This window comes from Molossus molossus, unplaced genomic scaffold, assembly GCF_014108415.1.
Source record: "Molossus molossus isolate mMolMol1 unplaced genomic scaffold, mMolMol1.p scaffold_m16_p_10, whole genome shotgun sequence".
Lineage (NCBI taxonomy): Eukaryota > Metazoa > Chordata > Mammalia > Chiroptera > Molossidae > Molossus > Molossus molossus.
In genome coordinates, this window is record NW_023425345.1 from 25,119,483 (window position 1) to 25,241,775 (window position 122,293).

The following is a 122,293-nucleotide window of genomic DNA, read 5'->3' on the forward strand; positions in this document are numbered from 1 at the left end:
CAATTCCCTTAACAAAGAGAGGAGAAATTTTAAAATCATGAGGCACTAATCTGATTCTGGCCTACAGGTGGTTGTTCAATAAATACTTGGTAAATTGATTCAAGGTTTTATTTATTCGACCTACTTAAAGCTTATGTAAACCCCTTGGAGACTTGTGTCAAGCTGTTAAATTGGAAAATATGTTAAAAGTACTATTTTCAACAGACCAGCTTTCCTTTCAATGAGCTTTATGGGCTTAGAATAAACCAGGGGGGAGAGGGAGAGGTTCCAGGATAGGGGATGGGAAGGAAGAGGTGAGGAGTAAAGAGGAGAAAAGCGGTTTTCTATCATTTCCTTCATTTCTTCCTTGCTCTACTTATTAACCATCTACTGCCCTCTAGCGTTCACTGTATAAAGTTCTCACCTGAATTCCATTTTATTACCAGGAAGGGACCAAACCTCTTGTTTTCCAGATAAGCAACTTGAAATCCAGAGGCAAGATGTCAAACTGACCTAGATGACCTCCTGGCCTCTTAGTTACCTACAGTGACTTGTCTGGCAAACTATGTATATTAAAAGCACTTCTCAGGTACTTCAATAACTAATCAATGAAAGTTACAACACACTAATCATTGAATAATAATGTGTTATCTATTATGTCCAATGGTATTCAAATAAAGCAAAAAAAAAAAAAAAAAGTGTTGGTCCAGTTTAGATCAGGATTTATAAATAATATGGTTACATATTAAACTTAGTAAATTTTTTTTTTATCCTTACCAGAGGACTTTTTTCCATGTTTTGTTCAGATAGAGTGGGAGGGAGAGAGAGGAAGAAAGAGAGAGAAACATCAATGTGAAAGGGACTGTTGAGTGGCTGCCTCCTGCATTACCCCAACCGGGGCAGGGACAAACTGCAATCGAAGTATGTGCCCTTAGCAGGAACCGAACCTGGGTCTCTCTGGACCGAAGGCTGACACTCTAATCACTGAGCCAAACTGGCCAGGGCAAAAGTCACTTCTTTAACACAACAAAATACACTTTATTTTGTGTGTGTGTGGTACGTGCCCCTAGCGGGAACCGAACCTGGGACTCTCTGGTCCGCAGGCCAATGCTCCAACCACTGAGCCAAACTGGCCAGGGCTAAACTTAGTAAATTTTAGAAAATGCCTATTTTGTTATCATCATCATCATCATCATCATCATCATCATTTTAAAGTTAACTAGAATAGGTCCAAAGTAGATTTGGCTATTTTTTAGACCTGACATGTCAATGTCTCTACATAGGTTAATATTCTGCTAAAATTCTCCCAAAGGAACCTCTTTACTCATTGATGGGAAAAGGGAGAGGGGGTGTCATTTTAACTTAGAACACATATTTTCATCATTTAGTCATTTTGCTGGTGGGAATCAATAGAAAGTTATCCAGATGGGCATGTGACTTACAAGAACATTACTGAGCAACAAAACATTTATTCAAATATTTAATTGGAAGGAAATACATCTGGAATAAGTTTCATTGGAATACATATAAAAAGGAAAGTAAATCTATTAGAATTAATATCATAAGTAGTTGACTTTATCTGGAACTAGAAGTATTAACAAATTGGAGCCTAGAAGTCTTATCCAATTTTTTTAAGCCAGTCATTTTCCAAATTTATGCGGCAATTTTACTTAATTTCTTTAAGTAGAGCTTTGTTTTCAGCTAATCTTTTAGAGATAGATCACACAGGTTACCTAATCTGTTTTCTTTCTCCCCTTCAAAACAAAAAGTGGTAGGGGGCATTTGCCTGCCTTCAAAATACTTCAAAAATCCTAAAATCAGCGAGTTAGCAGAAACTCACTACATTTGGTCTACTAGGAACTACATGAATTAAGACACATCTAGTTTTGTCCTTAGATGTCAACATAGATCCCATTGATCAAATAATCCAGTCTGGAGTAACGTTTCCTGCGGAGGGATTCCAAGAGCATTCTGCCCAAGAGCACAAGGCCTATGGTGAGGAACAGAACACCGAAGAGCAGGGTCCCAACGAGGAGCCACTTTTCAAATGGAAGGCCGTATTGACTTTCTGGAACACTGTGCTGGGAGGAGCCGCCTGAACTGCTCTTCCCATTTTCCTGGGAAGCAGTTTTATTCGTAGTGTAAGAAGCCACATTTGGCAAAAGACTTGTAGCAGGGTTTTGGGCCTTCTCTGTGGTCAAAGTCTGGTTGGAAATTTCTCTAAAGGGCACCGTTTCTGGTAGGCCTTTCGAGTGTGCGGTTGCCTGAAGCGTGGCAGTTGGAACTGCTGTCGTAGTCATGTTAGCTCGAGGTGCAACCACAGCACGGGGCAAATGTGAAGAAATGGCTGTGGGAGGCCGAGAGGTGACCATCGTTGCAGGCGGGGCTGTGCTGGCCACTCGTGGTTGCGAAGCCACAGCCGGCGTCGCGGGGGCACTGGTGGGGAAGGGAACCCGGGGCTCCGGAGTGGCAGAGCCGGAATGTAGAGAAGCAGCAGCCGTTGCCGTGGGGACTGTCGTCACGTTTTCAGGCAGCAGATGACCTACTTCTTGTTCCGAGGAAAACTGTGAACTCTGAGAACGGTCTTTCTCTTTATAAACAGGGAGCCGTGTACTCGCTGGATCGATCTTGAATAGTTTCTCCAAGTGATCCGAGGCTCCGAACTTCCGAGAAAATGTCTCTCTCCATAAGACATCAGTGGGCTTCGAATAACCTGTCCGACGAGTGGGTGTGGCGGTGACCGCCTGGCCTGGCAAATCAGGATTGCCCCATGATGTAAAATCTGAACATGCAAAGAAGATAAAAGGGAGACTTAAATGTATAAGGTAGGTTAAAAAAGACAATGTAGCAGCTTTTCCCGTAAGTCCCCACACTGCTGATACTTGACATTTCATTGAAACTTGTGCAAAATGGAAAAATACAAATTGCTAAATCAGAACCCGATGACAGGCCTCTCTACCAGATGCTGTGGTTTATTTCTAGAGTGTCGGGACAGAGGAGAAGCGGAATGTGTGGAGGAGGATCAGCAAATAAAGGAAGAGGTAAGAGGAGGGACTCAAAGAGGACCTCAGCAAGGGCAGCAAGAGATGTAGGAAGATGGAGACGCTGTAGGGGCCAAGGCCGTGGAAGAAGGCTGGGCGGGGTGCTGTGGCAGAGCCGGGGAGAAGAACTTCCCGTGGGAGGTCAGAGCTCCTGCAGGCCGTGCCAGCTGGGATGTGATGACAGCTGGGGAGCAAGCAGTCCTTGGAGAGATTAACAGTGGGGGCAGGGCCAGGCAAGAAGGGTATGTAGAGGCCATGGGACAATGATGAGAGGAGGCGGAGTCCTGGTGATTTGTTATGACAAGGGGCTGGGGGAGGAGGCCGGGAGGTTCTGGTCTCCTCAGAAGGCATGGAGGCCAACGCAGCTGATGACATTTTTCAATTAAAAAATAAATAAATAAGTTTCAGCATCACAGTCAGGGGAGAGAGGCCACCTGGGAGATTTAATTTGAACTCTCAAAGATTAAAATTTTAGAGCCAATATCTTAGGTTCTGAGGACAATGGGACCAATATTTGAAATCATGATGGCCATGTTGCTGACATCAAGAGCAGAAAATCACACAGTCCTGATTCCTACTGAAGAGGAACCAGCCTCAGATCCTCCTCATGTGTGAGAAGGTTTAGAATCGTGCTTAGTCACACACACCACTGACCACAGCTCAAACTGCAAAGGTTTGTTCACACAGGACAGGGAATGATCATTTGACCTACTCTGCTACTTAACTAATCATTTCACTTTGGTGATAACTACAGAAAACACAAGGAAGGAAGCAAAGGAATTTCCTGGCATTTACTTATTAACTCTCCCTTGTTCTCTTTCCTCTTTCCTTCTTCAAGTCTCCTCCATGCCAGTTTCTAAACGAGACCTCTCTCTCCTCTGTCCTAACAAAGATCCAGATTTGTAATATCTTTGACCACTCTCTAAGCTTCATACCTCAAAGAGGTCCTATGGAACTGTCATGTATTAATCTACCTGGGACAGGGGTCCACAAGTTATGGTCTATGGCCCAAATCTGGCCCGTCACTCGTGGTTGTGTGGCTTGTGTGGTAAGAATGGTTTCTAGCCCTGGCCGGTTTGGCTCAGCAGTTAGAGCACTGGCCTGTGGTCCAGAGAGACCCGGGTTCGGTTCCCGCTAAGGACGCGTACCTCGGTTGCAGTTTTTCCCCAGCCCTGGTTGGTCGTGCGGGTGGCAGCCACTCGATGTGTCCCTTTCAAGTTCATGTTTCTCTCTCTCTCTCTCTTCCTCCCACTCTATCTGAACAAAAAAAAAAAGAAACAAAAAAAATGTCCTTGGGTGAGGATAAAAAAAAGAATGGTTTCTACATTTTTAAGTGGTTAAAAAAAAAAAGTTTGTGACACATGAAAATGACATGAAATTCAAATGAAATTCAAATGTTAGTGTCCATAAAGTTTTATCAGCACACAGCCACATTCATTTGTTTACACATAGTCTATCACTGCTTTCATACTACAAGGACAGAGGTGATTAAATACCACAGATTGCATAAGACTCACAAAACCTAAAATACCAGCCTAAAAAGTGTAAGACACTTATTATTTGGCCCTTGACCTAAAAAGTTTGTGGACACCTGCCCTGGCCAATTTGGCTCAGCGGTTAGAGTGTCAGCCAGTGGACCAAAGAGTTGTAGGTTCAATTCCGGCCAAGGGCATGTACCTCTGTTGCAGTTCGTCCCCAGCCCTGGTTGGGTTGTGCGGGAGGCAGCCAGTCGATGTGTCTCTCTCACATTGATGTTTCTCTCTCCCCACTCCCACCCCCCCCACTCTATCTGAAGATATTTGAGAAAATATCCTCAGGTGAGGATTAAAAAAAAAAAAGTTTGTGGACACCTGCTCAAGGATATAGTACTTTCCTCTAAAACAGAATTTAGGTGCCTGGAATTCCTCTTTCCTCCAACAATGCTGAGAAAAAGAATTTCTGCTGCAGGTGATATAATCGCAGGCATCACATCACCACGAGATAAACAGCATCTCTATATTAGGGAGGATCAGATATTTTTAAAAAAGAGCAGCATTCAACATATTTCATTTTAAAGTTAAAAAGAAAGACTAAGGAAGTGCTCTGTGATATATGTGAACTCAGGACTTAAATAAGGCCATTGACAAAAATGACCAAAACAGCTGTTTCTTTCTCAAGAATGCAAGCTCATAAATAAAGCAAAGAAAGTGCTGGTCCCATTTCCTGATAAAATTCATCTATTGGCAAAGATCCGAGAACCATACAGGGATCCTGCACACCTGCTCCGCTGACCTCACCCACTTAAGTTTGCCATTGGGGCATGGTGCTTTCTCTCAGTCATGGGAAAATGAGTCACAGAGGGAGCTAGGAAACAGCCCTGTGCCCTCAACCCCTCTTTTGAGTTTCATTTTTAAGTAACTTCACTAAGTAAAATACTTAGGGACTATTACTTGAAAACCAGCCGAGCAGGCCTACTCCCAATTCATTCTACTTTAGAATTCCCTTATTCCAGTCCTTGGTAAAAATGATATCCTACAAGCTGAAAAAAAAATGTAATGATGCCAAGCTGCAATGGTTTTACAGGAGGAATAGCATATACTGCCACCTTTCAAACTTTCAGTCTGTAAATATTAGTCAATAATTTATAGGAAATAGAGTTCATCCAGAAACATACCACCAAACAGGCATTTAATTTCACTCTGAACAGGAGGTGGATAATTTACTTTTATGGGTAATCTCAATCCATCAACATGAGCAGATTCATAAATAGAATTAGACATACAAGTTGTAAACATCCTGTAGATATAAACAGTCCGCTTTTTGGAGCCACTTTGCACCTAGCTGTTAATCAATCTGCTTTGGGCTGATGACACCCCCTGGTGGCTGCCAGAAGAACTGTTTGATCCTAAGTCTACTTCATTACCTTTACACTAGCCTTTAAAAGGTTTATGCACAGCCCAAGTTCCCTTTTCTTTCATTTCCAATGGAGAGAATCTTTACCACACACTCCCTTTTATACATACATTATAAAAGCAACAACATTTCCAAAGTATTATGAAAATGAAAACAAATTCAACTATAATTTCTATCATCATGTCCCAGCCACTATTAACATGTCTGCATACCTTTAAGTTAAAATTTTTTCTCATGTAATTGAAAAACAACTGAATGTTTTTCACCAGAAATTTAGGTGAATTTGCTTAGTTCTATACCTTAAACTTATTTTTCAGTGTCTGCACCCTCCTTTACACCCAAACATGATCAGGCAGTTGGACGTTTATGCTGTTTCTAGGTTTTTCATTTCTTAGACTAATTCTACAGTAAACAGTTTCACATCGATAGTTTTTCTTGTTTAGGTATTGTTTCTTTAGTGTAGATTTTATGGGAGTAGAATTACTAGATTAAAATTATCTGTATTTTTTACTTCCGATCAAGATGGCGGTGTAGGTAAATGCAGTATCACGCCTTCCCACAACCAAATCAAAGTTACAACTAAACTACAGAACAACCATCATTCAAAACCACCTGAAGTCAAGCTGAACAGAAGTCCTACAACTACGGAATTAAAGAAGCAGCCACATCGAGACTGGTAGGAGGGGTAGAGGCAGATGGGCTAGTCCCACACCTACGTGTGGCAGATAAAAATAAGGAGGATACCTGGGCTAGGAAGGCCTTCCCTAAGGACTGGGGGTCCCCGTCCCACACCAGGCGGCCCGCTCAGGGTTTCAGTGCCAGGAAGAGAATCCCCTTAACTTCTGGCTGGAAAAACCAGTGGGAACTGAGGTTCAGGGAGGCTGAGGCGGCTGGAGCCCCCAGGCAGCTCCTCTTAAAGGGCTCGTGCTTGGACTTATCGGACTCATTCCCTGTAAGCTTGGAGGGGAGGCAGCTCCAGGGGCACCAGAGACATACAGGGAAGAACCGAGCTGTTTGGCATTGGAGCGAGGGCTGGAGAGGGGGCTTTCTCCGGGACAAACATGCTGTCAGAGGCCTTTGTTCCTTTGGTGAGCCCTTCCCTGGGGCGGCAGACAGCCACCATATCTGGGACTGCAGCAACCTGGCTCATACTGTTTGCCCTGCCCTTGTGATTGCCTGAGGCCCCGCCCCACCCAACTTTCAGCTGTTGCCAGTTGCTTAACCATAGGATTGGCCTGTCTTGGATCCTGCTTCAGGTTTTCCTAAATTCTTTCAAACAAGCAGCATCTGGTCTCAGATAGCCCCATACCTCTCATTAAGTAATTCAAAGAAACAAACACAGGGAGGCAGCCAAAATGAGGAGACAAAGAAACAGGTCCCAAATTAAAGAACAGAACAAAACTCCAGGAAAAGAACTAAGTGAAATGGAGATAAGCAACCTAACAGATGCTGAGTTCAATATACTGCTTATAAGGATGCTCAATGAACTGAGTGAGGGCCTCAAGACCATTAAAAAAGACCAGTCAGAAATGAAGGAGGCACAGTCAGAGATGAAGGAGGCACTAACTGAAATAAAGAATAATTTACACAGATTCAATAGTAGAGTAGGTAAAGCCAAGAAGCAAACCATTGATTTGGAACACAAGGAAGCAAAAAAACACAAAAAACAAAAACCACCCAATCAGAACAGCAAAAAGAAAACAGAATCCAAAAAAATGAGGATAGTATAAGGAGCCTCCGGGACAATTTCAAGTGTGCCAACATTCGCATCCTGGGGGTTTCCGAAGGAGGAGAGAGAGAACAAGAAGTCGAATACCTATTTGAAACAATAATGGCAGAAAACTTCCCTAACTTGGTGAAGGAAACAGACATACAAGTCCAGGAAGCACAGAGAGTCCCAAACAAGATGAACCCCAAGAGGTCCACACCAAGACACATCATCATCAAAATGCAAAAGGTTCAAGGCAAAGAGAGAATCTTAAAAGCATCAAGAGAAAAGCAGTTAGTCACTTACAAGGGAGTTCCCATAAGACTGTCAGCTGATTCCTCAAAAGAAACTTTGCAGGACAAAAGAGAGTGGCAGGAAATATTTAGAGTAATGGAAAGCAAGAACCTACAACCAAGATTACTCTATCCTGCAAAGCTGTCATTTAGAATCGATGGCCATATAAAGTTTCCCAGTCAAGAAAAAGTTAACGGTTTGGTGGTGATGAACTCCTTTATTATATGAAATGATGAAGGGTCTTTCTGAAGAAAAAGATAAAATATATGAACAAACAAAATGGCAATGAACACATATCTATTGACAATGGAATCTACAAACAAAATGAACAGGCAGAACAGAAACAATCTCATAGATTCAGAGAACACATTGTTGGTTGCCAGATGGGAGGGGGTTTGTGGGAATGGGTGAAAAAGGTGAAGGGAATAAGATAATAGAGGTGGAATGTGAAGAGGAAAAATCCTTTTTTGTTATCTTTACTCATGCCCACCATGTATAGTGACTCTGCATTTGAAACTGTTATAAATGTCTTTTTGAGGGTTATGTAACATGTCCCAAACTGCAGATTTCCAAAATTTTTTTTTTTTTTTAATCCTCACCCGAGGATATTTTTCCATTTTTTGTACAGATAGAGTGGGAGGGAGAGAGAGAGAGAGAAACATTGACGTGAAGGGACACATCGAGTGGCTGCCACCCGCACGACCAACCAGGGCCGGGGACAAACTGCAACCGAAGTACGTGCCCTTAGCGGGAACCGAACCCGGGTCTCTCCGGACCGCAGGCCGACGCTCTAACCGCTGAGCCAAACCAGCCAGGGCCAGATTTCCAAAATTTGGTTGAGATAATAGAGGTGGAATGTGATGGTCCAGCTTCCACACGATGGGAGCTGCTGAAGGAGAACAGCAAACATTCCAATCCATGTCTTAAGCCCCGACCTCTTTAGAAACTCAGACGGGCATATCCAGTTCCTGCTGGATTCCACCCCTGGGTGTCTAACAGGTTCTGCAATGTTCCAGGTGATCAAGGAGGAACATCTAGAAGCCATATCCATGCCACCCTGCACATCCTGTGTTTTTAGCCAAGACTAGATGCATACAGGCAAGAGAAGTGAAGGAGCCACACAGGTCAGGGGCAGCCACCCTGGCCACTGAAGCCCCAAAAGGGGAGGAGGAGGACAAGACACTGCCCACACAAGGTACAGTCTTGAGTGTTTTGAGAAATCTAATCTGTTCGGGTCGTGTGGGTGACGACCACTCGATGTGTCTTTTAGCAAATTTGCCATAGTCTTTCAGCAAATTGTTTAATTGTGGTAAAATATACATACAATTTACCACTTTAACCATTTTTAAGTGGCACTGAGTATATTCACACTGTTGTGTCACCATCATCCAACTCCAGAATATTTTTTCATCTTGCAAAACTGAAACTTTGTATCTTATGAGCCAGTCTGTTTATACTTGGGCTCATATCACTATTTAGGAAAAATTTACACAAATAATCTGTTTAAGGAAATGTTTGATACATCTGGATTTCCTGGTTCATGAACAAAACTCAGACAGCCCCATGCAGGGGACAAAGCAGTCAGTGTCCAGGTGCCCTGAGCGGTATCATTCCCCAAAATACTTCACATGCAGCGTAATACTGTCAAGAGAGAGCCCTTGGTTGTACTTTTCCCCCCAACCCTAAAGCTACTTCTCAAATCTTCCTCAGTTCAGTAGATGGTGCCACCATCCTTCTAGATATTCAAGACAAAAACTAGGACTCAGCTTCGATGCTTCTCCTTTCCTTGTCCCCCACATCCACGCCAGCAGCAAGTTCTGTCCCTTCGACCTCTGAAAAGACCCTGTGTTTCCTTCTCTCCATCTCCTCTACTGCCTCTCTGGTCCACCATGCCACAGCCTTTCATGTAGATCTCACCCCCACTTCCTACCAAGTCTTCCCACTTCCCCTTTTACTGCTGGGTCATTGTCCATTCCCAACACAGCAGTCACAGTGAGCTTTAAGAAATCACCTTTAGCTGGCTGGTTTGGCTCAGCAGTTAGAGTGTCGGCCCGCGGACCAGGGAGTCCCAGGTTCGGTTCCTGCTAAGGTCATGTACCTCGGTTGCAGTTTGTCCCCGACCCAGTTCAGGTCGTGTGGGTGGTGACCACTCGATGTGTCTCTCTCACATCGATGTTTCTCTCTCTCTCCCCCTCCTCTCCCTCCCACTCTGTCTGAAGATAAGTGCAAAAATGTCCTCCAGTGAGTATAAGAGAGAGAGAGAGAGAGAGAGAGAGAGAGAGAGAGAGAAGGAGAAGGAAGGAAGGAAGGAAGGAAGGAGGAAGGAAGGAAGGAAGGAAGGAAGGAAGGAAGGAAGAGAAGGAAGGAAGGAAGGAAGGAAGAAAGAAAGAAAAAAAGAAAGAAAGAAAGAAAGAAAGAAAATAAATCACCTTTAAAACACCATGGTCCACGCCTCTTTAAAAACTTCCGACAGCTTCCCATTACGCATTTAAAATAAAAATGTCTGCCCTGGCTGGTTTGGCTCAGCGGTTAGAGCGTCGACCTGCGGTCCAGAGAGACCTGGGTTCGGTTCCTGCTAAGGGTACGTACCTCGGTTGCAGTTTGTCCCCGGCCCTGGTTGGGTTGTGCGGGTGGCAGCCACTCGATGTGTGCCTTTCACATCGATGTTTCTCTCTCTCTCTCTCTTCCTTTCTCTTCCTTCCACTCTATCTGAACAAAAAATGGGGGAAAAAATGTCCTTGGGTGAGAATAAAAAATTAATTAATTTAAAAAAATGTCCTACCCTACTCTGGCTTACAAAGCTTTTCGTGATCTCTCTACCTTTGCTACTTCTGGCATATCACTCTTTATGTATATGGTTCACTGTGAGTCAGCCAGCTGGGATGTTGACACACACTATTTTCTCTGCCTGGAAGGTCGTCCCATGATCTTCTCACATCCAGGTTCTTACTGTCCCAATCTTAGTGTAGGGGTTACTTCTTCACAGGTGCTTCCTCTGATCACCTAATCCAGAGGATCCACTCAGGGATTATCTATTACATGATCTTAGCTCAATTATTTGCATAGCGCTTGTGATATATTTTCTTGGTTATTTATTTATTATGGTTATTGTCTCTGTCTCTCTTGAAACATGTTTCAGAAGTGAGTGCCTTGTTTTCTATGTCTAGTGTTGTATCCTTGTATTCCTAGGGTATAAAAAGTGCTTGGCACATAGAAGACACTAAATAATACTTATTATTTATTAAATAAAGAAAATAATAATAATAATCAAGGATCTAAGAACAAAAACTTTCAAGGAAATTTGATACTGAAAGCATTTTATCCTGAAAAATTAACAAGTCAAATTCTCACCAAGATCTACCCAGATATTATTAATATAATACTATATCTAGTTTGTTTTTTGTATTCTGAACAAATAGGTAAGTTCCATGTGCAAGGAGACTGCATTTCCAATGCCTTGCACAGAAATTAGCACATGGTAGTTACTCAATTAATATTTTTGAATGAACTTCTCTCCAGGTCTACACAACAAAATCCAATGAGTTTAATTTCAGATAATGTGATTATAAAATAATTCTAACCTAATGACAAACATAGAATTCTGTATATTCACAAAGGTCTTGACCCTTTCAAAACTGGAGACCTATCCACTTATTCCAGTGCTGCTGACCTGGTTCTGAATAGGTGTTTCAAAGTGTTTTCATGAAAGATCTGTGCACCTTTTATCTTATGAGGGTAAAAACAAAAATTACTACCATTCAGAGATCTTTCACTGGAAAAAAGCTGTCTGGTTTAAAGGCTGAATTTTAAATCATGAGATTTTTCTGGTATGCCTCTACATTTGTGACCCCTTCCTGCAGTTTTTTTTTTTCTTTATTGATTTTAGAGAGAGGGGAAGGGAGAGGTAGAAAGAGATAGAAACATAGATGAGAGAGAACATCGATTGGCCACCTCCTGCATGCCCCCCACTGGGGATTTGGCCCACATCCTGGTCATGTGCCCCTACTGGGAATCGAACCAATGACCTCCCGATGCATGGGTCGATGCTCAACCACTGAGCCACACCGGCCAAGCCTTTTGGCAGTTTTACTTAGACTATTTTGTAGAAAATCTTTCACATGAGCCATACCCTTAAGTAATTTCCAATCACAAACGAAAAAGAATAATGTTCTTATTACCTCTAATTATCCTGTAACTCATAAGTCCCTTTGCTGGTTTCAGCGGACAGGCTTCCTCACTGGGACAGAAAAATAGGTAGCAGTTGGGTTGTCTAGTTGTTTTTCGAGTGTCGAAGATCATCAGGTTACACGCTTTGTCCCCTGCAATGAAAGGTTTCATAAGCATTATTTTGAAACAGGATTTTCTAAAGAGTACAGCAAGCAGGAAGAACTGCATTTATTCTGGTGTCCAACACAAACACTTTTGTTCACTTGCTTGCTGACGGCTGAATCATTTCCTTTTCCTTACTTTAGTCCTGGAAGGGACGTTTACAGACATTGGGTTTAGAAATCTGTCTTAAGGTAATGTTGGCAAAACCAATTTTTAATAGTACATTTAATTCTTTAGAAATAAGCCTTCCATTTGCTAAAATAGCCACAAAAATATACATAGAAATACTGACTTTGCAATCTTTACACAACTCACAGCTGAGTTGGACCTTAAGAAATGGGTCTAACCCTAAGGATTTCATCTATCTCTTGCATCCAGAAGGTATTTCACACACCAATGAAACCATGGCTTTCTTGGGTGGAGTCAGCAAATCCAGCATCATACATAATATGCCTCCTTCCACAAAGAATCTGAGTAGTGCGTGGAATGCAAAGTCTACTTTTTATTTTTATCAGTGCTGTTCTTCTTTTGGTTCTTTCTTAGTATTTCTCCTGTTCCTTAATGTGTTTTTTTTTTTATCTTCACCCGAGGACATTTTCCCATTTTTTGTACAGAAAGAGTGGGAGGGAGAGAGAGGAAGAGAGAGAGAGAGAGAAACATCGATGTGAAAGGGACAGATCGAGTGGCTGCCACCCGCACGACCAACCAGGGCCAGGGACAAACTGCAACCGAGGCACATGCCCTTAGCGGGAACCGAACCCGGGTCTCTCCGGACCGCAGGCCAACGCTCTAACCGCTGAGCCAAACTGGCCAGGGCTGTTTTTTAATTTCTGTTTTCCTTCCTTTCTCATTTTTCACTCTTAACTTTTGCTCCTGGCTTCTCCTTCTCTTATGTCCAAGAGAAATTATTCTAATTATCATGGCCTAGAGTGGGCTTTGACCTCTATCTAGTGCAGTCTCACATCTTGGCCTGTGACCCTTGAAAGATCAGTAGGCCCTGGGTCAAGCTGAAGGTTAAGAGGCATATAGGCTAATTATTAAAAATACATATTGACAACATGGATCTTGAGACTATTATGCTAAATGAAATAAGGTAAATGAAGAAGAACAAGAACCAGATGATATCACTCACATGTAGGATATAAAACAAAAAGCCACAAACAAAATAAACGACCGCCCCCCCCCCAAAAAAAAACTCAGAGATACAGAAAACAGAAGGGTTATTACCAGAGGGGAACAAGGATGGGGAGGCCGAAGAAGGTAAAGGGAATAAATGTATGGTGATGGAAGGATATTTTCCCCTCCCTTCCTCCCTCCCTCCCTCCCTCCCTCCCTTCTTCCCTTCCTCCCTCCCTCCCTTCCTTCCTCCCTCCCTTCCTATATCACAACCATTATAGAAAGAAAAGGAAGTAACAATCTAAGAGAAAACAGGATTTTGGGGGGCTAATAAATCAAGTAAGAATCCAGTGTTCATTCTCATTTCCAGGATCCGAAGGCAAGGCCTTGTCCACCTTATTCATTGTTTTATCTCCAGCAAAGCATCGGGTCCTCCACAAATTTTGTTGCTTTTTTTTTCCTTTAGGGAATTAGGGCAGGTTCATAAACAATTGAAAATCAACCATTGTTTCACTTAGATATATACTTCTCTTTTCAGGTAATAGGCTTGGAGCCTGAAATATGCAGCGTGGTTTAAACCTGCGGCCTAGTTTCCTTCAGTGTCATATGAATGGGTCAGACTAAACGACATCCCATGCCTCTTAGAATCCTAAATACTTCAATTAGTGGCCAGTGGCTTCCTGACTCACCTTATGCCACCAGCTCCAGGGAAGGGAGACAAAATGGAGATTTTATGCTTCTACTTAAAAATCAAACGCTGATTTTCCTACGGGCTGAGTTAGGAATTTCTTTCATCTCGACTCACTTTCTCGGTTTATATGTTCTTTGTAATATCAAACTGTATTGCAATATCCATGAGGATGACAGCTAATCATTTAAATAGCATCTCTGTTTCAATATCCTAGATGCCTGCTAGGACCTAACACCAGTGGTTCTCAACCTTTTTATACCCAAACACCTGAGCAATACACACACACACACACACACACACACACACTCCTCACTAACTTTGACTCAGCTTAGGGGAGGGGAAAGCACACCTGTGAAACAATCCCCAGGTGATTTTGTCACCTACCTTTCTATTCCATTGAGAATCACTAGTATAAACTATTGATCCATATCAACCAGCTACTTATGTCACAAAACATATGGAATAAAGGGTTGTCAAGGGACTATTACTTACCTGATATGTTTTTTGTTGAACAGCAAGAATTAATGCAGTCTTCTTGAGTCAATGTGTGTATGGGCTCATTGCCCCTGATTCCCTTAGTAAGAGATGACTGGATGTCAATGATAACATCTTCTAGACTCTGGGTAAGACAATTTTGACTGGTGGACAGCCTGACTGTCAGGAAACAAATGATTACAAAAGTGTAGGTCAAGCTCCGCCCTTCCCTGAAGAACATTTTAAATTTTGGTATAGTTTTAGTCTTCAAAGCTCAAGGATAACCCTCCTTCTGATCTTAGTTTGTTTCAACAAGATTGCACAGATGATGAAATTTCTCTCTAGAACAAAAAGAAAACCATCAGTGAGTTTTGTTTCTTTTAGCAAATCTCGAAAAGGTACATTTCATTTCCTTTAAGTCAATGTAAATGATTCACAATTCATAGGGCAAAAATAAACAAGCATTTTTATTCATTTCACTTTTAATAGATTTGAGACAACTTTTCATTAAAAACTTGGCAAACAACTAATAAGCACAAGCACGTATACTGCCCCATCACTGCTTAAAAGCTGATGTGTCTGTGAAGGAAGAGGTATGAACAGCAGGCCTGCCTCTGAGTGCTGGAATCTGTCCTCCTCTTTCCTCTCTGACTGGAAGGGGAGAGGACACAAACTCCCTGGTCACTGGTGAAGCAATGATAACAGGTTTGGGCATATTTCCTTTCTCAGTAGTAACAATTAGCATTTTAAAATCACCTACTGGGCCTGGCCGGTGTGGCTCAGTGGATTGAGCGTTGTCCCATGGACTGAGAGATCCCGGTTTGGGGCACACGCCTGGGTTGTGGGCTCAATCCCCAGTGGGGGGTGTGCAGGAGACAGCCGATGGATATTTCTCTCTCACATCAATATTTCTATCTCTCTTTGAAAAATCAATAAAAACATATTTAAAAAAAATAAAATCCCATTAAATCCAGATTTAAATAAATAAATAAATAAATAAATAAATAAATAAAATCACCTACTGTGTGGTAGGCAATGTGCTAAACATTTACATATATTCTCCTATTTAATCCTAATACCAACTCTTCAGAAAAGCTACCATTTTTCTCATTTTATAGATGAGGAACATGAGGTTGACTTTCTTGTTGGTCCTTCTCTTTAGGTATCAAACCAGAGGCGAGTTACCCCCATAATCTAATTCTAGGAATTAGCCAGTCAGCAGGGGGAATATTATGGCTCAACTGAAGGAAAGTTTAGGGGCAAGTGTTCTTTTTGACATTCCTAAAAACACAAAAGTCATACAATGTGTAATGCCAACTCCACTGGTAAGCTGGTTCTTCTAGGAAAAATAAGAATAAATGTTAACCTGGCAATGCAATACCATAAACTATCCTCACCGACTCATCCCCACATTTCCAGAAATCAAATTATTCACTGAATGATAGCCTAGAGCAGAATTAATGTTTCTTTGTTTTTGGTGGGGGGATTAATGAACCCTTTGGTAGTCTGGTGAAATTTAGGATCTCTTCTGAGAGACATGTTTTAAAACACATAAAATGAAATAATAGAAGACTGATTACAAAGCAAGTCAGTTATATTGAAATATAATTATCAAAGTAGTTTGTTAAATCAGCCTACAAAACTGATGAAAGAAATCAAAGAAGATCTAAATAAATGGAGAGCTATTCCATGTTCATCAATAGTTAACATTTCAGTTACATATATATTCTCCTATTTAATCCTAATACCAACTCTTGATCTATAGATTCCCTACTTGATCTATAGATTCAACATAAGTCCAATCAAAATCCCAGCAACTTATTTTGTGATTCTCGACAAACTGATTCTGTAGTTTACATAGAAATGCAAAAAGGCTCAGAATAGCCAACACAATACTGAAGGATCAGGTTGGAGAACTGACACTACCCAATTTCAATAATCAAGACAGTGTGGTATGGGTGAAAGAGTAGACAAATAGATCAATGCAACAGAATAGAGAGCCCAGAAATAGACCCCCACAAATATAGTCAACTAATCTTTGACAAAGGAGCAAAGGCAATTCAATGGAGAAAGGATAGCTTTCTCAAAAATGGTGCTGGAATAATTGGTCATCCACATGCAAAACAAACAAATTTTAAAAAATACCTGGACACAAATCTCCCATCTTCACAAAAATTAATTCAAAATAGATCATAAATGTAAAATGTAAAACTATCAAATTCCTAGATTATAACATAGGAGAATATTTTTGTGAACTTAGAATAGACAATGAGTTTTTATATACAATACTAAAAACGCAATCCATGAAAGAAAAACTGATAAGTTGCATTTCATTAAAATTAAAAACTTCTCACCCTGGCCTGTTTGGCTCAGCGGTTGGAGCGTCGGCCTGCAGACCAGAGAGTCCCGGGTTTGGTTCCCGCTAGGGGCATGTACCAATAAATTAAATTAAATTAAAAACTTCTCTATGCAAGACACTGTTAAGAAAAAGACAAGCTACCGACTGGAAGAAAACATTTACAAAACATATCTGATAAAGGGCAGGTAGCCAAAATATACCAAAAAATGTTTAAAATGTAACAATATGGCTGATGTGGCTCGGTTGGTTGAATGTTATCCTGAAACTCTTGCAAGGAAACCTGAACTATGCAAGGGGATGGGGTAGGAGCTGGTTCTCAGTATGCAACATCTTTGTAGCTCCTGGACAGTGAGAAGTACTGAAGATATTTATCTCGTTAAATATACTCAACAATTATGAGGTAAATTAATCTTCTTAGCCATTATTATTTAGGCCTTAAAGTTCTAAAGTCAAGTTTAATCTTGTTGAAAGATGCAGGGAAAAGGAAACAGGTGGGTGGGAGAGGAAGCACCTGAGCTTTAATGCTTGCTTACATGTATATAACTATGTCAAGTACTGGGAATCATTTATCTTCAGCATAATCTAATCTATCAACACAGACACACACACACCCTACAGAGTATTAGACTATTAGTAGTTTTGATAATGAATACCGGACAGAAATTATACAAGAAAAAAAAGGGGGGAAATTTTCCCTTCCTTTGAGGAAATTATGTCGCTCACTGAACTATTCTGCCTGTCCTGATGACGACGCGGAGCCAGTGCGTTATGACAGGTGCCCCTGGCCTGCCTGGGAAGCCTTTCTGGGGTACCGCAGCGCCTCAAATATCCGGGTCAGCCAACCCTCCTTCGCCTCTGCCTGCTTCCTCACTTGCTCCTGGACGGGTGGAGCTGCCTACCCGGCAAGGAGGGGCGGCGATGCTGCCTGGGGCCGATCCGGGGGGGAGGACTGGGACGCCTTTACCTGGCGGCGAGGGGGCCCCGGAGCCCCTGGGGCCCACCGGTGCGAGCAGGGCTCCGATGCGCTCGCGGGGAAGCAGCGGCGAGTCCGCGCGACGGTCTCGGTGAGGAGGGCAGGGATGCTCCCGCAGCTCCCTCCTGGCCCAGCTGGTTTGTGGTTCGCAAGTTCCTGCTTCCGCTGCAGCTGCCGAAAGTTTGCGGGGGATGGGAGAGGAGGGGAGCACATTCCTGCCCTGCAACCCGGAGCTGCTTCCCAACAACTGCGAGCGCGGGCCGCCGGGTACAGGCGGGAGACACGAGCCTCTCCTGGCGGTGGCTCCAGCTCCCGGTGGCCGCGTTGAGCCGGGGAGAGAGCTCTAGTCCCACGGCGCCCCCGCCCCACTCACCCAGGCGCGCACCCGAGGCCAAGGGCACAGTGTGGGGGTGTGGGCGCGACCCTTGTGGTTGGCTCAGGGTCTGCAGCTGCACCTGCTGGCTTCCCTGGACCAGAGTGTGTGTGTGTGTGTGTGTGTGTGTGTGTGTACACACATATATACATATACATACACACACACACACACACACACACAAATCAAACAACCAAAATGTATACACAGTGAAAGTCTGGTTCTCGGCCCCCCCCCCCCCCCCCCCCCGTCCTCGCAGACAACCACTGAGTGCAGTTTCTCCACGTTCAAGTTTACAGTACATTCTATCTGAGACATAGTTATGAACACATGTTTTGATAACTGGAGCCATGGAGGGTCCTCAGGCATGGAGGTTGGCAATATATTTTTTCCAAAGGAAAAAAGCTTAATATAAAGATTCAAAATTCACATTATGGTAAATGATAAAATTAAATATCTTTCTCTTGATAAGAGTTCAATTTGTGCATTTTTTTTCTATTTAACTTATCCTGAGAGTTGTCCATTCATGAGTTAAATATTATGTGCAAGCCAAGCCTCAGAGAAGACATTTGGAAATTCTGTAGGATTTATTGTTTATAGGTATGGATAATGATTAAAAATAAAATGGTGTGTGACTTCCGGTCAAGATGGCGGGGTAGGTAAATGCAGTATCGTGTCCTCCCACAATCACATCAAAGTTACAACTAAACTACAGAACAACCATCATTCAAAACCACCTGAAATCGAGCTGAACAGAAGTCCTACAACTACAGAATTAAAGAAGCAGCCACATCAAGACTGGTAGGAGGGACGGAGGCAGACGGGCTGGTCCCACACCCACGTGTGGCCGATAAAAATCAGGAGGACACCTCGGCTGGGAAGGTCCTCCCTGAGGACAGAGGGGTCCCCATTCCACACCATTCCGCTCAGGGTTCCAGTGCCAGGATGAGAAGTTCCCATAACTTCTGGCTGGAAAAACCAGCGGGAACTGAGGCTCAGGGAAGCTGAGGCAGCTGGAGCCCCAGGCAGCTCCTCTTAAAAAGCCCGCGCAGGGACTTATCGGACTCACTCCCTCTAAGCTTGGAGGGGAGGAAGCTCGAGGGGCGCCAGAGACATACAGGGAAGAACTGAGCTGTTTGGCACTGGAGCGAGGGCTGGAGAGGGGGCTTTCTCCGGGACAAACGTGCTGTCAGAGGCCATTGTTCCTTTGGTGAGCCCTTCCCGGGGGCGGCAGACAGAAGCCATATCTGGGACTGCAGCAACCTGGCTCACACTGGTTGCCCTGCCCTGGTGATTCCCTGAGGCCCCGCCTCACCCAACTTTCAGGCCCACCCAAGCTGTTGCCAGTTGCTTTACCATAGGATTGGCCTGTCTTGGATCCTGCTTCAGGTTTTCCTAAATTCTTTCAAATAAGCAGCATCTGGTCTCAGATAGCCCCATACCTCTCATTAAGTAATGCATAGAAACGAACACAGGGAGGCAGCCAAAATGAGGAGACAAAGAAACAGGTCCCAAATGAAAGAACAAAAAAAATCTCCAGGAAAAGAACTTAAGTGAAGTGGAGATAAGCAACTTAACAGATGCTGAGTTCAAAATACTGCTTATAAAGATGCTCAATGAACTGAGTGAGGGCCTCAAGAGCATTAAAAAAGACCAGTCAGAATTGAAGGAGGTACAGTCAGAAATGAAGGAGGCACTAACAAATAAAGAATAATTTTCACAGATTCAATAGTAGAGTAGGTAAAGCCAAGAAGCAAACCATTGATTTGGAACACAAGGAAGCAAAAACCACCCAATCAGAACAGCAAAAAGAAAGCAATAAAATGAGGATAGTGTAAGGAGCCTCTGGGACAACTTCAAGCGTGCCAACATTCGCATCCTGGGGGTGCCAGAAGGAGAAGAGAGAGAGCAAGAAGTTGAAAACCTATTTGAAACAATAATGGCAGAAAACTTCTCTAACTTGGTGAAGGAAACAGACATACAAGTCCAGGAAGCACAGAGAGTCCCAAACAAGATGAACCCCAAGAGGCCCACACCAAGACACATCATCATCAAAATGCAAAAGGTTCAAGACAAAGAGAGAATCTTAAAAATAGCAAGAGAGAAGCAGTTGTTACCTACAAGGGAGTTCCCATAAGACTGTCAGCTGATTTCTCAAAAGCAACTTTGTAGGCCAGAAGGGAGTGGCAAGAGATATTCAGAGCGATGAAAAGCAGAAACCTACAACCAAGTTTACTCTATCCTGCAAAGCTGTCATTTAGAATCGATGGCCATATAAAGAGTTTCCCAGACAAGAAAAAGTTAAAGGAGTTCATCACCACCAAACCGTTATTATATGAAATGTTGAAGGGTCTTTTTGAAGAAAAAGATAAACTATATGAACAAACAAAATGGCAATGAATATATATCTATCAACAATGGAATCTACAAACAAATTGAACAGGCAGGACAGAAACATTCTCATAGATACAGAGAACATTTTGTTGGTTGGCACATGGGAGGGGGGTTGTGGGAATGGGTGAAAAGGGTGAAGGAATTAAGAAGAACAAATTGGCTGCTAGACGGACAAACCTCAAAGAGAAGGGGTTTGGGGGGTGGGAAGAAATAAACCAAAGAAGTTATACGCATAACCAATGAACACAGAAACAGTGTGGGAAAAGGCAGGAGGGGGATGGGAGTGGGGAGGAGGTAGTCAATAGGGGAAAAATGAGGAACATCAACAATAAAGATAGAAAAAAATAAATAATATGGTGTATGTTATAACTACTAAAATTGAATCCCTAATATTTAGCATAGTGACCGGTACTTAATAAATACTCAGTAAATATTTAACTAAAGTATATTTGTAGATTAAATGAATGGGAAAGAACTACTAGGGCATAGGTTGCAGAAGTGTTTTTTCCATCAATATTTGCTCCACCTCCACCCCTTTATGCATGCAAACAAATGCAACATTATTAAACCACTGACAACTTGCCAAGAGGTCTAACCTTTGGCACTATCTCCACCTTGGTAGGTGTGAAAGAGCTTTCAAACCTAAAGCACTTGGCAATTGTAGATTATTATTCTAGCCCTGATAAAGCCAACAGCTATATCCTAGTTTTAACCAATAGCTACAGGAAGCATATGTTGACAAAGACTGTTCATGAATAATGGTCCATTGTATGAAAGCAACCCTTACTACCTGTATACTGAAGATGGCCTACTCTTGAATAATATTGCAAAACTTGGTTTTAAAGAGTTATCAAAGACAAGGAAATTCCACAGTAATTTCCCACTGTAGTGGTCTTCCTGATGCAATAAGAGACTGCTGTACATAGTACCTTTTATCTCTGCAGATGATATACTTGGGGGTCCAGGATAGAGAGCTGTCAGATTCTTTGACTCTCCCTATAAGGAATAGTTAATACTGGGAACTAAGTGAACTTTCCCTCACTTAGAATCTTCAGATCGAGTGTTTTCATACAATGAACCTGTTATCATTGAAGTGATATGTTAGTTTTTTGGTTATGACAGTGAACATAATTAAAATAATGATTAGTGATGAAAATAATGATTAAAGAACTTTTCTATTAACAGGAACTAGGTGTTTAAGTTAGAAATTTTATTCATTGTCTCCCCATTGCCTGAAGAGATTACTGATCCTCTTCTCCTGAGACTTAGGAGTCCCATTTTTGTGGAGGCATTTTTTTAAGTGCATTATCCCGAAAACATGTATTAAACACCTGCAGGGGAAATTAAAGACCAATAACACACAGAATCTACCTTCAACATGCTTATAGTTCAGAGGGAGGAGACAGACAGATAAATCAATGGTTGTGTAGGAATAAATATCATGATAGAAGATGCTAACTAAGGAAGCTCAGAAGAGGGGCATCTAATGTAGACTTCTGGGAGGAAGTGCCTAAGTTTAACCGTTTTTTGTTATTTTTAAAAAATATTTTTCTTTATTGATTTTAGAGAGAGAGAAACATCAATCTGCTGCCTCCTTCACATCCCCCACTACCTCCTGCACATACAACCTGGGTATGTGCCCTGACCAGGAATTGAACCCATGACCTCTTGGTTCATGGGTCGACGCTTAACCACTGAGCCACACTGGCTGGGCTAAACATTTTTTTTTTAAAAAGACAATATTTTTAGAGCAGTTATAGGTTCAGAGCAAAATTGAAAGGAAGGTACAGAGATTTCCCATATACCCTCTGCCCAATACATGCATAGCCTTCCCCATTATCAACACCCCTCACCAGAGAGGTATATTTGTTACAATTGTACAAATGTAAAGCCCATATTTTACCTTATGTTCTCTCAGTGTTTTACATTCTATGGGTTTGGACAAATGTCTAATAACATGTAGCTACCATTATAGTATCACACAGAGAATGTTCACCTCTCTAAAAATTTTCTGTCTCAGCCTGTTCATCCCTCTCCACCTTACCCCAGACCCTGGCAATCACTGACTATTTTATTGTCTCTATAGTTTTGCCTTTTCCCGAATATCATATGGTTGGAACCACACATATTTAACCTTTTCAAATGGGCTTCTTTCACTTAATAATAAGCAGTTAAGTTTCTCCATGTCTTTTCATAGCTCATTTCTGTTTATCACTTGATAATAGTCCATTGTCTGGATGTATCATAGTTTGTTTATCCATTTACCTACTCAAGGACATTTTGTTTGCCCCCAACTTTTGGCAATTATGAATAAAGCTGCTATAAACATCTATGTGCCGGTTTAGTGTGGATATAAATTTTCAACAAGTTAAATCTTGAAGGATGAAGTTCAGTTAGCTAGATAGAGATAAAGGTTACATATTCCAGACAGAAAACAGCATGACTATTCAGGAGTCAGGGAATTTCATCCAGTGTACATAGAGGAATAGAGAGGTTGGGGTCAGAGCATGAAGGTCCGCATATGCTAAATTTTAAACTTTATCCTGAAGAAATGGTGAGTTATTGAAGGTTTTTAGTAGGGCAATAACAGGTTCAGAGACTTAGTTAATATTCTAGAAAATTCTCTCTGCTAGCCATATGTAGGTTGAGTTGAAGGAGGTGATGACAGAGTCCTGTTTTCCAAGAAATAGAAGAAATGACGGGACCCTGAACAAGATATAGAGATAGAAAAGATATTAGGGCAAGAGGCTCTCTAGACTCATGGCTGATTGATGTGGGGGTAAAAGGTAAGCAGATTTCTGGCTTGAGTACTGGATGGATGGATCATCAAGCCACATAAATACATGGGAGGAGGAGGTAGTATGGAGTACATTAGAACCATAATAAGTTTTTGAGTACTTGACTCCTGGTTTTATTGCTTATTAGCTGTGCGATCAAGAATAAACCCCAAAACCTCTATGTAAAATTCAGAAAGTGTTATCTACTTTATAGGCAAGTCATACAGCACCAATATATATAAAAGTATTTATAACTCAAAAAGGCTGTTCGATTGTTAGCTATCACATTATATAGGCCACAAAGGTTGTTGTTCATGTGGAAGTGATTTTAAGGGTTCCAGAAGGCCATCAACCCCAAATGTTTCCTACCTCTGAAGCCCCTCCAGCAAAATCCTTTTATTATGAATGCCCATTTAATTTTCTAGCCACCATGCTGTAAGCTTCCTAAGGATAGGAACTGAGTCTTGTCGGAACTTCTATCTCTGGCCTCTAGCAAGTGCCTGGCACATTATAGACTCCCAATAAGTTCTGAGTCAAGAAATGAAGGCATTTTATCTCCCAAGATTCTTTTTCTACGTAACAGCTTTATTGAGACATAATTCACAGCACCATACAATTCACCTATTTAAAGTGTACTATTCAGTGTTTTTTAATATATTCACAGTGTTGTACAAACATCACCACAATTAGACCATTTTCATTAGCTCCAGAACATTTATTCTGACCAGACCCATTAAGAGTCACTCCCCATTTCTCCTCCACCCTCTTCCTCTTCAGCCTAAGGCAGCCACTAATCTATTTCTGTCTCTATAGTCACTATAGTATAGTGCCTCTTCTGGACAGTTCATGTAAGTGAAATCTACAATATGTAGTCTTTTGTGATGGACTGTTTTTACATTACATGTTTTCAAGATTTATCCAAGTTGTAGCTATCATATCTGTTGTATGGATATATCACATTTTATTTATCCATTTATAAAAAACAAGAACTCAACAGTGGCATAGGAATCCTCAGCTTCATTCCCCCCAAAAGATCAACAATTCGAAAAGCTATTTATGAACAAAAACAGTTCTGGGAGAGGTCTGGAGTCCACTCAAGAAACTTAAGCAACACAGTAGAACAAAAAACCCTGAGAATAATACCACACGAAGAAAAGGAAGACATCTTCATTTTGCCTGCATCGTTCCACTGCCCAAGCCAGATCTGCTTAATGTCGAGGGGTACTTCCAAGCTAGAGAGAGTTTCCTCACTGGGAAAGGAAGAGCAGAGTGCGGCACCAGCCTTCTGGGGCATCGCACACAAGTCCCACTTTGGATTCACACCACCCAGACTGGCAAAGCTGAGGCATATAGACATGGCTAGGAATAGGAAGAAAATCAGGGGCTACAATAGCAGCCATGTAACAGGAATGGTTGAGGTGCCTGGTGATCTGCTCTGCAGACAAGCCCAGCAATTTGCACTACTGAAGAAACCAATGGCTAGCACCGGTGCCATCAATATCCTGCAGATTTCACCAGCTTTCACACCAGAGGTATTCCTGTTTGCTGATGACTGCTGCCTGATTCCTTTCTTGTATTCTCCCCTGCTCCCACCCAGAACCATACTGGCAGCCAGTGCAGGCTTCTGCAGCTGCAAAAATGAAAGATGCCAGCCTAGATCTCTGCAGTTGACCTCCACTGCTGCGCACACACTGAGGCTAGTTCCTCCAGCAGTGCACTTGCGTACTGCAGGCCTGACACTCATCAGCAACTTCCACTGTAGTACGTGCACCTGGGGGCGATTGTATAGCCACAAGAGAGCATACCAATAGCCACCCCTTCCTCTCCCCCACACACAACTGCTTGTGGGCCTGGATCTGGCTGTGTCTTCTATCACTGGCCTGTACCACTGCACACACCTGCAGCTAGCCACTCCAACTGTGTACCTGTATACCTCTGGAGAGACCCCTCTCTCTGGCCTCTATTTTGTCCTTGGCAAGATCCAGAAACCATGGTAGTGCACACCAACAACTAGAGACCCTGCCACTGCCAGTGAGTATGTAGTTGGCACTAGCCCTTGCTGCATTCCCTGGCCCCCTCCACCACTGAGTGTTGGCAGCTGGACCCTCCCTCTACAGCTGACCTTCTGCAGCCTAGTATATGACTAGGCTTTGGCCACCACTGCTACCTACCCTGGTCCCTAGCCACTGAAACTAGAGGTGCCACTAAAGACTCCAACAGCCTTTCCAGCCACTGAAAACACCCTGCCGTGCTTGTCAAGGCCCACAGAGTTGTTGATTCTGTGGACTCCTGTGTCCTGAGCCAAAAAGACATCATGCTCCCCTGGGCCCTGTGCTACCACACGCCTTTGCACTTGGTGCCCTGTACCACTGGGGACACAACATGCTCCAGCGTGCCTCTACCTGCTGGTGAAAATCGTCCCTTACCGAAGTCAGTCCATAAAGTCTGGAGGAAGGGACTGCTTTTTCAAATGTGCAGATACCTACACAAGGCTATAGGGATCATGAAGAATCAGGGGAATATGTCTCCAACAAAGGAATACAGTAAACTTCCAGTAACTGGACCAAAAGAAATGGAGATCCAGGAATTGCCTGACAGAATTAAAAATAAATGTTCCAAAGATGTTCAGAGAGCTACAAGAGAACACAGATAAATAATATAATGTTATTGGTAAAACAATACAAGAACAAGATAAGTTCAACAAAGAGATAAAAAGCATAAAAAAGAATTTAAAGTAATTTTGAAGCAGAATACAATGACTGAACTGAAGAATTAAACAGAGAGCTTCAATAGCAGACTTGACTAAGCAGGAAAAAAAAATCGGTGAGCTAGAAAACAAATCAGTTGAAATTACCCAAGCAGAGGAGCAAAGAGAAAATAGAATGAGAATAAACCCTATGGGACATATGGAACACCATTAAGAGAAACAATGTATGCACCTTTGGAGTCCCAGAAGGAAAAGAGAGGAAGGTGGGATAGAAAACTAATTTAAAGAAATAATGGCTAAGAACGTCCCAAAGTTCTAGGGAGAGATTTGGATATCCAAGTTTGTGAAGCTAACATGTCATCCCAAAATTTCAATGCAAAACATTCTTCTCTAAGACAAGAGATAATAAAATGGTCTAAATCAAAGGCAAAGAATTTTAAAAGGAGCAAGAAAAAAAAAAAAGTTCTCATACAAGGGAACTTCATAAGGCTATCAGTGGATGTCTCAGCCAGAGACCTTGCAGATCAGTAGAGAATGGGATGATATATTTATCCATTTGTCAGTTGATGAGCAGAATATCCCTTTTAGAATGAAATTTTCATCTAAAAGGAAGCATGAAAAACATCATCACATCAGCATGCAGTAGGGTATGGAACACTGAATAAATATGCTTTGATGTGGAAGAGGGACAACTCTAGTCAGAATATGAATTATGCTCCCCCGTTTTACCTCCTCTCTCGCCCACCCCAAAAGAGGGTAGATATGGGACAGAAGAGAAGAGCTGTTCAGGACAGCAAGGTCACATTGCTTATTGGGCCCTCCCCAGTCCCTTCAATCTGGTGTTTTGTTTAAACCTCAACTATAGCCAAACACCACCTTCTAGCTTACTTTGATCTCTCTGGCAGATTTTAGTTCTATCCTTATAATCCCACAGAATACTGAACCTGCATTCATTTGTACTTTATTTTCACAGTATTGTAATGCTGAGTAGCGGAAAGAGCCTGATGTTTGAAATCAGACAGTACTAAATACTAATCCTGCCTGGTGACCAAGAGGAAGTTTCATGTTTATGGGCCTCAGAGTTGTTGTGAAAATTCAATAAGATAAAAATAGAAGAAATGTCTGTGATATGGAATAAAAAGGACTTCATCATTTAGTGAATTGGCACTCCTTCTGAGATTACATTTACATATGTAAAATCTCAGGACATTTGCCTTGAGATTTCTTGAAGAAAACAATATAAAATGAGTTGCACATTCTGAGAATTCCAGAGCCTCCCAACTCTTCGATGGCATTGCATTGCTAGATCAACGTCCTTGACCTGCCCAAACTGGTAGTTGCCGGTCTGCATTACTTGTACTCCTTTCTCACCTTTGCTTGTTTCAGAATGGGAGCTTGCCGATAATTGTCATGGTCCCCCAGAAAGTGCCTAGACTGTAGCAGCATCCACTTCCTTTGAAGATGCGCGCATACCATTTTTGTCACACTTCCAACTCCTTCACCGTTTAGTATTTTTTATGTGGTCGTCCACTGCCACACTCCTAGCTTTCAGACCTGAAGCAGTAGGCTTCCATCCAGACAGTTGTGGATTCGGATCCTAAATCTACCTAGCACCTCTCCTTAGTTGTAAAACAAAGTGAAAAAACTATCTATTCTGTAAAGTTCTAACGTTAGGGGTAAATACCTAATGTGGGGATGGTGCTTAAAGGTGACGCATCAGTACACTAGCAAAAAGCTTATCCTTTGAGGCGGTTTTGGTTTTCAGGCGGTCGGGCCCTTTAAGGGGGCGTCACCCTAGTTTCCTGTGTGAGCCGCGGCCCTCTAACCCGGAACTGACAGCCGCGCGCAGCCGGCGCCGCCAATCCGCGTCCCGGAAGGAGCCAGCCTGGGCGCCTGAGCGAGTGAGTGAAAGCGGCGCCGCCCGTAGGTGGCAGGCGCGGCTGAAGCCTGGCGTTTCCCGCCTCGCTCTCGTTGGGATTTCTCCAGGGAAGGCGGGCGAGCAGCGTGCAGCCGGCCTCTCCTCATTGCGCGTCTGTTTCCAAGTAGAGGCTCCCCATTCCCCACCGCCCGCGCGCCTACGTGGGCTGAGCACACCGCGGCCTCGCTGCGGCGCCCAGGCTCGTTGTAGCATCCCCGTCCCCGTCCTTGCCCAGTCGCCCTGCTGGCGGAGCGGTGACCGCCCGCCCCGCCATTCCTCTGCTGCCTTCGCTACCGGCACCATGGGCAGTGAGCAGAGCTCCGAGGCCGAGAGCCGACCCAACGATCTGAACTCCTCAGGTCGGTGCCCTGAAACTTCCACCCTCCTCCACCAGCCGTGTCGGCTTGCGGCTCGTGCTGCCTCCCAGCCTAGTGGGGTCTGGGACCGGCGGACAGGAACGCACAGAAAGCCCTCACCGTGCTTTTTTCTTAAAAAAAAAAAAAAAAAAAAAAAAAAGTCACCATCTGTTCTAGCCTTGAATCCGCTGATGGAAATGAGTGCCTGTGAACGCAAGCTGAGCCAGCGTGGGCGCCCATTCCCATTATTTATTTTCGAAACAGTTGTTTCTCCTAGCTGCAGCCTATTTAAAAGATGACCTAATTAATTATTGGCTTTAGTACTCATGACTGACAGTGAGATTTGGTTCTCACAGTGGGTGGATCGTAAACAGGAACTCTAAGACAGGTTCCTTATTAAAAACGGGTCTTAGAGGTTCCTTTTCAGAGGGGTGTGCGAACAGGTGTACACTCTTTTAACCCTTGAGCGCGTTAAGTAAATTACCAAGAGGTTTAGAGACGTTTCTTAAAGAGCAATAAGAGATTCTGGAGCAGTGAATGCCATGCTATAGGAGACTCTTACCTCTAGGAGGCAGGGCAGTTTTGTGGCATCCTGGATCAACCTTTAAAGAACCTGACTGTGGTGAACTTGCAAATCTGCCTTATAGAGGGTAAAATACTGTAAAGGTTTATTCTGGGCCCAACCAGAAACATACTTGGGGAGAGCAGGATGTCTTGGGTTAGGGAGTCCTTGATAATTTGAATCACTTCCCTACAAGTAGATTACGTTTTCCTAACAGACCTGAAATTGACCTGCCTTTCTAGCAGTCCAAGTTTCTGAATTTTGCTTCATCCTAGAAGGGACCTACTGATTATGTTTTACCTTTTTTGGACGAATGCTTGTAACTATAAGGGTGAAGGGGCTGGTGCCTCAGGAATACACCCATTATCTAGGGTTGAGTAGGACCTGTAAAACATACTTGGTTTGTTGTGTTGGGTGACTAGACAGCTTTGCAACCACAGCGTCAGAGGGATGGGTCATGTATACCAACAACCCGTAGACCTCCAATTCCTTTCCTAACTGTTCCTAGCACTGTTGACCTTGAGCAAGTCACAGCCAAATTTTGTACCCTTATATCCTCATTGGTAAAATAGGAACAGACATCAGGAAGATCAAAGAAGTAAAAATTAAAAACACAGTCTGCCTATTCTTTTGTGTACTGAATAATAAAATATTTTAAATTACAAAACAATTTTATACATATTCCTGTAATGTTTGAATTTTTTTTAAAACTACTACAAAAAACGAAGGTCCTCCGTGATTCATTTCCCTTACCCGAGCCCCCACCACAGGATGAATCCAGTTAGCATTTTTTGGTATAAAAATATTCTTTTTAATAACTACAGTGAAACAGCTTTGGTGAGAGAGAGGTGGCTAATGAACATGCAACTCCTGAGCAATGTCACTTTATTTTTAGTGACTCCTTCTCCAGCTAAGCACAGAGCCAAGATGGATGATATTGTGGTTGTTGCTCAGGGCTCCCAGGCCTCAAGAAATGTCAGCAATGATCCTGATGTCATCAAGTTGCAAGAGATTCCAACCTTCCAACCACTTTTGAAAGGTAAGGGCTTGCATTTTGACTTATCTGGACTTGCTGGGAAGGTTTGCATAGCTCCACTATTCTCCCCAGATACCTGTGTGCCTTACTCATCTCCTTTAAGTCTTTGTTTAAATGGCACCTACTCTGTGAGGCCTTCCTTGGCTGCCCTATTTAGAATTGGCGCCCTTTCCCATGCCTGTTTTTCTCTGTAGCATTTAATCATCATTGACCTACTACATAGTTTACTTGGTTACTGTCTGTATTTTTCTGCTAAAATGTATGCTCTATGATGGCATTGGTTCTCCTCAGCACTTGGAGGAGAACCTGGTATAAAGTAGGGTCTGAATAAGTGAATGAATGAATGATGTTAGAGTTAACCCTTAACTGTTATATTTCCACCAATGGTCTGGACTATGGGTTGACTAGTTCAGATCCATAGAGGGAATCTCCATGAGCACTGATGACTACTTTAAAAAAAATGTTTCTATTGATTTTATAGAGAGAGGGAAGGAGAAGGAGAGAGAGAAAAAAAACTTCCATGAGAAAGAGTCATGGATTGGCTGTCCCCTGTGCATCCCCTACTGGGGATTGAGCCCACAACCCAGGCATATGCCCTGACCCAGAATCAAATTGGAGACCTCTTGGTGTGATGCTTAGCCAACTGAGCCACACCAGCTGAGCTATTACTGATACATCTTTAATTATTTCTGGCAACTGTATTGTATGAGAGGAGAGTGTGTATATTGAGAGGGGAGAGTATATAAACCATCAGCCTTCCTGATTAATGTATATTGAGGTAGTGACATTTTATTTAATAATTTTATTTTTTATTTGTGTTAATTTTAAATTAGTAAATATATTCATTTATTTTGTCACTTTCATATCTCCATTAAGTAGTGGTGATGATTTTCTATGAATGGAGTAGGGTTTCTACTATAAGAATCTCTCTTTATCTCCCTCTCCCCCAAAAGATTAGGCTGTATAAATGAACATAAGGTCCTGGTTTATTAACCTGGTACATAATGTATAGTAATATAAATCATCTTATATATCTATTTTAAAAGCCCCTGCCATATACACATCATCACTTTAAATCTTACATCATTAAATATGTTTGAATGATTTGTGCTAGATCAGATAGCTGGCTGATAGAGAGGTTGAATTTGAACATCACTGATGTCAAAGTTTATACTAGTTAATGACATTCCACACTGTACTTAAAAAACAAATATAAAAACAAATGGTGCTCTGGCCGGTTTGGCTCAGGGTTAGAGCGTCAGCCTGCGGTCCAGAGAGACCCGGGTTTGGTTCCCTCTAGGGGCATGTACCTTGGTTGCAGTTTGTCCCCGGCCCTGGTTGGGTCGTGCGGGTGGCAACCACTCGATGTGTCCCTTTCACGTCAATGTTTCTTTCTCTCTCTCTCCCTCACCACTCCATCTGAATAAAAAATGGAAAAATGTCCTTGGGTGAGGATAAAAAACAAACAAAAAACAACAACAAATAAAAAACAAATGGTACTTTACAATGATCCATATATCAACCCATTCTTCCTAGCACTTCGTCTGCTTTACTGATGAAGTGATACAAGCATTCATTCTGTTCTCCACAGTCCTTGGAGTTAGATTTTGGTAAACCCTTCTGGATCCTACATAAAGTGACATGTTATGTCTTGTTACCATCTTTTTACTAGTTTTCATGATTTTGGGAAATCATGTCATTCGCCAAAGAAGTCAATATTAATGAAATTTTCATGTCCACATATCCTTGTACAATAATATTAAAAGATATAACCTTTATCTTTAGAAATGTAGAGGTGGAAACTGGTATTCTCTGCTCCATCCCTTCTAGAATTGCATGCAGTGCTTCTCCCAGCAGAATTTTCATGGGTTTACTTCCTGTGAACTACATCCTTTCTCCTCCTACAGTCTTCTAGTCCTCAGTGAGGCCTTATGTGACCAATTTTTGTCCCCAGTTTAGAGAAATACTAAATACAAACAACAACAACTCCCCTCAAAACACTGAGATATATTTAATAATTTTCTGAGATTAGTGTTTCTTTTTTAAGCATTTGAAAGAATTCTTATTTTATGATACTAAACTGACCAGTAAGAGAAGCATCCAGGAAAAGGCTTGGTATTGACTTCCGGTCAAGATGGGCGCAGGTAAACACGGTATCTCGTCCTCCCACAACCACATCAAAGTTACAACTAAACTACAGAACAACCATTCAAAACCGCCTGAAATCAAGCTAAATGGAAGTCCTACAAGTATGGAGTTAAAGCAGCAGCCACATTAAGACTGGTAGGAGGGGCGGAGGCGGACGGGCTGGTCCCACTCCCATGTGTGGCGGATAAAAATCAGGAGAACACCTCGGCTGGGAAGGTCCTTCCAGAGGACTGAGGGGTCCCCGTCCCACACCAGGCACCCTGCACAGGGTTGCAGTGCCAGGAAGAGAAGTCCCCATAACTTCTGGCTGGAAAAACCAGTGGGAACTGAGGCTCAGGGAGGCTGAGGTGGCTGGAACCCCAGGCAGCCCCTCTTAAAGGGCCCACGCACAGACTTATCGGACTCACTTCCTCTAAGCTTGGAGGGGAGGCAGCCCGAGGGCCGCTGGAGACATACAGGGAAGAACTGAGCTGTTTGGCACTGGAGCGAGTGCTGGAGAGGGGGCTTTCTCCGGGACAAACGTGCTGTCAGAGGCCTTTGTTTCTTTGGTGAGCCCTGCCCTGGGGCAGCAGACAGCCGCCATATCTGGGACTGCAGCAACCTGGCTCACACTGGTTGCCCTGCCCTGGTGATTCCCTGAGGCCCCGCCCCACCCAACTTTCAGGCCCACCCAAGCTGTTGCCAGTTGCTTTACCATAGGATTGGCCTGTCTTGGATCCTGCTTCAGGTTTTCCTAAATCCTTTCAAACAAGCAGCACCTGGTCTCATCTAGCCCCATACCTCTCATTAAGTAATGCATAGAAACAAACACAGGAAGGCAGCCAAAATGAGGAGACAAAGAAACAGGTCCCAAATGAAAGAACAAAAAAAATCTCCAGGAAAAGAACTTAAGTGAAATGGAGATAAGCAACCTAACAGATGCTGAGTTCAAACTACTGCTTATAAGGATGCTCAATGAACTGAGTGAGGGCCTCAAGAGCATTAAAAAAGACCAGTCAGAAATGAAGGAGGTACAGTCAGAAATGAAGGAGGCACTAACAAATAAAGAATAATTTTCACAGATTCAATAGTAGAGTAGGTAAAGCCAAGAAGCAAACCATTGATTTGGAACACAAGGAAGCAAAAACCACCCAATCAGAACAGCAATCCAATAAAATGAGGATAGTGTAAGGAGCCTCTGGGACAACTTCAAGCGTGCCAACATTCGCATCCTGGGGGTGCCAGAAGGAGAAGAAAGAGAACAAGAAGTTGAAAACCTATTTGAAACAATAATGGCAGAAAACTTCTCTAACTTGGTGAAGGAAACAGACATACAAGTCCAGGAAGCACAGAGAGTCCCAAACAAGATGAACCCCAAGAGGCCCACACCAAAACACATCATCATCAAAATGCAAAAGGTTCAAGACAAAGAGAGAATCTTAAAAATAGCAAGAGAGAAGCAGTTAGGGAGTTCCCATAAGACTGTCAGCTGATTTCTCAAAAGCAACTTTGTAGGCCAGAAGGGAGTGGCAAGAGATATTCAGAGCGATGAAAAGCAAGAACCTACAACCAAGTTTGCTCTATCTTGCAAAGCTGTCATTTAGAATCGATGGCCATATAAAGTTTCCCAGACAAGAAAAAGTTAAAGGAGTTCATCACCACCAAACCGTTATTATATGAAATGTTGAAGGGTCTTTTTGAAGAAAAAGATAAACTATATGAACAAACAAAATGGCAATGAATACATATCTATTGGCAATGGAATCTATAAACAAAATGAGCAGGCAGAACAGAAACATTCTCATAGATACAGAGAACATTTTGTTGGTTGGCACATGGCAGGGGGTTTGGGGGAATGGGTAAAAAAGGTGAAGGGATTAAGAAAAACAAATTGGTTGCTAGACTGACAAACCTCAAAGAGAAGGTGGTTGTGGGGTGGGAAGAAATAAACCAATGAACTTATATGCATAACCAATGGACACAGACAATAGTGTGGGAAAAGGCGGGAGCGGGGCGGAAGTGGGGAGGAGGGGGTCAGTGGGGGAAAAATGAGGAATATCTGTAATACATTCAACAATAAAGATTAAAAAAAAAAAGACTAAAAAGAAAAGGCTTGGTGTTAAGGGAAGCTCACCTCAGATTTAAAATTGTCACTGGGAACCCTGAAGTGAATAATTAATGCAGTGCAGCTGCACTTGGTTGCACTGACACCTAGGTTTTAACTGGTACTTGGCCACCAACTAGCTGCATTACTGTGGCTTTGTTTTTCACCTCTTTGAACCTTGGTTGTTGAGAACATTGAGAATAGGTACAGGAGAGGGGAAAGCTGGTGAGTAGCAGGTTGCAATAAGGAGGTGATCTAGGTTTCAGAAGGTAGAGACATCACTTGAGAATGGCATGAAAGTAGAAATGGCAACATGTAACAATGGCTAGACTGCAAGAAACAAACAAAGCCAGTGAGCATTGAAGTTGATGCTCATGTTTCACTTGTAAAGAAGAAACATCTTGGACAGTGATTAGAAAAGATAGGCAAAGGGAACAGTTGGGTGGAAATAATAAGTATAATTATGATAATAATGGTAGCTAGTTCCCTCCATACCTCTGCATGATAGCTATTATTCTCTCCATTTTATAGATTAAAACATTGGTGCTCAGAGCTTAAATTTAGTGCCTAAAGTCACATGGCTGTAAGTAATAGCCCGTCATATGATGGCATCAAGACATCAGGTGTTTAACAATTTTGTGCATAGAATAAGACTCAGTTCCCAATTCTAGAAAATCCCATTGTTCACATCACTAGGCTGTAATAGGAAATAGAGTGATGGGTGTGAGGTTGTTTGGATTTTTAGGTGCAGCATTTGTTGCAGTGCCTCCTGCTTTGACATTGTTCTGCCTGGTAATTTAAAGCCCTGCCGGCTGCCTGCTGGGCGACCGCAGGGGCCACTCATCACTGTTGCCTTTATACTCTAATCTCTTTTTTCCCCTTTTACTGCTTTCAGGATGAGGCTATTTCTCAAAGTAGTAAAAGGGCCACACAGTGAGGGCTCTACCCCCCAGGTTTGATTTCAGAAAGCTTTTATTCAAGTTAATGACAGTTTATTCTTTCAAAACAATATATTCAAGTATTACACAGAGTTCACTATTGTTCCATAATGTCATATGATGTAATGCTAATGCTGGTGGGTGATCTGCAGAGGCAGTGGCCAGGCGAGTTTGGGGCTATTTGTATGACTGAGGTAATGTTTGCATTTTTAATAAGCAGATTTTTTCTTTGGTCTTAACCCTTTTGGATAATTATACCAGAGTATAATTTATTCCCCATACTAATGCCACATATCCCTTCCTCTCTTTTTTTTTTTAAGTCAAAAGAATTTCTGTCTGAATTGCCAATTTATTTTGAAAGGTAAAGCATTTAATATAAAATTAAAAAAAAAAAAATTAGAAAGTAGCAATAAATAGTCATGACAGAACACAAAGTCAAAATGTTGATTTGATACAAATTAATTAGATTCCTAGGGATTAAACAAGTATAGATTTCTTACTTAAAACTTAACCTCTCATATTTTTAAATGAATCCCATTATTTTATGTCATTCTATAGAAATGAAATATTCAAAAGATAAAGCTAACATCGATGTTTTATATATATGTTATAAAAATAATTATTGTATATACTCCTGGTAATGAATATATGCATGCATACACATACATGCATAGACACACATATGACATTCTTTGCATCTGACCTGTCATTTTTTTTGACCCTGGGTACAACCTAAGATTGTCTTGCTTCCTAAGCATGAGACTATCTTTGTTACCAACAAGGTCAAACATACACAGTGTAGATGCTTCAATGATACTAAACAGCTTTGTTGGGAATTTTGTGTTTGGTTGTGAAGAACATGATATATGTGAAGTAGATTTTGACAATTAAAAAGAGCTGGGAGTTTTTCTTGGTGAAGCAAAATCTCATGGAACAGCAGTGAAGCCTGTCAAATCACATGGAACACTGAGAATTAGTGCTTGAGGTTGAAGCTGGGTTAGAATGACTGGATGGGAAAGGGTGATAAGGAGAATATGAGGGAGCTAGATTTTTAATGGCCAGTTTCTTCACATATTTCTCACCTACTTGTCTACTAGCCAGACAAATAATACAAAGGTAGAAAGTCTTTGCATTTATCAGACACCTGTCTTTTCTAGCTGTCAGACCTTATCTCTGCATTGGAAAATGGGGTGTAGCCCTGGCCAGTGTTGCTCAGTTGGTTGGGCATCTTCCTGCACACCGAAAGATTGTCGGTTTGATTCCCAGTCAGGGCACATGCCCAGATTGGGGGCTCAATCCCCTGTAGGGGGCATGCAGGAGGCAGCCTATCTATGTTTCACTGTCACATCAATGTGTTATTGTTTTTTTCTCTCTTTCTCTCCCTCTCCCTTCTTCTCTCTCTAAAAATCATTAACAAATTCTTTTTAAAAATGGGGTGTCAAAGGACAGGACAGGAGAATGGATCTTTTTTTTCCTATTTTATTATTATTTTAAAAAATTAATTTATTTTTGTTACAAATGTTTCTCCTTTTCCCCCCACTGATTCCTCCCTCCCCCTCCCTCCCCGCTCTGTCCCCAGCTTTGTTGTCCATGTCCATTGTTCATGTATACATGCATATAAGTTCTGTGGTTTATCTGTCCCCCACCACCCTCTCTTCTGGGGATTGTCAGTCTGTATACCCCACTTCCATGTCTCTGGGACTACCCCATTCCTCAGACTGTTACGTTCATTATATTCCACAAATAAGTGAGATCATATGATACTTGTCTTTCTCTGTTTGGCTTGTTTTGCTGAGGATAATACTTTCCAGGTCCCTCCATGTCATCTCAAAGGATAAGAGATTTTTCTGTCTTACAGCTGCATAGTATGCCATTGTGTATATGTACCACAGCTTTTTTATCCATTCGTGTACTGATGGACATTTGGGGTGTTTCCAGATCTTAGCTATTGTAAATAGTGCTGCTACGAACATGAGGGTACATATATTCTTTCTGATTGGTGTTTCAAGCTTCTTAGGGTATGTTGCTAGAAGTGGGATCACTGGGTCAAATGACAGTTCAATTTTTAATTTTTTGAACCATATTGTTACACCATATTGTTTTCCATAGTGACTGGACAGCTACATGCAAATAAATGAAACTAGACCATCAATTTATACCATACACAAAAATAAACTCAAAATGGATAAAAGACTTAAATGTGACTCATGAATCTATAAAAATCCTAGAAGAAAATGTAGGCAACAAAATTCCAGACATCATACACAGCAGAATTTTCACTGATACATCACCTAAGGCAACAGAAATAAAGGAGAAAATGAACACATGGGACTACATCAAACTCAAAAGCTTCTGCACAGCAAAACATACAATCATCAAAATGGAAAGGCAACCTACTGTATGGGAGAGCATAATTGCCAATGATATATCAGATAAGGGGTTAATTTCCAATATATATAGAGTGCTCATACAACTCAACAGACGGAAGACAGAGAACCCAATTAAAAAATGGCAGAGGAACTAAATAGACACCTCTCCAAACAGGACATACAAATGGCTAAGAGACATGAAGAAATGCTCAACATCACTAATCATCAGAGAGATGCAACTTAAAACAACAATGAGGTATCACCTCACACCTGTCAGAATGGCCACCATCAACAAATCATCAAACAAGTGTTGGTGAGGGTGTTGAGAAAAGGGGACTCTAGTACACTGCTGGTGGGAAGGAGAGTGGATCTTTATCAGAGCACAGTCTTCTCTGAGTGGCTTAAAGGTGACTCTAAAGCCCAGGTTGATTCTAAGAGTGTTATTTTCCCCCACACACCATATTTGAAAAGTTGATAACTTGTTCATGATTACCTTTAGACTGATTTGTATATGTAATAGTTCTTCAGTTAACCCTTTAAACAAGGCTATTAACCAGCATAGTGAGCCTTACCCGGAAGAGGGGGAAGCCTCAAGCTTTAAACCGCTTGAGAAGGTGAGGCCATTTTGCAAGCGCAGCCTCCCTCCTTTCTCCCTGCAGTAAATCTCTGTGCCTGCACCCATTTTTGTTTCTTTGTATTAAATCTCAGAGAAGATGTTTATGCTTTCCCCGGAAACTTACTGCTTCTTTACTTAACTTTTCCCTTCATTTTCTGGTACTTTGCTTCTGTACTTTACTTGTCTCTAGCATCTAGCTTAGTGAACTTTAAGTGTTTTGAAATACAGACATCTAGATCAGCAATTTTCAATCGGTGTGCTGCAAGAATTTTTAGTTTTATTGAAAAAAAATTTTCTTAATCCTCACCCGAGGATATATTTCTGTTTATCTTCAGATAGAGTGGGGAGGAAGAAAGAGGGAGAGAAAGGGAGAGAGAGAAACATCGACGTGAGGAGGACACATCAACTGGCTGCTTCCTGTACGACCCCGACCAGGGCCGGGGATGAACTGCGACCAGGGTACGTGCCCTTGGCTGGAATAGAACTCACGACTCATTGGTCCGCAGGCTGATGCTCTACCATGGAGCCAAACTGGCCTGGGCTGCAAGAATTTTTAAAACATACAATACCTGACTGTTTAGTCAGTGGCACTGACCTCTTTTCCCTTAGATTGTCAAATAAAAAATGGCAACAGTCAACAATAGTTGTCCAATGTGAATGAATCAAAATTATACCTTTTTGTGTGTGTGTGTGAGAAAAGTAATATACTTGGTGTGCTGCAGAATTTTAGTAATTAGTTTGTGTGCCATGAGATGAAAAAGGTTGAAAATCACTGGCCTAGGTGATTCTAAGTCTATAGCATCAGCTTCAACTTTTTGTCCATTTCTTCAACTATGAACTAGTCAATACAGCCAAGTGTTGTTACTTTAAATTCAGCATGCCCCATCCACCTGTGTATTTATTTATTTAACAAACATTTACAGAACCTTATTTTTATTAGGTTAATAAGGCACATTAAGGTACACTTGAAAAGAATGTGTTCTGCAGTTGTTGGGTGTGGTGTTATAAGTTAAGGTGTGGTTGATGGTATTGTTTAAATCTTCTGTATTTTAAATTCTATCATTTATTCACCCTGGCCGGTTTGGCTCCGTGGTTAGAGTGTTGGCCTGCGGACCAGGGAGTTGCAGGTTCAATTCCAGTCAAGAGTATGAACCTCGGTTGCGGTTCACCTCCGGCCCTGGTTGGGTCATGCGGGAGGCAACCAGTTGGTGTGTCCCTCTCACATCAATGCTTCTCTCTCTCCCTCTCTCTATCCCTCCCACTCTATCTGATGATAAATATAAAAATATCTTCAGGTGAGGATTTAAAAAAAATGAAATTTTATCATTTACTGAAAGAGAGGTGTTAAAATCTCAAACTGCTATTGTGAATTTGTCTATTCCTTATTCTGTGTGTACTTTGGAAGTCTTTTAATAAGAACAAAGCTGCCCTGGCCGGTTTGGCTCAGCGGTTAGAGCGTCGGCCTGTGGTCCAGAGAGACCCAGGTTTGGTTCCCGCTAAGAGCACGTACCTCGGTTGCAGTTTGTCCCTGGCCCTGGTTGGTCGTGCAGGTGGCAGCCACTTGATGTGTCCCTTTCACTCGATGTTTCTCTCTCTCTTTCTCTTTCTCTTCCTCTCTCTCCCTCCCACTCTATCTGAACAAAAAATGGAAAAATGTCCTCGGGTGAGGATAAAAAAAAAAGCACAAAGCCATAGATGATTACTATATGGACCCTTTTATTATTTTGAAATTACTTTCTATCTGAAGTCTATTTTGTCTTATATTAATATATCCACTTGTTTGCTAGTATATTTATTTATTTATATAACCTATTTGTTTATTTGCATCTTTATATATTATAGTGTATCCTTATAGATGGTGTATAATTGGGTATTGCTGTTGTATCTGGGCTGACAGTCTGCCTTTTAATTGGGGTATAAATTGATGTGGTTGAATATAGATCTTCCCTTTTGCTCTCCATTTTCTATTTGTGCTGCTTGCTTTTGGTTTCTCTCATACTCCTTTCCTGACTTTTTTTTTTGATCAGTTGAATATTTCTTAGTTCCTCTATTAGTTTTTTAATTTCTCTATTAACTCTTCTATTAGCTTTCTTAGTTGTACAGCTTTGCATTATTTTTTTGTTTGTTAATCCTCATCCAAGGATATTTTTCCTTTGATTTTCAGATAGAATGGAAGGGAGGGAGGGGGAGAGAGAGAGAAAGAAACATCAATGTGAGAGAGACACATGGGTTGGTTGCCTCCCGCACGACCAGGGTGGGGATCGAACCTGCAATCCAGATACATGCCCTTGACTGGGAATCAAACCTGTGACCTTTTGGTCCACAGGCCTATGCTTGAACCACTGAGCCAAACCGGCCAAGGCCCTTTGCATTACTTTTTGAGTGGTTTCTCTAGGAATTACAATATATCCTTGACATACAATAGTTCAAATAGAGTTAATATTGTACCGCTTCACATAAAATGTAAGAACCTTTCAACAGTGTGGTTTCATTCAATCTACTTCTTTGTGCTATAGTTTTCACATTTAGTGCTGATCTCTGTATGTTAGAAATGCCATGGTGGAGATATTTGTTTGTTTTAAACTGTCATATATATTTTAAAGAAATTAAGAGAAGAAAAAAAATTGCATATTGAATGTTATGTTTCCCCACAATTTATTATTTCTGGAATTCTTTTTTTTTTATTATCCTTACCGAGGACATTTTTGCATTTATCTTCAGATAGAGCAGGAGGGAGAGAGGGAGGAAGAGAGAGAGAGAAAAACATCGAGTGGTCACCTCCTGTATGCCCGCCATGGGGATTGGGCCTACAGCCTGGGCATGTGTCCTGACCGGGAATTGAACCAGCGACCTCTTGGTGCATGGGTTGATGTGCAACCACTGAGCCACACTGGCCGGGCTATATTTAAAATGATGAGTTTCCACTAAGTGTTCAATATGTTCTCTGATCTATAGGTTTATAGTTTTTATCAAATAGTTTGGCCACTATTTCTTTCAATATTTTTCTGCTCTCACCCCTCCCTTTTCATGGGACTCCAGTTTTTTTGTTAGATCACTTGATATTTTCTCACAGATGAGTCACCTTTTAATTAAAAACAAGCAAACACTCTTTTCTTTCTGTCCTTACTTTGGATAATTTTTACTGCTATGTTTCCAGGTATAGTCATCCCTCACCACTTCGTGCTTTGACTTTCGCGGCTTCACTCTATCGAGTTTTCTCAAATATATTCATTAAAAAGTTGATCGAGACAGTGAAAATGATACAGTGAGGGCTTGGTTGTCTGAGTCAATTATACAATTGTAATTACAATTACAATTAAAATTACTCTACGTATGGGCTGTAGGCTTATGTATTCGAGCACCCCAGGAATCCTTCAATGCCAGATACAACCACTAGAGTCTGGAACGGATTAACTGTGATAAACAAGGGACAACTGTATTTCTGTCATACCTGTACAACTCTTAATTCCATCCAATGTCTTTTTTAATTTCAGATCATTGTATTTTTCAGCTTTAGATGTCCCTGGACCCCCATTTAAAAAAGGTTTTAATTTCTCTGATTGTCATGCTTATATTTTTCTTTGCTTTTTGAACAGAACATAGAGAATACATGTATAATTAACTTTCTTACATGCTAGTTCATTTCTAGATCTGTTTTTTATTGAATGAACTTTCTCCTTGTCACAACACATATCTTCTGCTTCTTTGCATGCACGAAAATTTTTTATTGTATGCCAGGCAGGGTATATTTTATGTTTTTGGTTGCTGGATTTCCTTTTATTCCTTGCAGGGGTGGGGGACCTTTTTTCTGCCGAGGACCATTTGGATATTTATAACATCATTTGCAGGCCATACAAAATTATTAACTTAAAAATTACCCAGCTATATTTGGTCAGGCTAATTTGGTGAGGCATGTGATGTTAGCTTGTATTGATTTCTCGGGCCTTATGAAGTCCGTGGGCTGGACATTCCCCACCCCTGCTTTAAAGAATATTGGACTTTGTTCTGGTATAAGGTTGTTACTTGTAATTAGTTTGGCCCTTTCTAGGCTTGCCTTTAAGCATGTTAAGGCTCATCCCAGCAGCCTTTAGTCTAGTTTAATTATGCCTCACTGCTAAGGCGCGAGCCTTCTGTGTGCTCTGCTGTTGTCCCATGTATTTTGAGGTCTCTCCACACTGGCTAGTGGGAACATGGACTGCTCTTAGCACTATGTGAGTTTCAGAAATTGGTTATACTGCTTTCCTGTAGTTCTTTCGCCAGCCTTGTGGAATCTCACTTCATAAATTTGCAGCTTAGTGTAGCCAGAGATTTGAGGATGTCCTGTGCAGCTCTCAAGTGCTCTCAATAGAGCTCCCTCCTCTCCCATATTCTGTTGTGTCAATTTTAAACACCTCAGTCTCCCCAAACTCCATACTGTCTTTCACTTACCGAGGCTGCTGGGCTCTTTATGGACATCCCTTCCTAGTCGAGGGAAATGATGGGGCTCACTTGCTTTCCTTCTCTCAGGGATCAAAGTCCTGTATTGCCTGTTATACAGTATCTGAAAACAGGGTTTTGTATATTTTGTCTGGTTTTCTAGTCGTTCATGACTGGAAGGCATTATACCAGTTAATCTTTCTGGGCAGAAGCAGAAGTCCTCTTTAAAATCCATGTTTTTCTGTCTATTACCATTTTTTCTATTTACTTGAGAGCCTCATGCCAACAACCTTTGATTAGTGAATTGATCATTCATTTTTGCAACATATTGGTAAACACCTGCCGAGAGCCTGGTAGTGTGCTAAACAGTGGAGATACCAAAAATATAAGACACAGTTTCAGCTTATGGTTTTGTGAGTGATTTATACAGGTAAATAACTCATAATAATATAGTCTAATACTGGCCATATGCCCAAGAGACTGTGCATGTATGGAGGATAGAATCAGACCTGGAAATTTGGGGCAGATTTTACAGCTGTAGTAACATTTGAGCTGGGCTTTGAGGTATGAATAGGAGGTAGTCACATAGGGAAGGCAGGGTCAGGGAGAGTATTCATGGTTTAAAGAGTCTTCCACATAAATAAAAAGATATAATTAAAAAGTGCCAAAAGAATTCTTGACCAACATTATATCTGGGATATACTCTTTGATTTTCTTTTCTTAGTCTGGATACCACTATGCAGGTTAAATTCTGATTTTAATTTCAAGCTATATTAAACATTAACTTACTGGAATAATGAACTGTCAGATAGTTATATAGTGATTACTCATTCTTTTTTGTTTCTTTAAACTTTTAATTTGTGTTATAATTTAAACAAAATATACATGATTTATTTACTTTAGCTAGTACCCATGGATATGTCTTTCTAAGCAGTATCATTTTCTGCCTGAGCTAGCCCATTACTCCTGAATATAACAATAAAGGTAGATGTATATACTTCCTTTTATGGTTCTGGTTTCACAGTAGTTTCTGGTAAATAGCCTAGAAACAGTCTAAGGCTGACTGGTATAAAATTGTGTTAGTCACCTTCAGTTTTTCTACTTTTTAAAAAACCACATATAAAAATTTGCCATGGCCAATTTTTCTCAGTGGTTAGAGCATCAGCTGATGTACCAAAGGGTATCAGTTTCGATTCCCGGTCAAGGGCACGTACCTGGGTTGCAGGTTTGATCCCCAGCCCTGGTTGGGGTTGTTCGGTAGAAAACCAATCGATGTGTCTCTCTCACATTGATGTTTCTCTCTCTCTCCCTCCCTTTCACTCTATCTGAAAATCAATGGAAAAATATCCTTGGGTGAGGGTTAATGAAAAAAAAAATATTCTGTTTTTAAACACACTAGCATTTGAGACTGAGATATTTAGGAAAGTTGAGTTTTAAAGGTATTCCTAGAATTAAAGAAAAATTCCAGGCCCAGCCGGTGTGGCTCAGTGGTTGACTGTCGACCCATGCACCAAGAGGTCGCCAGTTTGATTCCTGATCAGGGCACATGCCCAGATTGTGGGCCAAATCCCCAGTGGGGGACATGCAGGAGGCTGCCAATCGATGTGCTCTCTCATTGATGTTTCTATCTTTCTCCCTCTCCCTTCCTTTCTCTCTAAAATCAGTAAAGAAAAAAAAATTCCATTCACTTACCCCCAAATTTTAACTGGCTATTTGACAGATTAAATTGATGCTAATTGTGTAGTATTTAGAACTGGGCACAAGTGAAAGTCACATGCTATTTTTAGAATCAATATCTCACGTATTTATTTAACCATATTCATTGAATGCTTGCTGTTCATCAGATATTGTTAGACATAGAGATACAAAAACCATTATTCCTTCTCATGAGGAGCTCACAGTCTAGTGAGGGAAACTACATGTGTTGTTAACAGATAAATTGTGATTCAACATGATAAAGGATGTAAATAAAATATAACCCTTTGGTGAACTTAAAGTATGGAACAACTAATTCTGAAAGAGGCAGGAAAGATTGACTAGGACCAGAACAACTTAGGAGAATTTATAGCCGTGGTCTTGATAGTAACTATTTTCAAAACTTTATTATGCATAAGAGTCTACCTGGAGAAACTTTTTTTTTTTTTTAAATCCTCACCTGAGGATATTTTTCTTTTTATCTTCAGATAGAGTGGGAGGGAGAGAGAGAGAGAAACATTCCATTCACTTACCCCCAAGTGTGAGAGGGCCACATCTACTGGTTGCCTCCCGCATGACCCCCAGCCAGGCGGGGATAAACCGAGTTACATTGTCTTGACCGAATTGAACCCACGACGACTCATTGTTCCGTAGACACTCTAACTGCTGAGCCAAACCGGCCAGGGCTGGAGAAACTTTTTTTTTTTTAAATGCTAATTATAGAGCCCCAAACTCAGAGAGAGAGTCTGATTCAGTAGGTTGAGGTTAAAGGCATTTGTATGTTAAACTAGCATTCTAGGTAATTCTGAAATGGGTCCACTGATCACACTTTGGAAAATATTGAGCTGGAACTTGAGTCTCCTACTTGAGATCACAGAGTTGTTAGATCATTTAACTAAATAATTTTAGGTATTTTTAAAAAGTGATTATCAAAAGAGTATTTTCAATATATTACTAGGTTTTTAGTATTTTCGGATGAACTTCATTATTAAAACTGATTCACATTGAATGCCTGTACATTAAAATTTGGACTCACTGAAATTCATTGTTTGAAGAATTTTTTAGAAGTCACCAGTTTTCATAATGAGTGAATAAAAAAGCTGTGGTACATTTATGCAGTGCAATACTACTCTGCCGTAAAAAGGAAGAACATTTTGCCCTTTGTGACAGGATGGACCTGGAGAATATTATGCTAAGTGAAATAAGCCAGTTAGAGAAATACAAGTACCATATGTTTTCACTCATATATGGAATTTAATGTAGAAACTGAACTGCCAAGCAAAATAGAGACAGACTCATACATAGAGAGCAGGCAGACAGCTCTGGTGGTAGGGGTGATATTGAGGGTGGGGAGTGGGGAGGGACTGAGCAAAAGGAAGATAAAGAGAGAGAACTAATGGACCTGGACAGCAGTGTGGTGATTGTGGGGGTAAAGGGGATGGTGGAGGTGGAAGAGAGCACAGAGAGGATAAATGGTGATGGAAGAAATAAAATAAATAAATATTTTTTCTATCAAATTCAATTTCACAGAAAGCCAATGAAATGCAAAGTGACATTGTAAAGACTGAGTTTTGGTATATAAATTTGCTTCATAAGAGCTGATTAAAATCATTAACAAAAGTTTCTTAACAGGTTTCTAAGCATGTTTATCAACATATGAAAGTATCAGTAAGTGCCCTGGCCGGTTTGGCTCAGCGGTTAGAGCGTCGGCCTGCGGTCCAGAGAGACTTGGGTTCGGTTCCCGCTAAGGGCATGTACCTCAGTTGCAGTTTGTCCCCAGCCCCAGTTGGGTCGTGCGGGTGGCAACCACTCAATATGTCCCTTTCACGTCGATGTTTCTCTCCCTCTCTCTTTTCCTCTCTCTCCCCCCACTCTATCTGAATGAAAAAAATGAAAAAATGTCCTCGGGTGAGGATAAGAAAAAAAAGAAAGTGTCAGTAAGCAAATATATGTAAACAACAGTGCAGTTTTGAATTGCAAGATAGTTGGAACAGGCATATCACAATTTGGGGATAGCTTTGTTCTTTATTCAGTCTTTTTAACTTTGTAGTTTTTCTCTTATAATTAAAATATTAGCATCTTTAGTAAATCTTATATCAAGATTAATATATACCAGCTACAAGCTAAGTAAACAAATGATAAATCCTACTGAGAGGAGTTAACAGTTATATAGGCCAGAGAGACATTGTAATTCTTTAATGTAAATAAATATCATAGTTCATTCATATTTTGCCTTTTTTCATAAGATGGCCTCCCTTTAATGTAATTTACAGCAGTGATGTTTTTACCACTTTTGCCACTAGATGTCACTAGACTAAAACAATTAGTAAACTGATTGCAACTTCTACAACCTGTGACAATATTTGCAAATTTGGCTAATAAAGTTTACTCTGTAGCAGCTAGATTTCTCATAAAACCAAGACAGAGCTTCAAGCACAATCTAATTGTAAAATTATTCTGTGGCACATTAGTAATCTATAATTAGTTATTTTAGTTTTTATCAGGACAGAAAAGGACAAAATTCACTGCCACAGGAAACTTTGTGACCTTAATTTTTTTAAGAGTAAACTATTTTTAGGTTATCAATGCACTAAAAAAATACTTATTGCACCAAAAGTTTCTCAGAAGTTGGGATTGTATCTCAATTGTCTCTAATTTCTCAGAGCCTAGCACAAAGTTTGGCACTTGGTAGGTGTTCAGTATTAAGCATTAGGGTAGTATACTAGATGTTATAGAGAGAAAAAAGATAGGCCATGGAGATCTCATTTTGGAGAAAGAATCTACAAAAGCATATGCCCACAGCTCAGGGTAGTATCTGTGTACCAAATGAGTACTGCAGTCATTAAATTCTGTGGTATTTCAGAGGACCAGTAGCTCTTGGTAGTTAGGGGCAGGCATTAGAAGTGTCCTCATAAAAGAGTAATTAACAATGAAAAGGTAGGGCTGGTACAGGAGAAGAAAGTAATGAGCCAAGGTTCGAGGGCAGGAAATTATGATCAGTAAATATTCAGAAAGTTAAGAAGAGCCCAGAATTTAAGTCTTATACTGGACTTAAATTTTTTTTTTTTATCCTCACCTGAGGACATTTTTGCATTTATCTTTAGATAGAGCAGGAGGGAGGGAGAGAGAGAGAGAAACATTGATGTGAGAGAGACACATTGACTAGTTACTACTTACACAATCCCAACAGGGGCCGGGGACAAACTGCAACTGAGGTATGTTCCCTTAGTGGAACCAAACCCGAGACACTCTGGTCCGCGGGCCGTTGTTCTAACTGCTGAGCCAAACTGGCCAGGGCTGGACTTAATATTTTTTAGGGGGGAGGAGCCATTAAAGACTATTGGGTGAGTGAATAATAATAATATGCTTGGTAATGCTTTGTAATTTATAAAACACCAGCACTTGAAAAAGGGTGAATTAAAAATGATTACTCTTTCCCTGGCCAGTTTTGCTCAGTGGTTAGAGCATCGGCCTGCGGTCCAGAGAGACCCGGGTTCAGTTTCCACTAAGGGCGGGTGCCTCGGTTGCAGTTTGTCCCTGGCCCTGGTTGGTCGTGTGGGTGGCGGCCACTTGGTGTGTCCCGTTCACGTCGATGTTTCTCTCTCTCTTCCTCTCTCTCCCTCCCACTCTGTCTGAACAAAATATGTAAAAATGTCCTCAGGTGAATATAAAAAAAAAAAGATTACTCTTTTGCCCTGGCTAGTTTTGCTCAGTGGTTAGAGTGTTGGCCCATGCACCAAAGGGTTGCAGATTCGATTCCCAGTCAAGGGCATATACTTGGGCTTTGGGTTAGATCCCCAGCCCTGGTTGGGACCCCTGTGGGAGGTAACTGATGGATGTGTGTCTCTCACATTGATATTTCTCCCTCTCTTTCTCCCCCAACATCCTCCTCTTCCACTGTCTCTCAAAATCAGTGGAAAAAATATCCTCCTCTGGTGAGGATTAACAACAACAAAAAGATAATTACTCTGATTTTAAAATGCTTCTGCTCTAAGTCTATTAAAAACACTTCTTTATAAAAGAGATAATGTAGATAGAGGACAGCATAGTGCCTGGAACTTAGTAAACCCTTAATAAATGATTTTTGTTGATGATAATATTATTAAAGTAGAAAAAAAATGAAGGACATTCTACAAAATAACTGACTTTTGTTTTTCATAAGAGTCAAAGTCATCCTGGCTGGGTGGCTCAGCTGGTTGGAGCATCATCTTGTACACCCAACTTTGTTGTCCATGTCCATTGGTTATACATACATGCATATAAGTTCTGTGGTTTATCTCTTCCCTCCTCACACCACCCCCTCTTCTGGAGATTGTCAGTCTGTACCCTACTTCCATGTTTCTGGGTCTACCCTATGACTCAGACTGTTATGTTCATTATATTCCATAAATAAGTGAGATCATGTGGTATTTGTCTTTTTCTGCTTGGCTTGTTTTACTTAGGATAATACTTTCCAGGTCCCTCCATGTCATCTCAAAGGATAAGAGATCATTCTTTCTTACAGCTGCATAGTACTCCATTGTGTATGTACTGCACTTGTCTACTGATGGACACTTGGGCTGTTTCCAGATCTTAGCTATTGTAAATAGTGCTTCTATGAACATGGGGGTACACATGTTCTTTCTGATTGGTGTTTCAGGCTTCTTAGGGTATATTCCTAGAAGTGGGATCACTGGGTCAAATGGAAGTTCAATTTTTAATTTTTTTTTTTATTCTCACCTGAGGACTTTTTTTTTTTTTTTATCCTCACCCGAGGACATTTTTCCATTTTTTGTTCAGATAGAGCGGGAGGGAGAGAGAGGAAGAGAGAGAGAGAGAAACATTGATGTGAAGGGACACATCGAGTGGCTGCCACCCGCACGACCAAACAGGGCCGGGGACAAACTGCAACCGAGGTACGCGCCCTTAGCGGGAACCGAACCCTGGTCTCTCTGTACCGCAGGCTGACGCTCCAACCGCTGAGCCAAACCGGCCAGGGCCCTGAGGACTTTTTTTGATATTTTGTTCAGATAGAGTGAGAGGGGGGGAGAGAGAGAGAGAGAGAGAGAGAGAGAGAGAGAGAGAGAAACAACGACATGAAAAGGACACATCGAGTGGTTGCCACCCACACGACCCAATCAGGGCCAGGACAAACTGCAACGTGCCCTTAGCGGGAACCGAACCCCGGTCTCTCCAGACTGCAGGCCGACGCTCTAACTGCTGAGCCAAACCGGCCAGGGCAAATTTTTAATTTTTTGAGGTAACACCATATTGTTTTTCATAGTGGCTGCACTAGTCAGCATTCCCACCAGCAGTGCACTAGAGTCCCCTTTTCTCCGCACCCTCACCAACACTTGTTTGATGATTTGTTGATGGCGGCCATTCTGACAGGTGTGAGGTGATACCTCATTGTTGTTTTAATTTGCATCTCTCTGATGATTAGTGATGTTGAGCATTTCTTCATATGTCTCTTGGCCATTTGTATGTTCTGTTTGGAAAAGGTGTCTATTCAGCTCCTCTGCCCATTTTTTAATTGGGTTCTTTGTCTTCCTTTTGTTGAGTTGTATGAGTACTCTATATATTTTGGAAATTAACCCCTTATCTGATACATCATTGGCAATGATGTTCTCCCATACAGTGGGTTGCCTTTCCATTTTGATGGTTGTTTCTTTTGGTGTGCAGAAGCTTTTTAGTTTGATGTAGTCCCATGAGTTCTGTTTTTCCTTTGTTTCTGTTGCCTTAGGTGGTGTATCATTGAAAATTCTGCTGCGTATGATGTCCGAAATTTTGTTGCCTGCATTTACTTCTAGAATTTTTATGGATTCATGGGTCACATTTAAGTCTTTTATCCATTTTGAGTTTATTTTTGTGTATGTTGTAAGTTGATGGTGTAGTTTCATTTTTTTGCATGTAGCTGTCCAATTTTCCCAACACCATTCATTAAAGAGGCTGTCTTTACTCCACTGTATGCTCTTGCCACCTTTGTCAAATATTAATTGAGCATATTGCCTTGGGTCCATTTCTGGGTTCTCTGTTCTGTTCCACTGGTCTATATGCCTGTTCTTGTGCCAGTACCAGGCTGTTTTGATTACAGTTGCTTTCTAGTATAACCTGATATCTGGTATTGTGATCCCACCTGCTTTGTCCTTCTTTGTATGTCTCTTAATGTTTTTGTTGAGAACTGGGCATTTTAGATAATAAAGGAGCTATAGATTCTGATTGTCCCAATATTTTATTATTTAATTTTCTTTAATTGATGAGTATTTATCAGTTAAAATTGTATATATGTAAGATGTCCATATGTGTATATATGTAAGGTATAGATGATTTGGTATAAACATGTATTGTGAAATAATCACCACAATCTAATGAACATATCCTGTTGTTATTCTTTTTGTTTGTTCATCGTTTCTTTGTTTGATAACATGCTTACTAAACCTGTGAAATCTCTCTTTACTGTGATTTGTGGCCATTGATGTGGTATCTCTGCTCATTTTTTAAGCTGGTTTTTATTTTCAGTTTGTTTTCCCAGGGCCCCTATATCTACATGACTTACTAGCCATGTAGTAATTGGATAGAAGTTATACTTTACTACCTTGATACAGTAAGGCTCTGTCATCTATTAATGGATCTGTGTGTGGGTAAGTTGCACATTGAAAATTCAGGGTGATTTCAAGTCTCTTGTCTTTTATATTCCACTTGGCCCTTTCACCTCTTCTCTTGGCATATACACAACTTCAGTGTCAGCTAGGAGAGTGTGACTGGTTGGACACTCTCAGATCTTGATGTAAAAGCACGCAGACTCAGCCAGGAATAAACTTGCCCCAACTATGACCACAGCCTTGTGCTAACAGAGCATTTGGCCTTTCTTACTTGCTCATCTCTGAGATGGTCAATTCCACTGACACCACCATGGGGCATGGGTGTTACACACTGCTCCAGATTAAGTGAGCCTCTTCTAACTGCAGCAAAAATAACTTCTTATTCTTATAACCTGCCCCTATTCTGGCACAACATCTACTTCATCTGAGGCAGGAGGGATAGGAGAAGCCCCAGGTCAGAATGCCACATATTCTTGCTGTTATTATTCAGGTTCATGTATTTTTGAGGCATAAATGCTTCTCAGAATATTGTATGCCTTTAGCTGATTTCTCAAGCCTCATATTGGTTGTTTGTATGAATTTTGTCCAGTTTTATAGTTGCTTTACGCAGAGAGGATTTGTTTATTGCTTCATTTAGCTATAGAAAGAAATCATACCTGTCCCATTTATTTGCTTTTAATCGAGCTATGTGTTTATATTTAAAGTGAGTTTCTTGTAGCCAGCATAAACAGGGTGGGGCAAAAGTAGGTTTACACTTGTGAGTATGTGAAACAGAATTTATTCTTGTATTATTATTTATTAATTGTTGTATTTTTTCCATACAAAGAACTGTAAACCTACTTTTACCACAACCTGTACTTGATTCTTGCTTTTTTATTCATATTGAATTCTCTTTTATTCATTTTTTTAATCCTCATTCGAGGATATTTATCTTCAGATAAAGTGGGAGGGAGGGAGAGAGAGAGAAACATTGATGTGAGAGGGACACATCAACTGGCTGCCTCCTGCACAACCCTGACCAGGGTCAGGGACAAACCGCAATGGAGGTACATGCCCTTGAGTGGAATTGAACCCACAACTGATTGGTCCCCAGGCCAACCCTCTAACTGATGAGCCAAACTGGCCAAGGTTGAATTCTTTATCTTTTAAACAATATGTTTAGCCTTCTAATATTCAATGTAATTTCAGTGTGGTTGGATCATACTCTTCCAATTCACTGTTTTCGATATGTTCCATGTGTTCTTTATTTCTTTTTCCCTCTTGTTTCTGTCTACTTTAGCACAGATCAACTCCTTTTATATTCAATTTTTATCTCCACTATTGGCTTATTATTTAAATCATAAAAAAAAAATTTTGTATGGTTGCCCTAGGGTTTATAGTACACTTTGATTAATCACCATTTCACATATAGTATAGGGTTTTTATCACAGGAAGGTATTTATACTCCAATTTCCTCATCATATTTTGTGCTATTGTTGTTATACATTTTTCTTTTACATATGCTATAAACCCACAATACATTGCTATTTTTGCTGTAGACCAGGGCAGCAAACTTTTTTCTGTAAAGGGCCTGATAGTAAGTATTTTAGGCATCATAGGCCATCTGGTCTTTGTCTCAGCTACTCAGTTCTGTCGTAGCGTGAAAGCAGCCATAGACAATACATAAAAGAATGGGTGTTACTGTGTTTGTTCCAATATAACTTTACTTACAAAAACAGGAAGTGGGTGAAATTTGGCCCTTGAGCCATACTTTGTTGACCCCTGCTTTAGACAATCAATTATTTAGAGCTATTAAAAATAGAAGAAAGGTATTTCACATTTACCTTCATTTCAGCCATTTCTGGAGATCTTCATTTTTTTATATAGATCCAAGTTTCTATTTTATTTTATATTCCTTTTGCCTGAAGAACTTCTTTTGACATTTTTTATAGTATGGATCTATTATTGGTAATGAATTCTTTTAGTTTTTGTTGTTCTGGAAAAGTCTTTATTTCTTCTTAAATTTTTTTTTCTTTGCATTTATCTTCAGATAGAGCAAGAGGGAGAGAGGGAGGAAGAGAGAGAAAGAGAAACATCGATGTGAGAGAGACACATCAAGTGGCTGCCACCTACACAACCCCAACTGGGGCCGGGGACAAACAGTAACTGAGGTATGTGTCTGTAGCGCAAACCGAACCCGGGACTCACTGGTCCGCGGGCCAGCGCTCTAACTGCTGAGCCACACTGGCCAGGGCTATTTCGTCTTAAATTTTAAAGGGTAATTCTAGCCCTGGCCAGTGTGGCTCAGTTGGTTGGAACATCATCGCATACACCAAAGGTTGTGGGTTCCATTCTCGGTCAGGGCACATACCCAGGTTGTGAGTTTGATCTCAGGTCTGGGTGGGTATGGGAAGCAACTGATTTATGTTTCTCTCTCACATCAATTTCTCTCTCTCTCTTGCTGTCTCTCTCTGTTCTTTCTCTCTAAAATCAATAAACGTACTCTCAGGTGAGGATTTAAAAAAAAAGATAATTCTTATCTTTGTTGTTCTGCATACAATGTATCTCTTTTCTCTGGTTGCCTTAAAGACTGCCCCCCTCCTTGTTTTCTTTTTTTTTTAAATTAAGATATAATTTCAGTAAAGTAAAATTTATCCTTTTTAATATACAGTCTGTGAATGTTGATGATCTATATGGTGGTTTAACCATTCTGACAATCAAGATATGAAATAGTTCCATCATTCCCCAAAATCTCCCTGTGCCTCTCTGTAGTCAGTTTCATTCCTCACCTCAGCCTCTGACTGCCATTGATCTGTTTTCTGTCCCTACAGTATTGCCTTTTCCAGAATTTCATTTAAATGGAATCCTATGGCCCTGGCCAGTTTGGCTCAGCGGTTAGAGCGTCGGCCTGCGGTCCGGAGAGACCCGGGTTCGATTCCCGCTAAGGGCACGTACTTCGGTTGCAGTTTGTCCCCGGCCCTGGTTGGTCGTGCGGGTGGCAGCCACTCGATGTGTCCCTTCACGTCGATGTTTCTCTCTCTCTCCCTTCCTCTCTCTCCCTCCCACTCTATCTGTACAAAAAAATGGAAAAATATCCTCGGGTGAGGATAAAAAAAATAAAATAAAAAAAATAAATGGAATCCTATGGTAATATAGCCTTTGAGTCTGGCTTCTTCCACTTAGAATAATGCATTTGAGATTCACCCATGTGCTTATATTAAGAGTTTGTTCTTTTTTATTGCTGATCAGTATTCCATCTTACGAATCTACCATCATTTGTCTATAAAGCCACTGTAACAACAGTTTTGTGGCTGTAACAATCATGGAAAGATTGTTTTCTAAAAGATTTAATAAACCAATTTATAGTAAAACCAGTAGTGTCTGAACATATCAGATTCATAATATCCTCTTCAGCACTGGGCATTATTTAAATGTTTTTCCCCCCTCCAAAATGGAAATGTCTTTTATTCTGATCACAAAAGTAGTATATTCTAATTAAAAACTGTAGAACTGTCTCCTCTCTAAGTAACAGTGTCTGGCCCTAGCCAGTTTGGCTCAGCGGTTAGAGCGTCGGCCTGCGGTCCGGAGAGACCCAGGTTCGGTTCCCACTAAGGGCACGTACCTCGGTTGCAGTTTGTCCCCAGCCCTGGTTGGTCGTGCTGGTGGCGGCCACTCGATGTGTCCCTTTACATCGATGTTTCTCTCTCTCTCTCTCTCTCTCTCTCTCCCTTTCTCTCCCTCCCACTCTATCTGTACAAAAAATGGAAAAATATCCTTGGGTGAGGATAAAAAAAGAAAAAGAAATAAGTAACAGTGTCTGTCCTTTGTATAACATGATTTTGTGTCACCCAGCCTTCTGATCTAAAACCTAAAATGCACTCCATTTTGGCCTTTTTAGAGCATGACCCCTAGTACTGAACAAAGTACCACAGGTGTGAGCTGGATCTTCTGCCTTGCTCTGCAGGCTGTATTTCTTTTAATACAGCCCAAGTTGGGAGAAGCTGTTTTGGCAGCCACCTGCAGTTGTGGCTGCCAACATGGAATCATCTAAAACCCTAAAGTCTTTTTCATGTGTACTGTTGTTAAGCCACACCTCCTCTATTCTGTGTTTCTCGTTTCTTGGACCTTCAGTGAAGACTTTACAATAATCTGTAATTCAATGTCAGATGTAGCCTGCATTTTTAGCTTGTTGATTTTTCATGTGAACCCTCATGATTAACATGCTATGAGTGACCTCTGATGAGATCATTGAAATGTTGAGTAGCACAGAACCAGATCAGAGCCAGAGGAAAGCTCATGCCATACCACAGTCAACAGATGTAGAACTCTAACCACGTGTTAAGAATATTTTTTAATTTCTAATTTGTAGTTTGTAATTTTTGGGATAAGGAGAGTGCCATCTAATATGTAATTAGTGAAGAGGTAATGTTCAATATTGTAAAATTTACTGGGACTCCTTTTGGTATATTTTTATTAGTACCATGTTTTATTATATATATATCATCAATGCAGTATTTATTATGGTATCCTATATATTACCACTATGTATACTTATTATTCCTACCACATTTATTTCTGAGATTGAAACCACATTGTGGACCACACTTCCCAAACATATGGTGGCCGTGACCAGAGAGATAAAAATCATACCGTGGAAGGGAGAGTAAAAATTCTATTTTAAGACCTGCTCCAAACCTAAATAGGGCAGTAATGTTAAGGCTGCTGCTAATTTAGACTGCATGAAATCAACAAAGAGGGACTGCTAGCCAGGGATACTTAAAATCCAAAGCAAAGAAATTATATCTGTAAATAAAGAAGTAAATTTCATCATGACATTCACTATTTTCTTTGGATGTGGTCACTGAGCAGTAGTAGATAAGCATATTATTAAAACCACTGTATCAGGAAATGTTCCATAGTAATGCAATAAGAAAAATAAGACAAGGCATGAATAATCATGGAAAGGAAACCAGGCTCATAAGGGGCACATGTAAGAAAAGGTAAGTCATTTGGAAGTCTGGTCTGAGGAAGGCTGACATTAACACTGTGGCCAGATGGGCTTTATCTTTCTGCTGTTCTTTCCATTTCCTGCTAATATACTAAAAAAGATTGAAACAATTTCAAGGCAGCCCCACACATTAAAAGTGCTAGATGGAAATGAAAAAAATATTCCTAGATATGAGCATAACTCCTTTTGATTAGACAACTAAGCCATTCTTTTAGCAAGTTGAAGCCAATCCTCCTCCAACTTGCATAAATTCTGGCAAGATGCTACAGTTCTGGGGCCTCTTTATTTTGGCTTTGTTTTATTCCTACTTTTGCTTTGGTAACACTCATTGACTCCTGCTCTTTCCAAAATGAGGACAGGACACAGGTTGTTGAGGCAAATGCCCTGAGTTCAAATAGAAAGTATGTAGAAAGGTATTAACTATCCTTAGCTAGTTTTTTCCTAGGCCCGTACAAATAAATACATTTTTAATGACCAATGATAATTCTAATTAATTTTGCACACACCTGTGCCAGAATCTTTCTTAAACCTAGCTCAAGGTATGAGATTCCTGCTCAGACTGTTTGGTTGCTCCATTCTCCTGACACATTCAGGTCTAAGCTCCTCAGCTTGACATGAATGTCTCAAAAAGTCTTTATATTCTCATCTCTCACTGCTTCAGGCCAAATTGTACTGCTTCCCTTGCTTTACCACCTCCATGCTTTTGCTCACACTCTTCCATTTGAAAGCTGTTTTCTCTTGTGGCCTGCTGAAATCCTACCATCCTTTTATGATTGTGATTGTTCATTTGTTTAGCAAATATTTGAGTGGCTACTGTGAGCTCTAGGCACCATTCTAGTAGGTGAGTCTCTAGCAAAATATAAAATCTTTGCTCTCATAGAGCTTACTTTTTTTTTTTTTTTATCCTCACCCGAGGATATTTTCCATTTTTTTTGTACAGATAGAGTGGGAGGGAGAGAGAGAAGAAGGGAGAGAGAGAGAGAAACATCGACGTGAAGGGACTCATTGAGTGGCTGCCACCCGCATGACCAACCAGGGCCGGGGACAAACTGCAACCGAAGTACGTGCCCTTAGCAGGAACCGAACCCGGGTCTCTCCGAACCGCAGGCCAACGCTCTAACCGCTGAGCCAAACCGGCCAGGGCGAGCTTGCTTTTTAATAGTTCACCCACTAGAATGTAAGTTTGCCTCAAGCCATCTCCTTCATCATCCTTTTTACTTTCTCTAAATGGATATGCTACACCTTTACACAAATCATAATGATGAGAAAGAATATGGTAAGATATATGAAGTGATCACAGTAGCTGTGCAGAGAACGTTCCAAAGTGCTCTAATTTTTAGTGTCTGTCCTAAATGTAGAAAGAAGCAAATGTAACCAAAGGTATAAAAGAGTGATATGGACTTGAATAGGGTCAGGGTATATAAAAGCTAGGATAAACAGAGGTTTCTGAGGTGAGGGGCATAAAGAATACCTAGAAATACAAAAAGTTATGTTCAGAGCAAAGGCAGCAGTTAGTAGATGGGATCAGGGATCAGCCTATTGGGCCAGCTGAGGTCATGCTAACATGCACAGAGCAGAACTGTTTGACACCTCTTTAGCTTCCCCGTTTTCTGTCAAAAGGAAAGATAATTAACTGGAAAGGAAAGAACAAAGGAGTAGTTAAAATCCCAGATAGAATACATTGTAAGTGTAATTAGCTGATCAAAACACATTGTTTTCTGGTGCTTGTCTCCTCCCTCCCACTCTACCCCTCCACCCGTCCTCAGCCCTCCAGCCCAGGGAACTGAAAGAACTGAACTGCCATCTTTAATGAATCATGGAGAACAAAAGAGGTGCCAGAAGCTTAGACGCAGAAAAAAGTATCCCCATTAAAAAGAGCGATGGAGGGAGTGGGCGCAGTTGAAAGAGGGAGATGATTCCAAAGTGTACATTGCTATAACATTCCGTCCTTTCGTTCCAACTCTACCTACAGAGCTTGCTCCCATTTAAAATATTTATAGACTGTTGTGTGCCTCTATCAGCCTTGTCTTTTACAAACTAAAATTTTTCAAGATAAGCCCACAAAAAGATTACAAGATGCCACAGGGTTCTGGCCTTGACCCCTATTTTATCCAACGTTATGTCAGTTGACTCAGTTCTTACCAAAGGACCCGGGACATACTTGATACTAATTAAAGTTTTTTTGTTTGTTTGTTTGTTTTTTTATCCTCACTGGAGGACATTTTTCTATTTTTTGTTCAGATAGAGCGGGAGGGAGAGAGAGGGAGAGAGGGAGAGAAGGAGAGAGGGAGAGAGAGAGAGAGAGAGAGAGAGACATCGATATGAAGGGACACATCGAGAGGCTGCCACCCGCACGACCAATGAGGGCCGGGGACAAACTGCAACTGAGGTACGTGCCCTTAGCGGGAACCGAACCCGGGTCACTCTGAACCACAGGCCGACGCTCCAACCGCTGAGCCAAACCGGCCAGGGCCTAATTAAAGTTTTTTTGATTGACCTTAAATAAAGAGGTGGAGACATATTAATCAAATTTGCAGTTGATGACATGTTAGAAGGAATTCTAACACGATGGATGACAGATCCAGGGTTCAGAATTATCTCAGTAGATTTGAAGTGGGCTGAAACCATACTGACATTTAAAAGCAATACATGTCAAGTCCTACATTTAGATAAAAACAATTAGTTGCACCCTGGCCTGTGTGGCTCAGTTGGAGTGTCATCCCTTGCACCCTTGCCCAGGAGGGTTGTGGGTTTGATTCCTGGTCAGGGCACAAACCTAGGTTGCAGATTTTGTCCTAGGTTGGGGCACATATGGGAGGCAACCGATTGATGTATCTCTCTCTCATCGATGTCTGTCTGTCTGTCTCTCTCTCTCTCTCTCTCTCGCACATGAATTTTTAAAAATCAGTTGTATAAGGACAGGATATGAGAAAATTGGCTCAACAGCAATTCATTGGGGGCTTTTATTGATATCAAGGTGAGAAAGTGGAAGAGCTAGGAGTCTCAGGCACAGTACTTGGCACTGGTCATTCTATACTTGAGAGAGTGTTTTGGGTGTCATGCTTAAGAAGATATTTATAAACTAGGGTGTATGATGAATTGCCTGACCAGAAGGTAACATTGTCTGGAAACCTTGTCATGTAAAGAAGTCTTGAAGCAGATAAGAATTTTGAGGTTGGAGAAGAGGTGGCTTAGGAGAATATATCTCTGTTTTAATATTTTGTTTGACAGGATTAGGGTTAGATCTACTTTTGTGACGTTTCAGTGATGAGAACTAAGGTCAATAGTAAGAAGTTATTGGGAGGTAGAGTTTAGTTTGATGTAAAGAACTTTCTATAATAATCACTTTAATGATAATATTTATTGAGCAATTACAATAATGTCAGGCAATAAGCCAAGCACTTTTCACACATCATCTCACATTGAATTCTCATAGCAGCCTTGTTACATGGGTACTTTTTAGTCCCATTTTTTTAGATAAGGAAACTTGTTCAGAGACATGATGTGTTCAAAGTGCAGCTAGAAAGTAGCTAAACAGCTGTTCTTAACCTAGATCTGACTGGTCTCAAAAGCCTGTGCTTATATCCACTGTGCTGTCTTGCATTACTGGATGTGTTAAAGCAGAACTGGAAGGCTCTGTTTTCATATTTAGAATAAATTCTTGCGATTCATAAACATGTGGAGGGACAGTATGGCATAATGGGGAAAAAAGCACAGACTTTGGAGTTAGTTCAGGGATGGAAAATGTCACACTTTGGCCGTATGATCTACAGCTAGTTGCTAAACCTCTCTGACCCTGTTTTCCTCATCTGTAAAATAAGGACACTAATACTACCTCAGGGAGTCAATGAGAGGATTAATTTATGTAGCAGCATGACTTATGTGTAGTGTGTATTTGGTACATATTGGGGACTCAACAAATAATTGCTGTAATTGTGCAGAAATTTCTTCTAACTTTAATAATTATGATCATTGGACTTAGACCATCATCATTATAACTTTATTTATTTATTTATTTATTTTTTTAATCCTCACCCGAGGACATTTTTCTTTTTTTTTTTTTATATCCTCACCGAGGATATTTTTCCATTTTTTGTACAGATAGAGTGGGAGGGAGAGAGAGGAAGAGAGAGAGAGAGAGAGAAACATTGACATGAAGGGACACATCGAGTGGCTGCCACCCGGGCGACCAACCAGGGCCGGGGACAAACTGCAACCGAAGTACGTGCCCTTAGCGGGAACCGAACCCGGGTCTCTCCGGACCGCAGGCCGACGCTCCAACTGCTGAGCCAAACCGGCCATGGCCATCATTATAACTTTATATGTTTCTCTCTGTATTATGTAACGTTAGGGCTGCTTTATCTCTGAAACTATGCTTGCTAATACTCCAATTAACACAGAAGTTTTGGTTGCTAGACTTGATTTCATTTATAATTTTGTACAGATCAGCTTGTATGTTCATTTTTTATAGTTATTCTGTAATCTCCCTTGCTGATAGCAAGTTGCAGTCACCTTGTAATTTGTTACTGTCAGCTTGGAAGCCAAAATAAAAATCAGTAGACCTTTAGGGGCGGTCTGAAGAACTTCTTGAGACTAAAATACATTAGCATTAACACATGGAATTTATAATAAACTATTTGGGTGACCTGTAGGCCATTTTGTCTGTTTTCCCCTGTTTCTTGGCTGTCCGGTGAGTTGAAATTATTAAATAAATGAGATGTAACTGAGTGTGACACTATTTTTGCTCTTGAGTTTCACAACCTACTAGAAAAAACAAAACATCATACAGGATTTAAAGCCTAAGGTTTCAGAAGCATAGTGCTTGTGTAATATTATATGATGTTATAATACCTACCATTTGTTGAGTGCCTGTTTACCATATACCAGGTGCTACACCAGTTGCTCCATTGTCTCCATGCAGAATCTTTTTTAATCTTCAAAACAATCCTACGAAGGAGGTATGAGCATCATCATTATGTAGGAATGCTGAGCTATGAGAAGGAGAGAGATTAGACAATTTGTTCAACCTCCACAGAAATTTAAACTCAGGTCTGTCATATCCCAAAGACCCAGTTCTTTTCATTTCACTGGAAGAGGACCACAGTGGGATATGTAGGCTTGGGTTGGCAGGGGTGGAGGAAGGAATTCCTAGGCAGGAGGACAGTGTGAGCAAAGTGGGCCTGAGGATGCTGTTGTTGGAGAAGTGGGTGGAGATAGTGAGATAACTGCTTGACCAAGGAGAAGGGTGCATCTTGGAAGCAGTAACAAGTAAGGTCAGAACGCTAAATTGTGGCCAGATCGTGAATGCTCTTAAAAGCCAGAGAAAGGAATTGGCAGGTGCTGCTATAAGAGATGAGTGTAGTTTTGTTGTTGCAACAGTGAGCAGGGAATTGACATGTTGACAGCTGTGGATTTTGGATGATTGGTAGGACAGTAGCCAGAGATGGACTCCTAGTTAGGAGACTGTTGTAGTTTTCTAGTGATGAACTGATGAAAGCCTGGACTAGGGGGAGGATAGTGGGAGGAAGAGCAAATTTGAGAGGCATTTTCAAGAAAGAGACGACAGGACTTGAAAGATTGGGTATGGGAACTAAAGGAAATGGAAACAACTATGGGATTGCTTGCTCAGGGAGCAGTATTGGAAAGGAGAGATTAATTTTTTTATTTAATTTTTAAATTTTATTTTTGTTACAGATGTTTCTCCTTTTTTACCCCATGGACACCCTCCTCCCCATCCCCGCCCCGCCCCATCCCCAGTTTGTTGTCCATGTCCATTGGTTATGCATACATGCATATAAGTTCTGTGGTTTATCTCTTCCTACCCCCCACCACCCCCTCTTCTGAGGGTTGTCAGTCTGTACCCTACTTCCACGTTTCTGGGTCTACCTTATTCCTCAGACTGTTATTTATATTCATTATATTCCATATATAAATGAGATCATGTGGTATTTGACTTTTTCTGCTTGGCTTGTTTCACTTAGGATAATACTTTCCAGGTCCCTCCATGTCGTCTCAAAGAATAAGAGATCTTTCTTTCTTACAGCTGCATAGTACTCCATTGTGTATATGTACCACAGCTTTTTTAACCACTCATCTACTGATGGACACTAGGACTGTTTCCAAATCTTAGCTATTGTAAATAGTGCTGCTATAAACATGGAGGTACATATATTCTTTCTGATTGGTGTTTCAGGCTTCTTAGGGTACATTCCTAGAAGCGGGATCATTGGGTCAAAAGGAAGTTCAAATTTTAATTTTTTGAGATAACACCATATTGTTTTCCATAGTGGATGCACCAGTCTGCATTCCCACCAGCAATGCACTAGAGTCCCCTTTTCTCCGCACCCTCACCAACACTTGTTTGATGATTTGTTGATGGCAGCCATTCTGACAGGTGTGAGGTGATACCTCATTGTTGTTTTAATTTGCATCTCTCTGATGATTAGTGATGTTGAGCATTTCTTCATATGTCTCTTGGCCATTTGTATGTCCTGTTTGGAGAGGTGTCTGTTCAGCTCCTCTGCCCATTTTTTAATTGGGTTCTTTGTCTTCCTTTTGTTGTATGAGTACTCTATATATTTTGGAAATTAACCCCTTATCTGATGTGTCATTGGCAATGATGTTCTCCCATACAGTGGGTTGCCTTTCCATTTTGATGGTTGTTTCTTTTGAGGTGCAGAAGCTTTTTAGTTTTATGTAGTCCCATGTGTTCAGTTTTTCCTTTGTTTCTGTTGCCTTAGGTGATGGATCATTGAAAATTCTGCTGCGTATGATGTCCGAAATTTTGTTGCCTGCATTTACTTCTAGAATTTTTATGGATTCATGGGTCACATTTAAGTCTTTTATCCATTTTGAGTTTATTTTTGTGTATCGTGTAAGTTGATGGTGTAGTTTCATTTTTTTGCATGTAGCTGTCCAATTTTCCCAACACCATTCATTAAAGAGGCTGTCTTTACTCCACTGTATGCTCTTGCCACCTCTGTCAAATATTAATTGAGCATATTGCCTTGGGTCCATTTCTGGGTTCTCTGTTCTGTTCCACTGGTCTATATGCCTGTTCTTGTGCCAGTACCAGGCTGTTTTGATTACAGTTGCTTTCTAGTATAACCTGATATCTGGTATTGTGATCCCACCTACCTTGTCCTGCTTTTTCTAAATTGCTATGGCTATTCGAGGTCTTTTTAGGTTCCATATGAACTTTTGAAGTATTTGTTCTAGTTTTGTGAAATATGTCATTGGTATTTTGATGAGGATTGCATTGAATCCATAGAATGCTTTGGGTAATATGGACATTTTAATGATGTTAATTCTTCCAATCCATGAACAAGGTATGTGCTTCCACTTTTTTATATCTTCCTCTATTTCTTTTTTCAATGTCCTGTAGTTTTCTGCAAATAGGTCCTTTACTTCTTTGGTTAACTTTATTCCTAGGTATCTTAATTTTTTTGCCATGATGGTAAATAGGATTGTTTTTTCAGTTTCTCTTTCTGTGAGTTCATCATTGGTGTAAAAGAATGCGGTTGATTTCTTGATGTTAATTTTGTATCCTGATACTTTACCAAATTCATTTATTAAGTCTAGTAGATTTTTGATGGAGTCTTTAGGGTTTTCTATGTATAATATCATGACATCTGCAAATAATGACAGTTTCACTTCCTCCTTTTCAAATTGGATCCCTTTTATTTTTTCTTCCTGTCTGATTGCTGTGGCTAAGACTTCCAGTACAATGTTAAATAAGAGTGGTGAAAGTGGACATCCGTGTCTTGTTCCTGTTCTTAAAGGAAATGTTTTTAGTTTCTTCCCATTGAATATGATGTTGGCTGTAGGTCTTTCATATGTGGCATTTATTATGTCGAGATATGATTCCTCTGTTCCCACATTGCTGAGCGTTTTTATCAGAAATGGGTGCTGGATTTTGTCGAATGCTTTTTCAGCGTCTATTGATATGATCATGTGGTTTTTATTCTTCATTTTGTTTATGTCATGTATCACGTTTATTGATTTGCAAATATTGTACCAGCCTTGCATCCCTGGGATGAATCCCACTTGGTCATGGTGAATAATGTTTTTGATGTATTGCTGGATCCGATTTGCTAGTATTTTGTTCAGGATTTTGGCATCTATGTTCATCAGGGATATTGGCCTGTAGTTTTCTTTCTTTGTAGTGTCTTTTTCTGGTTTTGGAATTAGGATTATGCCGGCCTCATAAAACGAGTTTGGAAGTCTTCCTTCTTCTTGAATTTTTTGAAATAGTTTGAGGAGAATGGGTGTTAGTTCTTTTTTGAATGTTTGGTAAAACTCCCCCGTGAAGCCATCTGGGCCTGGGCTTTTGTTTGATGGGAGAGTCTTGATTACCTCTTCAATTTCCTTAGTTGTTATTGGTCTGTTCAAGTTTTCTATCTCCTCCCAGTTCGGTTTTGGGAGATTGTGTGTTCCTAGAAATTTGTCCATTTCACTTAGATTGTCAAATTTGTTGCCATATAATTGTTCATAGTGGCTGTTAACAATCTTTTGTATTTCTGTGGTGTCAGTTGTTACTTTTCCTTTTTCATTTCTGATTTTGTGCATTTGGGGTCTCTCTCTTTGTTTCTTGGTGAGTCTAGCTAAGGGTCCATCAATCTTGTTTATCTTTTCGAAAAACCAGCTCTTTTTTTAATTGATCCTTTGAATTGTTTTTTTCATCTCTATGTCATTTATTTCTGCTCTGATCTTTACTATTTCCTTCCTTCTACTTGCTCTGGGGTTTTCTTTTTGTTTGCTTTCTATTTCTTTAAGTTGTGAGGTTAGACAGTCAATTAGAAATTTTTCTTGTTTCTTGAGGTAGACCTGTAGTGCTATGAACTTCCCTCTCAGAACTGCTTTTGCTGCATCCCATAGATTTTGTGTTGTGTGTTCATTTTCATTGGTTTCGAGGAAGTTTTTAATTTCTTCCTTGATTTCCTCTGTAACCCATTCATTGTTTAATAACATGCTATTTAGCCTCCATGTGTTCAAATGTCTTTGCATGTTCTTGTTGCAATTGATTTCTAGTTTCATGGCATTGTGATCTGAGAAGCTGCTTGATATGATTTCAGTCTTTTTGAACTTGTAGAGATTTAGTCTGTGTCCTATCATGTGGTCTATCTTTGAGAATGTCTCATGTGCCCTTGAGAAGAATGTGAATTCTGTAGTTTTGGGGTGTAATTCTCTGTAGATATCTATTAAATCCATTTGGTCTAGTGCTTCATTTAGAGTCTCTGTTTCCTTGCTAATTTTTTGTCTAGAGGATCTATCTAGTGCTGTCAACGGGGTGTTGAAGTCCCCTGCTATGATTGTTTTGCTGTCGATTTCTCCTAGGAAGTCCTCCAGAAGATTTTTAATATATTTTGGTGCTCCTATATTGGGTGCATATATGTTTATCAAGGTTATATCTTCCTGTTGTATAGATTCTTTCAATATTATGTAGTGGCCTTCTTTGTCTCTAGTTATGGCCTTCATTTTGAAATCTATTTTATCAGATATGAGCATTGCTACCCCAGCTTTTTTTTGCTTTCCATTTGCTTGGAAAATTTTTTTCCATTCCTTCGCTTTCAACTTATGTGAGTCTTTTGTTGTGAGGTGGGTCTCTTGTAAACAACATATAGATGAGTCATGCTTTCTTTTTTTTTTTCTTCAAGTCTTTATTGTTGGATGTAAAATATATTACAGATGTTCCACATTTTTCCCCCATTGACCTGCTCCTCCCCACTCCCGCCCCCCTCCCACCTTTTCCCACACTATTGTCTGTGTCCATTGGTTATGCATATAAGTTCTTTGGTTTATTCCCCCCGCCCCCAACCCCTTTCCCTTTGAGGTTTGTCAGTCTAGCAATGAATTTGTGCTTCTTAATCCCTTCACCTTTTTCACCCATTTCCCCAACCCCCCTCCCAACTGGCAACCAACAAAATGTTCTCTGTATCTATGAGAATGTTTCTGTTCTACCTGTTCATTTTGTTTGTAGGTTCCATTGTTGATAGATATGTATTCATTGCCATTTTGTTTGTTCATACATTTTATCTTTTTCTTCAAAAAGACCCTTCATCATTTCATATAATAATGGTTTGGTAGTGATGAACTCCTTTAACTTTTTCTTGTCTGGGAAACTCTTTATATGGCCATCGATTCTAAATGACAGCTTTGCAGGATAGAGTAATTTTGGTTGTAGGTTCTTGGTTTACATCACTCTGAATATTTCTTGTCACTCCCTTCTGGCCTGCAAAGTTTCTTTTGAGAAATCAGCTGACAGCCTAATGGGAACTCCCTTGTAGGTCACTAGCTGCCTTTCTCTTGCTGCTTTTAAGATTCTCTCTTTGTCTTGAACCTTTTGCATTTTGATGATGATGTGTCTTGGTGTGGGCCTGTTGGGGTTCATCTTGTTTGGGACTTTCTGTGCTTCCTGGACTTGTATGTCTGTTTCCTTCACCAAGTTAGGGAAGTTTTCTGCCATTATTGTTTCAAACAGGTTTTCGATTTCTTGTTCTCTCTCTTTTCCTTCTGGCACCCCCAAGATGCGAATGTTGGCATGCTTGAAGTTGTCCCAGAGGCTCCTTACACTATCCTCATTTTTTGGATTCTTTTTTCTTTTTGCTGTTCTGATTGGGCATTTTTTGCTCCTTATATTCCAAATCGATGGTTTGCTCCTTGGATTTACGTACTCTATTATTGAAGCTGTGTAAATTATTCTTTATTTCAGTTAATGCCTCCTTCAATTCTAACTGTGTATCCATGATTTCTGACTGGTCCTTTTTTATGCTCTTGAGGCCCTCCCTAAGTTCACTGAGGTTCTCACTAAGTTCATTGAGCATCCTTATAAGCAGTATTTTGAACTCAGTATCTGTTAGGTTGCTTATCTCTATTTCGCTTAGTTCTTTTATTGGGGTTTTGTTCTGTTCTTTCATTTGGGACCTGTTTCTCTGTCTCCTCATTTTGGCTGCCTCCCTGTGTTTGTTTCAGTGTGTTACTTAATGAGAGGTACTTAATGGGACTCCCTGAGACCAGATGCTGCTCGTTTGCAAGAATTTAGGAAAAACCTGAAGCAGGATCCAAGACCGGCCAATCCTATGGTTAAGCAAGTGGCAACAGCTTGGGTGGGCTTGAAAGTGGGGTGGAGTGGGGTGGGGTGGGGTGGGGTGGGGTGGTTTGGGGCCTCAGGGAGTCAGCCGGGCGGGGCTACCAGTGTGAGCCAGGTTGCTGGAGTCCCAGATATGGGGACTGTCTGCTGCCCTCGGGAAGGGCTCACCAAAGGAACAAAGGCCTCTTATAGCACATTTGTCCCCGAGAAAGGCCCCTCTCCAGCCCTCGCTTCAGAGCCAAACAGCTCAGTTCTTCCCTGTATGTCTCTGCCTCCCCTCCAAGCTTAGAGGGAGAGAGTCTGATAAGTCCGTGCGTGGGCCCTTTAGGAAGCTGCCTGGGGCTCCAGCCGCTTCAGCTTCCCTGAGCCTCAGTTCCCGCTGGTTTTTCCAGCCAGAAGTGATGGGGACTTCTCTTCCTGGCCCTGGAACCCTGAGCGGGGCACCTGGTGTGGGACGGGGACCCCTCAGTCCTCAGGAAGGACCTTCCCAGCCCAGGTATCCTCCTGATTTTTATCCGCCACACTTGGGTGTGGGACCAGCCCGTAGCGCTGCCGCTGCCCCTTGCGCCGCCACCCCTTCTACCAGTCTGGATGTGGCTGCTGCTTTAATTTCGTAGTTGTAGGACTTCCATTCAGCTTGATTTCAGGCGGTTTTGAATGATGGTTGTTCTGTAGTTTAGTTGTAACTTTGATGTGGTTGTGGGAGGAATCGATACCGCGTTTACCTACCCGCCATCTTGACTGGAAGTCCTGTCTTCCTGTTTTTTAATCGTTTTTTTCCGTTTGGTTTTCTAATTGGTTGATTTTTTTCTACCTGTCTTCTAATTTGCTGATCTGGTCCTCAGCTTCCTCTACTCTGCTCTTTACACCTTCCAATGTGTTCTTTATTTGTGATATGTCACTCTTGATCTCTTCCTGGTGGTTTTTAATTTCCAATTGGCTTATTTTCAGCATCTCTATGTCTTTACTCATGCTGTTGAGCTTCCTCAAGGTCATGGCTCTGAATTCTAGCCTAACTGCTCCACACTGATATCTTCTTCAATGGAGGTCTCTTGTTCTTTCATTTGGCTATTGTTTCTGTTTCACCATTTTGGCTATCACAGTGGGCTTTTAAGCCTGCCAAGTCTTCCCTGTGGGTGAAGGGACACATCGAGTGGCTGCCACCCACACGACCAACCAGGGCCGGGGACAAACTGCAACCGAAGTACACGCCCTTAGCGGGAACCGAACCCGGGTCTCTCCGGACCGCAGGCCGACGCTCTAACCGCTGAGCCAAACCGGCCAGGGCTCGAGATTAATTTTTTTAAATGACCCTGCAAACCCACAGCTAGTAGGAGTCTTGTCAGTGCTGCACACTGAACGTTCCCTGGCCTAGCACCATTATAGTGCCCCTCTGGTCATGGAGAAAAAGAAGGTGGTGCTGGGGTTGGGGTTCGGGATGGGGTGAGGTGGGGTGGGGAGTGTGGTAGGGAATGGAAGGGGCAGGTGTCTTTCAAAGTTTGCTTAGTCCTCCTGACTTGATTTTCAGTGACTCCATTGAATGCAGTATTACAGTCGTGGCAAATACCTCCATGCAGATGTGCTTTGACACAGCTGTAATCTTTTATAAAGGGCAAGCTAAAAACCTATGGTGGGAGTTGAAGGGAATTATGAATCTTCATATTATTATTTCACTATTCGTTCCAATGATAAATTCGTCCTCCTGGGTCTGTATCTTTATTTATTTATTTTATTATTATTTTTTATCCTCACCCGAGGACATTTTTCGACATTTTGTTCAGACAGAGTGGGAGGGAGAGAGAGAGAGAGAAACATCAACGTAAAAGGGACACATCGAGTGGTCGCCACCCCCACGACCCAACCAGGGCCCAGCACAAACTGCAAGTAGGTACGTGCCCTTAGCGGAAACCGAACCCGGGTCTCTCCAGACCGCAAGCTGACACTCTAACTGCTGAGCCAAACCAGCCAGGGCCTGGGTCTGTATCTTTAAACAGAGTGAATGCTAATATGAATTTACGGTATTTATGTTGGAAATTTCTATCCTCATTGAGAAGCCATTAACCTTTATGTTGATAAAATAATGTTCTTAACTGAGCATGTAAAATCTGTGCTGAACAGCTGCAGCCTTTCCGGAACACTAACTTAAAAAGCACTCATCATACTTTTTGAAAATCAAAAGCATGTGGGTGGGATGAAGTCACCTGAGCAATTTTCTATAATTACAACTTTCAAGGCCTTTTTCTTTGTCCTTTTTAGGCTGACTTCACACACATGCACACGCACACACACAGAAGCACAAACCCATGATTTTCTTATTTTTCTCTGTAGACTTTTTGCACTTGTTTCTGTTCAGTAGTTGTAGTTCCCAGGAAGGTATATGTTTTCTTTTTCCTCTCCTAGTTTATTTTAAACCTTGCTTCTCTGAGGACTTTGGAACCCCTCCAAACAGAACTAGCTGTCTACCTACAGACTTCTGAGCTCTGAGTAACACTTCTGAAAGTATGTCCGGGTGCTTTGTATCTGCACTGACTCCCCTGAGGTGGCACTGGTAACCACAGAGTGCCTTGGCACTCTAGAAAATGAACCAGTGAAATGTTAGAGTCATCATACAACATTTTCTATGTAGATTAGGTTCCTCAGTGCCATCCTGGTCAGCAAATACTGAATGTGACGGAATTGGCATTCATGCCTAGGACCAACCCACACTGGGCACTAACTTATGCATTCTGTATACAGGGTTAGGCAAAAGTAGGTTTATATTTGTGAGTATGTGAAACACAGTTTATTCTTGTATTATTTATTTGTATTACAACTGTAAACCTACTTTTGCTCACCATTATATATACATATGTGTATATATATAGTTTTATGTATATATACATATAGTTTTATGTTGCACTATACATGTGTGTATGTGTATATATATGTGTGGGTGTATATATATAATTTTATGTTGTGTATATATGTAATATATACACACAAACTTATTTGTTGCAACATTGTTTTGAATAATAAAAGGTTGGAAAGAACTAAAAAATTTTTAAGAGATACAGCTATATAATGGGATACTACTATGCAGATATAAAAAATAAGAGGAAGAGTGCTGATATGGAATTTTTCCAAAATATATTAAGTTTAAAAAGCAGTAGGTTACCTTTAGATAACAAAGAGATAAAAGTAAGAATATAGTCATCTTAATTGAATATTTATTTTTAAAAATTCTGAAAAGATACCTGACAATTAAAAGTAGTTACCACTGGGTATGGGATGGGATCTAGGAAATAATATTGTTTCCATTTGTGCCTTTTAATTAACAGAGTAACGGAATGGAAAGCATTTTACAGGAGGCTTCAGGAGGAAGTGTTCGTACCTGACATAGTTCAGTAGTTTCATCATAGTTGGACACATACTAAGAACACCAGCACCAATTTTTCCAATAAGCTAACTAAAAATAATTTTGAATTTTAGCTTATTTTATGTGTACAATAAAGTTGTTGACTTTCCAGAATTATTCATAAAGTAGCTCTCTTCCAAAGTGTTGTTAAGCATGAAATAGTGTAATATGTCTGTCTTACTGTTTTAAAGGTCACTTATATTTCTCCTATTTTTTTTCCCCCTAAGTAACAAAAGTTCTTCACCTAGAATAGAATTTTGGGCTTGCATTTTCTGTAATATTGATAGCACTTTCTTGTTACTGAGAGGTACCTTTTTAAGGGAGCTATAAATGATCAAGTTAATTCATTGGCATGTTATCTTTTTCCTTTTAGTAATAGAGGCAATACTTTGTCTTTCTGGAGCTGTTTGAAAAGATCTTTTATACATACACTGTAGTGCCTTGGGTCATAGAAATGAAGTGTTACATCATTTCATCAGAAGATACACTAATGCATCAAAAACAGGAGACAGAAAACAAAATGCAGTTTGTAATCTTGTTGCTTCAAAACTAGCAAACGTTTTGGGAGAGCAAGTTCTTGTTGGACATCACTAAATAAGAATGAGTTGATGTCACATTTGGCAAGAAGCAACTCATTTTTCCCCCATACAAATAGTACAACATGGTGGGGAGGAGGGATTGCGGGCAAAGGGTAAAGAATCATGGAGAAAAATAAGCAGGAGAAGGAATGTGAGAATTAGTTGCTTGCAAAAAGGAATTACTATGATATAAAAGCCATGTTTGTTTTGTCAGGAGGAATCTAAGTTGGAACATGAACTGATGAAGAGGAAAGATGTTTACTGGGCTCCTCCCACACTCCCTCCCAGGCCCTGTGCACTGATCCCTGTGGAGGGTTATGTAACCGCCTTGACACTCTTTCAGGGAAGATTGGCCCCTGTAGCTTTTTGGCTCAGTTGAGTGCTGCATCACGTATGAGTGAAGTCTCTAAAACATAGTGATGCCGAACTCAAAACATAGTCATTTTAATTTAAGATTTCCAAACACCAGAAGGTAATACTGCAGATTGTGTAGGGTGTGTGCCACCTCCACCCCCACCCCCACTTCTCTGCAATATTGGGAATTTGGGCAACTGATGGCTGATTTTACAGATCCCTAAAAGCCAGGAAATGTCGAGGTTAGCCAATTATTGAAGTGAGATGGTGTTATCTGGCTCAGTGAATGTCTATGGTCCAGTGTTATACACCAAGAGTGTGGGAGTGGGTTGGGGGCATTTTGGATAGACCAGTATTTTTTGCATGGGACTGCCCTGTATATTGGAAGATTATTAGCACCCCTTTCCACTGCATATCACTAATGTCCTCAGTTTCTGACAGAGAGAGTCCCCCATTTTTCAAAATCCCCACGAAGAGGCAGCAGAACTAAAACCAATATATGCTTTATAGTATTATCAAGCTTGAAGGTCTTGGGAAGTCTTAGGAAGTTGAGCATTTATAGCTCTCAATCAGAATAGATTTCATAAAAACACTGTTGGGCAAAGCAGTTTGGAAAGGTGGATGGCAGGGAAGGACCTTGGCAGGAAAGAAAAAGGTGAGGTGGAAATGTCATCTTAACTAGCCCCTTACTGTTCCCCTAGAACTCCAGTTCTGTGGGTGGTTCCTTTTTTCTGAAGAGGCAGCAGATATATACCCTAGGAGTAGAGGCAGGGGTAGGAAATAAGGTAGGGGAATAACAGGACAGAGGGATAAGGGGGAAGAGGCATGTTTGAAGACAAGATTTGGACTGGTATAGAAAGATGGCAGACATGGAGGTAATGGAAGGCGATAGCAGACATGGAAATTTTACATTGGCGTTGTTAAGCTTACAGAGTTACAATTTCCGGGACAATTTAGTGTATCACAGATCTAGAACTTCTTGGGGAAAATTTGTCTGGAGTAATTAAATCAGTTAAAGACCTTTACATGGAATGTTGAATTGTAGTATTTACTGTACTTTTTGTAGGTTTGATTTTTTTAAGCCTCACCTTCAAAATACTCTGTGTCCTTCCACATACTAAGCAGCAATTTAGGTGTAGTGTCCGCTGTTGCTTTTATTCTGGCTTCTTGGTCCCAACAGCTATTTTCCTTAGACTTCGTTAACTGAGTCACTCACTGAAAAGATCATATTTTTCTGCTCATCTGGAGTTTCTGAAAGTAATACAGTGCTTTATTGGAAAAACTAAGCATAAACATTAGCCAAATATTAGCATAAAAATTAGCCAAATTCAATATTAAATAAGATGTACAGATAGAGGAAAGTTTTAAGAAGTAGGAACAAAAAATCACACTCATCTTCATTACCAGTCACAGCTTAACATTTATCTTGGTTTTGCACCACGTCTTAATTAATTAAATATAAGGACATTTCTTTTAATGTTTCCTAAACCTCCTCCATTAGTTTTGAAGACATTCAGTTATATGTGTATCACTGGGTTTTTATCTTAGCCTTCTCACTGGGTGTCAAACACTCCGGCTGTCTTTCTTCAGTGGAAATCTTGTTTTTGTCATAGGCCATCTTTCTGAGCAGCGGTGCACCGCTCCCTCCGGAACAGCCTCGTTTTACTAAGTCTTAGCATCCATAGAAATTACCTTGGTCAACCACATAGCTAAAGAGAGAGTATAAGTTTTCCTGAATGTCTCCTAAGGTGGCTGAGGGTGGAGTTGTGGTGGTGTAATAAGTTTTATAGAAAAGTGAAACCATAGTTTCCATCAGGTTTACAAAGGGGTCTCAGACCCAGAAAAAGTTAGGAATTACTGCTGTGGATAGAGTCTTGCCCTCAATAGAGATTGCCAGCTGCTACCTAAAACCTAAAATTTCTTTTTTTAAAAATTTGGAATATCTCAGCATATAGCACAAATAACAAACATGTGAATCTTCATTTACCAATTCTGTCAGATATTAATATTTTTCCATATTTGCTTCAGACCTATTTTTTTGACTCCAGAAGAAAAACATTTCAAGTACACTTGAAACACCCTTCCACCCTTAGGTAACCTGTCCTAATATTTCTTCTCCTTTCCTCTCTGCAGGGAATCAATTGATCTGACTGATGTTCATCATGCCCATGAATTTTTTTCATGGCTTTACTTTTTACCACATATTTTGTATCTCTAAGTAATATCTAGTATTTTTTAATATGTTTTACTTTATATAAATTGCATTCTACTATGTCTATCTTTCATATACTCTGTAACTTTCTTTTTGGCTTTTGTTTTTTTGTTTTGTTTTGTTTTGTTTTGTTTTATCCTCACCTGAGGACATTTTTCCATTTTTTGTTCAGATAGAGCGGGAGGGAGAGAGAGGAAGAGAGAGAGAGAGAAACATCGATGTGAAGGGACACATCGAGTGGCTGCCACCCACACGACCAACCAGGGCTGGGGACAAACTGCAACCGAGGTACGTGCCCTTAGCGGGAACCGAACCCGGGTCTCTCCGGACCGCAGGCCGACGCTCTAACCGCTGAGCCTAACCAGCCAGGGCTTGGCTTTTGTTTTTTAAATGCATCCATGTTGATATATGTCTTATTTTCACTCTTGTATAGTATTCCATTGAATGAATATTTGACCGTTTATTTAATCAGTGTTATGTTGATGTTTTAATTATTCCAAAATTTTCACTATTAAACAGTTTGCTGTGGGCATCCTTATACATGTCTTCTTGGGTACATGTATGAGTTTTCTCTAGGGTATGTAACTAGGAATGAATTGTTGTGTAGTAAGGCACAATAATTTTCAGTTTTACTAGATACAGTCAAATTACTCTTCAAAGTGGTCATGTTGATTTATATCCTTACTAGCTGTGTATGAGAGTTCCTGTTCTACATCCTCAGTAAAACTGGATATTGTCCCAGCTGTTCCTTGTTTACTGATTAATTTAAAGCAGCAGTGTGCTTAGCAACTATCTCAAACGTAGGGTCAGATGCAAACTTATTTTTTTTACACCAGGCTTCCTCCTTTTAAAGGAGTTGTTTTCACTTTCAGAGTTACAAATACAAGGTATCTATAGCATAGCTTTTTTTGCTCATATATATATTTTTAAATAATGTTTCTTTTTTTTGTGACCACAGAGTGATGATACAGTTATTTTAGATAATTTTAGAAAACAGTTTTAAAACAGGATATTAAAAAATCCCACCACCTAGACATAGACATTGTTAACATTTTGCTATGCATTTCCTTCTAGATTAAATACACATATGAAATACATGTACTTTGCAATTGGAATTATGTTGAATTTTTCTTTTATATCACAGTTCACTTAAAATTATATTGTGCCATTTTCTGTATCATTGAATATTATCTGAAAACACCATTTTAATAGCTGCATAACACTTCTTTGTATAAATGTATTATAGTTGTATAGTTATATAATCATTTTCCCCTTGGAGAACATTTTTTTTTTTTTTTTAATCATCCTCACCCGAGGACACTTTTCCATTCTTTGTTCAGATAGAGTGGGAGGGAGAGAGGGGAAGAGAGAGAGAGAGAAACATCGATGTGAAAGGGACACATCGAGTGGTCGCCACCTGCACAACCAACCAGGGCCGGGGACAAACTGCAACCGAGGTACATGCCCTTAGCGGGAACCGAACCCGGGTCTCTCCGGACCGCAGGCCGATGCTCTAACCGCTGAGCCAAACCGGCCAGGGCGAACATTTTTGATATTAAAATAATACTGGAGTAAATCTTCTTTTGAGTTTCAGTTTGTTTCTTTTGGATAGATTTCTAGAAGACATCAGTAAATATTTATGGAATTAGATTGAGTATATTATAAGCTAGGCACCCAGGGAGAGAAAAAAGCAGTTGGGAGAAAGGAGAAGAGTGTGGTTTTGAGGGTCATGAGATCCATTAACTCAACTTCTCACATTTTTTAATTGAGTGACAAATCTGTCTCTTAACTGAATTTGATACCTTTCTTTTATTAGGGACAAGTTAGAGGTGAACTTTAGCATTGATACCAGAGAGTTGGCTGTGCAATGTAGTGTTCAAATATTATAGAATCTTAAATTGGAAAGGACTTTTAACATTTAAACATACAATCTACTTCTTTCAAAGTCCCTAAATTGAGTGTATTTTGTAGACTATCTCATCGAAATAGGTAGACTTCTAGCCTTGACTGCTGAATATCTAATCCCAAGCGGCTCATTGTCATATAAGGCAATCTGCTCCTTTATTGGACAGCTTTGATTAGTTGAGTGTGTTGCCTTCACTTAAGCTCAAATTTGATTTTCTGTAACTTGCTTATTGTTTAATTTTTTAAAATATGTTTTTATTGGTTTCAGAGAGAAGAAGGGAGAGGGAGAGAGAAATATAAACATCAATCATCTGACTCCTGCACATCCCCTACTGGGTACTGAGCTCTGACCGGGAATGGAACTGACAGCCTCCTGGTGCATGGGACAATGCTCAACCAACTGAACCATACAGCCCCGGCTGGTTTGTTTTTGTAACAAAAGGCTCCCTAAAAGTAATTCTGGAAATATTTCACCTTTATATATTTATATACTAGTTTCAACTATAATTAACATGAAAACAAACATGTTTGACCTAGTTTTAGTTATTGTTTCCTTTCAAGGTATAGTTTAGCTTTATCTTGTCTTTAGAGTGAAAATTTTATGTGAACATAGGTTGGATAGAAAAACTTTCCGCATATTTTTATACTTGGTGGACAGAAAAGTTCCAGAGTGCTTTTATGTACTACTCATTTTATTGTTTTTTCTTAGAAGTTGCAAGTGAGCAGTGGTTTTGGTATACACAGTCCTACTTTTCCACTGGTAATACATAGTAACGACTGCCTTTATCTTTCTTTCTTCCTGTCTTTTCTTCTTCTTCCTCCTTCCTTCTTTCTCCTTTCTCCTTTGCACAAAGGTGTTATATTATCTCCTTTAATCTGCATGTAAATTATCCTCATCTGACAGATGAAGATGCTGTTTCAGAGAGGTTTAAAGACTTTTCCTGTCACACAGCTTTTAAAGGTAGAGCCAGCATATAAACCCAGGTCTAATTCTAAAACCTGTATATTTAATCAGTTTGCAAGTCTGTGTCCCTAACTTACTTATATTACTGTCACAAAATCAGATGTATTTCTGTTCTAGACATGTTTGTGTCTTTAGGTTACTCCAGTGATTTTCAACCTTTTTCATCTCATGGCACACATAAACTCATTACTAAAATTCTGCAGCACACCAAAAAAATACAATTTTTGCTGATCTGACAAAAAATAGGTATAATTTTGATTGATTACAAAAAATAATAATAGTAAGTACTGCCCTTTTTGCTCCAAAGTGACTTTTTAAAAAATCAGTTGCCTATACGTGTATAAGGGATTTCTGGTATGAATAATTAACCAATCAGATGCAACCTTATTATGTGATGTGACCAATAAGATGCAACTCTTATTAAAAAAATGTTTTTTTCTTTATTGACTTTAGAGAGAGAGGAAGGGAGAGGGAGAGAGAGATAGAAACATCGATGACAGAGAACATCAATTGGCCGCCTCCTGCATGCCCCCCACTGGGGATTGGGCCCACAACCTGGGCATGTGTCCTGACTGGGACTCGAACCACCGACCTGTTGGTGCATGGGTCGATGCTCAACCACTGAGCCACAGCGGCTGGTGCAACTCTTATTATATGAACTATATATTATGGTTCAAGACAGGGCAGCCACACCAGACGGCTATTGTGTTGGCTATTTGTTGTTGTTATTTTTTATTTGACAATCTAAGGGAAAAGAGGTCAGTGCCTCTGACTGAATAGTCAGGTATTGAATGTTTTAAAAATTCTTGTGGCACACTGGTTAAAAATTGCTGGGTTACTTAGTGTATCACATTGGTAGTGTGTGTGTGTGTGTGTGTGTGTGTGTGTGTGAGAGAGATTATTGGAGGTATATTGCTTCTGCTTGGTTCTCTTTAATAAACCAAGCTTCTCTCCCTTGGTTTGGGACACCAAGGATTTCCTTCCTACAATTGCCCATCTCTCTCTAGTTCCCAATGGTGTTCCTTCCTGTTTCTGGGGAAACCAAAGCACAGATGAGAAAAGAGTAACAAATAATTACATAATATTTTCTAAATATTATCAACTGATGTGTTTCATAAAGGAGGATGTTTTCACAGCTGTGTGCTTTAGGGATAGTGGGAAAAGTTTGAATTTTTATAACTTGAGTATCTTCTACAACAAAGGCAGTGACGCACATGCTTTATGGACTTGGAATGTGGAAACCAGTTCTGTTAGCCCTGTGATAGGAATCTTTGTGTTTATGGTCACATTGGGATTCAGATACGTTATCGCAGTGAACTTGAGACCAAGGGTCAGGGAACCAAGGAGTAATATATGATTTAATTACTCTAGATCAATCAAATTGGGACTGAGTGATGAGGGATGGATCTGTGGTGTGTGTATTTTTATGTAGTTGCTAGGGGAAAGGAACAAAGTTTAATCCTTGGTTTTGTTGACCTTTAGTATCACTTTTATCTTCTAGATCCACATAATTGCTTTTGCTGAATTTTCAAAAGGCTGCAGTCAAGTGATTTATAGATAAGGTTTCATTCACTACTTGTACAAGAAGAGCCCATATCTTCATATAGGGGTGACGTAAGTGTACTTTAGAGGTGGGAATGAGCTCATTTTTTTGGCGAGATATGAACAGAATGTGTCTCTTACTGTGGTGAAAAATAAATTTAAATCAGAACTTTGCTTGGAAGAAATGGAATGGAGTAACTGGGCACTTGAGCCTTCAAAAGTTAGGGATCTTTAGCCAGAGCCCAAGGGTACACCAACTGTGTGTTTGCAGAACTCATTCAAATACTACTTTGTATACGTTCATAAGCACTTCTGTGCCTTGGGTCTTTCAGAGAAAAAAATACATGATTTCTTCCTATAAGAACCTTACCAGGTAACTGGGGGGAGAGCAAGAATGTAAAAAATAAATAAATAAAAGTCAATAATAATATACCAAACGATGCTCTGGTAAATCCCAAAAATGAACCTTTAACCAATTGTGCTCCAGAGATATAGCCCATAAAGAGTAAGATTTAGTTGTAAAAGAGCTTTGTTGCTACTGAAAACATTTAGATTCCAAACCAAATCTCAAATAACCAAAACCATCTTAAATATAAATTAAGAGGAAAGTGATATATTAAATTAATTACTCAAACAAGTTGCCAAATTATTCACACTAGAATTTCAAGAATTGGCTACTGCATTATCTCCCTTAAATTACAGTAATATTTCTGTCACCAAAAATCATTAACTTATAGTATTTTTCTTTTTATTCCAACCCTTATTTCCATCACTGTGATTTGTTGTCACGATTATTGCTACTACCTTATTACTTTATTTACTAACTATAGGGGATAAGAAAATGCCTCCTAAGGTCCTCCTGACAAGATAAAATAGATAATATGCTTAGCACAGTGCTTGGCTAAGAGGGTGCCATTATTAATGCTCGCTGTGTTTTTCTTACTCATGAAATGTAAAATGCTTTATATAGTGACTGATAGCAGTTAAATTTTAGTAAATTATAATAATATGCAGCTTATTGTTTACAAAGGGCTTTATAGGGTGTGGCAAAAGTAGGTTTATAGTTCATATGGAAAATAATACAATAATTAATAAATAACATAAGAATAAATGTTTTGTGTCTTTACAACAGTAAACCTACTTTTGTTCCACTCTGTGTCTTATTTAATCCTTTTAGTTACCTTCAAGGTATATAGTATTATTCTTCTTTTACTGGTAGAAAAATAGAGCTTAAATGTTATTGAAAGGATGATGGATAGCTTACAGAATCTCCAGGGGAGCTGTAGAATCAGGTTTTGGGCTACCTACTCAAGCATAATGGCCCAAATTATGCCACAGAATTGACCCATTGAGGTCACTACTGCTGCCACAACCAAGCACATGACACACCTTGCACCGCAAACAGTGCTAGCTGGCAGTGGAGACGACTGTGCAACTGGTTCTGCTTCTACTCCTGCCTTGGAAACATTGTTTTTCTGGAAAGTGCTGTCACCAGAGAATGTACGTTGTAGAAGGTCCCTATTTTGCAACATTGCTCCCTCTTTAGAGTCTGGGTTGGGTGTATAGATTGGAACTTCGATCTTGTATACTAGCCGCAGGGCAGGTAGGGAAAAAAAAGAGGCTCTTGGTTCTTCAGCTTCTCCATATATATAATAGGCAAATAGACTCTCGTTTATAACACTTGGCTTTATTTGCCAGGTCTTTGGGTCTTAACTCTCTCTGTAAAGAAGAAACATTTTATACATATAATCTGAGTAGAAACAGAGGTAGTTTTCCACCATGAGTGGAAAAATCAAGGTTTTTGGTTTTCTCTAAAATTGATGTTAGAAGTTAGCTGTTATAAATTAATAGTATTACTTCAGCATTTTAAGCTACTAATAAGTGAGAACTTCCATCTGATCAAGGTGTTTTTTCTACTGTAACCAGTCTGTGTTTTCCATTGGGAAGCAGGGTATGTAATCCTTCAAGGAAGCCAGAAGTTAGCACCTGTGTGAAGGGAGACCCCTTTGAGCAAGAAAGCCCTGGCATTAATATTTCAGATTTCTTTTTTTTTTTGCATCTTTTTCTTAGTACTTCTTTTGTTTTCAGTTAAGTAAGTCTGTGATTCATCTGTCTGAAAACTAAAAAAAAAAAAAAAAATCAGCTCCCCAATGCAATTGCTGTTGACTCTATGAAGATCCCTCTCTCTTTTATAGCCAGTCTTGGTGTGCCTTGTAAAGTCTGTATTTCTAAGAAGTTGTGTATACTTACAACTACTGTAAGTGGAATCATGTGCTAAATGCCAGTTATTGAAAGAATACTTTTGTTTCCTTAAAGCAAACTTTTAGAAAGGGAAGGATCCTTTGGCGCTCCAAACAACCTTCCTTACTTTGCCTGGAAAGCTATGGATTTGAGGTGTTGAGGTTTTAGCAAGTGAAGAACACCTGGGTTTGATGAACACTAGCTTCTAAGTTGCAGGGAGGACCCAGGTACCCTTTTCAACAAGCTGGCATTCTTCCATAAAAGTGAGACAAAATGGGCTTCCTGTGTTCATTCAGTGACAGATATGGAAAGGCTATAGCATCTAAAATGCGAATATTTGTAGTAGACAGCATTTCTTTTGTTGTCATACTCAAAGAAAGGGTCTTCTAAATTTCAATATGTTCCTTTCTGCAAACAATTCTAAATTAATCCTGATCCTATAATAAATATGGTATAGCAGTACAGAATAATACTTTATTTCTCCCCTCATAGAAACATAGACTTTTCAAAATTTAGACCAAAACATAATTTAAGTTGCTTAGTTTTCAGAGAAGGAAATGAGGCTTATTTTTCCCTTAGTTTATCCTTTTACATTTTTTCATTTTGTTCCCTATTGGCCACATTATTTTTTTTTCTTGGCTGATTTATTTATAAGGGTATTGTGGACTATTTTTGCTTAGCAAAAATTAAAGTAAATCTACTTGGCTTTTTTTATTGTGGCAAAATATACACAACACAAAATTTGCCAATTTAGCCCTTTTTGAGTATACAGTACATTCACATTATTGTGTTACATCACCACCACCCCATTTCTAGAACTTTTCTATCATCCCAAATTGAAACTTTGTACCTATTAAACAGTAATTTCTTTTCCTCCAGCCCTCCCAACCAGTATCAGCCCCTGGTAACCATAGTCTACTTTCTTTTTCTCTATGATTTGGCTATTCTATGTACCTCATGTAAGTAGAATTATGCAACATTTGCCCTTTTGTGTCTGGCTTATTTCACTTAGCATAATGTTCTCAAGGATCATCCATGTTGTAGCATATGCCAGAATTTATTTACTTTTTTTTTTTTTTTAATCCTCACCCAAGGACATTTTTGTATTTATCTTCAGGAAGAGAGGGAGAGAGAAACATTGATGCGAGAGAGACACATTGACTGGTTGCCACCCCCACGACCCAAACCAGGGCCGGGGTCGAACCGCAACCGAGCTATGTGCCCTTAGCGGGAACTGAACCTGGGACTCTGGTCTGCGGGCCGACACTCTATAACTGCTGAGTCAAACTGGCCAGGGCTTTATTTACATTTTAAGGCTGAATAATATAACACTGTATGTATATATTGCATTTTGCTTATTCATCAGTTGATGGACGCTTGGGTTGCTTCTTATTTTAACTATTGTGAACAATGCTGCTATGAACATGACTGCAAATATCTCTTTGAGACCTTGCTTTCAGTTCTTTTGGGTATATCCCCAGAAGTTGAATTGCTAGTAATTATATGTTAATTCTATGTTTAATTTTTTGAAGAACTAACATGCTGTTTTCCACAGTGACTGTACTGTTTTATATTCCCTTCGACAATGCACAAGGGTTTCACTTTCTCCACATCCTCTCCAGCATTTGTAATTTTGTTTGTTTTTGATACTAGCTATCCTAATGAGTGTGGGGTGGTATCTCATTGTAGTTTTGATTTGCCTCTCCCTTATAATTAGTGTTGCTGAGCATCTTTTCATGTGCTAATTGGCCATTTTATATCTTCTTTGGAGAAATGTTTATTCAAGTCTTTTAATCACTTTTGAATTGAGTTGTTTGTTTTTTTATGTTGCATTTTGGGAGTTCTCTATGTATTATTCTGAATATTAATCCCTTATCAGATACATGATTTGCAAATATTTTATTCTGTTGTGTAGGTTGCATTTTTTACTCTGTTGATAGTTTTTTGATGTATTAACTTAACATTTCACAGTCTAATTTGTCTGCTTTTCCTTTTGTTATCTGTATCTTTGGTATCATACCTAAGACATCACCACCAAACCCAATGTTGTGAAGCTTTTGCCCTATGTTTTCTTCTAAGAGATTTATAATTTTAGGTCTTTGGTCCATTTTGAGTTAATTTTTGTATATAGTGTTAGATAAGAGTTTAGCTTCATTCTTTTGCATGTGGATATCCAGTTTTCTTAGCACCATTTATTGGAAAGACTGTCCTTTCTGCCATTGAATGGTCTTTTATAGGAAATCATTTGACAATATATGTGAGGATTTATTTCTGGGCTCTCTATTCTATACCTTTGACCTGTATGTCTTGTTTAATGCCAGTACCACACTATTTTGATTACTGTAGCTTTGTGGTAAGTTTCAAAATCAGGAAGTGTGAGTCTTCCAGCTTTGTTCTTTTTTAAGGTTGTTTTGCTTATTGGGAGTCCTTTGAGATTCCATATGAATTTTAGAATGGGTTTTTCTGTTTCTGCCAAATAAATGTCATTAGAACTTTGACAGGGGGTGCATTGAATCTATAGAGAACTTTGGGTAGTATTTGCATCTTAACAGTATTATCTTCCAATTTATGAAACATGAGTTGTCTTTCCATTTATTTATGTCTTCTTCCATTCCTTTCAGCAATGTTTTGGAGTTTTCATTGTATAAGTTTTACATATGAGAAAATTGAGGCTCAGAGATAAGGTACTTGGTCCAAATTCATACAGCTAATAAATGATGGGGCTGCATTCAGCTTTTTCCATCCTCCTGTCCTAGTCTGTTCAGGCTGCTACAACAAAATATTATAGACAGGGTGCCTTATAAACAACACAAATTTGTTTACAAGGCTGGGAAGTTCAAAATCAAGGTGGTGGCTGATTCGGTGTCTGGTGAGGGATTGTTTCCTTATTCATAAACAGCCTTCTTTTTGCTCTGTCCTCCCGTGCTAGAAGGGGCAAGTGAGCACTTTGGGGTCTCTTATGTTTCTTTTAAAATAGAACTGATTCTGAATAGAGAACCCAGAAATGGACCCAAGACAATATGCTCAATTAATATTTGACAAAGGGGCCAAGAGCATATAGTGGAGTAAAGACAGTCTCTTTAATAAATGGTGTTGGGAAAATTGGACAGCTACATGCAAAAAAATGAAACTACACCATCAACTTATACCATACACAAGAATAAACTCAAAATGGATAACAGACTTAAATGTGACTCATGAATCCATAAAAATCCTAGAAGAAAATGTAGGCAACAAAATTTCAGACATCATACACAGCAGAATTTACACTGATACATCACCTAAGGCAACAGAAACAAAGGAGAAAATGAACACATGGGACTACATCAAACTCAAAAGCTTCTGCACATCAAAAGAAACAACCACCAAAATGGAAAGGCAACCCAATCTATGGGAGAGCATAGTTGCCAATGATACATCAAATAAGGGGTTAAGCCCTGGCCGGTATGGTTCAGCGGTTAGAGCGTCGGCCTGCGGTCCAGAGAGACCCGGGTTCGGTTCCCGCTAAGGGCGCGTACCTCGGTTGCAGTTTGTCCCCGGCCCTGGTCGGTTGTGTGGGTGGCAGCCACTCGATGTGTTCCTTTCACGTGGATGTTTCTCTCTCTCTCTCTCTCTGTTCCTCTCTCTCCCTCCCACTCTACCTGAACAAAAAATGGAAAAATGTCCTCGGGTGAGGATAAAAGAAAAAAAAAATAAGGGGTTAATTTCCAATATATAGAGAGTGCTCATACAGCTCAACAAAAGGAAGACAACCCAATTAAAAAATGGGCAGAGGGGCTAAATAGACACCTCTGCAAACAGGACATACAGATGGCTAAGAGACATATGAAGAAATGCTCAACATCACTAATGATCAGAGAGATGCAAATTAAAACAACAATGAAGTATCACCTCACACCTATCAGAATGACTACCATCAACAAATCATCAAACAAGTGTCGGAGAGGTTGTGGAGAAAAGGAGACTCTAGTACACCGCTGGTGGGAATGCAGACTGGTGCAGCCACTATGGAAAACAATATGGTGCTACCTCAGAAAATTAAAAATTGAACTCACATTTGACCAAGTGATCCCACTTTTAGGAATATACCCTAAGAAGCCTGAAACACCAATCAGAAAGAATATATGTACCCCCATGTTCATAGCAGCACTATTTACAATAGCTAAGATCTGGAAACAGCCTAAATGTCTATCAGTAGACAAATGGATAAAAAAGCTGTGGCAGCCCTGGCTGGTTTGGCTCAGCGGTTAGAGCATCGGCCTGCGGTCCAGAAAGACCCAGATTCAGTTTCCGCTAGGGGCATGTACCTCAGTTGCAGTTTGTCCCCAGCCCTGGTTGGGTTGTGCTGGTGGCAACCACTCGATGTGTCCCTTTCACATCGATGTTTTCCTCTCTCTCTCTTCCTTGCTCTCCCTCCCACTCTATCTGAACAAAAAATGGAAAAAATGTCCTCAGGTGAGGATAAAAAAAAAAAAGCTGTGGTATATATATACAATGGAGTACTATGCAGCTGTTAGAAAAAAAGATCTCTTATCCTTCGAGACGACATGGAGGGACCTGGAGAGTATTATCTAAGCAAAACAAGCCAAGCAGAGAAAGACAAATATCACATGATCTCACTTATTTGTGGAATATAATGAACATAACAGTTTGAGGAACAGGGTAATCCTAGAGACGTGGAAGTGGGGTACAGACTGACAATCCCCAGAAGGGGGGGGAGATAAACCACAGAACTTATATGCATGCATGCATGAACAATGGACATGGACAACAAAGCTGGGGACAGGGCGGGGAGGGTGGGGGAAGTGGGTATCAGTGGGGGGAAAAGGAGAAACATCTGTAACAAAAATAAATTTTAAAAAATCAAAATATTAGATTAAAAAGGATTAAAAAATAATAATAAAATAAAATAGTACTGATTCCATGCATGAGGCTTCCACCCTCATGACCTAATCACCCCCCAAAAGCCTTACCTCCTCATACCATGCCACTGGGGATAAGATTTCAACATATGAATTTGGAGGGAAACACAGACATTTTAGTCTATAGCACTACGTCAATGAAACAATTCTTTTTTGGCCCTCTGGTGGTTTTAGGAGACTCTTAGGAGGGAGATCCTGGGAGCATTGTTTTTATCCGCACTGAGCATTGTGGTGGGGTGGCATGTTATATTGGGCTTGTCTGTATTTGCAGTTTCTTCTGCCACATAGTTTAAACAAAACAGTGACGATAGCCATTCTGAGTGGCTCTTTCTCCTTGGTGAGATTGGTGCTACTCTGGCATGACTGAACAGAGATATAAGTCATGGAGGGCACCCTTTTTCTAAATGCCCCAAAGGAATTCAGTACTAACACACATCATAACGTCCTGTCCAAGTTGGGCAGATGTTTTTAGACTTTCCCCTTTCTTTAAGATAAGGGGAGAGAGTGCCTTTGAGAACTAAAGTTTATTTAAGTAAAGACTACACCTGGTTTTGTGCTTTATTTTTTATTTATTTTTTGTTAATCCTCACCCGAGGATATTTTTTCCATTGCATTTTAGATAGAATGGAAGGGAAGGAGGGGGAGGGTGAGAGAGAGAGAAAGAGAAGCATCAATGTGAGAGAGACACATCAATTGGTTACCTCCTACACAAATCCAACTGGGGCAGAGATTGAACCTGTAACCCAGGTATATTCCCTCAACTGTGAATCGAACCTACAACTTTTCAGTCTGCGGGCCCAAGTTCCAACCACTCAGCCAAACTGGCCAGGGCTGTAGACATTTTTTTTTGTAATCTTCACCTGAGGATATTTTTGCATTTATCTTCAGATAGAGTGGGAGGGAGAGGGGGGAAGAGAGACAGAGAAACATCGATGTGAGAGAGACACACCGAGTGGCTGCCACCCACACAATCCCAACCAGGCCAGGGACAAACTGCAACCGAGGTACGTGCCCTTAGAGGGAACCGAACCCGGGACTCTCTGGTCCACGGGCCGATGCTCTAACCACTGAGCAAACCGGCCTGGGTGACTTTTTTTTTTTTAATCTTTGAAATATACCGTGACCAATTGAGTAAAAAAAAAAAAAAAATCCCTTATATTAGTTTTACGAAGAATTTCTTTTCTCATAATCATTGTTGCTTAATTGTACCTTCATAATAACTTTTGTGCCCTGGCTGGTTTGGCTCAGCGGTGGGAGCATTGGCCTGCGGACCAGAGAGTCCCAGGTTCAGTTCCCATTAGGGGCACGTACATAAATAAATAAATAAATAAATAAATAAATAAATAAATAAATAAATAAAAACTTTTGCCAGATTTACATAGATTCTGCTTTCAAGATTCTGTGGTAGGAAATGGAGCTTGTGATACTGTTTTTCAAATATGGGCCTCACTATTCATAATACTGTTTTCTAGTCCTATAAGTGACTAAGGCTCTGCAAGTCAAGGAATTCAGCTTGGTAATAACCCAGGTTAATATTCCTATGGCTCTTTACTGTATTTCACAAAAACATTTTCCCCCTACCTGACATTTCAGAAAGAAAAAGATTGCTCAGCAAAATATTTTCCAAATTTCTAACCGTGATGATTTTTCCACTCAGCACTTTACACAAAGATGTAGGTAAACGTGGCAGTTTGCTGATCTGCCCTTCCCTGGAGTCCACTCTCCATTCCTGTACAAACAAAGTGGTTCCAACAGGGTCTTAGGAAATGTTTCCAGTTCTTAGCATTTGCAAACCCAACTCTTAATATATGGAATCTATTAGATCAGGTTTTTAACTCAACATCTACTTTGTGTACATCATTGTTTTAAGCTAAAGAATTAGAGAACTGAAGGTAACAACCCTGTTCCCTAGCACAGTAAGGAAGACGTAATTTAGAAACTTTTATTTAACATGGAAGACAAACAGTAAATATGTAGAAGAATAGTGTATTAGGAGTGAAATGTCATAATGTCTATAATTTTTAATGGGTTCAGGGGAAGAAATAGAGAAAGATGAAATAGATATGATAAAGTCTTACATTTTTATTTTTAATCTTCAATCGAGGATATGTTTTTATTTATTTATTTATTTAGAGAGAAACACTGGTCAGTTGCCTCCCATAGGCACTCCAACTGGGGACCCACAACCTAGGTATGAACCTGCAACCCTTTTGGTGTATAGGATATGCTCCAACCAACTGAGCCACCTAGCAGAGCAGGTATGATAAAAATCTCAGTTTTGCCCAGCCGGTGTGGCTCAGCGGTTGAGTGTTGACCCATGCACCAAGAGGTCATTGGTTCGATTCCTGGTCAGGGCTCATGCCCAGGGTGTGGGCCAAATCCCCAGTGTAGGGTATGTAGGAGGCGGCTAATTGATGATCTGTCTCATCAATGTTTCTATCTCTCTCTCCCTCTCCCTTCCTGTCTCTCTAAAATCAATAAAGAAAAAAAAGAAAAGAATAAAGAATCTTAGTTGTTAAATGTAGATGGTGATTATTTGGGGATATATATATTTTTCCTTCTTTTCTATGTGTTTGAACATATATGTAATAAAAAGTAAAAAAAAAAGATAAAATCTTAACCATAAAGAACATTTATAAAACTATACAAAAAATAACTTCAAGTTGGTATACGGTTCATTCTCTATTATCTAAGGGTTTAGGTTGTTCTCAGAGTTGGTAAGTAAGAGTTTAAACAGAGGGGTAAAGCTAGGGGCCCTCAGAGGTTAGGTAGGTAAGGTGAATGAGTGAGGCCGGCTGGACCAAGGCAGTTGGAAGTGGTGGGAGGGGATTGAGAGAGCAGGAGACTGCACAGCTCATTTAAAGCATCAACAATTTGTAAAAATCTATAATGTACATTCAGAGTAAAAATAGTTCTCAAGTCTGGTGGTTTGTGGTCTCGTAAAAATTACAAAATTTACCATCTCTAAATTAATCCAATGTTCTGTTCTCCCTCCTTTTATCAGAAGATATAGGGGTGGTTCATGTATCAAAATGGGGAGATGAGTTCTTGACACTGGAGAGAGATGGGAGCACTTTGTAGTCATTGCTTCTAGAGCTGGCCCGGGCTGCCACAGCTTTGTAACTTCAGGAGTAGAAAAAGTGGCACTTTTTCTCTGTCTTGTTCCTTCTATAATGTGGAGCAGAATTTGTGGCAGATTTTCAGAGATTCCTGTGAGTCAAAGAAGCATATTCTGACAATAGATCCATGAACCTGGGCTTTGTTTTTAGATGATTTAGAGGGTACATTGTGATTTATAAGGGTGATTTAAAGTATAATTTCTTTTACTTTGAAGTTGGTTGGGCAACTTAACTTGAACACCTTAGTGTGCCTTCTAGACTTGGCAGCTTTCTTGAAATCTACCCTCCCCCTATTTTTTTTTTTTTTTTTTAATCCTCACCCGAGGATATCTTTCCATTTTTTGTACAGATAGAGTGGGAGGGAGAGCGAGGAAGGGAGAGAGAGAGAGAAACATCGACGTGAAGGGACACATCGAGTGGCTACCACCCGCACGACCAACCAGGGCCGGGGACAAACTGCAACCGAAGTACGTGCCCTTAGCGGGAACCGAACCCGGGTCTCTCTGGACTGCAGGCCGACGCTTTAACCGCTGAGCCAAACTGGCCAGGGCTTTTTTTTTTTTTAAAGAGGAAGAGTGAGGGTTTTGTTTTGCTTCGGCCCTTTGGAAGCTTGGGCTGGCCCTGTAGCTCTTCCCCTCCCACTCTGCAATATAGACTCCCAGGAGTCATCTCCAGCACTGGAAGTCTTCCTCACTTGCTTTGGAAGAGCAGATTCAGACTGAGACCATGTCTCACTCTTGTGTATATGTGGAGGATACAGAGTAGAGGCACTAAAAATCATCCCCCCACTAAAGTCTTCTTCAACTTACTCTTTCCTGGAATTCCAGCAATAGAACTGTATCCTCTTAACCTAATTTAATGTACAAAAGAGAAAAAAGTAAGTAAAACATGGTCCCTGTTCTATGAGACTTTTAATTGCCTTGAAGAAGATAGTTTCAAGGTATATTCATCCATATAAATCTTGCAAGATAGGAACTGGTTTTGACTTAGAGACACTTGGGGTGAGAGAAGAAGGGAAGACTGCTGAAGAAGACATTACTAATAGATGGGAAAGACCTTGGCCACATGTTGTTTAAAAATTTTTTTAAAGGGAAATACATTCATATGGTTAAAAAATGTTAAAAGTATACTATGAAAGGTTCCCTCTAGACCCTTGTTATCCAACTAATTCTTGTCATTTCAGTTTCTTTATGTAAATATAAGTGAATATGAATATTTTTATTTACTTGTCCCTCCCCTTTTACACAGTGGTAGCATACTCCATACATTATCCTATATACCTTTCTCTTATTACTTAATATCTTATGTGAATTTTATTTTCTATGTGAATACATACAGAGCTTCATTCTTTTCTATGATCATGTACTACTACTATTTATGGCTGCACCATGGTTTAATTAACAAGCTCCCTACTGATGGACTTTGAGCTGTTTGTTCATATTTTACTAGTATAATCACTGCTGCAATGAATAATCTTATATATACACTTTACCTCATTTAACACATGTGCTAATGTACATGTAAATTCCTGGTAGTGAAATTAGTGTATCAAAGGCTTTATGCATTTGTAATTTTGATATCTGTGCCAAGTTGCCCTCTATGGAGGTGTTAATGACTTAACACACGAATCAGCAATGCCTGTTTCCTTGTAGTTCCACCTACAAGTTTTTATCATATTTTTGGACTTTTACCAATTTGGTAGGTGAAAAATGGGCTAGCAGTAAAGTTTTAATTTCTATTTTTCTTATGACAAATGAGGTTGTTCATCTTTTCTTATAGTTTAAGCATCTTTTCTGTGAAATGCCTTTTTATATTCTTTGTCCATCTTTCTTTTGCTGATGTTTTGCTTGCCAATTTCTAGGAGCTCTTTATATAATAGGAAGTTTGCCCTTTGTGATTTGAGTTGCAAATATTTTTCCCAGTTTTTTTTTTTTTTTTTAACTTTTTTTTGCTGTGGGGAACCTTGATTTTTATATTGTTGAATTTATCATTATTTCCTTTGTGGCCCCTGCATTATCCCGACCCTCTATTGATGGCACAAAATCATTCCTCTTTCCATGGTGCATCCTCACTCTTTTCTGACTTCAGTCTTGGGTTGACAGCAAAAAGGTTTTGGTATCTTCCTTCCCTGGTTTGTTTCTGGGACTGTTCTTTGTCAGTGATAGGGTAGTCCTTGGTAATTGTGTTTTAGGAGATTTCAGTTGTCTGAAAAAAAATATCCATTTCCTTGATTAGAGGCACTCTAGAAAACTGCTTGGCAGTTTCTTATAAAACTAAACATGCAGTTACCGTACAACTCAGAAATTGCTCTCTTGGGCATTTATACCAGAGATACAAAAACTTATGTTTACACATAAACCTGTACACAACTGTTCATAGCAGTTTCGTGACAGCCCCAAACTGGAAACAACTCAAATGTCCTTAGTGGGTGCATGGTTAAACAAACTCTGGTACATACATGCTATGGAATACTTCTTGGAAATAAAAAGGGACGAACTATTGATAATATGCAACAACTTAGGTGAGTCTCTAATGTATTTGGTTAGGTGAAAAATGTCAATCCCCAAAGGTCATATATTGTATTAATCCATGTATAAAACATTTTTCAAATGACAAAGTTTTAGGAATGGTGACAGATTAGTGTTTGCTAGGAGTTAAGGATATTCCCCTAGCAAGGATGAAAGAGAGATGGATGTGGTTATAAGAACCTGTGTATGATGGAATGGCACGGCATCTGATGATGATGGTGGACACATGACCCTACACATATTAAAAAATTGTATAGAATTAAATAAACTGGTGCATACACACACACATAAATGAGTGTAAGTAAAATGACATTTGAATAAGATCAGTGGATCGTATCAATGTCGGTACTATCCTGGTTGTGGTATCGTATTGTTTTGCAAGATGTTACCTTTGGAGGAAACTGGGTAAAGAGATACATGAGATCCTGTGCACAGGATCTCAATAAAATTCTCAATTAAAAAATAAAAACTCATTTCTACAAATACCAGCTTCACCCAAAGCTGCTACATAGAGGCAGTTTCACTGGAGTAACTAGGCTCTTTGAGTGAGGATTGGCATGGAGCGGCAAGGGACCTCATGAGGCCTTGCCTCAGGTTCAACCCTGCGCTCTCGGCTCTGTCAGGCCAGATGAAGAGCTGAGTTACTGGCACTTCCGAGGATCCCTGGGACTGTCTAACTGGGTAGTTCATTTTACAGCCTGTCTGGGGGGCAAGGGGAGGGGGAAGAACACTGGCTTAGGCTCCAGTACCTCAGAACCAGTGAGGGCTTGACATTGGTGGTTGGGGGCAGGAATGGGGAAGGGTTCCCAAGAAGACTTTTGCTGTGGGTAGGTCCACCCGATCATGTGCCCCGCTGGCATGTGTATTTTGGTGTGCCTTGTGCTTATCATTGGCTCTGACAGTAGGTAGAGCATGGTCTAGCACAGCACTTCTTAGAGGGGGCTTGCAGGGAATCCCTGAGGGCCCGAGGGCCCCAGGGCCCTGCTAGGGAGTCCATCAGGTCAAAACTGTTTTCACAGTAATACTTAGACATTTGCTAATTACTTTCATTCTCTTACAAGTGATACAATAGTTTTCCAGAGGTTATATGATGTGAAGGAGCAACAGATTAAACACAGAAGTGGATATGAAACTCCAGCTGTTTTCTATTAAGCCAGACATTAAAAACACTTAGAAAAATGTAAACAAGTGCCACACTTCTCACCTTTTTGTTTTGGAAAATATAATTATTTTTCCTTAAAATATGCTATGTTTGTTATAATAATAAATGTTTGTTAACATTTAATGAAGTTATTGTTTTTTGTTTTTTGTTTTTTTTTATCCTCACCCGAGGATATTTTTCCATTTTTTGTACAGATAGAGTGGGAGGGAGAGAGAGGAAGGGAGAGAGAGAGAGAAACATCGACGTGAAGGGACACATCGAGTGGCTGCCACCCGCACGACCAACCAGGGCCAGGGACAAACTGCAACCGAAGTACGTGCCCTTAGCGGGAACCGAACCTGGGTCTCTCCGGACCGCAGGCCGACGCTCTAACCGCTGAGCCAAACTGGCCAGGGCAGTTATTGTTTTTTTTTTAATGATTTAATAAATAAGGATGTTCTCAGTTTAATTTTTTTGAAACATGTTTTCATTGATTTTTTTTTTAAAGAGAGGAAGGGAGAGAGAGAGAGAAACATCGATGTGAGAGAGAAACATCGATTGGCTGCCTCCTGCACGCCACCTACTGGGGATCAAGCCCACAACCCAAGCCTATGCCCTGACTGGGAATGAAACTGGGACCTCTCAGTCCATGGGACAACACTCAGTCCACCGAGCCACACAGGCCTGGCTCAGTTTAATTTTTTTTTTTTTTTTTTTATCCTCATCCGAGGACACCTTTCCATTTTTTGTTCAGATAGAGCAGGAAGGAGAGAGAGGAAGAGAGAGAGAGAGAGAAACATCGATGTGAAAGGGACACATCAAGTGGCTGCCACCCGCACGACCAACCAGGGCCGGGGACAAACTGCAACCAAGGTACATGCCCTTAGCGGGAACCGAACCCGGGTCTCTCTGTACCACAGGCCGACGCTCTAACCGCTGAGCCAAACCGGCCAGGGCCAGTTTAATTTTTAATACTTGAATATTGATATAAACTATAAACCAAAGCTCTTTGGGGTCCTCAATAATCTTTGAGAAGGTAAAGGGGTCCTAACACCAAAAAGTGTGTGAAACTTTGGCTTAGCAGAACGCACTTGGCCAAAAGTTGGTGGGCTTGTGTCCTAGTCAAGACTTTGCTATGTGACCATGGCCAAGTCATTTAGCCTCTTTCATTGATTTCTTCTCCTGTAAATGTTCATAATCATCCTGTTTTCTGTACCTTAAAGAAAAGTGAGATAATTCTATATAAAAGGCTTTGAAAATATAATGTCCTATGCAAATGTAAGGGAATTTAATAGTTCGACAACTAAGCTTTTGTTGGAAGAAAATGTGAAGAATGAAGTTTCTGGTATGTCAGCTGATATTCTGTTCACTTTTTATTTATTTTTATTTTTTTTATTATTATTATTTTTTATCCTCACCAGAGGACATTTTTCCATTTTTTGTTCAGGTAGAGTGGGAGGGAGAGAGGAACAGAGAGTGAGAGAGAAACATCGATGTGAAAGGAACACATCGAGTGGCTGCCACCCACACAACCGACCAGGGCCGGGGACAAACTGCAACCGAGGTACGCGCCCTTAGCGGGAACCGAACCCGTGTCTCTCAGGACCGCAGGCCGACGCTCTAACCGCTGAGCCAAACCTCTGTTCACTTTTTAAATTTTCTCATTTTTACATCTCCTTCTAACAGTTTTCTCATACATTTTATTTCTTTTTCTCAGTCTCTCAGACAACCATTTTAATTATTAAAAGAAATTAAGTGGATACATCTTCCAAAGTTTTCAGTCAAGAGGGAATTTATATTCCTGATATTTTGCAGTGTCATAAGGTCAGGAGCGCTGTCTTGGAGAAACCACTTACTAGCTTTGTGACTTTAGGGAAGTTACGTAACCTCTCTGTGTCTTGGATTCCTCATTTGTTTTTGTTTTTGTTTTGTTTTGTTTGCAATTATAATTTATAATTGTGTAAAAATGAAATATTTAGGAATAAATTTAGCCAAAGACATATAAGACTTCTATACTTATAACTACAAACATTGTTGAAAGAAATTGAGGAAGCTTAAATGAACTTTTCCGCAAATGGTCACAGCTCCAATGTAATCCAATCACAGACACAGGAGACTTGTTTTTAATTGACAGACTCGTTCCGAAATTTATGTTAGAAATTCAAAGAACCTCAGATACCTAAAGCATTTTGGAAAATAACAAATTTGGAGTACTAATATTACCTGACTTCAAGATTTAATATAAAACTCAATTAATCAAGAAAGTGTGGTCCTGAATTAAGGATCAACAAATAGATCTATGGAACAGAATGGAGCCCAGAAATAGACTGCACATATATGGTCATTTGAAGAAAAGAAAAAAAGGCAAGCCCTGGCCGGTTTGGCCTGCGGTCCAGAGAGACCCAGGTTCGGTTCCCGCTAAGGGCACGTAGCTCGGCTGCAGTCTGTCCCCGGCCCTGGCTGGGTCATGTGGGTGGCAACTACTCAATATGTCCCCTTCATGTCGATGTTTCTCTCTCTCTCTCTCTCTCTCTCTCTCTCTCTCTCTCTCTCTCTCTTCCTCTCTCTCCTTCCCACTCTATCTGAACAAAAAATGGAAAAATGTCCTCGGGTGAGGATTAAAGAAAAAAAGGCAACAAAACAACTAAATAGGGAGAAAGGCCTTTCAACAAATAATGCTGTGATAACTGGATGTCCATATGGAAGAAATGTAAATCTGGTTCTTCTTTACTGTACACAAAAGTTCATTTTAAATTAATTGTGAACATAAACATAAAAAGCTAAAGTCATAAAGTGTTTAGAGGAAAACCTTAATGAATATCTTTGTGACTTGGGGGCAGGCAAAGTTTTGTGAAACTGGTCACAAAAAGTAATAAACATAAATTTAACTTCATCAAAATTTAAAACTTCTGTTCATTACTATCTATCTACATATCTATCATTCAGATAATGAATATGCACACCACAGATTGGAAGCAAATATTTGGATTCCTCATTTGTAAAATGAGGCTAATAATACCTTACTTTCCATGGTGATAATGAATAATAATGTACAGTATATAATTATGAGTATATAATGAATGTTCCATAAATGATAGTTGTGATTGTCATTAGCATATAACAAAAGATGCAAGATTAAATTTAGATCTCTTACCCAGTTTTTTTTTTTTTTTTTTATCCTCACCCGAGGACATTTTTCCATTTTTTTGTACAGATAGAGTGGGAGGGAGAGAGAGAGGGAAACATCGATGTGGAAGGGACACATCGAGTGGCTGCCACCCGCACGACCAACCAGGGCCGGGGACAAACTGCAACCGAGGTACATGCCCTTAGCGGGAACCGAACCAGGGTCTCTCCGGACCGCAGGCGGACGCTCTAACCGCTGAGCCAAACCGTCAAGGGCTTACCCAGTTTTTAGTAAAGTTATTATTAAGCTACTTTATTCATAAATTTATTAGCAGTAATTTCCATTTTATTTGATTTCATTCTTTTTTTCTGCTTTGAAGGGCTACTGAGTGGCCAAACTTCCCCAACAAATACCAAGTTGGAGAAGTTGGATTCTCAGCAGGTGTTGCAGCTCTGCCTCCGATATCAGGATCACCTCCATCAGTGTGCAGAGGCCGTCGCTTTTGATCAGAATGCTTTGGTTAAACGAATCAAAGAGGTAAGTATTGTGGGAAACGAACATTGCTGACTTATTATTGTGATTCCTGAGTCCTTTTCTACTGGGCAGCAGGGCCAGTGATCCCAGCTTTATGGAAAGCAGTCATTTTTCTATCGTAAGTTTTGACATTTGTCCTCATTGCTTTGGGGGATTGTCTTTCCTAGCAGTAAAATGTGATGGTGAAAAAGAGTGGTCCATGGAGCTCACCAATCTGGAGTTTGAATGCCAGTTCACCACTTATTTGCTTGGGCAAGTTACTTAACTTCTCTTGGTCTCTGTTTCCTCATCTGAAAAATGGGGCTAATAAGTAGTAACCTATACCAAGGGTTGAGTGAAGATTAAATTGCTCAGTTAAGTGTTAACTATTTTTTTAAATGTAAACTTTATTTTTAAATTATAGTTTACATTTAGTATTATTTTGTATCAGTTTTAGGTGTACAGTATAGTGGTTAGACAATCATATACTTTATATATAGAGTTACCCCCGATATTTCCAGTACTAACCTGGCACCATACATAGTTATTGCAACTACCAATCTGTACTTCTTAATCCCTTCACTCACTTCACCCACTCCCCCCCTCTCTGGCAGCCATCAGTCTGTTCTCTGTATCTATGAATCTGTTTCTGTTTTGTTGGTTCATTTATTTTGTTCTTTAAAGTGAAATCATATGGTATTTATCTTTCTCTGACTGATTTATTTCAAGTAAGCGTTAGCTCTTATTAGTATGCATAAATTCTGCCATACTAATTTGCTCTAGCTAACATTGTATCATCAAACTAACTTTCACAGGTTCCTGTATGTAACTTGCATTTTGTTTTCAGATAGGTTATCAGTTCTTCGAGAGCAGGAGCTTGATATCTCCCTAAAAATTATATTTTTCACTTGTTAGCACTTGAAAAGCTCAGAGATTCTTACTGGTTGGATGGAAACAATTATGCCTATTTAACCCACAAGATTTTGTAAGGAAACAAACAAGATAATTTATGTGAAAGCACTTAGTAAACCAGCATGGTAGGATGTTGAGTAATTATTAATAGTAAGTAGGTACTTCTTTTAAGCTCTGAAATATATCATTGACTGGGCCGCTGCATGGAACAGCTCTGGGAGCACCAAGGTGTAAGGAAATATATTGTCTAAAGTTTTTACTCAAGAAGCGATTGATATTCCTGATACCTTGAAGTACTATCTTATAGAGAAAAGAAAAGGTCAGGAGCTCCCTCTTGGAGAAACTACTTATGTGAATGGCACCCTCTGGAGTTGTTTACAACAAAATAGTTCTGGTCATTGACTCAGGCCAGAAAAGAAGATGGACATGAGGCCGCACACAAGTAAAAGGTTGAGAATCTTTGCAAATTAATTATTTATTAGTAATGGACATAGTATATCCTTGAAATTACAAAGTAGTCGTCATACTGACAGGTTTAAATGTGCCACCACCTCCAGCAGAGTGGCACATACCTTTCATAAAATGTTGTAGGTATATATGCTTTTCCTCTCATGGAAGTCTTTTATTTGGAAGACTATTAAATATGACCTTTCATATTGGCTGGTATTGGTGTGGCCTTTCAAATGGTATAATCTATTTTACTACATTGTAATCTACAAGCTTCAAGTCCCAAACATGACGGTTCATTAGAATCACTTGGGATTTTGTTTGTTTTAATACTCAGTTCTCCTGTCCCCACAATAGTCTAGGTTGTGGTTTGTGAATCATTATTTTAATAAGTTTACCAAATAATTCTGAAGCCATTCTCCATTACCTGGGATTTGGAAACCAATGATCTCTACAGGATTATTTTCCAAAATAAATTCTGTAAAACTAGTCTATGTAAGGAAGATCAGACTTTTTGCATATTCCATCACTACCTTGGAAGGTCACAATGCATATATATTATCTTATTAAAAGTTAATACAAATCTGACAGTAAAGAAAACCAGCACTTTTCAAAGTTTTTGACCACAGAACCCTTAGGTAATATCTGTTAACATCTACAGAAGTAGCATTTTTAAAGAAACTTCTTTGAGAAATGTTGTCGTAGACATAAGAAAGACTTTACCGTTTTTGACTGTTGTGCTAGAAATGAGCCATGACATTAACTTTCAGAGAGATAATTTTAGAAAAATACAACTTTTAATGCTTCTTGTCTTCTTTTTGAAGGGTCCTCTAATCTGTGTCTGCCCTTTTGTAGTTTAGGAAAGCGTAGCACAGAGAGGTTGACTAGCTCATTTTTAAAGAGCTGGGTTAAGTATTTGTAGCTGGCAGTACAAGACAGAGCTCCTCATTATACATTTTCAAGACTCCAAACAGTGTTTCTTGGCCCTGAATCACCTGGGAATTTTTTACTCCAGTATATATGATGGAAAGTTTTACACACACACTAAAGTAGACAAATTCTGTGAACCTTTATGTACTCAGTGCCCACCTACTACAGGCATCAACAAGTCAACACTCTGTTTCATCCAGACCCCCACCCACTCTCTGACACCTCCTCAACTGGACTATTTTGCAGTAAATCTCAAGCATATCATTACATTTATAAATATTTAAGTATGTGTCTTTAAAGTAAGGGACTGTTTTAAAAAAGCATTTTAATCTGAATCAATTTTAGACTTAGAGAAAAGTCACAAAAATAATTCTGAGAGTTTCTGTATACCCCTCACACAGCTTCCTCTAAAGTGAGCATCTTACAGAATCATAAGAACAATGATCAAAACCAGGAAGTTAACACTGCTACAATACTGTTAACTAAACAAAGACCTTATTTGAATTTCACCAGTTTTTCCACCAATGAAGAACTCCTTTTAAAAAACACTGCCACAGTGCTGTTATCATACCTAAAATATTTAACAATACCTTAATTCATTCAGTACAGCTGAGCTACTTTTAAGAAAATACTGATGTATAAGTCTCACTCTAAACCAGTTAGATTGAAATCTTTGAAGGGTGGTAGGTTGGGAAGAGAGGAAGCTGAGTACTGGTATTTATGAAAGTGCTCTGGAGGCCCTGGCCTGGTAGCTCAATTGGTTGGAGCATCATCCTGATACACCACGGCTGTGGGTTCAATTCCCAGTCAGGGCACATACAAGAAGCAACCAATGAATGCATCAATAAGTGGAACAACAAAAATCGATGTTTCTCTCTCTCTCCCTCCCTCTCTCCTCTCTAAAAATAAAAAAAATCAATAAATATTTTTTTAAAAAAGAAAAGAATGTGGTCTAGAATTTGAGAACCAGTGTTCTGGAGCATTTATTACAGGGTTGGGGACACTTTTTCTACCAAGGGCTATTTGGATATTTATAACCTTTGTGGGCCATAGAAAATTATCAACTTAAAAATTACCCTGCTATATTTGGTCAGGCTAATTTGGTGAGGTTAGCTGGTATTGATTTTTCAGCCTTATATGGCCTCAGGCCGGATGTTCCCCACCCCTGATTTAAAACAATCAAGCTGAGTTCATGCCTTTTGAGGAACTTTGGGGTTCACTTTGAGTCACCAGTAGTTACCCAGAATTGCTGGAAAACCCAGAACAGTGCTCCCAGTACTGCACGGTACCGCCGTAGTTCTCCCAGGACAGAGGAGGTGAGCACTGTCTCAAGGTTTTCTTTGGCGACTCGTCTCTGCTGGCAAACTCCTGAAACATGCATCCGTCTGTGCTCGATTCAAACCTAAGGTTGAAATTAGTCGTTTCCAAATGAGTAAAGCTGAGGATGTAGTTTTGATCAAACACCAACTCGCTGATACTATTCCAGATGTTTCCTGGAAATTTGGTTGCCAGAGTGAGGAAGTAACATAATGCTATGTGTGCTGGAAAGTGAGGGAACTTAATAAGCATGGAGAATACGTATTAGTGGAAGCGTGGAGCCCGGATCACCCAGAGGCCTGTCAAGTTACAGTGCTGTGATCACTGAAGTTTGGGACAAAGGGAAACATGGCTGTACCCGTGTCTGAGTCAGATAAAAGAAAATCAAGGAGTTAGCTAAGCTTTCCTCTTGATATATTGGATGATGCTCTTGAAAAAGAAGTTTATGTTTTATAAAGGTGTGCTGTCTAGGTGTGGGGACAGAGGTACACAGAACAGGAATATGAAAGATAAGGCACTATCAATGGAGAGTGCTTAGTTGTGGTTTGTAATTGAAGTGCTCTAAGTGTTAAAGATCCAGGCTACCCTGGAGCAGGTGAGGTTTAAGCAAGGTCTTAAAGGAGAACCAGGATTTGGGAAATAAATGGAGAGAAATAGGAGTGCATTGCTGTCTGGGGGAACTGTTTAATAGTCTCAGAAGAAAATTAACTTTGGGGTTAATTTTGGTCCAACTAAACTTGGTCCAAGAAATCTCCTCTACACTGAGAACCACAGCCACAGAATGTTGGAGTTGGAAGGACCTTGGAGACCTTCTGGTCCAGTGCCGTCATTATTTAGATGCAGAAATGGAAGCCATTAGAGAAAGTAAGCAATTGTTCCTGGGTCACAGACTGAGACAGTGGCCAGAGTTATGGAATTAAAAATGGGTGAAGATTGAAGGAGGGTGTTTCTTTTGGAGGTGGTATACTTGAACATGTTTACGGATTAAGAGGGAAGAGACAGAAGTGATCAAAAATGAAAGATAAAAAGGGGATTCACAGAGCAAGATCCCTCAGACGACAAGATAGGACAGGATTTAGAGCCACAGGGTTATGCGTTCTGAGAGAAAAGGAAGGGCACAGGTGAGTTTATGTAAAGAGGATAGCTGGTGCAGATCAGTCCCACCGGAGAGCCTGTATAGGTCTCTCTGAGGAAGAGAGGAGGTCATTTGTTGGGAGTGACCATTGGGGGGAGTACAGTTGCGACCTCTGGGAGTCACTGAGGGCTCAGCTGAGCAGGGAAAGCCTTTACTTTGAATTTGTGGGTGATTTAGCATAGTGGTTCTGAGTGCAAACACATTGCCCAGGTTCAAGTCCTGGCTCTGCCTCTAACCAGCTCTGTGGCCTTAGCCAAATTACTTAACCCTTCTGAGCCTCAGTTACCTCTCCTGTTAAATGGGGATAAGGAGAGTATCCACCTCAGCAAGGTTTTTGTGAGGCTTGAACAAGTTTCTGTATGTTAAGTACCTAGGACCATATCTGCCATATTCTAAATACCAGAGTGTTAGCTCTTATTAATTTGTTTACAATATAAATAAATGACTAAAAGAGAAAAACCTAACCTATTGTCTTGAATTGGCCCACATGAAGTTTCTTGATACCAGCAGCGGCCTAAATATTGGCTCATTTTAAGCAAAACCCTCAATACCCAAGTATGATAAAGAACTAAATAATTAGCCCATTTTGGTTTCCATCAAGCCCTGCATGAGCCTTTTCATGCCACAGGTAATTGATTTTTGGGATTTCTGTAATGAATGTGTCTGTTTATTCTGCATTGTGAATAGCAAACTGGTGCCTAGGGAACATGGGTCATGAAGAGTGTGAGACTGGGTGACCACAAATGATTAGTCCTTGGCTCCTAGGCTGTGGATCTATCACTTCTCATTTCGGTGATTTCTATGGCAACTCATCATTTCTACTTAAGGATTTGAACTGACAGGCAGACATGTTGAGTTTTAGGTCACGTCTGTCATTGAAATTTGAGTTAATGAAAGGTAAAGAAACATGTGACCTCTTAATGGGGGTGCTTTTCCGCAGGGAGGGGAAGGTGGCGGGAAGGCTGGTGGGAAGTACACAGCCCAGGAAGACTCAGAGGAGACAGCTGGAGCAGTCCTCGTCACTGGCCTAGATGGCGTCTGTGCTCCCTCTGGCAGCTGTCAGTGTGTGAGTGCATCAGAATACCTTGCAACCAAGGTAGAGCACTAGGTCTGTTTTGTAACAGTTATCATGTACTTGCTTAAAGGCTTTGAAACTAAATTCACAATATAATTCTGGTAGTGTCGTGTTTTTCATTCTTAGGTGTGTTGGTTAGCAGGCTCTTTGAGCCTAAACTCATGAAGCATTGTAGGGGAGGTTCAGATGAACCATAAGAAGGAGTTGCAGTCCTTTGAAAGCCATGATTACATAGGTTTATAAAGAGACCCTAAAGTTTCTCTTATTTAGTTTTTTCATTGCACAAATAGAGAAAACCAAGGCCCTTTGAATTTATTTAGGACTTACCCAAGGTTTTTCTCTTAGTTAATGATTAAGATGATATTAGATAAGTCTTCCCGATTCCATAGCTGTTTTCTGCTTTACCGTACTACTGATGTCTATTTCTTTGGGATTTTTCATTTCATTTTTAGTTATTCCTTTTCATGCAGTGGGCATTCAGCTGGTGTTTGGAGGCATCAGCTACCATTTCAGGGGTCTATACACAGAGCTAGGCAGTTATTCTTTGACAATACTATAATATTGAAGACCTAGCTGGAACCATTTTCCAAGTATTTGACGTGACTTCCGGTACCATGTTTCCTCTCATGAGACTGGGGGACAGATTGATCAAGGTTAACTCCATTGCTCAGTGTTGCAGAGAATCAGTGTCTGAACCGGCATTAGCATCCATTCTGATCTTCAGTAACAGCCTGGTTCTTGTGAACCACTGGTTAGGTGAGGCTGTTACGCTTTTTTTTTTTTTTTTTAATTCTCACCCGGGGATATGTTTTTATTGATCTTTAGAGAGAGAGAGAGAGAAAGGGAGGGGTGGAGAGAGACACATTGATCGGTTGCCTCTCGGACACACCCTGATCTGGATGAACTTGTAACCTTTCTGTGTACCAGACGACACTCCAACCAACTGAGCCACACCAGCCAGGGCGAGGCTGTTAGTGTTTGCCTACACCTTGAACTGTGAATCTCTCTAAATGACGACATTGTTGGATTCCTGTTCCTGCTTTTAAACATACCCTGGCATTGGTTGCTGCTTGTTTGACCTCATAAAAAGGAAAGGACTAAATTAGAGAAACTTTAGTGTTTAATTGAAACTACAAATTTTGATAAGATTATTGAGATGTTGGGCTTCCTTATGCTGAAATACTGAGGGCAGGGCATTTCAAGAAAGGTTTGTGTTCCCTTTCTATCTTGCAAATGACTCTGGTGTAAATTTCAGGTAAATTACGATATAGTCTACCCCCTTCTTGTCCTTTGGGCAGCCTTTCTCCTAAGAAATACAAGGCTGCCTTGGGTGGCGGGAAGTAGAGATGTGGGATTGGGCTTATTCTGGTCTGTCTGGCTAGAGGTCTGCATACACTACTTCCTTCGGCCCGGCCCACACTTCCTTCACACCAGCACTGCCCTGCCAGAAGGCTGAAATCCTGGAAGAGGGCCCAATCAAGTTCATTACTTGCCTTTTGGAAATGTAGGCTTGTATTTTTTGGCGAGGCATGAGCAAAGCCTCGTTATTTGACTGCTCGATTTAGCTCCATTCAGATTCTGGATACTGACATATGAGTATGTGTGAACAGCAGTCCCGTTTCCCCCCAGTTTGCCTGCCCTAGACGTGCCCCTAGACAGCCGGCTTTGCCAGCTTTCCTAGTACTGGCTGCAGGTGGAGGTACTAGAACCCCTGTTCCTCTCCCTCCCCCAGCTCTCTTCCAGTCTGCCACAGTGGGCAGTGGAGCGCCTCTCTTGCGAGGAATGGCAGAGCAGCTGGTATCCATAAGACAGCTAGTAAGCAGCATTAAGGGCACATGGGTTATAGAGCCAGAAGTAGGACTGGGAAAGGATATTCCCTGTCCTGTATCTCTTTAGTGAAGAAAAACAAGGAATTCTAGCAAATTTGAGCATTGCTGCAATACTGAGAACACTGCCTGGCACATAGTGACATTTTTTTTTTTTTATCCTCACCCGAGGACATTTTTCTATTTTTTGCACAGAGTAGGAGGGAAAGAGAGGAAGAGAGAGAGAGAGAAGCATCGACGTGAAAGGGACACATCGAGTGGCTGCCACCCGCACGACCAACCAGGGCCGGGGACAAACTGCAACCGAGGTACATGCCCTTAGTGGGAACCGAACCTGGGTCTCTCCGGACCTCAGGCCGATGCTCTAACCGCTGAGCCAAACTGGCCAGGGCACATAGTGACATTTAATAAATGTTTGTGAAATGAGCAATTTAACATATTCTTCAATTATTTCAATATAAGCTTTTTTATTCTGTTAGAGAAAAGAAAGGTTATGAGAGTTTATTAGGTGGGGTAGGCTAGACCGCATCTATAAGTGGACTCAAAGATGTGTGAGGGCTCAAATACAACAGGGGTTTATTTCGTTCTCATGTTCAAGGTGGGTGCTTCTGGTTGCTAGGTGACTCTCCACCAAATTCAAGTATTTGGGCTTCTCCCAGCGGAGGTTCTGCCACACCTGAAGACCACATTGCTAATGGCATCCAATTGTTGGAGGGGAAAGAGAGTGGGATAGTACAGATGGGAGGTTCTTAGGGGCCAAACCTGTAAGTGTTGGCTGTCACTTTGGCTAGAACTCAGTCACATGGCTAACTACAAGGGGGCTAGGAAATGTAGTCTATACATGTGCCCAGGATTATACTTACGTTGAGCTGCATTTTGAGCATCTGTGTTATCCTTGAACTTGCATTCCTGAAATGCATCTCTAGCCCGACTTTGAGAGTAAGAATAGCTGGTGCAGGGTTCCATGGTAAACTTCACTTTTCCTCCCATCAATGAAAGCCAAGTGGTATTAAGGAAAACTTTAAGTGTTTAACATTAAGTGAATAAAACAGGGCACGGTATTACAATTTTTAACTCACTGAGACAAGAATAGGCCTTTCAGAACTTTGTATGCATGGACCTTACCTGCCTGTTTTGTTGGTGAACCCATTCAGCTCTGTGCCAGGCTCTGTTCTAGGCACGAGGATTTGTCACCGAACAAGACAGGATCCTTTCTCACAGACCTTCTGTTCCACTGGGGAACAGGCAATAAGCAAGGTTTAAAAAAGTAACATATGAAGTATGTCAGATGCGTGCTAAGAATAAAAATGTAAAGCAAGAAAGGGGATTTGAAATGTCAGTAGGATGCACATTTTAGGTAGAGTGGGCTGGGAAGGTTTACTAGAAAGGGACTTATAATATGAAGGCCTCTGGCCAGTACAGAGCAAGCCCGAGATGCTCCCTCAAAACTCTGTCTCCACCTACAGTTTATCGAATTTTTGGACCAATGACAATTACAGTACCCAAGATTTTATGCATTATTTACAGTCTAGTTATTCTCATACTTATTTGGATATTTTGGACTGGAGACTTAATTGCTATCTCTGTTGTTAGTTGGGAGGACACATGTAGATTGATACTCTATAAAAAAATATATCTCAAATTCTTTCAGGTTCCAAGGATTCCCAGAGGATTTCTCTAAGACATGTTCCTAGAGCTTGAGGCAACAGTTAACTGTTTTGCTGCCCATACTGATAGGCTATCCTTTAATATTATAAGACTCAGCTGTATGCTACAGTTCTCATTCTGTACGTGAGCAGAGAGTGTATCGCGTGTCTAAGGTGACAGCAAACCATTACTAGAAGTTGCTTGTGCAGAAGGCTAAGGTGACAGCGTGCCGCCCAGAGCAAGTGAATGTGCATGTACTCTGCAGGACTTGAGGGAGCTATGTGAAAGAAAGGTTATTTTAGGGAGTAAAAGTCATTCATTTCCAATGCAGCAAGAGAGGGAGGTGGTGATGTTAATGTGTAGACATATCCGTGGCACAGTTACAGCATAGAGTCAGCAGTGATTTCTTCCCCCACCCTGAGGTACCTCAGCCATTCTCTCCTTCACCCTTGCCGAGACCGGAGTCTCTGTAACCAGTCACTCCCCTGCCTTTCCATTTCTTGTTTGTTTTTTTATTTTATTTTTACTTTTGTTAATCTTCACCTGAGGATTTTTTTCATTGATTTTTAGATAAAGTGGAAAGGAGGGAAGGTGGGAGGGAGAAAGTGTGAGGCAAGAGAGAGAACATTGATGTGAGAGAGATATATTCATTGGCTGCCTCCCACATGACCCGACTGGAGCCAGGGATCAAACCTCAACCCAGGGCCCTGGCCGGGTTGGCTTAGCGGTTGGAGCATCAGCCTGCAGAGCAGAGAATCCTGGGTTCAGTTCCCGCTAGGGGTACGTACCAAAAAAACAAAACAAAAAACTCAACCCAAGTACGTGCCCTTGACTGGGACTAGAAATCCTCAACCCCTTGGTCCATAGGCCAACACTCCAACTGCTGAGCCAAACTGGCCAGCTGTTTGTAATAATCATAATCTCCACTCCTGCCCCATGTCTTCTACTGTGCTCCCTGCTGTTAGAATCTGCCCCTTATCTCTGCCTGATGAATCCTGCACTCCCATCACTATATTCTGTGATCATCCTGGTTCCCTTGGTCAGAAGGGATCCTGCCTCATCTCTCCTCTAGTGCTCAGGAAGTGCTTGTCGGATGAGTTTGTGTAGTGACAATGAGCTATCACCTCAGCTCTCTGCGTGGGTGATGACATGAGCCGCTGGCTCTGGAGACCAGGCTCTGGCATGTCAGCGGAGGTCATCCGGCACAGGGTCTGGAGCACAGATTTCGACCTCGCTGTGACATACCAAAATAGTATCTTAGTGTCGCCATCATGGTCATTATCATCATCATCTCCTCTTCCTCCTCCTCTTCATAGTAGGTGTCACCTATTCATTCTTTAGGCACAAGTTAGAGGATTTCAGCTGTAAAACATTTACCTCCACACCATCTACAAGGCCTGCTCTCTCTGAGTCAAAAAAGGTGGTATTCTTCGATAGTTTGGGTGCCTGAATAAGGGACTTACAGAGCACATAGTTAATCCAGTTGTACATTGTTTAATCACTTCAGCTCCGGTTTTAAACTACTGAATGTGTCACTTAGGTCATTCAAGCTTACTATTATTTCCCTTTAATCCTGGCACTGGGAAGGGGAGTCCAGGTTACGTATATGGCTCCCAGGTTTTCTTCATCATCCACCCACTCCATCTACCGACGTAACTTCTGCGCCCCTCTCTTAAAGAAGGAGGAGGAGTAGAGGTACAGCCGTTGTTTTTACATGTTTGCTGTGTGCCAAGTCTGGAGTAGGCATTTTACATGCATTAGCACCTGTGTGTGACAGATGGAGAAACTGAGGTTCAGAGACCTGAAAGGTAAACCATTCAAGGCGACACAGTTGTTAAATAGTGGAGCTGGGACTCAAACCCAGATCTAAACCTGCCTTTGAGACTCTAAATGCTTCCTGTGGTTCTTTTTTTCTCTCCATTTCTTTACGAAGGATTTTACTTGCCAACTTCTCTTCATGTTTATGCCTAATGCTAACTTTCCCTGACTCAAATCCTTTATAATATTTCCTCCAGTTTCACAGTTATTTTTATATTTTAAAAGCAGTCCTTATAGGATGCAACCACACTTTAAAAAATAACCCTGAAGACCCCACACTTACATCTTTAAATTGCCACCTCTCTCCACTCTGAGGCTAACTTTTCTACACCCCTCAGCGATCACTGTTTTGTGAAAGGATCTCGGAGGACCAGGGTCGTCATGAACAGTCAGGGATGCAGACAGAGGAGGTCTGTAACTGAGAGAAAGCAGAACAGGGACTCTCAGGGAGGCAGATCTGAGGTGTCCGTGTGTCCTGGGCTAATGTCTTCACAGAGTCCAGGGAAAGCTCCCAAGGCAGAGGGGGAGTGGGGTCTCTGTCCTCCAGCTTTCTGTTCACCCAGAGCCTTTCCTTTCTGACTTGCTGCCTTTCATGGCCCTCGCTAGCCGTTTTCTGCGGGCCAGGGTGGGAGGGGTAGTCTGCCTGACTGACATATTTAGCTTTGGGACCTGCTTAAAGGTCTTGCGATTTCTTTCCCGCCTTCCCGCCTAGACAAAATTGCCAAGGGTACGAAGGCATAAGGGGAAGTTGGGCAAGACATAAAATAATAATTGGAACAACATGATGCAATTCAAATTCCTAAGGTCCTGTTTTCTCTTAATTCTCCTGAAGACCCAAAAAGAATTTGTTTCTTTACTGAGACATTTAGATCCATTGTCTGAACGAAGGAAGCAGGTCACTTCAGAATGTGCGCTCTGTGGGAATCCATCCACCCGCGTGGTGTAACTAATGTGGACATTGGCGACAGTCAGCCGGTCGCTTGCCGTGGAGCAACAGGAAGTGGCAGACTACTGAGGAGCTGGAGAAGGGTACGTCATTCCAGAAGGAAGCGGAAGCTGCACGGCTGTGGCTGATAGCTGCCTACTTGCAGATCTAGGTCCACCTGAGCAGGTTCTGTTCCTAACAGACATGGACATGATCGTTTGTTTTGACCTTGTCTTTTGATTTTGACATTAATTTATAATAGATTTTTTGTTTTCCTGATGGCCAGAAAAGGTATTCTGAAAAACTTTGTCCTAGATCACAGTTTGCACACACAGGTATAATTCATCTGACAAGGTGGAACTAACTGTGGACAAGGAAATGTCAGCGGCCGACTTAGTTGCTTGGGACAGTTGACAGCAGTGCTGTGTGGTGGCCCCTGGACTCCAGGGGGCAGAGTCCAGCCCTGGCTTGGGCGGCACGGCGGTGTGGACTAGGCCAAGTGCCTGACCACTCTGGAGTCGTCTCGCAGGGAGGGGGTGTGTTTGAGTGTTCTCTCAGGACCTTCTGCTCTAAAGTGCTATGTGCTAAGCCCCTTGGTGAAGTCAAGGATCCTGAAATGCTTGTACTAGTGAAATGTCAGAGTACAAAGTGTGCAAACAGACTTTGCCAGTGAAAATGTCATTCACGTTTATCCCCTTGGTCTTCTCTCAGGTTTTGTTTCTATAAATATACATGTTCTATCTGGTAATTTGTTATTTTCGTTATTAAAAAATAAATGTTGGTGGTTAAATTAGAAACAAATGTATTATTTCACTGTGCTTGAAAACTAAAAATTGTCATTTATTTATTTATTTTTGTTAATCCTCAACCAGGGATATTTTTTCCATTGATTTTTTTTTTTTTTTTAGAGAGAGTGAGGGAAGTGTAGGGGGGAGACATCGATGTGAGAGAGACTCATTGATCGGTTGCCTACACCCCGATTGGGGCCAGGATTGAACCTGCAACCCAGATTTGTGCCCTTGGTTAGGAATTGAACCCATGACCCTCAGTGCACGAGTTGACACACTCTAACCACTGAGCCACACCAGCCAGGGCAAAAATTGCCATTTAAATTCATCTGTTAAGAATTTCAAAAATGTATTGAACACATTACTCAACATGGTATGTATTTCAGTGAGGAATAAAGATAATGTAGGTATAGTGCACAGTTCAATTTAATAGATAATTAATAGTAGTTGTAACCGCTGTCTGTTATTTTATTACATTAATCAAAATTATTAGGGAGTTACTGACTACTATATGCTTTGTTCTACCTACCCAGTCATGCTGATATGATGTATATAGATTACTAAAAGACACAGTCCCACTAGTATGGATTTCAGTTTTTGTTTCTGAGACCATGTGGACTGAGATTTGCCAGAGAAGAGTTTCCCTTCTTGTCTGATTTATGCATCAAAGATGTGATGTGAGTACAAATGACAAGCATTTACTCTTATACGCTGTTATTACAAACTGTTGTCTTCAGAAACAGGGCCACTTCAACATGTACAGTATGTGGTAATTGGTGACCTTTGGCCTGTGATGTAATTAATGAAAACATCTGCCCATTGTTTGTCCATTGTGTAAGAGAGAAGCATCCCAGAGAACAGAGAACTCCCAAATCCTCTCTAGGAACGATGATCTGGAGGAGGGTCCAAAAGCCAGGATACACACAGTCGATCTGGAAAAGTTTGGGTTGCAGCCTAGCATAGCCTAACTTTTCTAATCTGTCTGAATCCCCAGCAGAGGTCAAGTGCAGGTGTGGTGGGGATAGAAGATGGAGGGTGGGCTAGCATGTGCCAAACTGATGATTGGAAGCAAGGGGTATTCCACTGTCTGAAGTAGAGACAGCTAATAATATGAGTCAAAGACATAATACGAGGTAGCTCATGTATGAAAGCTAGAGCAGCTAAGCCCAAGCACCAGGTTCTTAGAGTGGGAGAAAGGTCTTAGGAAGAAGGCCTCCCATCAGAAGTGAGTAAGAATGTGGCCACTATAGGGTCTGTTTAAGAACAGGCAAAGAAGGTCCCAGGAGATTGCTAAGAACTCAATTTTGAGGTACCTGTTACCCTTTTATAGTGTACAGTTCAGTGATTCTTAGTATAGTCACACAGTTGTGCAACCAATACCACTGTCTAATTCCAGAACGTTTCATCACCCCAATCTCCTGTTCTCCTATCCCCTGGCAACCACTAATCTGCTTTTTACCTCTGGATTGCCTGTTCTGGCCACTTCATATAAATGGAATCGCAGGTGGCCTCTTGTATCTGGCCTCTTTCAGTTAGCATGACGTTATCAAGGCTCACCCATGCTGTATCCTTGCATGTGTTTAAAATATTGTTGATTACATTCCTTATGGTTGAATAATATTCCATGTGTGAATATACCACATTATTTTTATCCATTCATCAGTTGATGGATATTTGGGTTGTTTCCTCTTCAGGGCTATTGTGAATAATGTTGCCATGAACATTTCTGTGCAAGTCTTTGTGTGGATATATGTTTCAGTTCTCTTGGGTAGATACTTAGGAGTGAAATTGCTGGGTCATATGGAAACTCTGTGTTTAGCTTCTGGAGAAACTGCCAAACTGTTTTCCAAAGCACTGTACCATTTTACATTCCCATTAGCAGTGCATGAGGGTGCTTATTGCTTCTCCACATCCCCACTAACACTTGTTATTGTATGCCTTTTTATTTTAGCCATCCTAGTGAGTGTAAAGGGGTGTCGCTTTGTGGTTTAGACTTTCCTTTCTCTAATGACTAATGATGTTAAACATCTTTTCATTTACTTGTTGGCTATTTGTAGATCTTCTTTGGAGAAATGAGCTATATTTGCAGCACCAGATTTTGCCCTTTGGACAAGCACTAATTTATGTAGTTGTGCTAACTGCTTTCTAACCAGCAGAATTGGTAGTTCTGAGATTCAGAACATGTGAAAGGGTGAAGCTTTATATAAAACACTGCAGCATTTTCCTTTGAGTGTAGTCATATAATTTGAGAATTTTGTAATTTCATTTTAGCGTTATGAAAAACAAATCTCTAAGCATATTTGGCCATTCAGTGGAGTTTCTTACAATAATATAAGTTTTCACTGTTATAGCTCTGTTCTATTTTTAGATCACTCTTGTGCTTATCATCTCATTCATAATCTTCATAACACTACTGTGAGATAGGAAGGACGGATCACAGGTATTACTATTACCACTTTAAGAAAGTAGAAGCCGAGACTCAGTTTATGATTTGTCACACAACTAGTAGGACTGAAATTCAAGCCTTATGTATTTTTTTATTTTTTTATTTTTTTTATCCTCACCCGAGGATATTTTTCCATTTTTTGTACAGATAGAGTGGGAGGGAGAGAGAGGAAGGGAGAGAGAGAGAGAAGCATCGACGTGAAAGGGACACATCGAGTGGTTGCCACCCGCATGACCGACCAGGGCCGGGGACAAACAGCAACCGAGGTGCGTGCCCTTAGCGGGAACCGAACCCGGGTCTCTTCGGACCGCAGGCCGACGCTCTAACCGCTGAGCCAAACTGGCCAGGGCAAAACTCAAGTTTGTTTTTTTTTTATCCTCACCCGAGGACAGTTTTTGATATTTTGTTCAGATAGAGAGGGAGGGAGAGAGAGAGAGAGAGAAACATCGACGTGAAAGGGACACATCGAGTGTTTGCCACCCACACGACCCAACCAGGGCCGGGGACAAACCGCAACCGAGGTACGTGCCCTTAGCGGGAACCGAACCCGGGTCTCTCCATACCGCAGGCTGACACTCTAACCGCTGAGCCAAACCGGCCAGGGCAGCCTTATGTATTTTTTTAAACTTTATTTTTATTGTTGACACTATTACAGATGTCCCCATTCCCCCCCTCCTTTGCCTATCTCCACCCAGCCCTCACCCTCTCACCCCTTCCTCTGGCCATCCATACTGTGTCTGTGTCTCTGGGTTATGCATGTATGTTCTTTGGCTAATCCCTTCACCTTCTTTCACCAGTCCCCCCGCCCCCCTGACAGCTGTCAGTCTGTTCCATGTATCCATGCCTCGTTTCTATTAGCTTCCTGTCTTTTTATGGTAATGAATTATTAGCCATGTCAAGGATTTAGAGTGGGGAACCTACATTGCTAACAATCAGTAATGTGCCCATTTCCAAACAGACATTTGAGGCATGGCCAAGTCCCTCCAGATTGTTACCAGCTTCAGTATTCCTTTTTTAGATAGCTGTAAAATAGGATGAATTGTCATTTTTTCTTTTAGCCCCTTGAGCTGGACAAATCTTACAATAAAAGAGAAGAATTGGATATCACTGTGTATTTATTACACTTTGGAACACAAAGGATGTTTGTGCAAGGGAGGATCAAAGCTGGGGCTGGAATCAGAACGTGAGACGAGGGACAGAGCCCTTGGTTAGCTGGTTTTGGCCCATTGTGGCCTCCTCCTCCCCATCTTCATAGTCCTGACTTGCCCTCCTTGGGAAATAGGAATTTAAGTGTAGAACGAGTGCAGAGAAAGTGAACTATCTGTTGAGACAAATAAAAACTGGCCCTGAGGCTTAAGTTAACTGAGGGACATCACATTAAAAGCTAAACATTACTTTTTTCTTTTTTTTATCCTCACCCAAGGACACTTCTGCATTCATCTTCAGATAAAGCTGGAGGGAGAGAGAGAGGAAGAGAGAGAGAGAAACATTGATGTGAGAGAGACACATCTAGTGGTTGCCACCCACACGACCCCAACCATTGCTGGGGACAAACTGCAACTGAGGTACATGCCCTTAGGGAACCTAACCCAGGTCTCTCTGGACCGCAGGCCAATGCTCTAACCACTGAGAAAACTGGCCAGGGCTGATTATATGATTTTTAATCTTTATTCTGTTGAAATGGTAGGTTACTTTGATTTTCCAATACTGAAAAGGCATGCATTCTTCAGATAAACTCACTTGGTTAGGATGTATTACCCTTTTGTATATTGCTTGGTTTGATTTGCTGATACTTTGGATCCGTATCTGGCAGTGGACTGACCAGGTGGGCAAATAGGCTGCACCGTTCAGATAGGGAACAAGGTTGAGCACATTCTGCAGAGAGCCATTGTTTTAGTAAAGCCCGCAGATATACCCACAATTAATCTCCCCTCCTTTTTCGCTTGTCCGTTGAACTGTACTGCTGTGAAAAACAATATATGAGTATGTAGGACAGGTCTGAAGTATGAGTTTGAGAGTACATATTTGGTTCTTTGAGGGCAAAGACTTTATATGCTGTTACAGAGACTCAAAATTACAGTGGCTTATACAGGATGGAAATGGATTCTTCTCTCCCATGCCTGGTACTGCCCTCAGCCACAAACGTCCTCATGGACCCAGATTCTCTAGCTTCCTGCTCTGCCAAACCAGTGATGTGACCTGCGTTGTTGTGTGGATGGAGGGGGCTGCGTCCGCATTCCAGCAGCAGCAGAGTGGAGGAGGGGTGAGCAGAGGAGGAGCAGCAGAGGGTGCCAGCCAGCAGCTGCCACCGGAGACGTCCACGTAAACATCCCGCTATGGAACTTGCGGTGGAGAATAAATAGTCATTCCCTGTAGCAGAAAAACTGATCTCTCTTTTACATTTAAATGTTTCTGGAAGTTTCTGAAACAAAGTTATTTGCAACATTTCTCTTTCTGGGCCTGAGTTTCCTGTAATAGCAAAGTTATGTTAACAATGACAGTGGAAAAGAAAAGCCATATTAATGTACACAGTAAACTGTGTGGGTGTGAATAGTTTTGGTTCTCATTACCAGTATATTATAGTTATGCTTCTAGAATCTTTGTGCCAACAGTAGGAATAGGAAAGTTGAATAAAGATAAGTCCCAGATTGTCAAAATGGTAAGATCGAGAATTGCATTAGATGCTGAGTTTTCTGCCTAAAGTCATGTCAGAATAAGTCTGTGCTGGGTCCATCGACATGTACAAAGACAGGACAGGGATTAGGGATCAGGAGCAGTTGTCTCGAGAGCAAAGGAGTCCGCTGGTGTGGCTCAGTGGTTGAGCATCAACCCATGCACTAAGAGGTCGCCGGTTCAATTCTCGGTCAGGGCACATGCCCGGGCTATGGGCCCGATCCCCGGTGTGGGACATGCAGGAAGCAGCCAGTCGATGTTCTCTCTCATCGATGTTTCTCTCCCTCTCTCCCTCTCACTTCCCCTCTCTATAAAATCAATAAAGGGGAAAAAAATTTTTTTAAAAGAGAGAGCAAAGGAGCCCTGGCCAGTTTGGCTCAGTGGTTAGAGTGTCGGCCCACAGACCATTGAGTCACAGGTTCGATTCAGGTCAAGGTGACGTACCTCAGTTGCGGTTTGTCCCTAGCCCTGGTCAGGATCGTGCGGGAGGCAACCAGTCGATGTGATCCTCTTGCATTGATGTTTCTCTCCCTCTCCCTTCTTCCCTCCCTCCCTCCCACTGTATCTGAAGATAAATAGAAAAATATCCTCTGGTGAAGATTTTAAAAAAAGAGCAAAGGACATGAGAAATAGGTATCACCAACTTTTATTACATCTTTCCAGCTATTAAATTCTGACTTGCACCAAGTTGAGATTTTCTGGCAGCAATTGGAAAGAATGGCAAAAGATTTAAAAGGCAATGACTTTTCCATCATGTGCTTCACTGTTCTTTAATGCCAAGCCATGTACCAACTAAAATCTCATGTACCACTAATGGTACACTCTCTGCTTAGGAAATACATGTAAAAGGAAGATGCTGGACTGGGGAGATCTGGGTTCTAGTGTTGGTTCTGTCACTCTGAGACCTTGGAGGTTACTTAACCTTAAGTTTCCTCTTCTGTGGTATTGTTTCGTGGAGTGTTTGCACTTGGCTTTGAAAGACATAGTGCAAGTACGCATGCACAGCACGCCTGAATGGTGTGCTCTCACCTGAGCATGAAGCATGCCGTGGCTTTGAACTAAAGCTCTGGCTACATTGAACAAGGGTCCCAGCTGGACGCGGGAATGTGTAGGGATGTGTGTACCATTTGGACAAATACCTTGCTAAGATAGTTGTGAAATTGCCTGATCAGGTGTACGTCAGGGGATGAGTTGATTGCCAAGGGCCTCAGACATGATACGTTAGAGCCTTAGAGGCTGTTTCGGACAGATCCTCAGGTTCCCATCTGTTAGAGTTGGGTTGCGGAATGGGAATGCCCCAGAAAAAGAAATGTTGCAAATAACTTTATTTCAGGAACTTCCAAAAACATTTAAATGTTGGAAAAAAAAAGTGATAACCTGAGAGCGTCCTGAATTCTGGAGCAGGCTGTCCCACGAGCCACTCTGGTCCTTACAAGGAGGCCAGCTGGCTCCCACATCCCCGCCTCCCTCAGAGGGTGGGTGTTTCTAGGTGCCAGACGAACTGCGGTCCTGGAAAGGCCTGGGCGGGACTGTTGTGAACACAGTGCTGTTTACCCGCTCACCACCTCCACAGTGCCAGCGACTGAGCAGGGTTGCAGAAAACCCTCTGAAAGTCTGCGTTGTTCCCACATTATTTGGAGTTTCCCATTCAGATGTTGTTGTGTTTCTCCCTGGGCCCCTCCCATTGGTGTCTTTTCGTCCCCATGGCATTTATTTCAGATCAAGGGAGGGAAGAACCAATCCAAAGTGCAGCACCCCGTTCTGACCCCTCCCGCCTCACCATCGCTGTCCACGCAGACACGGTATAAACACAGAATGGGTTGTGTTTTCTTGGGGTTAGCTTTTGTGTCTCCTATGTTAGTTCAGTTTTGATCACACCACTGTGGGAGGCTCTGAGGTAGCATGCTCGGGCACTCCGCAGGCCGGGCTGGGAAGGGGTGTGCTCCTGGGTGGATGAGAAGGGCACAAGTAGCATTTGAACTTTGGAAGTCTTGGTAGTTTGTTTCTTCACTGGGGGTGGGAGGATGAGGAGTGAGTGGATGTGGGGTCTACTCACAGGAGGGGGCACAGGCATCCACAAAGTAGAGGTTCCCTCCCCCTATTTTATCCAGATGGTAGGTTCCAAAAAACTTCACCAGGGGAAGAAAAGAGGTCACAGAGGGGTGCCCACAGCCTGAAGTTTGTTTATGTGGGGGAGAGTGAGCATGAAGCATCCTCACAGTCTGCCTGATGGGGTGTGGACTTGAGCCCTGGTTGGCATTTTGGTCCTGGGAGGGAGAGCCATCCCATCCCTGTGGTTTTGCCCACCTACAGCCATTCAGGGAAGACTGCATTTTAAAGCACCTCTGTGCCACCCAATGCTGTGCTGGGTGGGTTTGCATGTTATTTCATGCTCACGGCAGCCCTGCAGCTCTGGAATTTGTTCTGCTCCCCGCAGGTGCAGACCGAGATAGGAAGCGTAATTATTATCCACCCAAGTGGGAGCCAGATTCTGTCTCTGGTCTGATTTTCAGGCCCAGGATTCTTTCGTGTGGAGAGATGGAGATAGAAATGCCAGGGTCTCGACAAGTATAAGTGGCTCACATTCCCAGAACACAGCTGGAGACAGTCGTCTCTTAGTCACCTCTCACCATGAGACTGCAGGTCACAGCTTTGTTCACGGAGGGTTTTCAGTGCCCCCGCTTCCCCTGAAGTGAGCCAGCCCCACCCGGCCGGGGACTGCGCCTCATGCCGGTCCTGCTGGTCGCCTGACGCCCTGGACAGGACTTGAACTAGATTGATGCATTTCACTTCCTTTTCTTCCACAGATGGATCTTTCTGTAGAAACTCTCTTTAGCTTCATGCAAGAACGCCAGAAAAGATACGCCAAATATGCAGAGCAGATCCAGAAAGTCAACGAAATGTCCGCCATCCTCCGCCGTATACAGATGGGCATAGACCAGACCGTGCCCCTGATGGAGAGGCTCAACAGCATGCTGCCCGAGGGCGAGCGGCTGGAGCCCTTCAGCATGAACCCCGACCGCGAGCTCAAGCTGTAGCACCCCAGGCTGGCGTGCTGTGGGGACGGGCCTGGCACACCAGGACCCTGAGGACGTGTGGAACCGAAGTCCGATGCTGTGACCGGGGCGCGAAGCCGGTTGAGGGGGATGGGAACAGCCCCGCTGCCTGGACTCTTGTGTTGCCCCCCCCCCCCCCCCATGCAGCTGTTCCCGGTGCGCAAGGCACCCAACCCGTTCTCAGTGGTGCCTGAAGTCGGAGTGGTCTTACTAGGATTCTGCACAGAACTCTGCATCAGGAATTATTTTTATTTTGTTTAGATTTTTTAAATTGAGAGTGTATATTGTCTAGTCTGGCTATGGAGAGAAGGGGAGAGAGATTTTAAGAAGCTCTGTGTCCTTGATGCCTCCATGAAATTTTACTCAAGGCTCCGGGTTACGGGTTCTAAACATAAAGAACGAATTGAACCGGGTCTGTGTGTCGTCACTGTTCCTGCTGTTCGCACCCTGGCAGGTCTCCCCCCAGCCCTCCTGCCCCGGTGAAGCCCTGGTGGTGGTGTGTGCCAGGTATGGTGCCGCTCGTGCGTGGTCTCGGAAACCGGCGGCTCCCTTTCTACACCCTCATCGGGCGCGTCCCCCACTGACAGCTGGCTCCCTGATGCACAGTCGAGGTTTCTCTCCAGTACGTCAACACTGGCAGGACCCCCATTTTTGTAACAAGGTTTTAGGCAGCATTTGTTTTACCGGCCTGGCTTTGACAGCACTCACTCAGCAGGCTTCACAGGGCCATCGCATGTGCCAGGCCCTGTGCTGGGGACAAATGGCCAGAGGCCCTGCCTTCTTTGAAGACAATAAACTCAAAATGCTGCTGGATTTCTATGGGAGAGTAGGAAATGAAGCAGTTTGAGTCACCACAAAGGTGACTTTGCACATTATAAGTGTTCTAATGGAAGAAAAGACTGAAGAAGCAAAGAAGTGGGTCATAGGAACAGATCCAGGCGGGGAAACTGAGACAGAGCAGGGGAGGAAGGGAAGCCCCTGGGGCCAGCATGTCATGTGGGTCTCACCGTGATCCCTTGATGCCCCCCAACCTCAGAGGGGATCCTTCAGTGTCAGAAACAGCGTTTGGTATATTTGTAAGATTAAAATTGACCTCACTTAAGTTAGCATATCTCAGGTAAACTTGATCTGCTTCTTGGAGTTATAAAATTTTTAAATCTTGGATTTTAATCAGATACCATCTTGCAAGGTTCTTACAACCCAGAATAAAATGCTGGGCAGAGCAGTATGAAGCTGCGTGCAGAGGAACGCAGTGCAGGCCACGTGGTCCGGGATGGGCTGCACGCTGGAGGGATTCTGGATGACAGAAGAAACATGAACGTTCTAAGCTAAATGGGAAAGAGTTAATTAAAAAAAAAATTCAGACATAGGTAAAAAACAACAGCCTCTAGGCTTTTTTAAGGACCAAAAAAAAAAACCCAAGATTATTCATTCCCTCTGAGCTGGAAAGACAAGTTGGAAACCAGAGCCCAGGGAAGAGGCCAAGGTCGCATCTACCTCTCTCCCAGGTCAACCTCAGCTGCCATCTCTGCTTGCTGGGCACTGGGGCCTTTCCTCCCCCGTTGTAAGGCGGTGGGGGATCTGAGGAGGGAAAGTGGCCTGAGGGAGCCAGGGAGGAATGGAAGCCGTAGCTGAGGTTAGGAGTTGGGCCACACTGGGGAAGGAATTTGTCTTTATAATGGCCTTTGATGGTCAGGATTTTCGTGGGGCGGTAAACTATTTCTAGAGCAATTCATTAGAGAGTTCAAATCAGGGAAGATGTTCTGTAACTTAGAAACTTATTAAATAGTAAAGGTATTCCGGGAAATGTCGTGGAGGAGAAGACAGCAACATGGGTTGAATCATGTATCGTCCCACTGTTGATGTGCAGTGTCCCTTCATGTATTACATTTGCGTGTCATTGAGGATCTAGTCGGGACTGTATGCTGAGCTATTGAGCTTTCTCTGCATACCGTTTCACACTGTTTTAATATAATTTCACAGTGCATTTTACTATCTAATTTGGCTATACTAGATTCCACCTACCCTTATTACTGTGGGGTTTTTGTTCTTTTTGTAACTTTGTTTTTAAAATCTTCAAACCGGCAGAAAAGTGGCAAAAATATAAGGAACTCACCTGGCCTGATAGTGAGAAGCATTTCAAAGCCATCGCCATCAGGTTTTTTTGTTTGTGTTTTGAGTCCCTGGAGTGTCCAGAACCCAGCTCTGAACACAAGGACGGCTTGTAGCTTTCCAAGAAGAAAGGGCTGGTTGTCTACAGGGCTACAAAAATAGTTCAGGGCTCAGGTGCCGTCTCTGCACTAATACAATTTACATAGTAAAGTGAATTAGACAAAACTTGCCGTGAACTTAGATCTGCGTCCAGAGTAGAGCAGAGGCTACTTACCACTGGGTGTGTGGGTGGGCGGGCAGCAGAGAACAATAGGTAAATTCAGTATTTTAAAAAAGAATTCAATGAGATATTTATGGTGTGTGGTGGTTCTGCGATGTTGTCCACTTGTCTAACGTGTACTGTTCCCCAGAATCCCCTTCCTGTTACTGTCTGGCTAGGTTGAGCCACAAGAGGAACGTGCAGGAGATGTGTTGGTGGCGTAGCGCCGTGACCATGCTCACTCGCCGGAAGGTGCCGAGGGTCAGGCCATGTTGCATCTCGCACATTTCATGGGTCTTGTGGGCAGCAGCTGGGCCCACCGCTTCTCAGGCCCCTGAAGAACGCTGCCTGCTGTTCCTCCAAATCCGGGCCGGGTATGACACCAGCTTCCTCGGGTCATCTGCGGCAGGGAGGACGGAGGCTCAGAGAGGCCAGCGCGGGTTCTGGCGAGGCGGACGCCGGCTCCACCTTGTTGCTTGTAGGCTGCGGTTGTACTGGTCCCCCCACTGCAGACCCAGCTTCTTGCCTGACCACCTGCCCGGTGACCGCAGGGAAGGGAAACAGCGGCACTGGGACTCCTGCACCAGCTGCTGTAATTAACTGCTTCAGGTCAGTCCCTTTACTACCCCCTTTCCTGCGCTCCATCATTCCTAGTGGTTCTTCTCTGATACCTGTGTTACCTGTCCGTTCTCTCCTCAATATTTTACTTGTTTCAGTGGATTCTGGGAATCTGAGTGACTTGTTATTTCCAGAAACAGTTATGCTAGATGTCTGTTGGTTATGCTCGATGACCTGCCTGGCCACTGTAGGATGTTTCAGGAGTGAGGCAGCAGCCAGAGTTGTGGAAGAGCCCTGGCTGGAAGTTTCCTGGCTTAATCTTCGGTAAATCGTTTCAATCCCAGAGCCTGCTTCCACCTCCCGACAGCATAGCTAGTCTAGGTGGGCTCTCCGGCCCCTTCCAAAGCTAAGATGTCAAGTCTGCGGTTCTGATACTTGACTCTTTAGCAGTGATAAGGACCATCTTTACCTGTTGTCTCTGAGCAGGGGTCCTAGGTCATGGTGAAATGACTTCAAATTCTGAGTTCCCGAGAGAAGCTGCTTTCCTTCTTTTTGTTAATTATAAATTAGGTGTCAAGTGCCTCCTGTCTTTTTAAGAATCTGTTTTCTTGTCCGTTTATTCATCGGTATTTATGAACACCATCAAACAGGTCCCTATAATGCAGTCTCCTTGTTTGACTACTTGAAGTAGGTCAGTAGAAGCTGGCCTTCACTCCTTGTATTATGTTTATACATGTATGCCCGGGATTATACATGTACGCCCAGGATGGTTTGGGTCAGCCGTTAGAGTGTTGGCCCACGGACCAGAGTCTTGGGTTCGAGTCTGGTCAAGGGCATGCATCTCAGTTGCGGTTCGGTCTCTGGTTCTGGTCAGGGTCACAAGGGAGGCAACCAGTCAATGTGTCTTTCACAACGATGTTTCTCTCTCTCTCCCTCCCTCTTTCCCTCCCTCCCATTCTGTCTGAAAATAAATGGAAAAATATCCTCAGGTGAGGAATTAAAAAAAAAAAATTTACAACGCATTAAGTGTGGGGTTAAGAGCAAGTGATCATGTAGATTTCACGAGTGCCTTTCTATAGAGTTCTTGTTTTTATTTCCCTCAGAGTACTCTCATTCTAACTTAATTATATTCTCTGCCAGAGTAAATGTTTGATGAAACGAGTTTTGAGGACTTCACACATACCCTGAGATATGGGAGTGCACTCAGGAAATGAGGTGTGTTCATTTATTTTTTAGGTATTCTCTAGGTATTTCTTTGCTTTTTCCTCTGATGTATGAAAAAGGTTCATTATAGGTATCACAACCATGCCATTTCCAAGGTTACATAAACCACTGGCCCTGGGGGACTGACATGTGCCGCTGGGTCTGTGATTTGTAGAATGTATTTAGCTTTGGCATTTCCCCTGGTCCCAAAGCAAAACCAGGAAGTCTTCAGAAATTGAGGGCTGTGAGTAAACACTGTATTAAATTCTAGACTGAAAATTCCCTCCTTCCCAATTTGTTTATAGTACCTCAGCTAAACCCAGATATAGAGTAGTCAGTAGGAAATTACCTAAAATGTTGATACTCAAGGTTGTGAAATAAACAGTTTTATTCTTGTGGACTTTTTAGGGGTGAGAGTTTTGTAATCGTGAGAAGTACTTATGCTTTTCTTTCCACTGCCCTGACTTCCATTACATAGTGCCCCAGAAGAGATGTCATTGTTCACTCATTTATAACAAATCACATTTCACTTTTTGCACACATACAAGGCATTCAAATGTCACAGCTACAAAAGGGTAACCAGGTAAGTTATTCATGTTTCAAACCAAAGTATCAAAACACTTTCAGTAACTAAGTCCAGTTGGCTGCCCCCGTTACTCTTAGGACCTTGTTCTGGGGCATTGGTGTCACTGGAATAACTGGTGGCATTTAATGACGACTCAACTTTTCTTCACCAATCAAGGCACATTCCAACTGCCACCTTTCCCTATAGAGTGAGGCATGATTTATGGGGAAAGTTTTTGTGAACCAAGTACTTTTAAAGTTTTTAAGAACCAAGTCTTAGAAACTGTTACAATTCCCCTAATCAGAGGACCCAGACCTTAGCTGCACTCTCTCTAAGGTGCCATTTGCCAGTGACAGCGCTCCTACAAAGTTACATTCTGCATTTCCTGTGTGACGGCATTCCAAACTGACTCCTGTTTTAGCTAGAACCAAAGGAATGAAACTCGTTTTTACTCCTGTTTTAGCTAGAACCAAAGGAATGAAACTCGTTTTTACATAAACCCAATTTGATGTCTGTGCACATAAACTGTAACAATATGATTGACTTGTAAACATCTCCCAAGAAGGCACCGCAATTTTCCAGTTGATTTTGCAACACCTGAAAGATATAACCAGTATAATTATGCTGTATAAGGATGAATGAGCCCCACAGAAAGCTGGAAACAACTCACTTCCCTTTTCCATTTATTGATGCAGAAGAGTAATAGAGAAAAGCATCTAGACACATTTTGTTTACTAGACCCGAAACATTCCTACTTAGTGTCAGAAAAGTAAAAGCAGACAGTGTTTAAAATAAAATGGCAGTGAAGGTTTTAAGGGTAAAGGTTTTGTCACCTAGTCCCACTATGCACGCCCTACTCTTCATATCTATGCCTTCTTTCCCTTAGTCTAAGTAATGGTCCCCATTTAGCTGTCAGACCCAAACTAGTCCTCCAACACCAGCCTACTCGCCCCCCCAAATCTGTCTGTGCTTAAACTCGTAACTGGCTGAACTTTGGGGCCTTCCCAACATCTACACCTTATCTGAGCCTCAGTGAAACACCTGCTCCCTGTCACCTTCCATTTTGAGGCAGATTTGTTCCACACTCCCTTTATTCTTGTCACACCCCACCTCCATTTTTCTGCAAGGTGCTAGCCAAGGCAACTCTTCTAGTCTTCACT

General features: G+C 41.2%; 2 protein-coding genes across 3 annotated transcripts; one reads left to right on the forward strand and one right to left on the reverse strand.

Annotated features, from left to right (window-relative positions):
- Positions 1–1,488: 1,488 nt before the first annotated feature.
- On the reverse strand, positions 1,489–18,059 carry MANSC1 (MANSC domain containing 1). The gene is made up of 4 exons (XM_036252059.1): positions 17,848–18,059; positions 14,543–14,865; positions 12,093–12,233; positions 1,489–2,761 (listed from the first exon to the last, which is right to left on the reverse strand). The coding sequence occupies exons 2-4, from the start codon at positions 14,763–14,765 to the stop codon at positions 1,872–1,874; spliced, it is 1,254 nt and encodes a 417-aa protein (XP_036107952.1). The 5' UTR covers positions 14,766–14,865; positions 17,848–18,059; the 3' UTR covers positions 1,489–1,871.
- A 9,905-nt stretch (positions 18,060–27,964) lies between these two features.
- On the forward strand, positions 27,965–116,839 carry BORCS5 (BLOC-1 related complex subunit 5). 2 transcript variants are annotated; one of them, XM_036250694.1, is made up of 4 exons: positions 27,965–28,008; positions 29,839–29,982; positions 95,308–95,465; positions 116,188–116,839. In XM_036250694.1, coding segments are annotated over exons 1-4 (534 nt in total). In that variant the 5' UTR covers positions 27,965–28,007; the 3' UTR covers positions 116,419–116,839. The 2 variants fall into 2 exon arrangements, with proteins under 2 accessions (XP_036106587.1, XP_036106586.1); XM_036250693.1 differs by lacking the exon at positions 27,965–28,008 and adding an exon at positions 28,021–28,384.
- The last annotated feature ends 5,454 nt before the right edge of the window (positions 116,840–122,293 follow it).

What these genes read in the sequence shown, in the direction of transcription:
- BORCS5 (XM_036250693.1), top strand. Translation starts at nt 28,327, where the DNA reads ATGGGCAGTGAGCAGAGCTCCGAGGCCGAGAGCCGACCCAACGATCTG. An exon ending in CAACGATCTGAACTCCTCAG is followed by an intron (nt 28,385 to 29,838) that starts GTCGGTGCCCTG and finishes CTTTATTTTTAG; the next exon opens with TGACTCCTTCTCCAGCTAAG. An exon ending in CTTCCAACCACTTTTGAAAG is followed by an intron (nt 29,983 to 95,307) that starts GTAAGGGCTTGC and finishes TCTGCTTTGAAG; the next exon opens with GGCTACTGAGTGGCCAAACT.
- MANSC1 (XM_036252059.1), bottom strand. Translation starts at nt 14,765, where the DNA reads ATGTTCTTCAGGGAAGGGCGGAGCTTGACCTACACTTTTGTAATCATT. An exon ending in TTCAACAAAAAACATATCAG is followed by an intron (nt 12,234 to 14,542) that starts GTAAGTAATAGT and finishes CTTTCATTGCAG; the next exon opens with GGGACAAAGCGTGTAACCTG. An exon ending in GAGTTACAGGATAATTAGAG is followed by an intron (nt 2,762 to 12,092) that starts GTAATAAGAACA and finishes TTGCATGTTCAG; the next exon opens with ATTTTACATCATGGGGCAAT.